The following is a 115,574-nucleotide window of genomic DNA, read 5'->3' as shown; positions in this document are numbered from 1 at the left end:
TGATGATGATGACTGTAGTCTGCAGGTGTGATGATGACTCCATTTAGCTCCGAGTTGGAGTATGCAGAAAGAAACAAGGATGAGGGAGTCCACGTCAAAGGGTAGCAGCTGTAATAGGAAATTTATGGCAATGAAATCCAAAAGTCTGGATCTTTATTTCCTTTCCATATATTACCAAACAATCCACATTTGGACAACCAAGATTGCCAGCGTGAGCAAGAGGATCTACGGGCTGCCTGTCTACCTCAAGAGACTGAAATATTGAAACCAATTTGAGCATAAATTTAAACGAAAGGCAATCACTCGAAAGAAGTTGTTCTATCCTACGGAAAAAAAAAAGTTTTGGAAAAAAATTAAATGATATAAAACGAATGTTCTATTCCACCTACCACTAAATGGGTAAATTGTGATAGGCAATAATAATCTCACTTTGTTTTGGCTAAAAATTTGAAGTTGTGCACGACAAACTATAATGAGTGTAAATGTGTAATGATATTAAAAGAGTCATTATAAAATTAAATAAAATTATAAATATCCAATCGCTTTCAATGTCGAATATTTTGATCATCCATTCGATTGATTTGTCGAATAGGATATTATTATCTTGATGGATAACCTCTTTGCTTGATTTTGTTTTATTATCTTTATTCAATCATCGATGTATGATTGAGTTTTATTTAGAATCTATCCACTTATGTTAAAAGTTTATTTCATAACTACCATCGACACTAGAGTTACTAGTATTTACCTCGTGATCATCATCAAAATTGAAAATGTATTGTGTATCACATCCACCATTCTAGAATAAAAAACTTCATACCTACTATCACCAAACCTAAAAGAGAAATTGTTAAGTACATATCAAACTTGGAGTCCAAGTCGGATGATCCCCTTAATTTTTATTATTATCATAATAATAGATTTACACCCTTGAAGATTTTACAACTCCCGCTAACTTGATAGATGTAGAAGTTTCAGATGTATAATACTCTCTACTATAGTTAGCACTATAATGAACATATAAGTTAATGTCCAATCTTTATATTTCTTTAATTTTATTACCAATATAACATCTACTCCTAAACTTTCATAATAAGTGGTTAAATAATTATTGAAGCTATATAATCTAGGGTGTGAGGATCAAAAACACATGCAACTAAATAAATTAGTAGATTTTTTTTAAAAAAATAATTTGTTTATTTTGATTTTATAGCCATTATAATCACATTCAAATCATTATCATATTAATATTCTTCTAAAGCTCTAACAACATTAATATATACAATCAAAGATATATGGGTAATAGGATAATAAACATTAGATGAAGTATATGTTGCATTATTAAAAATTTTTAAATTTTCTAATTTTTTTTACACAATGAATATAAACTTACCTAATATTATTTGTAATATTAAAAGTACATAATTATTTTTTATATTCAAAAAAATCTTTAAGCAATTCATAGAATTACATCGGGTCTGAACATCCTAGGAAATCTTTTGAATATTTTGTTATTTAATTTATAAAAATTGGCCCACCCTTTCATTACTTGTGAATGACTCATAAGAATGAAATAATTTACTTAATGAGAGGAGAAAAAGTTTATAAAGATCTAAGACCTTCTTGTATGCATAAATCCAAAACATACCAAACACATCTAATGTGAAAAAAGATACCACTAAAAACAGGTTGACATCAGTTGTGGAATAGAAGTAGTATTTGCCACTACATTATATCAACCAATAGAAAATATTTTAAAAATTAAATAATATTTTTAAATTATTTTTATTATTCTATAAATATTATTGATTGTATGTCATTCATCAAAAATTTTAAAAGTAATAATTTATTTATTTTTTGAATGGTTCAATTATTATCAATTGGATCTCAAGTGATTCCTATATAAGAATACATTTCTTAGTAATCACTCTAAATATCAACACGAATAGAAATACAATCATTAAAAAATTAAAAATTATTTTATAAATCTTTTTTTTGTTATAGGGATTATGTAAAATACGAGTATAAGTAATTTGAGGAACTCTTTGGTTGGTGGGATTCAAAGCCCTGCGACAATAATCAACAAAACTGACATTTTCATCGAAACTAAAAGATAAATATTTATAAAAAAATAATCTAGCTAGTATTTCATAAAATTTTTCAATAAAAAGATAAAAAGTGGGATTAATAATATACTTAAAAATTTATGTTTGACTTTTTTTCCATATCGACTGTGTTGAACAATTCTTCGTGATATACTTTTTGAAAGTTATATATCCTCTTTCTTTGAATTTAAAATTTTAGTCACGATAGTTGCATATGACATATATAAGATGTCCGACTTAACTTTGGTAGCCATATTGATTTCATTTGACTCGTGCTCGATGGTCATGTGTTGACTTTCTTGAGTTGTCATAGTTGGATTTTCAAAAGCTTCCACAATAACGAAGTGGTGACTTCCACTTACTATAGAAATAATAGAGAGTTTAAGAGAGAGCGTATGAGAGTTTAACAGTGTTCGTTCAAAGAGTACTTAATCAAAGTGTGAGGAAGAATGAGGGGTTCAAAGGAGTATTTATAAGGGTTTTAAAATTTTTCCTAAAATCCCTCAAAACTAACTATTATTTACTATTAGAATGAGCAAATCTTTTTTTTCTTTTCTTTTTTTTTTTTTTAAATATTTTTAAATTATAAATAATATTTTTTTTGAAAATAATTGTTAATATGACTATTGCGAGAGGTAAACCGGTCATTTGACTCTCCGCTAATCGTTGGGTTAGGTATGGATCATTAGGCTCAATTATTTGATCGCTCATTTTTTTTATATTTTTTTTAAATCATCGAACGAATGATTTAAATAGAAATCATCGATTTTAGTTCTTAAATTATTATTAGTTTCGAAATTGACAATCTTGATTTTGGTCCGATTCGATTTCGATAGGAACCACCGAACCAATCCATGCTCGAAAGAAAGTCTTCCCTCGTTCCAACATCGCACAGGAGAGTGCTACAGGCGGCTTATAACAATTGCTGGATGACTTCTTTTCTCCATGGAATCATTATCCCTCTCTCCAAGGATGCTTGGAATTATACTCTTAGACCTAATTCGGCTCTACATACATGTCAAAGGCATAGAAAAAGAAGCCTGCTGATGAATGACAACTGAGAGAGAACCAACCATAGTGCGTCCCCTGTTGCTATGGGTAGGTAAGCAGAATAATTTTCACCAGTGACGATAAAGAGAGAGGTCATCTGTTGCTGTATGGCGGTAGGTGAGCAGAATACATTTCACCAGAGACGATAAAGAGAGGTCAATTATATGGCTCGATGCCATGGTTGGGAAAACGCAGGAGAGAGAACCATCAGCAACTGCCTACGGTTTCGAGACCCGGACAAGGGCGTCATACGGTAAGCTCACCGTCGTAAGAGGAGAACGCCATCTATTCTATCCTTTTGATGGGCTGTTTGCTTTTAAAACAGTATCCAGTCTCGCCTGGGCCCGGCCCGGCCCGGCCCATTTTTAACGACCTAAGCAATCAGAATCTGACAAGTCAGCAGGGTATATTATAATCCATCTGCTATCCCTGGTTCTGATCCCAGTTTTGGAACAGCAAATCCTATTCCTCTCGCGAAACCCAACGCAGTCTCATCGCCGAGGGGGAAGGGTATTTTCGTCAAACACCACTGCGGCGCGCAGACCCGTGGCGGGCAATGAAGTCGCGAAACCGGTGGCGGCGTCGCGACTCGTTTCCTGCCATCGCCCGCGGTTTGTGTTACCTCGTCCCCGCGACCCTCTCTCGGGTCTCCTCCACGTCGTACACGACGACAATTATATATACACTGACGCAATGCGGAAGGATATTAAAAAGGATTCCTACACGCACAGACAGGGCAAAGGAAGCAAACGAGAAGGGGGAGAAGATTGCAAGGTGAAGGAAAGGTATGGAGTCGGATTTCGGCGTTCCTCGGGAGCTATCGGAGCTCCAGAAGAAGCGAGCAGAGTACCACCCTGAGCTCCCTCCCTGTCTCCAGGTCTCTCTCCGTCCTCTTCTACTGCTATTACGACCAGTTTTCTTCTTGCCTTTTTGGAGAGGGTTGACGACGTTTCCTTTCGTTTCTTCTTCCGTTGCGAGTCTGCTCGATGTTTGCTCGATGGCGGATTGTGTCCCTTTCGCCTTTGGGGGATCGAAAGGGTACTACAAGATAAGATACTTAAAGGGGTTAAATTCGTTGTGGAGTTTGATGCAATTCCTTTCCCCACTCTTTTTCAGTGGCTCATCCGCGGGTAATAATAGGTGCAAATTGAGTAAACCCTTCCATTAGCTGGTCTATTGGGATGATCGAGCTCGAAGATGATATTTTTCTTGAAATCAGTTTAATTCTAATCATGATTTCATCTACCCTATATTCTGCTTATGAGGAAATGTCTTAGCTGCTTCATGAATCTGGCAGAATATGTGTAATACTGCTTAATTTGGGTTCCTCCTGCACTATATATTCGATCTTTTTTGCCTGTTCTGGGATCTTCATGTGGATTACATGTGCTTCCTTTGTTGGATCAAGTCCGTAAACTCGTCTGTTTCCCCTATGGTGAACAGGGCACTACGGTGAGGGTAGAGTTTGGCGATTCGACAACCTGTGCAGATCCATCTAGTGAACATGTCATCGGTCGGGCGTTTCCGCACACATTTGGTCAGCCATTAGCTCATTTCTTGAGGGCCACAGCCAAGGTGCCTGATGCCCAGATCATTACGGAGCATCCCCCTATGAGGTTCGTGAATATGAGCTCTTCTACAGTATGCTTAGTGTGCAACATTTTCTTGATTAATATCTGTAGATACAAGTTTGAACCATACACAGAAATCTACATTGAAAAGCTATCCTACAACATTAATGCAAACATAGGATGGAAGATACACACTACTTTTCCTGTCAATTTCCTCAGGTCTGAGAATCATTGAACTTTCCCCATTTAAGTAGCGGCATGCCATATTGATGTCATCTTCTTTTTCCCATCGAACGTTTGTGACGCCATAACAAATCAGTGTCTCGAAATATAAAATAACATGTACTCTAAACCAAGGTTCGCCATACCGATGTGTACCGCCCGGTACGGGCGGTACGTACCGGTCCGAGAGGCGACCGGTACGCGGACCGCCCTCTACCGGGCGGTACACCAAAAAAAGCCTGTATCGGGCGGTAACGGTCGAAATTTCGACCGTTACCGCCCGGTACCATTCGGTAACGGTCGATTTCGACCGTTACCGCCCGATACCACTCGGTAACGGTCGAAATCGACCGGTACCACTCGGTAACGGTCGAAATCGACCGTTACCACACTGTAGCAGTGCTACAGTGCTCCAACGGTCAAATTGACCGTTGTAGCCATTTCTCCTCCTATTTAAACTAATCTTCTCTCCCCTATTTCATTATACACTCTTAAACTCTCTCTCAAACATTTCTTTTCTCTCATAAACTCTATAAAACAACGATTTGTGAATTCAATCGAGGTAAATTTGGGAAGATTAAGAGGAAGAACTTTCTAATCAAAAGGTATGAGTCAAACTGCTCGAGGAACTACCGATACCCAACGGTCACACTCGTCCGCCCAACGTGCAAAGGCAAAGGGGAAGGCAATAGCATCAGTTGCATCGTTGGAAAGAATCGAGTCGGGCGACGAGACACCTTCACAATCACATTCTCTTTCTCGTTCGGTCCAGAGACATGACAGCAACACGGACAACAGTGCCTCAACAAATGATGGCGGTGATACCGGGCAGTCGTTGGTCTCGTCTGCACAACTTGAGGGTGGTGAATGGACTGAGGAGCAATATTTTACACATGCCACTCAAGATTTAGATCATGGAACTCGACAAGGTACTGGTTAAGTTTATGCGCGGAAGGGAAAGGAGAAGGGGAAGGGGAAGGCAGTGGATGAATATGAACAAATGCGACAGAGCATACATGATATAGACACAGAAAGAGACTCATCGTATTCACAGCCATCGTATTATGAAGAATTATATGGGCAACAACAGTATGGTGATAGTTGGTCATCCTTCTCTGAGCAACAGCATGATACAGAACAACACCAATATATGCCTCAAGAGCTGCCTCGGACAAATATGATTTATGACGATCAATCTACGATCAGTACCACATTGATGCATCAATGGCATACGGTGTATCAATACACTATGTCATGTGATCAATTTCATGATTGGGTCAAACAAACGTATCATATTGATATGTATCGGATCGAGGACCCCGATCCACCACCCGTGGAGGCTTGTCGTTCGTTTTGGTGGTAGAATTAACAATCAGGTATATCTAGATATATGATTATTTAATTCATTTGAATTTTAGAGTTTATATTGTAACAAAATAGTCTAACAATTCAACTGATTTTTCTATAGATATTTCAATCTATAACGAGCTGAAATACGAACCTCGAACAAGACTACCTCAAAGCCCGAAAAAGATATGTGATGCTATTTTTACCAAATTTACATTGATTTTGCTAAACTTATATTATTACTATATTTATTTGTAACTTGAAAACTCTATCCTAACTTTTTTTTTAATTTTCAGGTATTTTCGGAGGGATAAATCGGTGAAATCAGGTGTACCGAGCGGTACACCTCGGTATACCGCTCGGTACGCCGTACCGTACCGTACCGAGCCAGCGTCGAAACGCCGGTACGGTACGGTTCGGCGAACCTTGCTCTAAACACAGTTAATATTAATCTAACCAATAGAGTGTACATGTTGTACAAGTTGGCTACTTACATGATAGGACTTGGAATTGGTTTCTCAGTAATCCCAAAAGCTTAAGTGGTTAGGACAAGGCTCCATCTATACTTTTAATTTTTATTGTCCCTTTTTTTGGCATGGGCTTGTATTACTCTTCAAGTTATGAAGTTGAGTTGCTCATGTTTCTTCATCTGATCTCTCTTGTTGATGCATTCATTGTTCCACATGATGAAATGCAGGGTTGGTGTGGTATTTTGTGGAAGGCAATCACCAGGAGGACATAACGTTGTATGGGGCCTTTATAGTGCTATTAAAATTCACAACCCCGACAGTATTTTGCTTGGTTTTGTTGGTAAGCATTTCTCATCATGAAGCATTCCTTTTCTACAGTGTCTACGTCAAGAAACATTTTTTGCAAGCAAATTCAAATTCATCATTCAGCTATACAGAAAAAAGAAATGTATGTTCACTTATCAACGGAGGATTTCAACACCTATTCATAACATATTCCAGCCAGTCAGTGGTATAGCATGGACTGGCTTTGTTGGACAAAGTGGTTGTTAGCACAAAAGAGGGAGCAAGAAATAAAGGGCATGAAATTGGGGATAAATAACATGTGCAATTTGGGGTTGGTCCTCATTCCGGTTTTCATGCATGTAATTTTATGTGGTGTGCACATAAGTTGTGCTTCTCATGAACCATACATTTCGGACATACCTGGTACTTAAGATGGATGAATATAGGTAGTGGCCTTTACTGATTCTTGTTAATTTAAATTGTTTAATTCTCGACAAGAAAGCAACTTGTGAAGTTTTCCTGTCTTTTTGTTTTGAAATGAAAGTTCCTGTCTGTGATCCTCAAATTTGTTTGTGCTGTTTCTTAACTTATTCTAATTCATTTAGCTGTTGTCCGTCTATAAGCAGTTACTGTGAGTATGAGGCCAGGATTTCTAGGTTAATTTATATGAATTATAAGCTAATGGCTTCTCAGTTGAGATAAATACAAACCAAACTCCTTTTCCATCACTTTGATACAGGTGGCACTGAAGGTCTATTTGCACAGAGAACTCTGGAAATCACAGATGAGGTTCTTGCTACTTATAAAAATCAAGGTGTGCAAAAACTTAGCTACAGTATCTTATTTTCATCTTATTAAGCTCATCGATCGTTCTGATCTGAAGAAGCTGTTTTTTGTTTTGAAGGTGGCTATGATTTGCTAGGCCGGACTGTGGATCAAATCAGAACAACTGAGCAAGTAAATGCTGCTTTGACTGCTTGCCGAGATCTGAAATTGGATGGTCTTGTCATTGTTGGAGGTACTTGATGATTCCACGGAAGACTTCTAGTATCTTTTCAGATTTGTGTGTATACCTTCTTACTAAATCCTTATTGCTTATGTCACAAGGAGTCACATCCAACTCAGATGCTGCTCAGCTTGCAGAAACATTTGCTGAGGCCAAATGTCCAACAAAGGTACCTCTGTTTTCCATATATTATTATTTTTTACATTCATTTGTTGTTGAATGACTCAATCCATATACAAATTGACTATATTCCTTTTTGGTGACCAGACATCTGAATGATAACATTTTACACAAAATTTATATAAAGTGTTTTCTTTTCTCCATCTATGCTTATATTGGTTTCTTCCAATGATTTACAAACATAGAATGTGAACAGGTGGTTGGCGTCCCTGTTACTTTTTATGGGGATCTTAAGAATCAGTTTGTTGAGACCGATGTTGGATTCGACACTGTTTGCAGGGTAAGCCTCATGTAAGCTCATAACAAATGTGTGGTTCAATCTTCACAATTTGATGCTTATTATGCTACTTCTCAATTCCAGGTTAATTCGCAACTAATAAGCAATGTCTGCATTGATGCACTGTCTGCAGAGAAGGTAAGAATGATCTTACAGCCTTAGAAAAGGAGTAAAAAAAGGATAGCATATCTATTAGTTATGATAATGAAATAACTCGGTTGACTTAGGCTTTTAGCAAGACCTGATAGGAACCTATCGTGGTTAAAAAAAATTAAAAGAAACAAAAAAGAACTGGTTTTTCCTTTTGGTATTAAAACCTTTTGATATGTGTTGCTCTGATACATGATGGAAATTGTTGGCACTTATTGCTGGTGCTCATGCAGTTAATCATTTTTTAACCAAATATTATTTTTACTTGAAAAGAAATCAGTGTGACTTTCGTCAGAAAATATTTGCTTGAATTGTACAACATTTCAATTATGTAATAAGAACATTTGCCTTTTAGATACTTTTATCAACTAATGGACTCTGCTGCAGTATTATTATTTCATTCGCCTGATGGGACGCAAAGCTTCTCATGTGGCTTTAGAGTGTGCACTTCAGAGTCATCCGAATATGGTTTGTCCCCATAAGAAATTCTGTTCTTGTTGGCTTATTTAATAATGATTAGTAAGGAAATTTTTTTATTGCCGAGGAGAGATGCATGCAGGCTTTTGTTCTAATAGTGCTATATATTCATTTGATTTATCCATTGTCAGCTCATCTTGGGAGAGGAGGTGGCCTTGTCAAAACTTACCATTTTTGACATTACAAAGCAAATTTGTGATGCAGTTCAAGCCAGGGCAGAGAAAGGTGGGACTATTTTAATATGCTTTGGTTATTGGCTAATATGTCCTATTCTGATAACTCACCTTTTTTTCTCCAGAGAAGTACCATGGTGTCATTCTCATTCCTGAGGGTCTCATAGAGAGCATTCCAGAATTGTATGCTCTTCTACAGGTAGTTCCTTGTTCCTACAATAAACGACATGCTCACCAACATCTATAGAAATAATCACCACATGGAAAACTTGTAGTTTATTTGAACATGCTCCAACATTTTATGATATTTGGCTGTGACTGTTCCAGGAAATTCACGGTCTCCACAACCAAGGCATTTTAACTGAAAATATTTCTTCTCATCTTTCACCTTGGGCATCTGCGTTGTTTGAATTTTTGCCACCCTTTATTAGGAAACAGGTTCTTCCTACTTCTTTAATTAAATGAGAGCAAATTGTTTGTGTTCTTAATCTTACCATAAGAAATTCTTAAATGCAGCTGCTGCTTCATCCAGAATCTGATGACTCTGCCCAGTTGTCCCAGGTACATCTTATTATATGTGGAAACAAGAAAAGGTTCCTATTAATGTTTTCTTATTTAACCCTAATGATTCTTTTCTTCAGATTGAAACAGAGAAGCTCTTTGCACAGTTAGTTGAAACAGAAATGAACAGAAGGATGGTAAGTCAACTTCTACAGTTGATGGTGGCATAGTTTCAAGAACTTCCCATTAAGCGAATGTCACTTGGCTGATGATATTACAAGTTGCACTGATAATTCACATCAATATATTAGTTGTTTATTCCTTAATTTAGTATGAGCTCCTTTGCCGTTGTGATTTTAACTTGAAAGTATTAAATGATTCTTATTCTTCCAGAAAGAAGGCATATATAAAGGGAAGAAATTCAATGCCATCTGCCATTTCTTTGGGTATCAAGCTCGTGGATCTTTACCATCAAAATTCGACTGCGACTATGCATATGTATGTGCCAACTTGTGTGTTTTGCTTTTTTTTCCCCCATTTTTTTTGGTTATATGATTCAACAAATAAATTTTCTTGACATACAGGTTCTTGGACACATCTGCTATCATATCTTAGCAGCGGGTTTAAATGGATACATGGCCACTATAACAAACTTGAAACATCCTGTGAACAAATGGCGCTGTGGTGCTGCACCACTTACGGTATGATCTTCATTGTTTGCAATCCTTGCATGTCGAAAACATCAATTATTTATGTAGATCAAATTGAATAAATAATTTGGTTTCACCTAGGCAATGATGACTGTGAAGCGATATTCTCGTGGACCTGGAGCCACTCCTATTGGAAAACCTGCCATCCATCCCTCTACGGTGGACTTGAAAGGAAAAGTTTACGAGTATGTTTCAAAGATCGCACCTTGATGTCCCTAAGTTGCATTAGTTTGCATTTCAACCAAACAAGGTCAAAGTACTCAAGTAGCTCTATCAGAAATCTATACAATCATCGTGAATAACTGATCATCGTTATCTCACATTACACTCTTATAGATGTTATACTGAAATTTGTCAAGGATTGGCAGTAAATTTGGTCCATCTGACAATTGGAGTGTGATTTTCTAATCTTTCAGTGATAGAGCTACACAACTACCTTTTGTAATCTACTTCAACCGTCTGGTATCTTCTTGCCTCTTGTTTCAGGTTGTTGAGACAGAAGGCTTTGAGCTTTTTGATGGATGACTTGTACAGAAACCCAGGACCACTTCAATTTGAAGGACCGGGAGCTGATGTTAAGACCTACACACTCTCTGTTGAGGATCAAGATTACATGGGCCGAATGAAGAAGCTCCAGGAATACCTAGATAAGGTTCGCGTTATGATTACAATTGCGTCCGTTTTCTCTTCCGAGTTGATATGTTCCTAACAAGTGACATTTTTCATACCAACCGAAACCACTATGACATATATATTAGTGGGTTTTGTGAATTTATTTCAGTTTTCATTTTCTTGAGCCCATTTATGTGCAACATTCAAATTTTCCTTCTATAAAGCTATATCAATAGAGCAGTCTCTTACGAACTTGAAGTAACATCAGAAGCGATAATGTTGTTTCCGGAAATGAATTACAACATTTCTTCAACCATCATGTTGCTTAATGCATTTCACATCATTTATCATTTCACTTTGCAATGACTTCTACATGCTTCAAGGCTTTCTTTGTTAATTATCTCAATAATCACAATCCTACTGGAATTTCTACAATTATCAACGTCACATGGCCCCATCTCATCATGTCCTTCTTTGGTTGGCTTTCTTCATATGCAGGTGAAGAGCATTGTGAAGCCTGGGTGTTCACAAGATGTTCTTAAGGCTGCTCTGAGTTCCATGGCTTCTGTAACTGAAGTACTATCGGTAATGTCGACTCCATCATTTGGTGGCCGTTATCAGCCACTTTAACTTCGAGGCCAAACTTTCCTGGACGTTTTGGTATATAGATATGTGTTATCTCAGGCTTCTGTTAATTCTGGTGACGGTCCTTTGTGTCCATGAGTTCTGTTGTCGTGCAATAAGAATATGAAACCTGTTATTTCAGCTAAAACAACTGAGAGTTCTAATGTTTGTTACTTGGGATCGTTGACTGCTTGTACATATGATCTAAATAATGATGCATTTTGGGTTGCACAGCTTGAGACTTGTGTTCTGGTGGAAATCACCTGTTTTTGTCAACACCATGTGCGAATCTTTTGTGCTCTCAGCATCTACGATCATCATCAATTTTCTTTGGCAGGTGTGCCAACGTATGGACAACCTTGATGCCAGGTATCAGCAAAAAAATCTGTATGAGCATTATTGGCAAAATGGAGTCTTAAGAACAGGAACTTTGCCGGTTGAAGCACCAGATTCAGAGAGGATGGAAAAGAAATCCCACTTCGATTACAAATCCTCTCAAAAGACCATCAAAATGATGTACAATTTTCCCTGACAACACACCATTTAGTGGCAGCTCGTGTATTCTTTGGAATACGCATTTGTCTTGCGCTGTACGTCTTGCCGATGCTGCAGATTCTTAAATACTCCCAAAACATTCACAAATTTTCATCAAAAATAAATTATGAGCACCAAGTCATGATATAGTTCTTGTTCTCCTACCTCAAACAAGTTAAGCAGTAGTTTGACAGACCCGAGCAACTGATCCAAGGACAGGACTCCTGCTCGAGGCATTTCGTCGAACACTTGGCAAATCGTGTCAAAGTCGGTCCCCTTTCGGGACTGCACCATCAGCAGCTATGAGCACGGAGGACTGCTTGATGAACACCAAGCAATCTGCATAGAACGAGTTCAACGTGCCCATCAGCTGCATCCCGCGATCAGCTTTTCTCGACACCAGCGGCCGTCTACTGTTGCTTCTGCCGCAGCGCTGCCTTCCCCCTTCTTCTCTTCAGCAGACGCACCCATCGAACTAAGAAACCCAATACTCAACAACCTCACGCAGCAGCTCAGCGGGAAACCTCCATGCCATCTCCCGCATGGCCTCACATACCTAGTTCGACCCATCGGTGGACATGCTCTAATACACGGCAGCGTTATATATCCTCCATCTACTGTCACGGTGATGATATCCTCGAGACTCCATCATTTTCTAGATTCACCCGGTATACTCTTCCGTATCACCAACAATGTATGTTTATACAATCTAATTACATATTACCTCTTACAAGCATATCCCTATCTTTATATTTCTAAAAATTACATTAAAATTCTTATAGTTATGAAAATAAAATATTTAATATTATTTTTTTTCATGGACTCTGTTAACGAAAATACTATATGTGTTCAATGATAAATCTTATTAATATTTCTGTCGACAAAGTCACTAACATTAAAAGAAACAAGACTAAATATTTTATTTTTATAAATATAAAAATCTTAATATATTTTTTAAAATATAAAAAACGAAATACTAAAGATAACTAATCACATGAATGAGATAACATGTAATTAGCATCGTTTAGGCACATAAGTGTTCAAACAGGAATCTCAAACTGTCTGGTGATAGGCTCGCTCACCTGCCATAGCATCTCTGCTTAAACCAAGCTTAATATAATATGGAACTGGTAAGGCTTACGTGTCTATATATCTTTGCAATTAATTTCTCATCGGGCTGTGTTCTCTCTCCTCCCTGCACATCAAGAAGGCCAGGCAGTTAATGTACAGCAGATTACCCTCTTCCATGCATCAGTGTACTTTCTTTGGAGATTTCGTATAGACCTCTTCTTCATAATAGAGACTACATCATTAATTATTCTTATGCTAAAACGCAGTTGCTACAAGCTTTGGAGGAAAAAGCTGCTTAGACACCTAACAAATGAATTATGCAGCTGCATATAACATACATTTTAATTGCAATCAGCACCAGATTGTACCAATGTGCAGAAGCCAATCATCATCAAGCCTTGATATATAACGGCAACAGGGAGGAGCCTAAGAACACGCAACTGCAGGTTTCGGGACCAATCATCTGAGGCTGTGCAGATGAAAATTGCGCAACGGATTGACTTTGAGCATTTCTGTTTCGCTGTTCAAGACAAAAGGCATAGATGATCAAGCCAGCAACCTGAATAACAATGTATGTGGGAATCATCAAAATTTGGCTACTGCTTACTTCTTTAGGTTTTGGCTAGTTGCTTGCCGAAGTTTCAGTACCGAAGAATTCATATTCTTGGCAACCTTAGCTGGGGGTGATCTGATGCAAATACAAAAGTGTGAATACATTAGCTCGGAAACAGTTGCTCCATCCGCATGGAAGATGTAATATGAATGAGAAGCTTGATATCTGATAAGGATACGGAAATTTGAAACTGTCATTACAGTGAGTGCGGATAAATTCTAATTAAACTATTTCAGATAGTAAAATGGATTGCTAAACTAATTAATGGACTGAACTTAGTCAAATTTTGCTTAGTCAATTGCATAATATATAAAAATCAGCAGATAACGTACTCTGCACATTCTTCATCAACATACACCTCAATACAAGTACTTGATGTTGCTGAACCTGTTCTTTGTCCTATTTTTTGAGGGACCTATTACAAAAAAATTAATGAAATTACTCAAAAATTATCAACAGTTGAAAAAAAAAAAATACAAGAAAGCAAAGTTTGACTAAGAAGTCAATGGTGCCAGACCTTATATGATGACCACTTTTTAGGGATTGAAACATTTTCCTTACTTCGATCTGATCGGCTTCCTAGAGTACTCCAAGATCTTTCGTTGGCTTTCAGATTCGAGCATTGATCGTTTGCCCCAGTATTTGCATCTTTGTATATGGTGAGAGGCTTATTAGTATCAATCCTGTGAAAACATCATACAATAAAGTACATCAGTTTGAATGGTGGGGAAAACATCATACAATATTCCCGAGAGACGGTACATCAGTTTCTGAATCACCTAAAATGTATTTTAAAAAAAGAAAAAGGCAGGAGAGACAGGACATCTTTTCATTGCAACAATGCTAGTGAATTCAGAAACGACGCACTATACATTAACTTATAACTTAATGATGTTTTGGGAAGTTCGACTAAGAGGAGTTTATTTGCAATTGCAAAATATCTACATGTCAAGTACAATAAAGTTCATCAGTTTGAATGGTGGGGAAAACATCATACAATATTCCCGAGAGACGGTACATCAGTTTCTGAATCACCTAAAATGTATTTTAAAAAAAGAAAAAGGCAGGAGAGACAGGACATCTTTTCATTGCAACAATGCTAGTGAATTCAGAAACGACGCACTATACATTAACTTATAACTTAATGATGTTTTGGGAAGTTCGACTAAGAGGAGTTTATTTGCAATTGCAAAATATCTACATGTCAAGTACAATAAAGTTCATCAGTTTGAATGGTGGGGAAAACATCATACAATATTCCCGAGAGTAGAATCACCTAAAATGTATTTTAAAATAAGAAAAAGGCAGGAGAGACAGGACATCTTTTCATTGCAACAATGCTAGTGAATTCAGAAACAACGCACTATACATTAACTTATAACTTAATGATGTTTTGGGAAGTTCGACTAGGAGAAGGAGTTTATTTGCAATTGCAACAGATCTAAGAAGCACAGGCTCTAACTTAAAATAACTTAACAATTATGTGGATGTAAACAAAGTACTATATTAACAATATAGTTATAGTTCGAGTAAGTTTTTGTTCTGGTTGTTGACTGCATACAAAGTGGAATATCTCTGAAAAAATGCTGGCAGGAATCATTAGGTTCCATAATTTATCATACTAACAAAGAAACTTGTCTTTGTTATTTGACTATCTTCTTTTTTTCCATTTTTCTTTCCTGTCTTCCAGACTTCCGCATTTTTTGCTGCAAAAGCCTAAAGGTAGTAGTCTTGTAATTTAAGACAATTTAAAAATATGAACAAGTTGTGATGACTACATAGGTGTATGAAATCCTTGCTTATACATGCTTAGTGGGTAGTTTCACCTTTCCTCATTTATAAAAGCACAAAAGAAACTTGTTCACCTGAGAAATGCCTAATTTTGATTAATAGGGAACAGCTGACCTCTGTAGTGCGACCATCCTCTTAGATTGTCCAAAATTTTCTGCAGGCTGTCTTCCTGGGACTTCAGAAGATAAGGTAAGTGCTATACACTATAAAAATCACAATCAACTCCAAGAATGGCTTACTCGATTCTGCTGAAGTTAATACAGTTCCAAAGCTGCGAATGGGCAAGGGATGATATGCAAGACCTTCCTGTATGAGAAATACAAGAAGATAAGTACGTGTATAAAGATGAACAGAAAATTTTTTGAAGTTTAACGTGACATACGTCATTGCCATGCTTTTTTTGTGTTGAGCGCACAAGGAATGTCCTGTATGCATCTTCTAATTTCACTAATGATCTTGCCTTCCTATGATACAAAATCAACAATTCTATGCTTAGCTACCTAAAAAACCAGCAAACACTTAGAAAATCTTGCATTTTAAGTGTACATTCATATGCAATTTAAGATACTTTTTTCTTGTTATTTAATCAAAATATTTCCAAATTCCAGAAAAGGTTTCTCCAGTGACTCATCACTCTTGTATGTCTTCATGATACAAGCCTTTTCCCATCAAAATTCACAATCTAAGAAAAAGAAAATCCCTTGAAGGTCAGATGAATGTTACAACCAAGTATCGACCTACCATCAAACCTTTAATGCATGCTGGAGGCAATTTCCGAAACAATCTTCACAAAAGCACTGTCTAGTTTGTAGGTGAAGGTCAATCTTTACAAACATAAAGTAACTCTCAAACTTCTCATAAACCTTCAAAAAGTCTAAAATAATGAAAGCAATCTCTTGTCTTGGATGGAAGATTCATATCGAAGGACACCTCAACCAACAAACCACAATTTTATGAATCAATATAAATAATCATATTACAAGTTTCGTAGAGAAATTTAACCTTGCTAGACCAAGATTGAGGATCTCATCAGCCTTCCTTAGCTTATTCTTGGACTCCAGGTGCATGGCATAGGATGTGTAGAAGATTGAATGACTTTGCCCAATTTGATTCGCCTCCAAGAATTGGAATATGACTTCAGCATCTGCACAGCTATCCGCCTACAGAAAGAAATCAAGGTCCCGCATATTCTACCCAAATACGAAAAGAAAGGCCATAAAATATCAAGAAAGTAATCATGGTACCCACATATTCGAGCCACACTCTAAGATAACGCAAATCATCCCGATAGCGGTCATCATGCCAAAAGGTGCGCACACATTGCTCGTACATCACGATCAACCCTGAGCACTCTCCTCCAGTAGGAAATGATTCTTGAACCCATTTGATGCACCTTCATCAGGATGTATAATCAGATTAAATGGGGAAGCAAGAAAGATCCAGACTAATGTCAATTCAAAGGCTATTATGAGGACAAAAACATTACAAAGATCTCAAGAGAACATAGTAATGCATCCAGAGTAAGGAACAATAATTCAAGTATAGTTCACAAATAAGATCTGGATAGAGTAATAATGTCAAAACAACAAGATAGTTGATCTGTTTAATATAGGCAACCACGACAACAACAATAGCAACTAATACCAATTCTAGATCAGATAATTAAAAAGTTATACCAATTCAGCCAATAGAACCAACTAACTTTGCCTTTTTGCAGAATAAAGATGATGAGTATTCATGCTTCTTCTAACCGATGGAACCAAACAATGCACAGGATTGGGAGAAGAGAGAGAACAGGTTGGGGAAGGGGTAGAGAAAATTAGAAACCCTTACCTGAGCCATGGCTGCAGAGGATCTTCGCCTTGGTACTCATCGATGGCCTCGATCATCCTCCTGATGTATTATCAAGAACAAATGAAAGAAGGAAACGACTCAACTAAGATGGAAACAGGTACTCAAGAACCACGAAACCCTAAAAAGATATCCTCAGGAAACACGAAACCTCATCGTTTATCAACCCAACCATCTGTCTATTTCCAAGAAAGAACCAGGAAGAGGAGAAAGCCGAAGAGAAGGGGCAAATAGAGAGGAGTGCCTGCGGGTGCGGAGGAGAGAGGCATTCAGGCTGCGGTCGACCTGGGATCGGAGGGCATGATTGAGGAGCTTCACGTCGCGGCCGCGCTTCAGCGGTCGGACATTCTCCTTGTACACCTCCCACTCGAACCCACCACCCGTCGCCACTCCTCCATCCTTCTGCTGCAAGAACGCAGTCTCCGGATCTGCATCCGCCACCAACAACGCAGTCTCCGCTTCTCCTGCTGCTGCAGCAGCAAACGACGTCGCCTCCATTTGCTGCGGCTCTTCTGCTGCTGCCATTCCCAACATATCGTCTTCCGCTCCTTTTCCGCGTCAAACGTAAGACTCGAATTCAAAACGAGCGGACTACCTAAATATATTCCGCTTGGGGTTTCTATCCGACCGTTGTAGTCACGATCATCGCACGTGCCTGCTTCCGCGTCGATTCAAATTAGACATTAGGGTCGGTGACGTTCACCAGACAACCAATTCCGCCAAATCAATCTCAATTTGCTTGAGATGCATGCGTATCACTTAGCAATCAAATTAATAGCTCTCAGAATTGTGCACCAACACCTACAACTTCAGACAGAATTATCAACAACATCTCGATGCAGAAGAAAGCCATGGAAAAGAGCACACTCATGATGAACAAAATCACATGATTTACAATCTTTGGAGTAATCTTTTCTTATGATTTGTGTCTAAAAATTATGACTTCTGACTGTACATCAGCATACTTAGAGAACAGTGTACATGTGTTGATGACAAAACTGAGCATGCCATGAACATTATACAACATGCTGCTGGCAACATTGAGCATGCCATCTGCATTTCCCAACTGAGAAGGTGCAGTGATGATGAAGGTGCTTCATGGTGTTGAAGCTACACTTTCAAGAGGAAACCCTACCTTCTGATCTCTCTTTTGAGTGTCGTTCGTCCTGAATCTCTTCTAGTTCTTCATCTTCGCCTCGCTTTCCTGCTTGTTCTTTCCAATAAGCTACCAACTTCTTTAGGCGTGCAACCTCTTTGGACGAAACATTCTTGCTTGGGTCATTTACAATTAATCGTACCCTTGATGCATACCTGCAACAAAACCAAATGAAGAACATCAGCAGCGAACAATACTGAAGGATTAAAAGCATGTAAATGCCATATGTATGATTGGTCAATATAACTTTGTTTATGATTGCATCACCCATCCAGTTACCAAACAATGTAAGTAGCAAAGGGAAAGGACTAGCAAACCAAACACATAGGAATGACGCGTTTAGATACTACCAAATAAAAAAGTATACATACATTAGAGAGTTATATGTCTCTTCCAAGTTTGACTCTGCTGCAGAGACATTCACAAACATTAAAGTCTTCGCATTGCCACCAAGAGAGTCACTCATGAGCATAGTCAACTTATGATTCCTATATGGTATATGTTGTCCATCAGAACACAAAGCAATAATAACGTCCGCAAGAGCTGAGAGAGACTTATTGATACTCTGAGCTTCCTTCAATTGGTTTCCTGAAGAGCCAGACTTCTTAACCCTTTCAGAACCAGCAAGATCTACAAAACTAAGCTGCAAATTTATGATAAAAAAGAATCATTGAGTCAGCAAAAACAGTTAACACTATATAAGAATAATGTAAGCTGATTGAATAAATAATATAAATTTACATAACAAGATGGCAACAAGATTGCTGATTTTAATTCCTTTAGCAGCTACCCATTTAAAGATTTGCTTTTGACAACAAATAGTCCAACATGTCATGGAAGTTCTTTTTTTAGCGGTCAAGTAGGTGCTTAAGACACATGTTAGGAACCAAAGAATGTCAATATGGTGGTTATAAAGACAAAAATCAAATATATAACTCGACATTCAATAGAAAATCTTATTATGCTGCGAGAGGATGAAGAAAACTTCTAGGAGGGCATATGGTTGAACATAGGAAAATCCATTCCAATCTGGTTTAATCTAGAGGTTAAGTAAATTGATGTTTTTAAGTATAGTGATCAGAAGAAAGAACTTTTGCCAGCATCATTCAGGATCCATTTGGAAAAGTTCATCCTCAAATTTTGGTATAGTGAAAAAGAGCTTCTATAGATTTCTGAGATGTTTTCAGTAAATGATATTGTTGAATCTCGTATTTTGATAATGAAACCACTTGATATGTGTTTATGATTTAATCTGTATTTTAAGTGACGCAGGATGCTTCGATCAAGATGAGACAATTAAAGCAGGAAAATCATATTATGCCGGAGGAACATATCAGAAGATTGGACGTCGGGCCGGTGGATCGATCGACGTATCGACAGAAGGCTTCGAGCCATGGATTCGGGTATCGGGTCAAGAAGAGCGGGTATTGCGCCAAGGATATCGGAGTTGCGGAGTCAACTGGCCGATTAAGCAATAGGCCACAAGAGAGGACGATGCACTGATGAATCAGACGAAGTGTCGAGGGACCAATGACATGACGGACAACTTGATTAATTGCTTCGGAGTAATTGTCTAGATCGAACTTTTGTTTTACATGTGCAGGATTAACTACGATAGCTTAAAGACATAAAATAAGTATACCGGAGTCAAGTTCGATGGGTGTTCGAGAGTCTGAAGATTCGTCGGAGCCTGAACCAACCGAGAAAAAATCGGGGACTTGTCGGAGTTTTCGAAAGTCCGCCGAAGAGATCGTCAAAGGTTTGCGGAGATCACCGAGAAGGCTCGACTACTCGTTGAACTCGCCACAAGATCGGGAGCCTGCTGGGAGTCCGCCGGAAGAAATCCGAGGGTGTATCGGAAGTCCGCAGGAAGATCACCGGAAAGCTCGCCGGAAGGAGACTCGATGTTTGCCGGTTGAAAACTTGCTTAAGACTATGTTTTCAGTTGCGTAGTTTGTATGTAATTAGGGTTAGGATTAAGGGATAATCCTATATCCTAGTTAGGGGCCAACTGGGCCCGATATTACCTAGTTTGGGCCAGATTTGAAGCCCATTTAGTGACCCGTAGGGTCGGGCGGTGGCACCACCCAGAACCCGAAAGGTTGGGTGGTGGAACCGCCGGACTGGGTGATGGCACCACCCAGAACCCGAGGATCGGGCGGTGGTACCGCTGGACTGGGCGATAGCACCACCCAGCACCCGAATGGTCGGGCGATGGCACCGCCACCGACAGGCAGTGGCACCGCCAGTTAACGGTCAATATGATATTGACAGGCGGTGGCACCGCCAGCTCCGGGAACCCAAGAGAATTCAAAATTTGGAGCCCAAATTTGAATCCTCTTGGGGTCTATAAATACCTCTCAATTCTCAACAGAGAATACAACCTTTGAGAAGTTAGAGATTGAGATAAAGCCTTAGCAAATTCTTGTTTTCAATTGCTTGAGTGTTCATCTCCTTCTTTCTCATTGAAAATTTGTAAGAGTGTGAACCACTTGTAAAAGATTGTAAGAGGAGGTATTTGTCCTTCCCCTTCAAAATGATTTGCTAGTGGAAGTTGGGAGCCTCATCGAAGAAGGCTTCGCAAGTGGATGTAGGTCATTTTGACCGAACCACTTTAAATTGGTGTGCTCCTTGAATGTGTGAGTGTTTACCATTCTTAAATTGTTATTTACATAGTAGCAAGCTTTCGGTTTTTATCTTCTCACTTTACTCGAGCTACTTTCACCAAGTCATTCATTGTCGAATCGAAATCTCTATGCATTTACGAAATCATTTTCAAACTTACGAGTTTTAATCTGCTGTACTAATTCACCCCCCCCCCCTTAGTGCCGCTCCGATCCTAACAGATACTTCACAAATATATGTACTATAATTTCTTTGTTTCTCCAGAAAGATGTTACTGAACTATGAAGTTCTTCCCTTGTATGTCTAAGATTTCATAAATTTGCTAGAACATCATGTTTTCCAGCTTTTCATAGATTATTTAAAAGTTCAATCATCCAGCACCACTAATTTGAGCAAGCAATGATTTTCAAATAATGTAATAAAGAAATAGAACTACCATAGACATACTAATCCATTGCTGACGCCTAACATAGAGCTTCTGAACAAAAATGATGTGTACCTTTCCTCTAGCCAAAGATTGAGTTTGAAGATTTGTACTTTCAATAATAATTGAGACTATCAAATGTGATCTTGAACTTTCATCATTCATTTGAGTCCCGGCAGTATGTCGTTGCTCAGATCCTCTAGAAATAATAGCCTTCAATTCATCAAAGTTAGAAATGTGCACAATTGTCACATTCTCAATTGATACTAATCCCTGAAGAGTGAGAAAAAACAAAAGAATTTTCAATAAAGAAACACAAATTGTCATAGTTCTTTGGCAAAGAGAAAAGTCAAAGCAATTACCTATAGCAAGGTTTTAAAAGCATAATATCTCTAATTTTTAAATATTATTGCTATCATTTATAAGTGATATGACAACCAGCAAATTTGGATGCTAAGTTCGTATGAATGATATACATACCAGTAATGGTTTACCAAGAAGTATCATGATCACTGCATATAGCATCATAGATGGAATTCAAACGGTTTTATGTTGCTGATATGGGAAATCCCTTTGTTTCTGTATTAACATTTCTATTTATTTAATGCATTGTGAAACAAAAATCACACAATGATGTTTTAGTTTTGGGCATTTTGATATTGTACATCATAGTAGATGTTGGATTATCAGCTGAGCTAAATAGTTAAGAATATGACCAAGATCCACAATATATAATAGTCAAAGCTCAAAGTTTCTCTTTCAGCTTGTATATAGCATAAAGGGAGTAGAAAAAACTGAGACTCAAGAAGCATAGACAGAAATGCAATGTTACCTTTGAATCCTTTTTTATTTCCAACTTCAAACGTTTTGCACTTTTTGGTAGTAAGAGATCCACAAGAGTGTCTTGATACAGTTCTACCATATATACCTGGAATTATATGAAGTAAAACATCATAATATGACCAAACAAACTAAGGGATTAAAGTGCTCAAACAAGAAAAAGCTTTTTTTTAATTAAAGTCGTGAGAATGGTTGCATCACAAGCTAATTCGATAAGAAGTTGTCATATTCAGAAAGATGTCCCTGTGATAGGTCCCAAGATAAATAAACTTACAAGTTGTATGACCAACAATCCGATCTTCTTATATCTAAGTGGACATGGATAGACTGCATCATTTGAAAAATGTGACAATACTAAAGAATTGATAATCATGGTTGAAGGCCATATGCAGTACAAAGTGAAAAAGGGGGCATGGTAAAGATGTCTCTGTGGCCTCCTCTTCCCTCACCATTGTGTGGCCTCCACCTACTCTGCTTCCAATACAACCATTACCCCAGCTCCACCATTAAACTGCATCTCCAAGGCCTGCCACCATCATTACTACCATGGCTACCTTGCAATCTTGATAAGTTAAGTTGGTTAGATATTGTTGAAATCTTGAGATAAAGATGTCAGTTGTCTAACTGTTTTTAGGTCTTTCAAATACTACAACTAACAACTTAGCTATAAAAAATGATAACCACTTAGCTAAAAGACTTTCAATTGAAAATGATTATAACATTGAAATTGACATTTCCAGTGTCTTGATAGTTAATCTTCCACTTCTCGAACCTAATTGCAATCTATCAATGAGGAAAAAAAAATAAAACAATGTGAAAAACAATAGCAATAATAACAACAGCAATTGTATATTGAACACACCTTTAAGGAAAAAGAATACTTGCTGCTGTCACGCTTTATAACTCTAAAAAGTTCCTCAGTTGCTCTTGGTGTAAGCCCAGGATTACTTTCTGAACCATAAATTGTGAAAGTCTTTCCAGAACCGGTTTGCCCATATGCAAATATGCAAACATTATATCCATCAACTGCGGATTGCACCAAATACTGCATATTGATTGCAGAACCAATTAAGGCAAGAGAAGAAAGTTAAACATTAATTAATAGATAAAAAGTACGGTCCATAGGAAGAAAATGTCTACAGGGATGATTTTTTATCATAAACAACAATTTGTTTGTAGAATGAATGTCAAAATATAAGATTAAGTTTAGCTTCAGAAAACAAGTTACCTTTGTATCTTCAAAAACCTCATTCTGAGAAGCACTTTGATTGAAAACACGATCATAGATATGTTGTTTTGACTTTTCATCCTTCCATGGATGGGCGAGTGTAAATTCATCAAGACTAGCAACTATATTCTTTTCCCCTTCAGAAATCTCCTTCTCATTTAGAGGTCGCAAACGACAAAACACCCTAATTTTTCCTTTCATATCTATTTTGCCAAAAGTTAGACACAAAGTTTATTATTTTCAGAAAAATACAATGAAACAAAAGGAAAGATCTAGCATAGACAAGTTTTAGAAAACAATTAAAAACCTTCAATCATATTATAGTATTTCTTCCGTAAAACCTGCTCTTCCTTATAAAGTGCTTCTAGCTCAATTAGTTGTGCCCCCTGTTTCTTCAAAATGGCAGCAGTTTGTTCGTTCTTTCTATCAATGTCCTACAACAATAGTTTTGGAGCATAAATTTTAGCCTTCTCAGTATAAACCTACTGAATATAAAGCACTACCAAAATATAAATTGGTTCATCTTTTGCAAGAAACAAAATATGAAAAACCATGTCACCGCTGTATATACCGCTTTCCACTCTCGTAATTCCTCCAACTCTTTTGCATTATTTTGTAGTTCATCTATTTCTTTGTTTTTCATAGCAATAGAAGCATTAGCAATACTCAAGTCCTGCATGATGCCCTGCAATTTATGTTCCAGTTCTGTAATACGTGTCTTGAGTATTCTCCGTTCCTCTTCGAACTTCTTCTCTAATGTACTCTTCTGCAATTTAAAAGCCATTTACCAAATGAACAAATAAGAGCAAATATTGCACTTACATAAAGCAGGTTAGAACATGTTAAAATTATGAAAAATCTTATATTACAGAATATGCATCCAACATCCATGGAGTAAAAACTTACTGACACGGGGTAGAGCAGAATAGATGTCAAAATTTACCAAAAGAAAGGAAAAGCATATGATTCAATACCTCATCATTTTTCCTTTTCTCAAGCCTTTGGATCTTTTGTTCAAACAAAGATTTCTCCTTCAGCAAAGTTTTATAACTTTCTTTTGATGCATGCAACTCCTTCATACATGCCTTCAGATCCTCTTGTGTTTTGCTTAACTTGGTTTAGAACACCGGAGAAAAGAATAACCAGATTATAATATTAATGTAAACATCCTTGGAGTTACGATACAATTATCACATTAAAAATTAGAGAAGTTTAATAATAAGAAATGACAACCTAATAAATTGTCTGAAGTAATCAAATATACATACCTTGATGTCGACACTATCTGTCTTCATACTCCCCATGATTAAATCACCTTTCCCATGCTTGTTAGATACAACCAGAAGCTCCTTCTCATGATTGGAGTCAACTGGAAATCGTTCTTTAATGTTTGCTCTTGCTAGTGCAGCCTCCAAATTACTTTTATCCAGCAATGCAGACTAATCATATGCATAAATGATAAGAGCAGTAGTCGTGCAAGTAACATAAGTTAATAAAAAAATAATTAGAGTGATAGTCCACCAAGAAATTACCTGCAAAGCAGAATCTTTCTCAGCACATATTGCTTTAAGTTTGTCGCGATCACAAGAAATATCTCTTAGACTTTGCCTCTCCAGCCTCAATGATTCTTTGAGCTCTTCCAGTTCCGCCTGCATCTCTGCTTCTTGTTTCTCTTTTAAATTCAGTTCTTCCAACAACTATAAAAGATATGGCAATGAATATCCAAACTTCTTAAGGCCAATGTAGTACAAAAATATAAGCTTTTAGTCCAAACTTACATAAGGGTTATAGCAGAACTGTCAAATGCACAAAAGCAGAGCATGTGTCTAAGAAACAAAATAATCTATGAACATAAATAGCTTCATGGTTTAACTCTCTGATAATGTCTTGTCATCCAAAATGAAAAATGAACTGCATTAGCACAGCGTATCAATGTGAAATAAACTACTGGCATATGATCAAGAGATTTTTTTGTAAGAAACCAATTCCATAACCTTTGCAGTAAATTAAATAATTGCATGACCTTAGTCTTCAAACTGTGATCTTAAACAAATAAATCATGGATATCTTTGTAACCATCTTCAATTTGGTTTTGTATACTCCTAAGCAAGGTTTGCCATACCGGACTGTACCGCCCGGTACGGGCGGTACGTACCGGTCCGCCCGTACCGAGCACTGTAGCAATGCTACAGTGCTCGGTACACCTGGGTGTACCGAGCTGTAACGGACAAACTTCTAAACAAGATGTTGGATGTAATGCTTATGTCTGTCCGTTGTCTTTTGGCATGTTCATGCCTTGTACAGAATGTAAAGGGGCGGCCGAAGGCTTAATAGTCCCATTTTAGTTGGGTTGGTGGCCTCTTTAGGCTTGTAAATAAAGGTTGTGTCATGTGGACACGTTCGAGAGCTTTTCGGTCTGTAATGGACCATTTTACCCTTTGTTGTGCCACTGTTCAGAGCTTGTAAAGTCTGTTTGTAATTTGCATTGTCTATGAAGTGTTTTTCGGACATGTTTGCTTGTGGATCCCGATTGAGGCGTTCTCTTCAACCCGTTCTCTCTTTTGTTGGTTCTAAGGGACAATGGGAGGCTTCGGGGAGGCTGACCTTTGCGGACGGACGCGCGAGGGTGCCGCACGCCTTAGGCAAAACCAGCTAAGGTCGTGACAGAGCGGTATACCGTACCGTACCGGTACCGAGCCCAGGTCGAAACGCCGGTACGGTACGGTACGGCGAACCTTGCTCCTAAGTAACCTATTTATGTAAGCATAAAAAAATTCCACATAAGCTGTGCATATGTTATGGGATATGCTAAGCCTGATGTTTCTCAGGCTGGATCTATTTTGTTGAATCAAAATGAAACAGGGTGTATAGCATACAATTTGCTTATGCCTTAGATTCATAATATGCTATGATATTATGAGAGATTCTCCATATAAAATTTGGTGCAGGTATCTAGCACATAATGCACTATAAACTAGAACTTAAATAAGCATGCCCACATCATGCAGATTACTTACGTGATCAGCATTCTTTTGAGATTCTTCAGCAGCTCTTGACAAATCTTGTACACGTTTTTCATATAAATCTAGGCCTGGAGCTTTGACTGTTTGAGAAATATCACCCTGACTAGATCCACCAGTAGCAGAGCGTGCTTTTGCATATCGACGGAGCATCACATCATTTATATGTGTCTGAAGAGCAACACATATTTCTTCACCCTAAAATGTTAATTGTTAAACTAAATTAGAACTATTGTGCAATTTGGAGAAGACATCAAAACAGATAGAGGATCAACAAGGGAATGCAACCAAAGTTTGTGGGAAAATGAAACATATGGATGTGCTTGAACCTGCTTAGTTTCAAACTGAAAAATGTGAAGAACACCAGCAACTCTCATCTTGAAAAACACAGCAGTATTGCTGCTACCAAACTGCATAATGTCTCTTAGCTCTGCGGAATGCAAGTACTCTTTTGGAACTGGACGGAAAAAATGAACCTAAAACCATGAGATAACTCTTTTTTAAACAGCCCAATTATGGTAGATAAGATGCACCAAAAGCTCAATATGAATTGCAACTAACCCCACGCTTATTGATTCCTAATATGATTCGTCCAGGTAAAAGACCTATAGGATCATCTATCTTCCGCACACTGAAAAAAACAGAATTTCCATAAGGAAGAGTTCTCAAGATTCTAAGGAACTGCTGTTTAGCATCATCCTTTGACAAATGTTCCTGCATTAACCCATAAAGCTGAATAAGATTCAGGATAAGTAATAACTAAAGAAGGTTTCACTAAGGATATTTTGAAGAATATTTCAGCACATAACTTTGAATCTGGACTAGATATATATCAACACATGCTACTCACATATGCATCAATAACCATTGGCTTACAGCCTCAATGGGCACCTAAATAATATACAGACACATGAATTAAACATCATTTACAACAAACAAAGTGTCTCCTGCATATATCATCCAACCCTTATCCCATCAATTTGGTGACAAACAACAATAGTCAATTCAGCAGAATTTCACATGTTTCATTCTGGCTTCAACTTCTAAAATCTGATGCCAAATTCTTAGCTAGGGAGAGTTTAGAAAGAGAGACTTGCCACTAACTGAATCTAAAGAGATTTTAACATGCAGAATATTTAGGAGAATAAATTACATCAATTAAGTTTTGTTTGTAAATTTAACTTTCTAGAATTTCCATTGAGGTTCGCAGCTTACCAATAATCGATAGCGTGAGATGACATCAAGCTCCCAATCTCGCTTTGCTCGTGTAACAGCAATTTGTCTAGGAAGAAATCTTTCGAGAAGTGATATCCATTCACTGCAAAACCTTTAACAATTTAGAAAGAATTTCTGCTACATAAATCAGAATAAAAAACAAAATCTGTAGATGTTACTTGAACAGTAAGGATATTAAGACACTCACACACATGAATCAGGATTTTCAACAGACCCAATATCAACCAAAATTTGCAAAGCAGACAATTGTGCAGCATCATCCCTTCCAACAGGATAATTTCCAAGCATATAATCATGTTGTAACTGCAATAAAAGGAAAACAGTAGAAAATCTGATGACACTGTTATCATGAAGGGGTGTGTATGATCACAAGTCCAGCAATTGTTTACTTCTCCATCACAGGGAGTCAGGGACTAACATAGCATACCTGTACATATGACAACTGGACAAACATTGGATCAGCTACAGCTTCATCTGATTCCCGAAACAATCGTTTCTTAAAGATGAGCTTGCAGTGCAAGATCTCTCCTTTACTACGGTCCTTAGCTGCCTTAAATTCAGCCAGCAAATCACCAACATACTTGTTATCATCTAAAGCTAAATATTCCTCTGCGTGTAGAACAAGGTAGCATAGCCAGTCACATCAATAGAGTTAACCGATCAAGATCATAAACATTAAGCACTGGAGTTATTAAATTCTCTTTTTATTATCATATATCTTAATTGTAAGAGGGAATTACCATTGCCAGCATCAGTAGATTTTGAACCATTGACAACTTTTCGGCACTCAAATAGACTGAAACTGGAATACACTGAGAGTTTGATGATTCCTGCAAGTTCCTAGAGGAAGATCATTTTTTTTCAGCACCAAAAAAAGACAACAAACTCAAACAAAAAATGACTATTTTCGGCTCATATGAAAGTCAAAGATTGTATGCACCTAGATTCAGCAACCAAAAGCTAAGAGAATTCTGGGAAATGAATTTGAGGCAATCTGCTCCATTATTCAGGCTATAGGTTGTCTGACCTCGACAGTAATCGATAACTCATTAGGCTTCCTCATTCCCTTATTGATGTCCTAAGTATCAGTCATGTTTTGTTTAAAAATCATCACAACTACATTTCAGGGAATCCGTCTCTGTGCTCTTGATGTAGTGTGCTGGATATATCTTCAGCCAACACAAAACTTGAAGTGGATTTGATAAATAAAAACAAAGAGGATGAGTGTGTCGTCTATATGCTCTACTCATGATGTTCTTGCCAATTATTACCATATGTTGGTGGCTATCACTAGAACTAATCCATTTTCCTCCTAACCACAAAAGTATATGCACATAACAGGACAAACCTATTTTAACCTAATTATTAATTGCGTTATAACTATTGAGAGGTTTGTGCTAAGTATAGTGACCAAATGCATGAGCCTCTGAGATGCAGAATTTGAGGCTCACTATACACAACCATACCACTAAAAGTACTGAGGCTGTCTTGTGACTCGAACACCCATGTAGCAAAGGGGCAACTTTATTGGTTTATTGAGTATCTTATGTTAAACAGTATGGCAGTTATGCTAGAAGAAACAAAAGATTATCTTTTCTTTTAACCACAATCTGAATAAGATTTTTTATGTCAATCTTCAGTGTCTTTTGTATTTTGCAACATCAAAAATAGTTTTTTTTTTTACACAGAAAAAATATTTGCTTTACATTTCTTACATGCTAGACTGAAGATGTAACATATATTTGAAGCAACTGAGAACAAGCACACTAATATGCACTGTAAGGCATAACTGTTATGCAATCATGAATAGATGCAGGATTTAATAACACAATAAGAATACTATGTACCTCCACAGCATCAGCGACAGTTGTTGCCATGTCATAAGTAATTTCTTCAAAAGTTTCATCCAGAAAAAATACAATTGTTGTAAGCTTTTTGCCAGTCAAAAGAGCTTCAATCTCCTCCCGTGCAGGTATGATAAGCCGAGGTCCTGCCTTTACTGAATTCTTTAATGCATTCAGTGTATTCAAAGCAAGGACTTGGACTTCAGGTTCGTTGTTCACCCCATGAGCTACATAATGAACATATTCTGATAAATATGCTCCAATATCCTTGCTTGGGGGCATGGCAGATGCACATAAGTACATGAGCTCCCAAGCTTTTATCATAGAGTTTCTGCAAAATAAATACAGCATTCCTATGCCATTGTGAGGGTGAATAACATATTATTAATGACACAAACAGAGAAAACTATGACACAATATGTTTCTTCTATCTAGACATCATGGAGTCACCTACCTATCAGAATTTTTGCGTGTTTGCTTTGATATCTGGACAAAGAGCTCATCTCGAAGTTCAGAACGCTTCAAAGTGTGCTTATAAATTTTTGCAATTAGCTCTATGCGCTCTTCAAGACTCAGCACCATTATTTTATCTGAAGAATCAATCCCCATGTACTTCAAGATCATCTGGAACAACTTTACAGACCGGCTTACCAGGTCACTGCTTATTTTAAGCAGAGAAGTTGGAATTGGATCCTGCACAAGAAAAAAAGTATATTCCAAGAAGCATGTAAAACGGGACAAACTCTTCCTCATGTTCCTTTTTAAGCTTCCTTGTGGCTTGTGCTTAAGTATCAGCACTCCACATGACAATTTATGGACGTAGATTCAATTGTTTTATACAAGCCACCATATTGTTGGAAGAAGCTTTACCTTTTGAAAGCACAGCATGTCTTCCAATGTAAATTTTTCACGAACTTGAGGACCTACAGATTTTTTAGAGAAGAATCCACGTTTCCCAGCAGACTGGATCTGTTTCTGCATGGATCGTAAAAACCCCTCAACCTATGAAAAAGAGAAGGCAAAACTGAGAATGGTGGAAAATAAGATGGGCAAATGAACAAGTGCATAAAACTAGTGGTCATCTTTTGGGAAAACAAAACTACACGACGATGTAAATACTTTTTTTTCCAAAAAGTAAAATTAAATTACTCTAAGAAGTATGAATACAACTCTAACCAAGATCTTCCGAGTGCAACAGTGCATGCAGATCAGGTGGCCAACTGGCATTCCACAATTGATTTGACCTAGATAATATTGCGTAAGTGGCCAACCAATGCACACACTTATTCCCGTCTATATGCATGAGAAAATTCTATCCCCATAATTTTTCACATAATAATAACAATTTTCAAAAGACATTGATAAGATGCCATGGAGGATCCTCCTTCAATATCTTGATCAAAGTCTTATACTTTAATGCATGAGAAGTACATTTTGTTCCATAATTAACACTTTGATTAGTTTATTGTCAAAATTTTAAAATAACATTTGCACTATGGGGCCTAGTTTCTGGTGAGATCAAAATGATCGTGGGAAGAAAATAAATGTCAAGTGCATAGCAGCATAGGTCCATTTGGTCAAATAAAGAATGTAGAAAAATCAATAGGATATTTCTGAAGTGTAATGAAGTTAGCACCAAGAAATATTCATATCTGATTAACCACATTGCAGATGAGAAAACAAACAAAGGAAATCCTAAACTAGGATAAAAAACTAATGATATGAAAAAAATAAAGAAACAAATCAGCAGACATGCTAAAGGAGCATAAAAAAAAACTGATTAGCTCTTTCAATGATTAAAATTATAATACTATAGCAAACAGAGTTTATAGGAATGGAGCTACTAATGAATGAGAAAAATACCATCTGAATATGGACTACAAGCCACTATTCAGAATGAATGCTAGAGAAAGTAAGCCATGACTTTGGTAGTTTATTATATGGATGTCCACATGAGCTACAGATAGCATCCAATCAAAAAGTAAAATGTGTTTTTTTTCAAGCACATTATAAGACCAGAAATAAATTATTCTAAACCAAGCAGTGTGAAAGAAAGTGCTTTCAGAGTTGCATGTACCAAACTTCAGCAGGAAGTTGAAACGTGCTTTATCATAACAGAATTATATGTGTTACTATCAGGGTGAACAAGGCAGGCTTTACGTAAAGGGAACTTAAGATAGACAACATAAATGACATATATTGTTCAACACAGTGTATAAATTTAAACCAAAAAAATCATTTGGAAAGTACTAAATAAGTAAATATAATCAAATGAAGATGTAATACAAAAAATTGTCCCCCTCGTTCTGCATATGAATAGCCAGTATGGATGTATAGCAACAAGTCACACAGGAATAGACCGCATTCAGTCAATAGCTGGGTTCGAAAATAACCATATTTTATAATATATTTAAGTGATCCATTGTTACAGGATTGGAATCATCAAAATATTAATATCAGTAGCCATTTAATAATATAAAAGGAAAATTTGTCAGCCCGCATAGCATCCACATCGTTATGTGACAAGTCTGTAATTTTGAAAAAAAAGTCCTCCAAAATACCCAAAATTCTAGCCCAAGCAATTTTTTAAAAGATGATAAGTACGAGACATAGAGCCAAGATATCATTAACTCTTTATAGTTGACCAATGGCTGTCTAGGCGACTGCTTAATGATCAAATCTGTTTAATCACTGCCAATGGTGCCTGTAAAACCCACTGCTATAGCAATGCCCAACAAAAGGGCAAATGTTGGCTTCATAAATGATGACGTGCACCATGATAGCAAGCAGTGATTTAAAAAGCGCTAGGCGCCAAGGTCCAAAAACGCCCGAGGCATAAGCGCTTGCCCGAGCGAAACGAGACGCTAAAATATTAAAATATATAATATAATTAATAAATATAATTATTTAACAGTATTAAAATCAAAATAATATATTATTAATCTAATAAATACAAATACATTACTGTTACTAGTATACTGTTAATACTTAATAGTATACTATATACTGTTAATAGTATACTTTCGAAAGAGGAGAAGGAAGAGGAGTGTAAGGGAAGCCCGAGGGTGCAGCGACAACGGTAAAAGTGAGCAACGGCAACGAGAGCGGCAAGCGGCGACAGTGGTAACGGCAACTGCAGCGGCGAGCAGCAGGAGCGGGAGCGGCGACAGGGGGAGCGGGAGCGGGGAGCGGCAACAACGAGCAGCGGCAACAGGAGCGTGAACGGCGAGCAGGGTTAGGGTTGGGCAGCGGCAGCTAATATCGGTGCTTTAGTTGGTTCGATTGAACCAACTAAAGCACCGGAGACCGAACCAGACCTAAAACATTGGTTCGGTTGCCTGGTTTAACCTAGGCGCTCGCCCGAAGTGCCCGGCGCCTGGGCTCGGGCGAGTGCCCAGGCGGTGCCTCTTTGAAGCGCGCCGCCTGGAAGTGAAGCGAAGCGCTCGGGCCTCGCCTCGCCTCGCTCGAGCGCCTTGGTGAGCGCCCGAGCACTTATTGAAATCACTGGTAGCAAGTAACAACTACCTCCACCAACTCCATCAGTAGATGCAACTGGTATTGTATAAGGTTGAGAAAAAAACAAGGTATGCAAAGAGTCAAGAGAAAGTAAGGTGGCATTGGACATGCCAGTAGCTGAGTACCACATTATATTGTATGATCACGACCACAGGTTTTTTGCCAGCTATTTCAGAAGGAAATGAGTCCCAAAATGTCAAAGACTAACATGAAGAAAAGTCGTTGTATTCCAATCCACTGTGTTAAAGAACCTGGGAAAGCAGATCGATTAGTTGTCATCTGGCTGATTAAATGGCTGTCTAATTTCATTCGCTCAAAGCAATGCTTATGGGGTAAATTACACATCCTATAGGCCATCATGGTCTAGGAAAGAACCTGAATGATTTTTCAAAGCACAAATCCTAGCATACATGATTAAAGATTTGCTCAACCTATAGACAATGAATAAGTATGCTGATGCTTATCTTGATTCAACAATCATCTATTCCAAGTAAATATCTTTCCATGCCTTAATTTAACAAAACAAGCCAAATAACACAAAGATATAAAGTTCTCAATGCATTTGAAGTGCCAAAGTAATTAAGTTTCACTAGTTAACTAAATATAAGATGGTAGGAAAATGGTCAGGGTTTATATGCACAACAAAACCTATCAGTCAAAAATAATTTGGTGAGAACTCGTGAAGGACGATAAGCATACCTGGAATTTATCAATCAAAGATATAGCCCCAGCAAGCTCTGTGGGTAGAGACATTGACAGGGTCGTCGGGGTACTGCAAAAGCAATGATGTAAGAGAACAAGCATATGGAAAAAATGGAGGTACCTACAGCAGCTTCATATATTTGAATCTCCACAGCAATGTAACTTTTGAGAAAAAACAAGAAAAATCGTTGAAGCGACCATGAACCAGAAAAAAAAAAAAAGGCATCATCCGTCAACAAAATGATGAGATCTGTCTGGCATGTTAATAACTGGACAAGATGGAGCAGTTGCTACATACAAAAGATGATTCAGGAACTTTGACCATGAATAAATCCAGATGGAACGTAGAGAGGATTAAGAAAATAGTACAACACATACGCTGCAAAGCTTATCATGGATCAGAATGTGAGATGTGTACAATGCAAAGCTTATCATGGAGCTGATTTTGAAGAAGTGGCCCCAAAAGAAATTAAAAATTGAAGGTACATGATATGTAAATTGTAAAGTGTATAAAACAGTCAAGAATGTGTTTCTCGAAGAAAAATTAATGTTCATGGATGAAAAAATCGCATCACAAATCAAAGATATCATTCACAAATTAGAGTTTGACATATTACCATAATTTTCCAAAGATCAGCACTAGGTCCAGTATTTCATGTACGAGAAATTAGCATCACAAATTAAAAGATATTAGTCACCTATTAGATTTTGGTACTTTAATGTAATTTTCTAAAGTTCAACACTACATCCAGTATTACATGTAAAGCCTGAATTATGCATCATAATGAAATAAAAATAAAACCGATCCCCTTGTTTCATCAATTGCCGATATAAGACTAACATGTGAGCTTCCCATAGAAGAAGAAAATAGCTTGAGTCTACCTGGGTTGTGAGCTCGTTGTTTTTGATATAGTTCTACTACAACTCATAAGTCACAAGGACTTCTTTCACAGCCTCAACAGAAAAGTGAGGCGATAAGTTTGCTAGATTTAGATTCTTATACATCCACTTCTAGGGCATGAAGGAATCCAGGTTGAACATTTCAAAACTTAGAAAAGGAAGTTTGTTTTTCTTCTAATGAACAGGTTGTAGGAAACAATTGAAGCATATACTTACGGAGGAGCGAAGTAGGATCCATCACTGTCATATCCATCCCCATTTACGCTGGCAGCAGAATTGTGCAAAGGTGTTACATTTCCATTGCCGGAGCTAAAGGAAGATTGGCTTGCCCTGGTAACTTGTGCTGTCATTGGTGGATTGTCAATAGTCATTCCGCGGATCAAAAGCAACAGCCTTTCCTCGCACTTCCTCCTGGGGCGTCGCACCTGATGCTCGTTGCAGCCCTCGTCTTTGTAAATCTTGGAACCGATGTGAGGATTGATAGAACATAAAAAAAAGTCATGCTGCATTCACCATCCCGACCAGCAAAAGTGATCTTCACAGAGACCCTGGTAGATTCATAAACAACTTATATCGTATCTTCACTTCTACATCAAGAAAGCCACCATGAAAATATTGTCGGGAAAAATGATGGGCCTTACCGGCACACGACAGAAAGTCAGCAAAACCTTTTTTTTTTTTTTGTTCAGATTATGCCCGTAAAGGAGATCCTTTATATGCTAAGAGAAAGCAACACGACAATACTCCAAGACCAGAGAGGGTAAAACGCCTCTAAACTAGTGAAAGCATTTAGACAGCAGCAAACTCTGAGCTATTTCCCACAGTACGCGCTCCGCGGACGGAAATGATACCACGAAGCGAAGCAATCGAAGAACTGTGACTTGAAAGCTTCGGATCGGGTACTTTCGGGGAATGGAAATCCGACGATGTGAACTGAGAAGACCAAAATGAGGGATCGGGCAGCAAGAGACTTTACCTTAGGGAACAAAACCGAGAAATCTGAGGAATGTGGGTAGCACGAAGTCCGACGGGCCACCAAGACGCCGAGCGAGTAAGCCAAATAAAGAACTCCAAGCCCCTATCTTGCTCCGCTCATCGTCATCTGCTTCTTCTTGCTGCCGCTGCCGGCTTCCCTCCTTCTTTCCCTCTCCCTCTTGTCCCCCGTGACGAGATCTACTCCTGACGCATTAAAAGGGCGAATGGGATTGAAGGCGGCCAAAGGAAGCCGTCGGGAGTCACGAGGATTAAAGAAATCACACAGACTGAGGGAGAAAGAAGGAGCGAGCGGAAGGCAACGTCGCTTTCGTTCGTCAAAACCACATTTATGATTATTATTATTATTATTATATCATTATTTTGAGAATTACAAAAAAGGAGAGAGAGATGGGAGACTTGGTTTTCAAATGTAGTCAGTCTGGGTCTAACACGTCAGCAGGTGGACTCGGCCAATGCGGATACGACACATCAGATTCAATTTAAACAATTGTTGGCACAAATCCAGCAAAATTAGGTCGAAAATGTGTTTTTTTTCCCGAGAAATATCCTTATTTTCAGATTTTTTAATCACATTTTTTAATAAAAATAAATGACTCAAATCCAAGATTTTACGATAAATTGTTACACTTACTCCATCTAATTATAATATTTTTATTATATTATAATATTTTTAATAATATAAAAAATATTATAATATAATATAAAAATATGATAATTTTTTTGTACACATTTTGAAAACACTGTGTTCATAGTGTTTTTACACTACACTACAGTATTTTAATTAGCCCTGCTTACTTCATCCCTACTAACAATTTTGGGTTTTGATCGCATATTTATATGCAATTATAATTGTGGATTTGTGGTGAACTTAATTTGCCGAATCGTTTATGGCGTTGAAATATTTCCAGACATATTTCGAGACTTTTGGAAGCAGAGATCACTGCAGATATTTATGCCATGTTTTTTACTTACGAGGAGATTAAGCTAAGCTTGTAAACTATAAGTTGGCAAACCTAAATCGACAACAACATTAGTCCTTCTCATCCAACAGCAATAAGAAAACGAAAGAACATCTAATGCTTGTTTGCACGGAAGATTAACGCTAATGGTAACTTAAAGTAAGGCATTGGATCCACCATCGATATTTATCATTCAACATGTAGTTTGTTTTTATTCTCACAAAAAAAAAGAGCGAAAAAGATTTCTGAGTTCATAGTATTAGATTTGTGTCTTGTCCCATGCATTGCTCAATAAGCTAAATCTATCGTATCATCTAATATTTTTTGATATATTTTTGTATCGTAAATGTTTCTGATTACTCTAAAGATATTTTTAGTATCCACCGTCGATTAATTTTGGTATCATAAATCAAATTGACTTAAGTTGCCAAATGAATATAATATAATTTTACAAATAAAGTATTATTTTTAAAAATCATCTTATCCGTTTTACTACTTATTAGGATTAATAGGTATTTTAAAATTTTTAAAACCAAATGATAAGAAATCATAATAAGATATGTCATAGTAAAACAAAATCTAAAAATTAAAAATTGATTCTTTTATAAAGCTGAATCAACTCAGACTGATGATTAATTTGGAGAGGTTTGTCGGCCCAATGCTTTTCTCCTGCTGCGAGCGATTGGCACAATCAACACAAGTGCTGGTGTGAAAGGCATAGCTCGTCTAATAATTGTACTACACAGAGAGAGAGCAATAATGGTAAGATAATTAATTGTGCACGTCCAACGACGTGGACGACCGCCGGACTGTGTCTAAATCAAGCTTTCACGACAACGAAAAATCCATAGCATTTCATCATTGTCTGCCCATGACCGACTTCACTTGCCCAACCAGCTTGTGGATGTCTCAATTCATTTGCCTCATCATTCCTGCATGAATCTAGTTTTTACTCTCTCCGAGTGATCGAAGAGAGAGAGAGAGAGAGAGAGAGAGAGAGAGGTCCCATCTCTTGTTGAGAGTCACCATGTATCGTTAGTCTCTTCCTCTGCCATGGATATTCCTCTTCGGAGAAGAGACAGACCACATGTGGAATCCCACTGAGCGACGAGAAAATGGTTGAGAGAAAAAGGTCTGATGCAGCTGCAGTGTCAGTACAAGAGGAGACATCATTTAAGCTTTGAAGTCACGGTAAAAGAAAGTGGTTCTGTAGTTTAAGATACGTACATAAATAATTTCAGCATCAGATTAATGTATCAGTTAGGAGAGCACCTTCATTGGATGATATTTCTCTATCGAAAAATTATAAGAGATTTTTTTTCATAAGTATATCTTTGTTATTATTTTAGCTTAGATTCAACCTTCTCTCGTAGATATTTATTATTATTATTTTCCTTCATCTTAGATTCATAGATCGTCTCTTATTTCTAAAAGAAGAAGAAGTATGTCAAGGAGGAGTAAGATGAAGAAAATCTTTTTTCCTTCATTATAGATTTATTATCGTCATCTTATTTTTTTAAAAAATAGGATGAAAGAAAAAAAAAAGAGAAGAAAAAATTTTGAGAAGAAGGATCAAAGATTGATTTAGTGAAAATCAATTAGTTGAGCTTTTAAAAGTAAATGATCCTAATCTGATTAAGGAAAAGACACACGTTGCTAAACTCCAAGCCGACACAAAACTAATAATAATAATGATGGCCTCCGCTTTCTCTGACTGCTGCTCGATGTCGACACATAAGAACTCGGTGAATCCAGCTCACACCTCTCTTAATTACCCAACGCTCCTTAGCAAAGAGAGCACCGCTCCAACGATGACCGACACCTACCGAGATGGGAAGACTCTCCCTTTCACTTTTTCTTCTCTCTTTCCTCCCCAGAAGGACTGGCGTCATGTAGATGGATGTGATGTTAGATCAGAAAAAGATAACACCCTTTTAAGACAAACAACCGAATAAGAGTCACGTAGAGTAGACATCATGAAGCTGCGTTGGTCACTACGTTTCCTGATAGGCAGAGCCAAAAGAACCAACATGGAAGTAGTACGAAGCATGCGAACGCAGAATTACCTTCTCCGGTGAAATGACATCTTCGTTTCACGTACTCGATATTTGGTTAGAGTGGGTCGTCGCAGACCTGTAGGCCAACTCCTCATTTGCAGGCCTGACCTGACCTTCTTCTCTGTCAACCACATCATCGGTGCAACAATCACAGCTGTGTAAACAGCAAATTGCAAGCCAATACATCACGCATTGTGAGTCTCCTCATGCTTTCGACACACGAACGTGCATGTAGTAATGTGCAAGCGTCTAAGAAGTTTCCTGCAGTTCTACAGCAGTTGGTGGGTATTATTAGCCCACCAACAGACGTGTCACTTTGCTTGGAAAGTACCTGTCGTTTTGCTCCGAGAATGTCATGGCATTAGCCCACTCTTAAATGTCGAGTAGAATTTATGTTTCAGTGAATCATCCCATCGTAAGCTTTTAACGATGTTAGAGGGCGATCTTTCCATGTATAAGAGAATAAATTCTCTTTTCTATAATAAAATCATGTATCGAGTTTCTTTTCTCTTTTAATTTCAGTCGTAATTGCAATATTAACTTCACTGGTTCGAATATACTAACCTCATTCCCATTCCAATTAAATTACAGGACGGAGTTGGATCATCCTAAGAGCCAAATCTCATCAACCACTCATCAGAATATATTTTGTTTCCAAAGATATTATTCATTTGATTTTAAATTCCCTCCGCTTTCCCTCTTGATAAAAGAATAATATGTGCTTAAATTAATACTAAACCAAAATGACATAATAAAAAACATAAATATAAAAATAATATCACACAGAAACAAATTATGTATGATAATTTGAGAGCACATGAATTGATCATTCCAATTCCAATTTCATGATAATTCTGAATCCGATCCCAATGAACAACCCAAATGCAATATAAGTGATTTTATCCATAGAAAATAATTACGTTAGTCCAATTATAAAACATAAATATAGCAAAACATGTAACAGATACTAGACATATGCCGATTCACCGAGTGAATCATAGGGGTGGCAAAGTATTAATTGAATTTGTAAGAAGCTTGAATCCGTATTCTGATAACAATGGACACAAATGAACCAACAGCAAACTGATACGAAAATCTGTTACATTGAAAATTCAATAAAGTTCGTAATTTGAATTCAATAAAGTTCAAATCTCAAATATTGTAAAAAAATTCACAGGTTGAATTTATCGGAAGTGAAAATTCGTAAACTTTCCATCACCGATCGAAGCCGATCAGATATGTTAGTGTAAATCCATCTCTGTGCAGCCTCACCAAGTCCATCAGGGAAAGTCTTTGGCCATCCTAAAGTCTGGAGACATCCATCTTGAGTGGCAGCAATGGCTTCCTGCTTTAAGCTTGGAAGGTCAAACTCAATTGGTTCACCAATTACAATTCGGATTTCTTTATTGCAAAGAGGCAACGGTGGCCTCCTTCCAAAAAATGATTTCTCTGGCATGACCTGTAAGTTTGATAAGATGACTTGAACAACATCAAAAGAGTAAAATGTTCTCATCATTGACTTGGAGCCAGGATGAGAATGAGGTTTAAGATGAAAACAAAATATATAGCAAACAGACCAATACAAAGGTATAGTTTGTAGTTGTACAAGTGTGGTAGTCTAAAGAATATCAGGTTCCAATTGGATCCAAAGAGTTTAATATGGTAACTCAGACATAAAAAGGTTACGGAAAAAAACCTTTTCAAAACCAGAGTGGATGATTGGCAAGACTATAGGCGTGATGGGTGCACGTACAATGAGACTGGCTGTTCCCCACTTTAGATGCCTTATGGGAGCTTTATCTTGACACACCTTTCCTTCTGGAAATGTATGCAACTGTTTAAACATAATGATGAACTCCATGATAATTCAACCATTTATTTCCTCAGAAAAGAAAAACAACATCAACTAGATAACGATAGCAAAAAATCGCAAAGCAACAAAAACAATACCCAGCCTCCATGATTTAACACTTCAAGAGCTTCGTTCATATGTTCTTGATATATTCCACCACCCCTGATTATTGGTATGCATTTTCCTGTAAACTTAATCTCTTAAGAGAAACATGATGGAGAATCAGCCAATAATATGGCTGCATACAATAATTGAAGGGCTGTATGCAGTCCATTTAAACCAGTAAGGAGTAGATCAAAATTTAATGTTTGACAAAAGAATATTTTTGTCAATAGACAAATTGATAGACTGGCAGATAATTTAAAATCCTTTTAAAAATAGAAAATAACCAGACAATTCAGATATTTTTTCAATAAAAACAACAAAAAAAGTAAATGATGCACAATAATTGAAAGACATAATCAAACATGTCTTCAACAAATTGCACAGACATGCAAGGATTGTACTTGGTAGTTCCACATTTAAACAATAACAACAAAATCTAAAGAAAATAGATAATGTACAAAAACCAGAAATGAAAAGCAGGCCGATATTCCAAAGATGTATGATCAGTCAAACAAAACCTATGCTTCATAAGTTTGTAATTACTTATATTACAATACATATTGTTGAATGTTTTTTTAAAGATCACGGCTGTTCCTCTCCATCTGGTCTGCTTTGCGTAGATAAGTTGTTTCCTGCTATTTAGTTATCTTGAGAGCAGTGTCATCCATCATATCATTTATTTATTTTTTAAAATTCTATTGAAAGGTAGAGAATGTTGTGTAGTTGGGAACAGTGTACGTCTATGTTCATTCTCTGAACAAGATCCAACCAAGACTGTTTGGAAGTAACTGATCATATAATCATGATCGCATCATTAACATTTTGCTCCAGCAACTAAGAACATAATTAATTGTATAATTAAAAAAGAACAAGGTTATACAAATATTCAGCAGAAGTTCAGGGTTATCAGTCAAGTAAACTAGATTGCAATCAGTATCAATTTCTTGATTCTTCACTGCTGACTAGCTCATGCAACCCGTATTCTCCAGTTGGCTGGTACTTCAAAGTCTGTAATGTCCAAGACCCTATTGTTGTTACATGGAACAGCACGAAGAGTTTACTTATGAGTCAATAGGAGGTGCCACTAGTTTCTTACTTGCTCTTCAAAGGCAATATATCCAACTAAAGAAACCTTAGAATTTTACAAACAACAACACACATAAAACAAAAGAATGACACTCATATAGTACTAACTGAATAGAAGAAACTTGATGCACAAGCAACTTAAAATCTGAGTATCAGTCTGAGGGTGAGCAATCTTACCAAGTCGAAATATGTAGGAAAACAGTTTATTTTTGAAGCATATGTCCTCTGCAGCCAGAACCCACCTTGCAAATTTTGCATCCATAGATGGAAATCCCTTAAACCCCCACATAAGAGGGTCATCCAACCTGTTTTACGATGCAAAACTAGGCAATCTATTTACTGCAGAGTATAAAGACAAGACAAACAGAAACAGTGCTCATATATTGAACATAACAATGCCCAAAATAAATAAGTAGACTAATACAACGACATTACAACGATGCATGCAGAGAAATATCATAATATATTGAAACCATTCACAATGTTTCTACTGCAAGATATCTGTCTGCTAAATCTCAAATTCCTAGCTTAGGTACTCATAATAACAGGATCCATTCACTAATATTGTCTGCTTGGCTAAGTCAGGAGTTATCACTGAATTTGGAGAGAACATCTAAGCTGCTAACAAGGCCTTGCAGTCATAAATGTTAATCCGAACAAAGAGCCCAAGGAACAAAAGAAAAACTAAGATCAGTTTGTTACACTACATTGTTAAAATGTAGCACAAGTAATCTTGAAATAATTAAAAATTGCACTTAGTATTTTTTGAGGCAGTTCAGTGCTAAAGTTTACAGACTAGATCATCTTACGTAATGAAATTTTGTATCAGAAGTCATGTCACTAGTAATGGTTTAAACTTGTACAATACCACACAGCTATTAAGGCAAAGTTTTGCTGGTATTGACAGAGACAAAATAAATGGATAACCATTTCCTTCCTCAATCTAGTTTTTCTTTTTCCCATCCTCTGCCATATATTTAATGTGCTACAATGAAGTAAATGCTACTTCTAATTCATCTAAGCACAGAAATTTACATTATCTGATATGCTCGAAGATTCAAGGGAAGACTTCAAATGGCCTAGGTTTTCCGAGCAACTCAAGAGCATCAGCCTAGACTAACCCACAATGTGTCACCAAGAATCAAGATTCCACATGCTAATCCCACCTTTAGTTCCAGACTAACTGGGCCTCTTCTTGGATAAACCTACCAAAATTAGTTCATGAGAAAAGGTTGACCAGTTTACCAACCGCTCAAATCAATTTAAACTTATTCCAAGATAACAATAAACTTGAAAGCGCATAACATCTCCAAACAATCAAGAATCATTGAATCAACATCCTAACTCTCAATTTTTTCCTTGAATAAGCTGGTGAATTGTTTTTTCCATAGAGATCGGATTCGTAATCCAAGATTGGTTGACTAAGGGATAAAGTTCGAAGTTAACTATCCTGACGGGCTATCAAGCGACGGAGGAACCAAAACACCGTGCACCGTCTATAAGACTTTGTGAAAGAAACAAGCGATGAAGCTTTTATGAGGATACCAACAAAATAACAACAAGATCCTGCTTTCGATTCATGGGAGGGAAAGAGACTCACGTTGACATGTGGTTGCTGACGGTGAGGAGGGGAACGCCAGGTGGGCGGGACTTGACAAGGTGGAGGAGGGCTTGGGGGTTGTGGACGGAGGTGGAGTTGAGGCAGGAGGTGACGGTCTTGGCGAAGGCTCCCACCGCCAAGACCACAAGCGCCCGCGGGATCCCACCCAGGTGCTCCGCCCGCCCCGCCCACTCCATTATCCTCCTTCCCATCCAGCATACGAATCCGATCGACCGATCCGTGTCAAACGAAAAAGAAAGAAAGAAGGAGGAATCAACGGCGAGGCTGCGGAGGAGAGAGATTGGAGCTTTGGAGGCTCGTCCCCTCTCCCCTCCGGTCCCCAGTTCTTATGACTCTCCAGTCTACGGCAGCGGCGGTCCAAAAGGGAGACTCGCACGAGACTACAGCTCGGTATTGAGCCAAGCCCAGTCTAAGACCCACTACAAGCATGGCTTGAAGGCCCGGGCTCAATCCTAAAAGCTAATCCTTCTCAAGGAGAACAAAACCTAATTGCTTGACTTAATTGAAATAGAGCGGGACATTTGGCACTCACCAGGGGGCCCGCAGTATTCACCAATTGAGAGGCAGGTAGCCAACGCAAAGAAACTATAAGCGGGTTGGATAAAACAATACCTCAGGGTAAAGAGTGCCTTCTCGGCCTCAACCATTCTCCACAGCTCGACCCATGATTTTTCTTTGACCGATTGCCAGACCGCAAAATATAACGTGACGCAGTCCAAGAATCGAGGGGTGCAGGGCAGAAGCGAGCCATGGCCTCCTCTCCTCTATCCGCGGCGGCGGCGGCGGCGACCACGACGGCCACATCTCCGTATCTCCCCCCTTCTTTTCACCGACACCGTGGCGGCGGCCGCCCGAGGGGCTTCATCCCCGCCCGCCGCCTAGCCAGCAGCCAACGACGCCCTTCCCCCTTAGTCCACTCTGGTTGTCGCCTCTCCCTCCTTCCCCCACAACGGCGGTAATTTCCTTTGCTTCTCATTTGCTTCTTTCCATCGTCTTTCTTGGTGATGTCGTCTTCGTGGCCTGATTCGCAATTCTAGCTGTCGAATTGGAGGATTAGATACACTGTGTGTGTCCGAATGTTTTAGGGATGTCTTGTTTCTTGTTTTCTTGAACACTTTTTGGTTCAAGAATTGCTCTTCTTTAGCTGCGGATCAGTGGGATCTCTCGTTTACTTGTCTTGAAAGACATGGGGGATCTATTGTTTCTGTCCTCTTGATTTCTTGTATCGGGTTTCTTTCTTGTGGGTTTACATAATCGTATCTAGTAGGCAGAAATCCATTGCCAAAGGATGAGGAAAAGTCTGAAAACGCACGCAACAATGCCTAGACCGCTTGTCCTTCAGGACTTGGTAATGCCATCATATGCAAATTCACATAGTTGCCGTTCATCATATCAGATCTTTTGCTAATTTAAGATTGAAAAGTTAGGTACGGCCTTATCTTTTGATGTTCTCGAAGCCACATCTTCATTCTCCATCAAGGTGCATTGACCTAGCAATTGCAATATGAAAATTAAGATTCTCCTACGTCTTCATCTGCTTATTTCATCGTAATCCTTGTCTTTCATCTCTGTTGCTTCGTTCCAGAATTGGAGAAGTAAAAGTACTTCTGAATAGTTTGGGAATGTCGTGCTTCTAATTTTCTTGAAAAGTTTTGGTTCAAGAAATTTATCTCCTTGCTACATGTTAGTAGGCACACTCTGTTTGCTGATAGAATAACCTTACTTGCCTTGCAAAACGTTGAGGGCCTTCTGTTTCTTTTCTCTCATATATATATATATATGTATATGTATATATATATATATGTATATGTATATATATATATATATGTATATGTATATATTTATATGTATATATGTGTATATGTATATATGTATTTATATATATATATACACATATATACATATACATATATACATATACATATACATATACATACATACATATACGAGGAAGTATCTGATGAGAGCACCATAATGTCCCCAACAAACAGAAATCCATGATCAACTGGTGATAAGGGCTAAAACTCTAGGCAAAAATGCCTCTTCAGAACTTGATAATGACATAATATGCAAATTCATGTAATTCTCACTCGCCAAATCAGATCTTTTGCTTTCAAGACTTTAAGTGTGAACTGTGAAGTATTGATATTCTTAATGACATGGACTTCAAGATTCTGTAGAACACTAGCAATTGGAATGTGAAAAATAAGATAGGTAAAACTTTTGGAAATTTTTTAATGGTAGATGACTAGAAATGATTGTAGACTTGTTAAAGTTCATACTTCACCCCTCAATGTGAATGGAACTAAAATCACAGCTGTATGACTCTGCATCTTATTGCACTTTGCTTTCCTGCTTCAAGTTGTCTAGCAGAAAAAGGTGAAAAAAATGATAGAAATGTTATCACAATCTGTAAAGCATTTTTCATGAGCCTCAATATATTTTTCGGCGAACTTGCTTCAAGATTTGGGGCTTGGTAATGTTTGTTTCTTTCTACATAATAATTCTTTTCATTGTACATTTGCAGTGGTGATGTAATGTCATATGGTGAAAGTAATATCTAACTTGCATATTTGCTTGAAATCACTGATAAATATTGCACGGTTGTCAAGGATGTATGGTTCGTGAAGATCTTAAGCACTATGCACTTTTTTATTCAAAAAAGAAGAAAAAAATATATCACTTCAAAAAACGAATGCATCCTGCGACTTGCTTCTTGTTGGTCAATTGGTCCGTCTTTCATTTTGCAGCATAGTGCTAGAAATTCAGCTGGTATTTTCATCTGTTAATTATTAGCCATGGCCTCGATGGCATACAAGTTATTTGTCCTGATAATGAGAGAATTAATGAAAACAAAAACCGAATGCAAATCAAGGTTGAATATGACGTACCACTTTATCAATAACTTTCTCCACATGACTTTCTAACTTATGTCTTTGTTGGTTTATGGTGTCTTTTGTAGGTTATAAATTGATCAGACATGCATGAATTCTACAACCATTTAACTTTTAAGTTCAGGCATTGACCTTGTTATACGGACAATAGTTAAACAAAAGGAAAATGGTTTCTAACACATAAGAATGTTTTTAATCAAATTGTTGTTTCTCTTTGTTGGCAATAGAAAAGTTGGGATTTCATGTCTTGTGTGGTCAATTATCATGTTTCTGCACAGTTTTGTGTATGTCCACATTGCATCTAACTTGTTAAAGTCTATCATTTGTCATCCAAAGATTGCTGGTACAAACTAATGCCATTTGTGGAAGTCATTGGTTTGTCATCTGACAATAACTAATTTCATTTTCTTTTTCAACTTCCTGATTGTTGCGAATGTATCGATGCTTAGAAGTTCTGCCTATACTCTGTAGTTATCCCAGATGCAATGATTACTGTGTTCTACTCACAAATTCATGGCATTCTGTTGTCTGATGGTGCTTATATCACTGGTGTTCATAGTCTTTGGAATAAGCTTGCCCACTCGATTTTGATTGGCTGTTTATACTCTTTCATTTCCATGAATACAGAGGTATACATTTTCGAGCAAAGGAAAAGCAATTCATCACCACACAACCATGTGGCATTTCAAAGCAATATATTGATGAGATTGATGGCAGAGTTGTTGAAGGGCTATCTCGAGGATATCCTGGATGTGTTTCTTGTTTCCAAGGACACAATCGATCAAGGAGTTATCGTACAAGATACACACCAGGTGTCTTTCTGGATAAATCAGCTTGTCTGTTTCAGAAGCACTTAGTCGGGGGTAGATCAGTAAGTTAATCTTCCAAGTTCTTGCAATTGTCCGTATCTAGGCATCAGTTGTTTTGATACTCCACTTTGGAACCTAATGAGGTAGTCATCTAGGATTGTGTTTTCTCTTCAAGCAAAGTTTTGATTCTTTGTGGAGGAAATAAGATGAAGTAGCAGTAAACAAGTAAACCACCTTTCTAATTGTTTATAGGCTTCTGAACTGTATCAAAAGTCAACCTTGCATTTATGGCATTATGTTCAGCTTAATAACTTTTTATCCATGTACATCAGCATGGTATATGAGGACATGTTGATGCTTTCTGTTATGGTTGATTCATCTTCTACAGCAAAAATATGTATTTCCAGAGTTAGGCATGCCAGGAAATATTTACCATGCCTTTGATGTTTTTACATGGAGAAAAATCTGTTGATGTGTGAAACATAGATGCCCATGCAAAGAACTGATGCAATACACTGTTAAATTGTCGATGAACGACCCTAATATATCCATTATTTTTTTCTAAATTTAAAAGTGGTAAATAATATATACAAGGGAAGATGACCATTTACAAATTCAACTTGAATATGCCTTCAAATATTCAAAACCAGTGTTCCTTAGCTCTTTACTATATTTATTTGAACTCATGTAGCATATAGAGAGTTAATTTTTATATGGTTTCTTTTCAGGTGAAACTAGCTCATATTTTGCATGCTTTAGGTCCCGAGGAACCACATGTAGCAAGTACCTTGTCAGATACAGTCCTTGAAAAATCAGGTTCTACTTTCTGGGACCCAGAGGCGGAGAATGCCGAACTAGAAGGATTTCTGAATGCTCCACTTCCTTCTCATCCAAAACTGCACCGAGGGCAACTGAAAAATGGATTGCGATATATTATATTACCAAATAAAGTTCCAGCGAACAGGTATGCCATCAGCACAAGTTTGATTCTTTTAGTTCTGTTTATGACAATTCAATGGTAGTTAAGCTAAATAACTGATAATCACAAACCTGCAATATACTATTTCCCAATATTATACCACAGCTGGCAGCCACACAAATCCTTTCTGCTTGGAACTTAATCCTACTGCTTAAGGTGTCATTCGTGTGCCAAGAAAATATTGTACATTTTTAATTTTTTCCTCACGTTGTTATTGTTGTAGTTATATGACTCATCTCTTATTTGATACATAGTGCTTGACCTTAGTAGCTCGGTTCAGATGTTAACTTGTTATCATTGTTGTCATGTGACTCATGTCTACTATATTTGATATATTGTACTTGAGTTTGTCAGCACAATTTATTGGTAGGTATATTTAGACCATATTACCATAAACTGCTTAAGAACACGAGTTGCTTTTGGGGAAAATAAATCAGCTTTCAATTGGTTGACATTTTGCTGCTTTATGTTTTGTGGCAAACCAGTCCTCTTTTAATGAGTCTGTGCCTTTAGTCAATGTATGTGGATCCTTGTGCTATATTTACTTTCAATTGACCAACCTTTATATCTATCTTCTTTGTTTTTTTAATCTCTTACATTTAAGTTTTAACCATATTTTCTATCCCATCATACTTCTAGCCTTATGCTCTTATCCACTAGGAGTTCTTTTGACATACATTTTCATCCAGACCTGTGTCAGTGTATTTCTGTTAGCATATACGACTTGTCTAAGTCATTTAGAGTTGCTTTTTTAATCAAGTTAATTAGGATCTAATTATAAAATTCCTCTTCGAATTCTTCATCATATTTATTTGAGTTGATATGAAAAAGTTTTACTTAGCTACATTGGAAATAATATTTGGTTGGAAATGTAGGATCTTATCGTTTCTCTCTATGTATTTTGAATTTATAGGTTTGAGGCACATATGGAAGTTCATGTTGGATCAATTGATGAGGAAGAAGATGAGCAGGGGATCGCACATATGATTGAGCATGTTGCATTTCTTGGAAGTAAAAAGCGTGAGAAACTTCTTGGTACAGGTGCAAGGTCTAATGCATATACCGACTTCCACCACACGGTGTTTCACATTCATTCTCCAACTAGTACAAAGGTCTGTTTCTTGAGATTTTAGACCTTTTTATTTCACAAGAAGGTTCAAATGTTTTTTTTTTTTGTTTCTGGGGTGAAAGAAAAGCTATATTAACTAAAAAATGGGACTATACAGATCAATAGTAGGTGAATCACCTCTTCAAAATACACAAGTGTTCTGTCTACCAAAATTTGCAAGGTTACTTGCACAAAAATATTGTTGTTTCTGTTGATGTGAGATAATTGTATCAAGGTATGCAATTTCGAATAATATGGCCTGGTACGGGCGGTACGTACCGGTTCGTCAGCTGACCGGTACACGGACCGCCCGTTATCGGGCGAAATGATATATATATATATATATATATATATATATATATATATATATATATATATATATATATATATATATATATATATATATATATATATATATATCGAGCGGTATATTGAACGGTATACCGCTCGGTATACAGTATCGTATCGTATCGAGTGAACGTCGAAACTCCGGTTCGGTACGAAATTGTGAACCTTGCATTGTATAACATTGACAGTTTTGGAAAGATGGAAAATGTCATGGCAGAGGAGTGTAGTTGCCATTGGGATGCTTTTGGGATTCAAAAGCATATTGGCAAGGCTTTTGGAATTGGCAAAAACTCTGATGCAGGAAAGTTGCTCCTGTTGGACTGCTTTGAGACTGTTAAAAATAACTTGTTACATCCTGCCACTATTGGATTGTCTCTTGTGTCAGTAAGTAAGAATCTGGTCATAGGAGATATCACAGTAGAGGTTGAAAGAAGTAGAGCAATTGAATTGGTTAATGGAAGGGGTGATCCCAAGCGATCTCTCAGAAAAGTTAAAATGTTTTACTTGACCTTCTTGAGACTAACGATACTGTAAAGTCTGCCAGTTGTATGTGGTCTCTGAATGGTAGGTCTTTGTGTACTATGAATTAGTGCATGAACTTAACTATTTAAGTTTGCAGAAACAATCTAAAAGATAAAAGGCAAATATGAAGAAAATTTAAAACCCTGCATTTGACAAATTTGACCCTGGATTTTTTTCATATAACTCATCCAACCGCCTCCTTTTTTTTCCCTTATATATTATGTTATAATTTTTTGTTGATTGTGAACAATGAAAGCCAGTTCTACATTATCATGTGATAACAACGTATATAAGTAATATGGTTGTATAGTAGGTTATGATGATATTATTAAAAGAAGCATTTGCTATGCTTTTCTTATGTAACGATTTAAAGAACGTTCCATTTCTCAAGATCCTTATCAGTTTGTTTGTGGAGCTTGTGTATTTGTCAGCGAACATTTACTCCTTGACAACTATGGGTTTATTGAACTTATGGTTAGTGTTTATGTAACTTCTTGTGCAAGACTTAGCTTGAGAAGCTGGATGTAAACTTATCAGTAGGATATAACACATTTTTACAATTTCTGCACTTATCCGCCCTGGGTCTGATGGTGCTTATTAAGTTGTTGGGAACTGGCTTCACACACCAGTATTCCTGACAAGTTCTTATATTATTTAAAATTTATTGTAAGAATTTTTGTTTCTATTATTATTTTTGGTGCTAAAATAAGATGATATATTTTCTTTATTACTTTCTCATGAAAAATGTATATAAATGCTCATCGGGGAATGTTAGCATTCATATACATGGGGAGCAATGCATTCATTAATGAACTACTAGATTCACCTACCAGCTAGATGTTTCTACGACCTCCTAGTGTGTTTGTACATTCTGCAAGCATGGAGATAATGGGTTTATATGCTCTCTACCTAATGTTTATATTTCTTGATACTTTTCATGTCCCTTCTTGGTCTTACCTTTTTTAACAAGATGTTCATGTTTTTAGTGATCAATTGACTTTTGTTTCAGGACTCTGATGCAGATTTAGTTCCATGTGTATTGGATGCACTTAATGAGGTAAATAGCTTTCCTTGTTTATCTTCACCAGATGAAGAACATTTGGTTGACTGCATTTCTACATCTTGCATCTAGAGCTTTTATAGTTTTTACAAGGACTGTCACCTGATAATCATTGACTGTTCTTTTAGTGCAAAAGGGCATTATAAATGCTTTTCTCACAAATGGTGAATGAAAGGCTACCAAGTTGTTTTCAAGAAACATGAATTGAATTGCTGCATGCTAAGATTTTGTGTGAAAATAATTTTTGGTGCACTTGTACACACTTTATGATGGTTACTGCTTATTATTTTCAGATTGCTTTTCACCCAAAGTTTCTTCCATCTCGTGTGGAGAAGGAGAGAAGGGCAATTCTCTCAGAATTGCAAATGATGAACACAATAGAGTATCGTATTGATTGTCAGGTGAGCAAGAGTAGATCTTGAATTTGCTAAGTTTTAAGTGTTTCAGATGGTCCTTTTTGTATGATAGATTGTTAAATTCATAGAGTATATTGATCATGACTCCATTCTAGCAGTTGCTACAACATTTGCATTCAGAAAACAAACTGAGCAAAAGATTCCCAATTGGACTGGAAGAGCAAATCAAGAAATGGGACCCAGAGAAAATCCAGAAGTTTCATGAACGCTGGTATTTTCCTGCAAATGCCACACTATACTTAGTGGGGGATATTGATGACATTCCTAAGACAGAGGCGCAGATTGAGGTATGATTAAAACATTCTTTTCATTTTTTTGTTTTGTGTATAAGAACTTTATGTAAGCTGTTTACTGACATTTTGGATGTGATGTAGTTTGTTTTTGGAAAGACTCTTGCAAAGAGTGAAATGGCTAACATTCACACTCCCAGTACATTTGGTGCAATGGCAAATTTCCTTGTTCCAAAGCTGCCAGGAGGTCTAGCTGGTAGTCTGTCTAATGAGAGATCTTCTATCTCATTTGATCAACCACAGTTTACAAGAAGGGAGAGGCAGGCTGTCAGGCCTCCTGTAGAACATGAGTGGTCATTGCCAGGATTAGATCACAATACTAAGCCTCCGGAAATATTCCAGCATGAGTTGATTCAAAATTTTTCATTCAACATGTTCTGCAAGGTAACACATAATTGTCAGCTAATAAGTTTGTTCCTTAGTTTCTTTCTGCAATTCACATTGCTTTTCAGCCCGCTGACTGTCGTCCTCTATTTTGTTGCCGAGCATTTCCTTCCTATTTTACTCTTTAATTATCTAATATAAATGAGACATCATTTTAGAATTTTTAAGCAAGTTTAATATAACTTGTCTTAAAAAATGTTTCTATCTGGTATTTCTATTATGAAACTGGTTGCAATTCACATCTTAAGATTTTAAAGTGAAAAAGTTGGGCATCTAGTTTCCATGAGACGGGTAGGGGGATGGTAGGTCTCGTAAAACTTAATAATAGTTATGGTTCCTTAAGCTTTTATATTTGACTATAAAAATGAATATTTTATACAAAAAATAGAACATTGTGAACTAACTCTGGGGAGACGAGATTGCTGATTGTTTTATTGGTGTCAAAAGCTTACCAAACATAATAATAGTTCATGTTATAGTGAGGAATATTAACCATTCACATAGATATAATCCCGTATATTGACCTTTAAAAGGAAAATAGACAATCTTGAAGGGCAAGCAAGATTCAAGGGAACAAAAATTATCATCTTATCTAATATATAACTTAGTGGCATAACACAATGTTTGTCATGTCATCCACATATGGCCTTTTATTTCCTGAAAATGCCCACTAGGTGTAGGTTTATTTCTGGGATGGAGTCTTGGGCATGTAAATATTTCATTTTACAACTTATATGCAGATACCTCTACACTACAGTGCCTTTAATCTGGCCGTGTACTGGGAATATGTCGTGGACTTATTTCATTAAGGTTATGAAATAAGTATAAGAATGATGAATCGAATGCCAAAACTTGCCGTTTCTTTTCTTTTCACTTTCTAATAAAAGAAAAACTTCACTATTGGTTGGCTCCTTTTTTATTTTCTGAAATAGATAATCTTTTGTTCCTTCTACAAGTAAACCTAGCTTGATCTCTTACATGGTATATATATATCAATTCTATCTCCTAATTATGGATTATACAGAAAATCTGTCTTGGACATTCAAGGTCATCCTGTGATCTGTACAGCATGGCGGACACTACAATTTGTGTTTTCTGCTTACTGTTAAATTTGTACTTGATGCATATGTACTTCTAATGGTTCTTGTCTTTTCTTTTAGATTCCTGTGAGCCAAGTTTGCACATATGGAGACCTGCGTAATGTCTTGATGAAAAGAATATTTTTGACAGCTTTACACTTTCGGATTAACACTAGATATAAGGTAATTGCTATTCTGGTTATCGAGGATAATTTCTCGAAGCAATACCTTTTTCAGGATAATTACTACCATGAAGCGTGCTTTTTGTTTAAGAGCACAGTTGGTCTTTGAGATATTTTATTCTTATCCTTTCTGTAGTAGCAACAAAGTGATAGTTGAGTGATGACAATTGTGGATCTGCTCATTCTTGTTGATTTTAAATGTTCAATCAATGTTGCTTGTTCACTCAAATTTTGGGTATTGGGTTGCATATAAATGCTGTTGGGTTCTTTGGCATTGCAACAAAGGATGAATCCATCACCATTACAACTGAATCATTTGCCACTATAATTTATAGTTTTTCATGTCCTAAATTACATTGTTGCATACCATTGTATGGTAAACTGAAGGTAGCACCAATTAAGAAAATCATAGAAAAAATTGTTTTGTGTGGCTTTGACACATAAAGAAAACAATCAAGTGTGCCTAGAGTATAAGCAAAGGTTTCAACTTAATACCAACATGGTTCATGTTCTCTATGCTGGCCAGCATAGACAAATCTGGACTTGGTTGGTATGCCCCATTTCTATTGTGTCACAATGTGGCGAGCACAAATTAGTCTGGTCAGCATGTGCAATGCTTGATTTGAATTACATATGTAGATTGAGATAAAAAGAAAAGTATAAATAATAGTGCGAGACATGATGGGCTTACTGTATTTGCAGAGGTTGCCTCGATAGAGCTAAAATGAAACTAGAGTAGTTTGTAGGCCTACCCAATTACTTGGGAATAGTCTTATCATTGCTGTTGTAGTAATTGGTTGTTGTTGCAATACTTTATTAGTTTATAGTTTATACCATGGTTTTAAATCTTAGCGCTGGATCCTACTCCAGTCCTTAGCCAGACTGGTACTGCTACCAGTCTGGTATCTATTGGTGTATCAACGCTTGGTATAGTGGCAATATCAGCTGGCATCAAGAAGGGGGAGGGGGAGGAGGAGAAGGAGAAGAGGAGGGAAAAAAGTGGAATACGAGGAGGAAGAGGTAGATGAGTACTATGGGACAGGTGAAGACAAGAAACCGGTGGCGCAAGTAATGCGCGGTCGTGGGTGGGGGGGATTGGTGTAATCAGCAATTGGCTATGCCAGGACTATGTTATATTTGTTTTCCTTGTAGCTGTCTTTTATACACTCGACACCTTTGAAGCTTTATTGCTTCTCCTGATTTATATAGACTATGTTTCGATCTTGTTCTAGAGCACTTGGTGATTTGCTTCTAGTGGTATTTTATTACTATGGAAGTATGGAACTATAACTCGCAAATGGCTATACTGATTTATATATACTATGTAACTGGCAAAGTATCGTCAACAAAGGAATTAATTAAAAAAATATTGTCCTATTCATGTTAGAACTTCCTATTGTTGCTTCAGATGTTTCTTTAAGTTGAAATTACAATTATTTATATTTGGTTGTTGGAACTCTGCAGAGTTCAAATCCTCCTTTTACGTCGATCGAGTTAGATCATAGTGATTCAGGAAGAGAGGGATGCACTGTTACCACTCTCACTGTAACAGCAGAACCCAAAAACTGGCAGAGTGCTGTTAAAGTTGCTGTACAAGAGGTTTGCACCTTGGTTTTCTCATTGAGATGCATTTCAGTTGATTAGATACATACCTGAACCATAATTGATGGAACAATCCATGTTCAGTAATGAAATTACTAATTGTTTCCACTTTCCAGATGTTGTATCATAATATATGTTATTTTATTGCAAGCTATTTAAGGCTGTATTCTTCATTGAACTTGTAAAAATCATATTTTAAGCTGAGTGCCTCCAGTAACTGATGGCTATATTGTCAGTCTTGGATTTTGGTACTGTGCATCTGTGTGGTGCACAGCACCAAAACTGTGGTACTGCACATGTATGATTTCTAGATTTTATTAGTGAATCACCCCTTAACATTTAAAATTGTGGTACACTAAAAATTTCCTATTCCAAAGGCATTTCTTTTTTAGCATCATGTATCTAACTTGAAATGATGAGAAATTGGTCCTTGTATCTTTTCATCATTTATGATGTTCCATGACTTATGTTTGTCCTGGAATCAGGTTCGAAGACTTAAGGAATTTGGTGTAACAAAAGGAGAACTAACTCGCTACATGGATGCTTTGTTGAAAGATAGTGAACAATTGGCTGCAATGGTTGATAGTGTCCCATCTGTTGACAACCTAGAATTTATTATGGAAAGTGATGCTCTTGGTCATACCATCATGGATCAGAGACAGGGACATGAGAGTTTGGTCACAGTTGCTGAAACAGTCACTCTTGAAGAAGTAATTATTTTAACTATTCTTTTTCTGATTGTGTGCTATTCAGTCTTCTCAACAAATTTTTTTGTTAGATGTTAATTGCTTATGGTTGCTGTAGGTTAACTCCATAGGTGCGGAAGTGTTGGAGTTCATTTCGGACTTTGGAAAACCCACTGCACCGCTTCCTGCAGCCATCGTTGTATGTGTTCCGAGCAAAGTACATATCGAAGGAGTGGGAGAAACCGAGTTTAAAATCTATCCACATGAAATAACTGATTCTATAATAGTGGGTTTGAAGGAACCCATACATGCCGAACCTGAGGTATGGTCTTCTCAACTCTTGGAATCAAGTAATATGTATTTGTTTGTCCTCTCAAATATGTTACTATGTAGACTTTAGTGTGTCATTGCAGTATGTGCATACTTATATCTAAACCAGGCAAAATCATCCCATGCTCATCCCAGTTGGCTAATGGACCTGTAAATATTAGCATTTATAGATCGGTACAGATGGTTTTTAAACCTTAGACATGATAGGCTGTGCAATGTACAAACAAAGAAGATATGTGATGGTTTTATAGATGACAAGGACTGAAATGTTTCTAGTTAATAGTTTTATTATGTTATTAAAACTTTTGGTTGTTTTATTTATTTTTTATCTTTACTTGTAACATTAGGAATTAAAATAATGGTAAATAACTGGGTGGATATCTATTTCTGACAATAACTTACTTTTTTAATTGATAGGATTTTATTTGATTATAAATTAAGAAACAAAAATCTTCGGGTCATACAAATCATAATATTAAATTTGTTAGCTAGTATTAAATAAACCCATGTTTTTCTTATATCAAAGTGTATCTGTGACCATTTTGATAAATGGAAAATGTTTTTTTTATAAATTTCAAGTCCCTGTCTATTTCCTTTGAATCTCTTTCTATCAATTATAACACCATATGTTTATCCTTTTTCTATTTCTTTCTACCACCACATAAAGATCTGATTCTTTTTCCTTGCCGTCTGACTTCTATGTTAAATTATGTTTACTATGAACGCAAGCCACAGGTTCGAAATTGCAAAATTTTCTCAACCTCAATGGTTATTGAGCAGCTGCCTTTAGGGGCTATGTTTTATTATCTCTCTTTTAGTATGTGAATTATATTGTCTGGGAGAGTTATCAGTTCCTATAGGAGAAAAAAAGAATAAAATCTATAGTAAATTTATGGTAGGAATTCTTGAATCAAGTTGTACATATTCATGTAGCTTTTGAACTGTATATCATCTCTTTTTTCTGCAGCTTGAGGTGCCAAAAGAACTTATAAGCCAGGCAGTGCTGGAGGAGTTGAGGGTGCAACGAAGACCCTCTTTTGTTCCCATGTCAAAGGAAGGCAATGCAACAAAACTATTTGACAAGGAAACTGGCATAACACAGTGTTGTCTTTCAAATGGGATTCCTGTAAACTACAAGGTACTTATCTTTAGTAATGATTGCTGTGTTCACCATTTCTCTATATAAAGTATAAACTATAAACTATATAATTATGTTCATTTTTTTGTTCATTTTGAAAAACCTTTTGTAGACGAACAAGAACTGATTGCCTGAAAAAGCACCCAAAAATTATTATCTCCTCAAGTCACGTATATGCTGTCATATATGCTAAAAATGGAATAACAACCTTTTTTTTATGCATTGTGCATATAGGATAAATATGGTAGTCAAGTGAATACCCAGCATAGAAACAATGCATGCTGCGTGGCTGTGCTGTGCTAATTTGTTGCTGGTTACGAATTCTCGTTAAAGGTTTGTATCAGTGATTTAAAAAGGCGCTCGGGCGCTCGCCTAGGTGCTCGGGCGAGGCGAGGCGAGGCCCGAGCACCTCGCTAATCTCCCAGGCGGCGCGCTTCAAACAGGCGCCGCCTGGGCGCTCGCCCGAGCCCAGGCGCTGGGCGCTTCAGGCGAGCGCTTGGGTTAACCAAGGCGACCGAACCAGGATTTTAGGTCTGATTCGGTCCTGGTTCGGTCTCTGATGGTTAGTTGGTTCAATCGAACCAACTAAAATCGATATAAGTGAGAACCCAACCCTAACCTTCGCCACTGCCGCTCCCGATCCCGATGCTCGCCGCTGTCGCTGCTCGCAAACGCTTCCGTTGTCGCCGCTCGCCGTTGTCGCTGCTCGCAAATGTTGCCTCTGTCGCAGCTCGCGCCTCCCGCTGCTCGCCGCTCCTGCTCCCGCTGTCGCTGCTCACAAATGCTGCCTCTGTCGCTGCTCGCAAACGCTGTCTCTGTCGATGCTCGCGCCTCCCGCTGCTCGCCGCTCCTGCTCCCGCTGCTCATCGCTCGCAAACGCTGCCGCTGTCGCTGCTCGCCGCTCCCTTTCCCGCTCTCGCTCCCGCTGTCGCTGCCGTTGCTCGCCGCTACTGCTGTCGCCGCTGCCGTCGCTCGCCGCTGCTACTTCCTCTTTTCTCAGTCAGCAGGCTTATACTGTTAATATTAAGTTTATTTGAAATGATTAATTTTCTTAATTTAATAGTATATTTTTATTTAAAATTTTAAATAATTATATTTATTATTATATTATATATTTTTATATTTTAGCACCTCGCTTCGCTCGGGTGAGCGCCTAGGCGAGCGCCTAGCGCCTCGGGCATTTTTGGACCTTGGCGCCTTTTAGCGCCTGACGCTTTTTAAATCACTGGTTTGTATTATATCTTCATAATATGCATGGTGGCCTGTGCCATTGCAGTGTGCAAACATGCCCTGTTAATGTCACCCAATGTTTCATGTTTTGTTCGGATCTGTACAAAACGAGCGGTACGTGTGGCTCTGGGCGTGAACTGGACCACCCCCGTTTTGGGTGGTATGGTCCAAACCATTATATATATATATATATATATATATATATATACACACACACACACATATACTTTAGGGTTTACATTCATGAGCCCTCTTTGCTTGAATGTCAGCTCTTTTGCCTCATGCTCCTCTTCCTCCATTGCCTCCTCTTATTCCTTTCTCTTTGTCCATTGTCTCCACTTCTTGTTCTCTCCTCCTCCTTCCTCTTTGAGTCACCCGTACATATTAGTGTATCATGTGTTGGTACATACTACATACGTACTGACTGGTACATATCGGTCCGACTAGGTGTCACTGACATGCATTGACATTAGACATTGGCATGGTGCTTTATGGTGCCAACAAGTGACTCAAATGTGAGACGATATTGTCACTCTTGGTCACCATTTTGGAAGCAGAACCTGTGCAAAATTGTTAAGCCTTACTGCAAGGCCTGCATTTTCATTTTTCTAATTGTAGTTGCTTCTTATGGAAAAAGAATCAGAATCATTTTCCCTTACCAGGGTATTTCCTTTTCAAGTCTTGTTTAATGGAATCATTTACTCTTATTTGCCTTTTCCTCAATGTGTTTAATTGTTAGATATAGATCAAAAAACATCATTATCTGCAGTTGCCTGATTTTTCTTTCTTTATGGTGCCAACAAGTGTCTCAAATGTGAGACGATATTGTCACTCTTGGTCACCATTTTGGAGGCAGAACCTGTGCAAAATTGTTAAGCCTTACTGCAAGGCCTGCATTTTCATTTTTCTTATTGTAGTTGCTTCTTATGGAAAAAGAATCAGAATCATTCTCCCTTACCAGGGTATTTCCTTTTCAAGTCTTGTTTAATGGAATTATTTACTCTTATTTACCTTTTCCTCTTAATTGTTAGATATAGATAAAAAAACATCATTATCTGCAGTTGCCTGATTTTTCTTTCTTTTACTTTTCTGTGTTTTTTTATGAACAGATAACAGAAAATGAAGCTAGGTGCGGTGTCATGCGCCTCATTGTGCGTGGTGGAAGAGCAACTGAAACTTCTGTATCAAAAGGAGCTGTTGTAGTGGGTGTCCGAACTCTGAGTGAAGGTGGATGTGTCGGTAATTTTTCCAGGGAACAGGTGCAGTTTTCTTTTTGCAATATGCTTATATGGACAAAATGGGATTCATTTACTTTTTGTGAATATTGCCAACTTTCTCATTTGAGAATGCATAAAAGAATGTTTTGAAGTTTCTGGTCCATAAACTAGTTTCGTATGAGTAGTTTATTTTTGACCTGAATGAATTTGTTGTTCATCTCTTACTGTAGTAATTTTATGGTTGTTCTTTATCTTGAGATGTATTTCTTAAGGATACTGAAGATTTATAGGCTCTAGGAACAGCAAAAAGTGGAGTGTTGGTTGGAGCAAGCTGCCCTATTCTATTAAGATTCTATTTGGAAATCTGTAGGATTGTAAAACTATTCTATGTATTATTCTGCAGTCTTGTAGTATTGTGTTGTCTCAAATAAATGACAACTATTGTATTCATATATTGGATTAATGTGTAATTAAAAGAAGGATGTTGGGTTAACGTGGAAAGAAATAAAAGTATATGCCTGAAAAGAAATAAAACAACCATTAAAGAACAATATAAAAGGTAATTTATAGTGTTGTCCAACCAATTAGACAAGGAGTGAAATGTATTTAGTTTTTGATCTGCTTCTCAACTAGTTGACTTGTTCTGCTCTTCTCCAGGTAGAACTTTTTTGTGTTAATCACCTAATAAACTGCTCCCTGGAGTCCACTGAGGAATTCATTGCTATGGAATTCCGATTTACTTTAAGAGATAATGGAATGCGTGCTGCTTTCCAACTTCTTCATATGGTACTTGAGGTAACAATATTTCTTTTGAACTTCTTCACTTTGTCTATGTCCATAATTTGAATTCTATTTGTGCTTATTTTTAGGAGTCTAGCATCTATCTAGAATGTGATTGGTTAAAGTTACATGAGCTGAGTTTATTTTAAGAATTTTTGTTTTTGAAGTTCTTGAAAGACTTTTGATGTTGGCCCTATCAAATCTTTTTCTTTGTTTCATTGATTTATTGAGTTACCTATTCTAGTTGTACCAAGCACATTTTAAGCTGGTCATGATGATTTTTTGCCAACTGGAGATGCCAAACTGTTGTAGCTGTTGTAGTTGGTTCACTGTTGGAGCTGCAACACTTAGAAAGAGAAAAATAATATAAGATGATTCTTCATTTTTTATTAACCCTTAAATCATATTGTGGGCTTCTCTTAAGTTGATATTGGATCAATTGAGTTTAAGTTTCTTGTTGCAGCATAGTGTGTGGCTAGAAGATGCATTTGATAGAGCCAGGCAGCTATATCTATCATATTACCGTTCCATTCCAAAAAGCTTGGAGCGCTCTACTGCTTTCAAACTTATGCTTGCAATGCTAAACGGCGACGAGAGATTTGTTGAGCCAATGCCAGAGTCTTTGCAAAATTTAACACTTCAATCAGTAAAAGATGCTGTAATGAAGCAGTTTGTTGCTGACAATATGGAGGTGGACATTTTTTTTTTGGTTTGATCACAATGATTATTTTGTTCTCAATGTTTTGTTTCATGTTAACTTGTTGATTAACAAGGTATGGGTAAGTAAATGATTGCATGACATGCACAGGATTCCTTGTTCATATCACCTGCACATCTCTTTCTCTGTTAAACTAATTTGCTATTGGTATAACAGGTTAGCATTGTTGGGGATTTTACTGAGGAAGACATTGAAGCTTGTATTCTTGATTATCTGGGAACAGTTAGCACTGCAAAAAGTCCTAACATTGAGCAGTCTTTTGAACCAATTATGTTCCGACCTTTCCCATCCGATATTCATTTCCAACAAGTATGTGTTCTAAGCTATTAACATCATGACTCTTCCATGAACATCAGAATTGCCCATGTTTTACCCTTCATTTACATAAAACATTCCGGAATTTGAGCTTATTATTCAGAGATAATACTGTCATTTTGAGATAACTAGTGCACTTACTGTATTTACAGTCCATATCTTTCCAGCAAGTCATAAGGGCCCAATCATTTGGTTCTGCTATGTGGATCATTTTAAACAATTTGAGCTATGTTAAGGCCAATATCAATAGTCAAACTGCACCCTGTCTCTCTGTCCTTAAACTCAATGCACAATGTAAATGTTCAATGTTTAAAGAGTGGTTTTTTTACTTAGAGAGGGAGAGGCAGCAATTTAAAGGACTTGGCAATCCTTTTTTTCTTTCCTATGTAAATATCCTTTTGTCATCACTTCATTTTTTAAATACATATTTTGTTTTCATGTATTCAGGAGCACTTTTTGGTTGGGAACCATTAGGTAATTATTTTAGTGAAGTGAAATGATTTTAAATGTTTTTTATTCATTTCTTGTCACTGAGAAAAAAGGATAGCTAGCAGGTGTTTGGGATAGATAATCTTAAGAGGCTTGGAAGCAGGAAGTCCAGGCAGTTGTTTTGTGAAGTTCTGCTTCATGGCAGCAACATGATTGGCTTATGTCTAGAATTTTGTGGATTTCATTATTTGATTGATTCACTTACTCATATATTTCAGTGTTCAAATGTTGAAGCTTGTTAGTCTAAAAATCATTTTCATTGGCAGGTGTTCCTGAAAGACACTGATGAGAGAGCATGTGCATATATTGCGGGCCCAGCCGCAAGCCGTTGGGGATTCACTGCTGAAGGAAGAGATCTTTTTTATTTGATTAATGCATCAAATATGGATGGTACATTATGTTTGCTTGAAACTCTTGACAAAGACTGCTCCTTTTCTTTTCCATGGCTTCCTTTGTCTTTGATTCCTTTGTGCATCCATCTTAGTTCTTTATGATTTTATTCTAAACATAATTGATGTGGATAAATTCCAAATGGGATGGTCATCTTTTATAGATATCATCTCAGTAACAAATCTAGTCTCAAAGCATGCTAATTTGACAGTCCAATTCATTTCCTCAAAAGATAGTACTTCAATTCCACAAGTGCTTTTTTTTTCCGAAAAAAATTGAAGGAATTAAGCTTATTAGTAACTGCATCAAAATGAATTGTATATTTGTTTGGACAAACTTAGAATGCTGATATTTGCTATGTATATGCCTATTTTTGGGACTTACATCTACTGGCTGAAACTGATTGAATTGTTTTAATGCAGATGAAATGTCCAACTCAGATAAAATAATTCACTTGGAAGAGAAAAATGTTGAAAAGAATGGTAAAAAAGGTATTCGCAGTCATCCGCTATTCTTCAGCATAACCTTGGGGCTGTTAGCTGAGATCATAAATTCAAGGTACATGGGTTGTCATTGGTTGGTAAATATATTTAGCTCATGTCAATATTGCACTTTTCGTAATATTGATTAATTAGTTAAATTAGAACTTGACTTTAAGATGTAACTATGAAACTTTTTTTTTTTGTGGCCTATTCATTTTTCAACTTAAAGATTCAAATTCCAGATGATATTTATCTCTTTGGTTCAACTTTGCCCTTTAATTTAGTTGGAACTTGGAGGATGGATGCTTCTCTTTTCTCCTGTTACTTTCTCAATATGCAATTGGCATCTTGTGATGTATAATCATGTCATTCATTTATTATCACATAATAGATTCAATGGATTTACCCTTTATCTAATCTTACACATCCATCATTTTCTCTTTGCAACTTTTTATAAATAACACTCGTGAACCGTATACACGGTGACGACTGTCCTTTTACTTATAAGCTCAAATGGTTACTGACATAATGTATGCCAATACATGTGTATCCTGTCCCAGGCTCTTCACAACAGTCAGGGATTCTCTGGGATTAACATATGATGTATCATTTGAACTAAGCCTTTTTGATTGGCTGAATCTTGGGTGGTATGTTATATCGGTGACATCGACTCCAAGCAAGGTATGGTCAATCTGCCTCTGAACAAATTATCTCATGTGCTTGCTCCAATATCCAGGTGCATCAACCTGTGTGATTTCTTTTCAAGGTATATAAAGCTGTTGATGCATGCAAGAATGTTCTCAGGGGTTTACACAGTAACAAGATTGCTCAGAGGGAGCTGGATCGGGTTAGTGAATATCTAGCCTGTTATATTTATCTAATAATTTGTAACCACGTGTCCAGATCTATGAAATGGAACTGTGCAACTACAAATTTGATAAATTAGGTTTTGACTGTAATCTGGCATATGAAATGTAATAGGGAATTAAAGCTTAAATTTTAATGCACTATCTATCTTCCTCCATGGAACCTAATGAAGTATTTTTTAGTCCCCACCAATATCATGTTTTATTGTTTAGTTGCTTAGGGTACATAACCTTGTCTCTTAAAATGATTTTGAGTAGGAATGGTCAGAATAATTGCCTAAGTTGTGCAATTGTTTAATTCTGTTTAGAAGGTTTTGATTTCACTATTGGGCCTGAATAGATAATATGGAGATCACTAACATCAAAACTATTGTTATTGCAGGCAAAGAGGACTCTGTTGATGAGACATGAGGCTGAAACCAAGTCAAATGCTTACTGGTTAGGATTGATGGCCCACCTTCAATCTTCTTCCATTCCAAGGAAGGTAAATTCAGTGCTTCATATTTCTTTGATGTTTCTTGTTGTAAGGTATACCTATTGGTATGTGAGTATCAGTTGAAAGTGGAAACAAAGTCTAAGTTTCATTTCCCTGGCTGTTGTTGCTGTCATTCTTTCTTTTATCTTTATTCTTCTGTGTTTTACATTTGTCTAGTTTTTGATAATTGTGGGAATTTACAAACCTGCATGGTTGTTGAGGTATAGAAAGTCTTATCTATTCTTAGTCTACAGAACCTTTTTGTTGATCGAGAAGGCCTGGTGGCTGCTATCAGATTTATAATACATTGGACTGGTATGTACCAGCCGGTTTTTACCAGTGTGATTAAGAACCAGTATCATATCAGGTGGCTCAATTATAGTCAGTATTATTATTAATTTTTTTTAATGATATCAATATATACCAGTACTGGTCTATCAATGTGCCAAACTACTATTGGACCAATATTTAAAACCATGACTTCAATATTTTAATCACCTTTCCCACAACAAAACAGTGGAGACCTGGTGTCCATCTCCCATTACTCTAGAGATAAAATCTGCTGGTGCCCGCTTGGCAAAACATGAACTAACTGAGATTTCAACTGGGATGTTTTTTTACTGAAAATCATCTTTTGTGATGAATGCACATAAAGGTTGAAAGTATTTTTCTGGTGCAAAAGTAATTATGCAAAATGTTATAATTTGATTTTTTTTTTTTGAAGTGAATACTCAAATTGAGTATGAGTTAGCTGTGTGTAAAGGCTATCAGCTTATTGAACTGGACCTTAAGTATTTGTTTCCTGTATGGTGCCTTTATGAATTGCTATAATGGGAGAAAACATCGATAGTTGTCGCTAGGAGTAGTTTTATAAGGTATGCAAATTCAGGAAGCAACACATATGTTGCAATAAAGTCCAATTCCAGTTGTCCTGTGCTCCATCTTTCTTATTCTCCCTGATGTTTCTTTGTTTCCTCTCCACTTTTGTTCATCTTTTCTCCTGGCTTTGCTTTTGGTATAAAACGTATCAGTCAGATTTTTTTTCTTTCTTTTTTTTCTTTTCTGACAGTTTGTGATGGATTACAGGACATCTCATGCATCAAAGACTTAACTTCCTTATACGAAGCTGCAATGATTGAGGACATATATGTTGCTTATGAACATTTGAAAGTAGATGATACTTCCTTGTTTTGTTGTATTGGAGTCGCTGGTGCCCAGGCAGGCGAAGATATTTCTGGTAATACATGCATCTTATATGAGTTATATTGTTTATTGCTGAAATATTTTCCATAATCATTTCTGGAACAGCTTGTCTGATGCTCGTAAGGATCAACATAGGATCAAAGGGAGCATGTTTTTCTTCTATCATGTAGTTGCCATTCTTTTTAAAAATGCATCAGCCACTTGGCACCATACATGCAGTTACATGCCTGCATTAGACTCCTCATGGGGAGTACTTGCAATCAAGGTTTGCAACCTAGTACCTTTATCTCTTTCTTGGGAGTACTTGTAATCAATGTTTTATTGTGGGATCTGTCGTTGACAACCAAAACAGCTGTTGATCGGCAACTGTAGAGAGATGTACTGTTGACATGAGGATTGGATTGTGGGACATGATGTTTTGGCTGTCAACATCAGGTCTCCAAATTTAAGACGTAAAATAACATTTTTTGAGTGAAATCGTCTGGTCAAAGTGCTGGTACATGGTTTTATCTGTAAATATGGGTCGATATGTACCGTTCCTACAGTTTTTAAACTTTGATTATAATACAGCATAAGATTGTTCTATTGTGCTCTTATTTTCTTTTATCATCATCTGACAGATTTAGGAGATGAGGAGCTAGATGTTGGTCACCATGGAATGGCTTCTTCTGGCCGTGGTTTGTCAACAATGACGCGTCCAACAACCTGATCTTCCTTGAGTGTTCCTATTGGCCTGAAATCTTAGTCATCTTGGAGGTAAAGTTGTGGTGATATGCATATGCAAAAAAATTGTCTTTACTGTAATTTGTTTGGCTTAATGCTACAACATAATCTTCGTTTGACTTGCTTGCTATCATTAGTTCCTCGATGAATGGATTTGAGATCTGAAAATAATTCCCTTTTGAGTACACCCATCTTTTACCTTATGCCACACAAAAGATATACCAGCGCATGGTGCATCATAATTTTCTGTCAAGTGCTTTTTCTGGAATTAGAAAATCAACTAACATGACATTCGTCTCATTTAGCACTTGTCGACCATCTTCTGTCTGTCCATTAATGTTAGCATGTAGGTAGCATGTAGGCGCACGTGTAGAGTGTTGCTTGTTAAAATTTCTTTACTTGAACTCTTTGAATTTTGCCCTTCTTCCTGAAGCTTACTTATGTGTAGATCTATTGCACATTTTGCTCGTCTTATACCATGGATTGAACGATTCCCATTTGTTTGTAACAGTTCATGGGTCAAAGTGGAAGAACCCTGGGATGCTCCTTGGAGCGCCGTTCTTCATGCAACATTGTAACCTCATACAGATCAGTCACTGGCGGGGATGGATACCAACAAGAAAAAAACTTCTCTGAATTTTAAACAGGTTTCATTTTTTTATTATTATTTGGTGTAAATTGTATATGGAAATAAATGAAGAAAAAAAATTCAGTTATTTCTTGGGGAGCTGTTATTTGGTTCATTTGATCTCGCGCAGCGCAACCACTGGATTTGTTGTAGCTCTGATTCCAAACCCCCTGATCAACCTCGAACTCGATTTCGTACAATCTGAACCGAACCCCTTCCCAAAGAAGTGCTGAGAACTGTGCGGCTGACCGCGAGATGGCATCCGTTGGTTTGGGTGCTCTCGGGGCCAAACCTGAAATATGCTTGGCTATGCTATCACGACAGGTTCGATCTATCAAGTGAACGACAACGTGGAAGAGGTTCAAAAGACGCGAGAAAACAAAAAAGAAAGCCCTTGTAGCTAAGAAAATGATACATTTATTTCAACTGGTAAAAGATTGAGTAAGATTCCATATACATATGTTTTAGGATTCGGTATAAACATTTGTGCCATACTAAACCTATCTATAAATATATATAATTTTGCTCATTTTACATCATCTTTAAAAATATTACACTCTAGCAATGCCTCTGTGATACCAACAAAAATTTAAATATCATACTTTTTTTTAACTTTTACTGTGACATCAACTGATAGGTTGTTCATTTGCTAATCATAGTCTGAATTATAGAAATAGTATCTGTACTTTTATTATGCATTTTATCTTTTAGTTAAACGAAATTCTATTCAATGTCTCAGTATAAAACCTCCGATTCTCAAATGAGATATTCTCAATTAATATAATAGCTAAGAAAGGATCTTCATTTTTCGTTCTGTGAGTCCCTGGAAGCCAACCAACAGGAGGGCTCCTGTTCGCTGAACCCTGACTCCCACTCGATACGGCATATTCCAGTGAAACCCTAGGTGTTCATCTATATAAATCCCTCGTTTTCTCGCCGCCGTAACCCTTCTTTGCGCTCGCGTCTTCTTAGCCGCCCAAATCAGGTATTTCTCTATCTCTCTCGTCGGTCTGCATCCCTCTATTCCTGTTTTCCTAGAATTGATCCCCTCCTCGTTTTTTGATCTGTCATTCGACGAAGAATTCCTGGTCGCCGCCTGATGGCCTCGATTGGAGAGCTCGCCTGCTGCTACGCTGCTCTCATCCTGCACGACGATGGCATCCCCATCACGGTAATCCGCCCCTTACATCCCTGTTTCTTTCTTCAGCGTGCCTTCTCTCGTTCATGCATTATTTTTCATTGATTTCCTGATTCGTCCCACCGTGTATCGTTCAGTCGGAGAAGATCCTGACCCTGGTGAAGGCCGCCAAATTGACGATCGATTCCTACTGGGCGCCCCTCTTCGCGAAGCTCCTCGAGAAAAGGAGCATCGATGACCTTATCTTGAGCGTCGGATCCGGTTCGTTCTCGTTACTTTTCGTCCTTCTCGTCCGTTTCATGCGATTAAAAATCCAATTTTTAACCTCATTTTTCGTGATATTCTTATATTTTTGCAGGGGGCGGTGGTGCTGCGGTTGCAGTCTCCGCTGCGCCGGCTGCTGGGGACGGGGCTGCGGCCCCTGCTGCTCCTGCAGCTGAGGAGAAAAAGGTGAGAAATTTTCTCTTCTTTTGGGGTTTTATTTATGTTACACGGTAGTGTTTGAAATGTTTTTCGTCATTGTTGTTGCAGGAGGAGCCCAAGGAAGAGAGTGATGATGACATGGGATTCAGCTTGTTCGATTAGATAGGCAGAGAGAAAGCTCTATGTTATCGTCCTCTGTTTAGATACGAATGTTAGGTACTTGTTGCCGCCATCGTGTCTGGTCTTCTATGCTATTTTGGTTAATCTATTACGAGTCTTATATGTTTGCTTAGTTGAATTCGAGATGGCAGAGTTATTTCCTTGTGGATTTTCAGGTTTGTTCACTTTGTTATCAATGTTTCTTTTTAGTGAATTAACGTTCTTCGATTCATTTTGTTTCTCTGAGCTATGAACATTAGTTGCATGCGTAATTTATGCTAAATAATGCTTCCTTCTCTATTTTCATTTTTATTGAAGACGTCTTACTTAAAGTTGTATATGATCATTAGATTGACATATACAACTTATCAATCCTCATAAGAGACCATTGGAGAATTGCCACCCCTAATCCTAAGAATATCAACTCAGACATTATGATTACCAACATCGATGTGTGGCTAGTTACAAACAATCTTTTGTATTAACAGATTGATTTTGATCAACCTTTCCCATGTATAAGAAAATGATGAGATCAGATACTGTTTATGTTGGAAGTATAGTAACACAAAATCAATCCTATAGATAAAATCACTTGGGAAAAATTACTTTGAATTGCATACATATTTTTATTATAAAGATTTTAGAAATCAACTCTTATCTAAATATGATCCTTATTTTGGTATTGTTTCCGATGTGAAGTCTCATTTTTGACTCTCTATGAAAGAGTTTCTTTTCTCATCTTGTTGATGTATGTGAAAGATACAATTCGAATTATGCAAACATGAAAAACCCTAATCACCTTTTTCTTATATAAGCTCTTAAGAATATAATTATAGTTAGGTCAATAAGTGCATTCTTCCCTAAAGAAAAAGTTTTAGTTGATGTAATTGAGTTAGGAAATAGTTGATCTCTTCAAGTTCTCATCGAATTAGTGGAAGTTCAATTACACAATTTTGATCTTGAATATACATTATAGGCTCTTGGCAAAGGTAGGTGCAACTTATCCAATCATTTCTTTTCTTGGATGTAGGGAAAGTCACTTACCCATGTCTTTTGACTGTACAATTAGATCATTATGGAATGAAAATCTGTCACACTTTTCTTATAAGTATATTTTAGTAAACGCGATTATACTTTTAGGATTTAGGGTTGTATTCTAGTAATCACGAGTATACTTGGAACCAAAGGAAACAAGAAGACAAGCATAACACAATTTCTTCTTATGGACCTAAGGAAATTTAGGTTTGTTGTGAACTAACTATGCATAAATATCAGTATGATAAATGGCCAATGAGTTCATGAAAGAATTGTGACGATCACTGCCCAAAGATGACATGGGTTGAGGGAGTACATTGCAATGGTTGATAAGTCATATCAGGGGTTATGCATTTTAGTCAACTATTAATGTGTCACCATTGCGAAGTATAGTGTCATTCCTTCAACCTTGAAAACACTATCTATAACTGCTTGTAGTCAACTTTACAGGTTGATATTAACAACAGTAGCAAACTAGCTGGTCCCTGTTGGTTTACCGATTACCAAAATCAATGAATGCAGTCTCATGTATGTTGTCTGAATTCATTGTTATTAGCATATCCCATTTTTCATCTTTTGCTTTTGTGAAGCTGAACTTTCAGTTTTGTTTGCTGATCATTGATAGTTGCGGTTGTCTACAACACAGCCATAAAACACACACAAATGCGCACAATGGAGACTGCAGACTAGCAACTTCATGAGAGCTTTTTATCGTTAATAAACTTAGCTTTCGATTCAAGTGCCTTTTTCGGATTCTTGGATCTCTTTGTTGTTGGTTTTTCTCTAAGAAATTTTTGTTACTATGGTGAAAGAGCAAGAAACGCCCGTTTTTGGATCTTTTTCTTCACTCGTATAGTTGATGGTTTCTCAACAATGTTTTTGTTTTGGGAGATCTAACTTTTGTATGTAGAAAACCTTTTTCAGTATCAGTTATGCAACATGTTGCATTGGACTTGTGTAAGTAGTTTGCCCCGAATTGGGTTGGATTAAGCCTGATTTGAGTTAGATATGAATTGATCTGAATCGAGCCATAACTATCTGAAACCATGCCTGGTCGAATGAATGCCCTCGAGTTAGATCGAGGCACAGATATGTCAACTTAATTTCAAGTTATAATGATCGTTACTATAGAAATGCTTGTCGTTTTTGTTCCTGATGCGCATCGCATTTCATTTCAGACAACACACTCTACAGTCCATTATTTCTTTTCCTCTCCGTACAAAAGACAAATAGGAAAACTCGGTGGTTGTTGTCCGCATGACTTAGGAGACATCAGAGAAGAAATCTTGGATGATCGATCACCCGAACTGCGATAGGAATTCGTACTGTGTGCTTTCCCCCACCGCACCATGTCAAGCTTCCGAAGGTGAAGTACCCTTGTTCCACGTGAAGCGGTGCAAAGGTCACCGCAAAGGTGTCCGTCGTCCGGGAGGAGTTGAACCGGAGGAGACTGCACTATCGCCTCGTAAGTGGAATTCGCGTCGCCTACGTTGGTAACGCTTCTCCACACCGTCACCGGCGTGTTGTTTAGGTCGGGAATGGAGATGGACGGCAGATTCAGGTGATACAGGCGGTGGTTCACCAACTCGCAAGGTTTTGACGAAATGCTAGTGCGGTGGAAGTACTCGAAGTAATATTTAGGATCGACGTCATAGACAAGCCCAGGATCTGCAGCTCTGTTAGGATCGGTGTGGCCACCGCCAAAGTCGAAAGGATCGGCGAGCTTTCGAGGAACCAACCCCCTCTGCTTCTATCGGGTGCCGTATGCGTTGGTTGTGTAAGCTTTCAAGGGCGGCGGTCATACATCTCGTGATCAGCAGCAACATCTCCTGAACGGAACGGAGGAACGGTAACATATCTACTACTCACCAGTCGCTACGAGCGCTGATTTGACGGCGGCAGGAGACCATTGGGGATGCAGTGCTTTGAGAAGAGCTGCTACTCCAGATACATGTGGGCAAGACATGGAAGTCCCCGACATGAACTGATACCAAGTGTTCGCTGCGGCCAAGATGCCGACTCCCGGAGCAGTGATATCAGGCTGACCAGACGACACAACCATGAACACATTCGTTGGTTTGCTTTCTTCTTGGGGTGATGAGTGATGAAGTAAAAGTAGGTACCTTCACCAGTTCTGGGCCCTCTCGACGAGAAACCTGCCACCCTCGGCGACATCACCGTGCTTCCCACGGTGGTGGATGCTGGAGTCACCTTCACCATGGCGGATCTGCCACTGTTGACACCATCGGTTCTTCAGAAACAGCCGTAAGGTGTTCGGAAGAACGAATATGCAGGAATCAAACCTTGAACCTTCCCGTCGCGCATAGTTCGATATTTGTCGGCCTACGTCGTAATCTACGAGGACACATATTGAGTCTTCGCAAGGTATCCTGCAACTATGACACTGCTGCTTTGAGTTGCCTCAAGTTTTGGTCTTATATCAGCGCAGAGAACCATCTTCCCTGCTACATCTGTGGAATTTAGATCGACTACGGGCACAACTTCGATGTAGTAACTATCAGCCATCTTCTCCTTACCATCTGAACGCAAAATAGAAAGAGAATAAAGGAATCAGTAATCGACAGTGCTCACTCACCTAAAACTAAACGCGAGCTCTTTGAATGAATCCGTGATCCTTGGATCCGTAGAACATAGATTGTCCCTGCAACAGAATTTTAGTCAGCAACATATTAAGAACAGCTCGTGAAGAATGGGGGTGTTGGTCATAACCCAGTCCGAGGTAGTCAGTCCCAGCTTGGCGTGGTATGTAGCGGAACGCTGCGGCTTGGCTGTATACTGATCACCTCCGGCGATTCTTAACACGAAAAAGATGGTTTTTTGACATTATAAATAAATATAATTCAAAGTGAAAAACAATCCTCTCATTCTGATATCTAAAACAGAAGAATGGATGCGTGGCTAACCAACCTGCATTGTTTATATATATAATTCAATTTAATGTCTAAAAAAATATATATGGATCCATCATATTTTGGTGGAAATAAAAAAAAAAATATAAAGAAAATAGAAAAACTATTTTCTGAATAAATCAGAATAATATTAAATATATTAAAATAGAAAAACTTTGATAGATATCTATATATGATACACTAGTTTTTAGTTTAGACCAAACATTTACAATAAGTTGTTCATTTACTTAGAAGCTCAGATATTAAAAAATATTACATGGATATGATATATTTCCATGGAAATAAAAAAACTTAGAGAAAATAAAAAAATTCATAAACTATTTAGATTTCGAATAAATAAACAATATTAAAAAAAATTAATTAGAAAAAAGATGATATATGTCAATCAAAGTACAATGCAATATTAAAACAACAAAATTCAAAGCATTTGGATCAGCCTTTCTATGTGATACACTGTTATTTGCTTTGACCCAAAAAAAAACTATGTATCAAATATCAAGGTTTAACTTTTTTGGATTACATTTTTACTATAGTTTGTTCGTCTATTTAGAATCTCAAATGTTAAAAAATATTACATGGATATAACATATTTTAGTAAAAATAAAAAGAATATGAAAAAATAAAAAAAAATCATAAAACTGTTTATATTCTAAATAAATCACAAAAGCGATAGATGTCTATATAAGTATAATTCAAAACTTTCATAAAAGTCTTTATATACGATACACTATTTTTAGTTTGATCTTAAAAGATAGTATATCGTATATTAAAAATTGATTTTTTTAAGCCAAACTCTTATAATAAGTTGTCCAACTATTTAAAATATCAAATATAAAAAAAAATATTACATAAATATATCATGTTTTGATGAAAATAAAAAAATGAAGAAAAATAAAAAAAAAATCGTAAACTATTTATGTGGGTAAAATTCAAAGCTTTCATTAAAATTTTAAAATATTCGGATCCGTTCTTATATACTATATATTATTTTTTATTTGACCTAAAAAATAATATATGGGGCGGTCGTGGGCCACCACGCTGACCATGCCGTCGAGGGACATAAATAGGATGGATTTGCTTTTATTCCTCATGCATCTAAGTGCACGTTTATTTTGAAGATAGAAAGAGGAGCACAAGCTGCTTGACACGACAAGACATAACTGGGCTCCATACCATCACAATCTTACGTGCCTTAAAAGGCATCTATTCCAAAGACATATCTTAGGAGGTATCTGAGAACTCATCTTGAACGATCACCCGAACTGCAAGAGGAATTCTTACCGAGTGCTTCCCACCATCAACCCACGTCAAGCTTCCGAACGTGAAGCCCCCTTGCACCATCTGAAGCGATGTGAACTTGACCATAAAGGTGTGCACCTTCTGGGTACAGTTAAACTGGAGAAGAGAAGGCTCGACGGTCACTTTAACGCCTGAAGGAGACTGCACCACCGCCATGTAAGTGGAATTCGTGTCGCCCACATTGGTGACGGTTCTGAACACCGTCACGCAGGTCTTCAGGTCGGGAATGGAGATGGAGGGCAGATTCAGGTGATACAGATGGTGGTCCACCAAGTCACAAGAGCCCAATGCGTCATCGCTGCAGTGGAAGTACTTGAAGTAATCTTTAGGATCGACATCGTAAATAAGCCCAGGATCTGAGGCTCTGTTGGGATCGATTTGACCTCCGCCGAAGTCGAAAGGATCGGCCAGCTTCCGCACACCGCCGTTTGCTTCTATTGGGAAGCCGTTCGCGGTAGTTGTGCGAGCTTTAAACACAGGCGTTCATATGTCACGTCAGCGAACGATCATGAGCGGGCAAAGAGTTGCATGCACGTAGCAGATTACTCACCAGTTGTTACGAGTGCGGATTTGATAGCAGCAGGAGACCAATGGGGATGCACTGCTTTGAGAAGAGCTGCAACTCCAGATACATGAGGACAAGCCATTGAAGTACCGGACAGGAATTCGTACGAATCTCTCACCGCTGCCAATATAGTAGCTCCCGGAGCTGTGATGTCAGGCTGGCCAGAAGGCAAACGTCAAGCCATTGAAGAGAAACAAGACTGTTATTTTTCCGTGAAGGAAGATGATGATACCTTAATTAGTTCGGGGAACAGTACGCTCGGCCCTCTGGAGGAGAAAGCTGCCACCCTGGGCGCCATCACTTCGCTCCCCAAAATGTTGGATGCCGGGCTCACCCTCACCACTGGGGAACTGCCAAATCAACTGACGTTAGATTGGAACATTGGCTTCCCGGCGTTGGAGAATATCCAAGACGAGAGAGAAGCTAGCAAACCTGGAGCTCGTCACGTATGCCAATATTGTCGCGCGTCTTCCTCTATCTACATTGACACACAAAACTTGGCAAGTTGAGAGGAGGCCGAGTGGGGGTCGTGCGACAATAACACCCGCTGCTTTGGCTTCGTTCAGCCTATTTGCCACGTCCTGGAGGTAGGCAGCGGCAGCGACAGCGCGGGCAGGAGGCTCGCCATCATCGCACAATACAATCTTTCCTGCTACATTCGTGCAGTTTATGGACTCCGCCGAGCAACTACAATGGACGGAGTATAGGTTAATATCTGTCCTTTTCTGATATCCTAACCAAAAGACAAAGCACACTAGTTACCTCCCACCATCCATCAGCTCTATGGATCCGTCATGGTTAGATCCGTAGAACAAAGATTGTCCCTGCAACAGAATTTAGTCAGCAATTGATCACGAGTAGATGCGAAATTTTCGAGTTGATCAGTAGTAGTAAAGATGAAACTCATGCTACCGAAGCTTGATTGTCTCCGAAGGTTAGGGCGGTAGGAAAAGAGCGATCGATGCTGCTGGCTGCGACGGTGATCACCCACGGGAGGTCATTAGCAATGGTCTGAGGGACGGGGCCATCGTTGCCGCCGGCGAAGACCACCGGTATCCCCTTTGCTGCCGCGTGTATAGAAGCATAGTATGGGTTAAGCTGCCCACCGAGGGACAGTGACAAGATGTCCACACCATCATGTATAGCGTCATCTATCGCCTTCAGCACAGTGGCGTCGAGACACCCTACACCGACCCAGCACGCCTTGTAGATTGCTAGCCGAGCACGAGGAGCTCCTCCTCTCGCGGTGCCGGAACCCAGACCATGGAAACTCACATTACTCACGAACGAGCCTGCTGCGGTGGAAGCCGTGTGCGTCCCGTGGCCTTGGGAGTCTCGGGGAGACTTGTACTCTCCCGCCAGCTGCGAAGGGTCGATGCCTCCGGCATACCATCTTGCGCCGATGATCTTTCGGTTGCAGCTGTGGATGCTGAACAGTTCGCCTGTTTGGCATATTCCTTTCCAACGAGATGGCACGGGGCCATAACCATGGTCGTCGAAGCTTCTGGATTCCGGCCAAATGCCTGCGTCGTCGTTGAAATATTGCATGACGATGTGAAATTAGCAAGCTCGTCGACATTACATTACTCGATGGCCGATGCTTACCTGTGTCTACAAAACCAATGATGACTCCATCTCCGAAGTTGCTTTGCCGAAGGAGGCCTGTGGGTTGGTGTTGGTTATAATTCAGGCCGAGGAATTCCCAGCTTCGCGTAGTATGTATGGGAACGCTGCGGCTTGGCTTGACACTGATCACTTCCGGCAATTCTGACATGAAAATTGCGGCATATTATCTTTATTATCATTATGATCTCGATTGAATTACCTATTTAAAAGATTAAACCAACAAAGGAGACATGATGTGTTCATCTTTTTTAGGGAAATTTACCTAGAAAACTCCTTGCTAATTAACCTTTTTACTAGATAGAAGGGCTTTCTTTTTCTTAATTTTGGATGGTTGTATTAGAGAAAGCGATTATAATAATAAATAATAGTAACGTTCAAGCCATCAAGTCTTAAGATATTTAGTTCCAAATCAGAGTCAACGAGTTCAAGTCAACTCATCACCTATGTAAACAACTAAATCTCAAAGTATCACCAATGTTTTTTTTTCCTCAATGTGATCTGTAACTTGTGATCATTGATTAGGATACGCGATGGTTAAAATATTTAATATGCAAGTCAAAAGAAGAAGAATTATCTTAATTTGTTTTATATTATATCTTTTCCGTCTCAACGTTACTCTTCCTCCTTCATCTCTTTGGCATCTTTCATTTCTTCCATATTCTCCTCCTCCGTCGTATCCTTTTCTATCAACATAGAAGAGAGGGAAGAAAAAAAAAAGAAAATGGTATAGTAATTCGGTTTGTGTTGAGGTTGATACTCAAACTCATAAAAAATCAAACGAAGACATACTTATCAATCGTCACACCACTTGGTAAATTCTTTGTAGAGGGACACTATTTGATAAAAACTAATCTGCAGGGGATTTTTCTAAGTAAATTATCCCCTTTTTATTAAAAAAAAAAGGTAAGCAATACAGTCCATTTTTTTTTGACTAAATCTCTCTTTCTATTATGAAGTGCATAGACAAAAGAAAAAAGAAAAAGAAAGTTGCAAGTAAAAGTCCACTCATGCAACTGAGGTGCACTCACAAGAATACCAGCATATCTCTCCATCTTTTCTTTGATCGTTTTTGTTATCATAAAATAAAATACATATAAAGAAAAACACTTAGAATGACTGGTTAAAAACCTGCGATTTGGTCCGCTAGAGATTCTGTGAGCATGGCCGCAAAACCCGAAAAGCCATGTCTGTAGCTGTAGACAATAGAATTCATAGCTTCCTCCATGCTGAAACGCCAATTCCAGTCCTTCGTAAGCATAAGGGAGAAAAGAGGAAAGAGAAGTAATCAGTCATGCAGATGTACCTTCCCAGCAGTGAAGACAACAAATCATGGTGCGACGCAGTCACAAGGTCTGGATCTTCATGTCGTCTCTCTCCGAGGTACACGATATACAGCTGAAAAATAAAGACACGTTTACTCGAATTTAGCAAGTAATCGATCAACAATATCAGAGCAAATGGACTTCCACCTTCGTTGATGGTTTATCTGCAAATGCCTCCAATGGGAAGGAGTTCAACGTGATGAGAAGGAGGAGACATATGGAGGATAGGAAATGCTGGGAAGCCATCTTAGTTTGGTAATGGAGGAGAGAGCTCATATCATGGCTCTCCTTATAAGCACGTAATGGCTCATGGCAGAAGGTTTACCAACTCGAAAGATGAATACAAAACATCCCATTTTCTCACCTGCCACCATGGACTAATTCAAGGATCGACGCTTCGGACAACGAAACTGAGTTGCCTGAGTCATAAGATCATAAACTTATATGATGCTTTCATCATCAATTTGCAGTTTGAAATGTTGGAAAGTGGGATTAGAAAAAGTGTTCTGGATAGCAATGTATGACTAATTCAATCACATCAAGTTTCACAGCTCCACTCGTTTATAAGATCCATCGCACAGTACGTTTAGTCGTGCGAAAGAGACGAAGAAAAGGAATACAAGTCGTTAGAAAATTAGATGACTACTTCAAGTTGCAGAGGAGGTAGGAGACTGCAGCTCCGATGTCTGTCTCAAAAGCTCCAAGTCCTCGTCTGTACTTTCTTCATAAGCATTTAAGTATGATTGTCTATAAATAGGTATTTACTATTATATTTCAAAGACTTTTGTCGAGAATTAATTAAACGTCTAGTTAGCTATAATAGGGATAGTTGGTGATTATCTATAAGCATTTAAGCTTGTTATGTTAGTGTTGAGATTTATAAGTATTTTGAAATTTCTTATACGAATGTGGAAACAAGAAATCCTAATAAAACTTAGTAATTTATATTTAATTCTTTTATAAATATATCGTGTGTCTCTAGATTTTGATGGGACAAAGCAAGATAGAAGGAATACCATATTGAATCTCATATTTTGATAATCAAACCAATTGATAAGTGTTTATGATTTAATCTGTGTTTTGAGTGACGCAGAATGCTTCGATCAGGGAGAGACAATTAAAACAGTAAGAATTATGTTAGGCCAAAGAAAAACGTATCAGAAGATTGGACGTCGGGTCAGAGGATCGATCGACGTATCGACAAAAGGTTTCGGGCCAAGAAGAGCGGATATTGAGCCAAGGATATCGGAGTTGCGAAGGTCAACTGGTCGATTGGGCAATAAGTCGCAAAAAAGAACAATGCGCCGAAGAATCGGACAAAGCGTTAATGGACCAATGACATGTCGGACAACATGATTTATGCTTAGTAATAATTGTCTAGATCGAAGTGTATTTTTGTATGTGCAGGATTAACTACGATAGTAAGACATAAAGCAAAATGAAGTCCCGGAGTCAAGAACGTGATTTTGTTGGGAGTTCGAGAGTTCATCGAAAGTCTGGACGTTCGTCGGAAGTTCTATCGGAACCAACCAAGAAGTCCAGGAGCTTGCCAAAGAAGCTCATCGGAACTCGCCAAGAAGATCATCGTGAAGTCCAGAAGCTTGCCAGAAGTCCGCCGAAACATTACCGAGAGATCGTCAGAAGTTCGCCGGAAGCTCATCGGAAGAAATCGAACTTATCTTGCTTAGAATATGTCTTAGGAATCGTAGTTAGCATATAATTAGAGTTGAGATTGGGAGGTAATCCCATCAACTCTGTTAGGGACTAACTGGGCCCAAAGTTGGACTGGTTTGGACTAGATTCAAGGCCCAACCAGGGTGCTGAAACCTTGGCCGACAGTGGCATCGCCTAGGGAACATCACCCCAAGAAATTTGGGCGATGGTACCGCCCAGGTTGGGCAGTGGTACCATTAGTAATAATGCTACCAGCAGTGGTACCGCCCTTGTTCGGTGGTAGTACCATCTAGTACCAGATCCTGCGGCGGTAGTACCGCCTAGGAACGGTGGTGGTATCGCCAGTACCTAGGAAGAGACATTTTTAGGCTCCAAGTTTGAATCGACTTGAAGCCTATAAATACCTCTCTCATTCCTTGTTAATACACACAAGAGCACAGAAAATTTAAAAAGGGAAAAAACACTATAAAAATCTCTTGTGAGAATCCTCCTCTAGTCTAAGTGTTAGAATAGTTTGAGAGAGGAGTAAGTGCTTGTAAGGGTTGTCTCCTAAATCCGATAAAAGGAGAAGAGGGGTGTAAGAAGGAGGTTGATCTTCACCTATTAAAGGAAGATCGATAGTGGATACCGATGGCCTCGACGGAAGAGGAATCGACGGAGTGAATGTAGGTCACGACGATCGAACTACTATAAAATTGGCATGTTCTTTGATTTGTATTTACTTACTGCAATTTACATTAACTGCAAACTGCCTTCAATATGCTTTTACTTCGCTTTCAAAGTTAAGCATTTCCGAGTTCAGTTTTATCATACGAAAGGATTATCCGAAACCAACGTTTTTATCCGCTGCACTAATTCGCCTCTCCTCTTAGTGCCAACTTGTCCCTAACATTAGGTACTTTTAGGTTTTTGTGTATGATGTCTGGTGAAAAAAAAATAATAAATTTTTCGGATTTATGTGATATGTATGTAAGGGAACTCGTACAGAGGATAAATTTTGTAATTGATCTTATATATTAAAAAGTTTAGTTTTCTTCGTAAATATATAGACGTGAGTTGTTAAATCATATTAAATTTTAGGATGATTTTTAGTATGTTATTTTGATTGTTAATTTCTTATGGATTTTTTTATTTTAAAATTTTCTCCTCTCTTTCAAATAAGTGATATGAAAGCCTAAAAGATCTAATGGTCAAAGATTCAATAAGAATAATCAATGAAAAATGAAATGAGTGTGGAGCAAAAATATTTTCTCTTTAGAGTTATGAAAGTGGATAAAATACTTAGAGTGATTATTAAGATTTATAAGTATTTTAAGATTATCAAAGTTAATATTATAGAATAAAAAGTATGAGTTTAAAAATAAGTTCTTGTGAAGAAAAAAAACCCTAATAATTATGATTTAATTATTTTATAAATATATCATATATTTTTAGTTTTGATAGGGAGGAGGGTAGATAAGATATGAAGAATATTCTCGGTCCTCTTAGGTTTAGGATGTCTAGAAAGAGTTCTATTTAGAATTTTTAGAGATACCAAAGAAAAGATATAAATTCTTTGAATTTATTAGAGAGGTGTACAAAAAAATTTATGTTTAAGTGGTATAACTCAAATATCTTATAATTAATCTCATATATTAAAATTTTTAATTTACTTTGTGGATGTAAACAATGGTTGTTAACCCACGTTAAATAATTTTTAATATACTATTTTAATTATTAATTTATGGTGGATTTTTTATTTTTATTTATTTTTTTTTCTCCCATCGGATAATATCGTAATTTCTTCTGTCCATTTTTCTATTGTGCTTAGAAACCTTCTTAGGTAGGATGTCATCATCCTATAATATTTTTATAAGAATAAAAAATTATTGGTGAGAGAAAATATATTTAGGAATCCTTCTATTTAGAATTTATACGAGAGAAAAGATAAAAATTCTTTGAAAAAAATCGTAGGATAACTCATGGGTTTTGTAATTGATCTCATATATTAAAAATTTTATTTATTTTTATTGATGTAGATAAAAGTTATCGACCCATGTTAAATAATTTTTAATATACTATTTTAATTATTAATTTATGATGAATTTTTTAGTTTTTAATTTTTTTTCTCCCCCATTAAGATGATGATTTCTTCTATCCATTTTCCTAATGTGTAACATGATTCTATAAGAATTAAAAATTATTATTATTATTATTATTATTCTGGGGGATTTCCATACACTAATTCTACTACTACTAATAAATAAAAAAACTCAATCGTTGCGGTATAAACACCTTACCTAATTCTAAGTTTTGTTTAATCTCCAGCAGAAGGCAGTTGACTTTAGCTTCTTTTTTTGGGGCCACATTTTGTTAAAGAATCTTGAAACAAATGGCTAATCATGTTCGATTTGGGCTTCAAGGGAAATGAGAGAGAGTTGGTCGACCAGACAAGCATCGAATGGAGTCTTGTGACTGCAGACTTTTCTTTTGTCTCATGCTTGAAAACCATGGGCAGGATAGAGGAAAGCTGTACAGAGAGCAATGGTATAATAGCTAGACTTTGCAAATCCTATCTTGGTTTTGATCAGCTTATAAGATCTTCATAAATGGGTGTTAAACTTAATATTATATGATTATATACGTTTGTGGTTGGTTGCCTATATTTATAAACATACCAATGAATAAGAAATATTTAGGAACATATTGATTTTTAAATCAATGATTTTGATTTGATTTTAAACCTGTTTAAATTTTTTTTTAATTTGATAAAATCGAAACCAACTATTCCACACTGAACCGATGGAAACTACTCCAAAGATCAAGATTTGTCACTAAGCCAAGAACTAACAACTAGAACGAGCTTTCTGATGCACAACACAAGCAGAGTTTTCGGGGAGTAATCATAGTTCTGCTCCTTGCTTTTAGCAGCAACAGTCGAATTCGGAACGGTGGATGAGCCGCAGAGGGATTAGCAGAGTCCCTGTAAGTAGCACAAAGCTGCTGCCTCAACTGTGTTTTGAAAGAGGATAGCGACAACTCAGGCTTTTGATTTGGAACCGTATCTTCTCATCCAGGATGCTGTTCTATAAATTTATTTTAATACAGTGTTCACCGGAGCAATACTTGCGTCCTCTTCTCACTTACATCTCGATCAGAATATTAAGAATATGAATGAGGAAATTTTAGCACAGAATTCGGAGAAAACTCTATCTTTTTGAGCTTTTTCATAAGACTTTTTTTAATATATGAAACGCCTTATATGATAAATCTATTATATCTATGCTATGGAATGTAAGACTTACGGTGTCAATTATGTTTTTGGCACGTCCACCAAAACACTGCAATCTAGACAAATGAACTCAAAATTCAATAAAAATCAATGCATATACAAACATAAAGTCTGAAGAAGCTGTTTCTGAGAAAAATTCTTGGCTTTGTACTCACTAGTCAAAACAGGATCTCTTTATATCTGGGTAATTGTAAACCGACCACCAGTCTCAAACCCCAATTACCAGTAGTGTTTGTCTGCCAATTGTTTCTTCTAACTATTTATTACTTTGTGGTCTCCGTTTTCAATGAGCATATGGCCTCATTGACAAAAGTGTACATCTCCACTGCACATGATTGCACCCCCAGCAGTGGCACAGAACAATGGCCTCATTCTATTCGTTCCAAAAGCTACTGCAGTGGAGCTCATTTTTAGATGCTTCAATGGTTGATTGGTCCCCAACAAAGACTCGGGGCTTGAAAACTCGCAGACCCGACCATTGACCGGTGTTATCACCTAAATGATGGCATGATACCCTAGAAAAAGAGGAGCTTTGCTAATAGTCTAGCACCTCTCTCACAAGCCACTCTTGTTATAGGCTCCGCATCTGGCGGATATGAACACTGCACCGCAGCTTCTCCATCGAAGGCCATTCCACTCCAAGGTGGAGTCACTGGTGTCACGGACGATCGTTCTTGTCCGAATCCAGTGTCTGACACAGGGAAGTATTGTGCTTCGGCATGGTAGCTTTTCTGCAATCATCTCGAATTCGTATCGACAAGCAGTTGAAATATGAGGACTGCAGAGATCCATGCTGTCTTCTCGTTCCTGGGAAGAAGGTGGGGCTCTGCTCCAATAACTCTCTTCTTGCAAGTTGGACAATCGAATGATTCAACGAGTGATGGACCTACTCCGCACTCATGCTCTTGGATTATTGTGATTATTGGAGTTCATGTTCAGAATCGCTCAGCAAATGCGACATTGTTCTGAATCCCTCCTGTTGCTCCAACTAGTTCGGGCCTAAATCGATAGCTGTCCCGATCCGGAAAGATAACGCCTTTGGACAAGGATCGACGTCCCACGGTCTTTTCACATGCCCCATAAGCAAACCTAATCATCGATCGGCAGCACCAGCAGCTAGTGGACCACTTCTTCTTCTCCCTCTCCATCTCCGGACTACAACAGTACCTCCTGCTACATGTTCTTGTGACCTGAATGCAGACCATATTGAAAGCAGCAAAAAAGTTTGGAGAGGGGAAGAAGGAATGGCGTAAGGAGAAGGAAAAGCACAGAAGCAATCACTAAACCCCAAGACATTATAATCACCAACAGCAACATCAAGAGCGTGGGCCTGCCGCGCTCCCACCTCTCTCTCTCTCTCTCTCTGTACACACACTTCACAAGAACTACTAGCTTACTTCTTCTTCCTCTTCAGCCCTACCCTCTCTTCTTATTTAGCTAGATAGATAAGTAGAGGGCCTTGAAGCAGCCTCAGACATCATGCACACAAACAAGAAACAAGAGATCTTCTTTTACTGGTTTTCTGTTCTCTCTTCTTTTAGTGCGTGATGGCTGGCTACTGCTGCTGCTAAATATTAATGAAGAGTGGAATAAGACGGCTAGTGATCGAGTGCATTGGGTCCGCTACAGTAGCTCAAGTAGGGATTCCAAATCCACTGCACCAAAAACTTGCGGCCGCCCAGCCCGTTCATGTTGTAGGTGGCGCCGCTGTGGCCGTCGAGTAGCATCTGACCCGTGTAGGCCCCGCCCCCGCCGGTGCCGTAGATGCCCTCACAGAGGTCAGCGATCTCGGTGGGGAAGCAGGGGTCCTCCCCGGCGTACCACGCGTTGATCAGGGGGTTGGACGCCATCTCCGCTAGCTCGTGGGCCACCACGCTGACCATGCCGTCGACCCCGACGTCGCCGTTGGGCGGGCGGTCTGCCGTCCGCGGCCCGAGGGCGAATGGCGGCACGGCGAAAGGGTAGGCACAGATCCCGGGGCACTGGGTGGCGGAGTTGCCGATCCAGGCGTAGGGGAGAGTGTAGCCAACGATGGCCGGGAAGGTGAAGTAGTGGAAACCGCAAACCTGGACGCAGAAGTCTTGGACGGCGACGTCCGAGGAGGTGAGGACGAGGTAGAGGCCACCCCGGGGGTTGACGGGGAGGGGACGGCGGGGGGAGTTCACGGCGTCGCGGATGACGGACTGGATAGCGAGGCGGGAGAGGGCGCGGCCGTGGGAGTAGCGGCGATCGGACCGCTCGGCACCGAGGAACACTGTGGCGGAGACGTTGGCACCGGTCTGGTCGGTGTACAACCGGACGGTGCGCCACCAGGCAGCGACGGAGGGGTGGGGGGCGGAAGGGGCGGATATGGAGCGAAGGAAGGCGCGGAGGATGTGCTTCTGGGCGGGCGCCCACGCTCCGTACCAGATGGGGTGGACGGTGATGTTGGCGGCGAGCACGGGGCCCATGTGGTAACGCAGCTTCACGAATTCCGACGACCCCTCGTACTTCTTCGACGCCCCGATTCCCGCAGCGGCGGCGGCGGCGGTGGTTCCGCTCCCACCGCCACCGACGCTCATGGTGTTGGCTGTGGCGTTGCCAAGGAAGTGGTGCGGCCACGGGCGCCATGCCGCGACGCCTAGCGGCAAGGCAATCGCCAAGGCTACAAGGGTGACGAGCAAGAAGCGGGAGCTTGTAATACACATTGTAGGAGAAGAGCCTACAAAGAAACGCCTCAGCTCTCAGTGGTGGTGAGGTGAACAGAAGGAGGGGGGAGGGGTCTCTTCTAAATAGCTGCTGGCTTTTGTTGCCCAATTACGAGGACGAGAAAATGTGCGGAGGGATGCATACGAACATCTCGCTCTTCCTATTGGAGCAGACAAATCAGAAGGACGGTCGAGATTAAAGGAACTAGTGCGATGAACGGTTCTGAACGAGAGTAGAAAAGCGCGCCATAAGTGGCGGGGGTTGAACAGTGGGAGACAGGTTGGAAGCTCTGTGTGTGTGGCTGTCAGGGCTGTCCCCACCTGCCTGCGAACGCATCCCCAATCCAACTTCGCCGTTCTCGATCGTATCAGGAGAACCGAAGGACATGCGAGCAGAGGAGTACGTATCACCTCGCCGTGTGGGTCCCGTTGCAGTCCTAACAAGGGAAACTTGGCGATCGCAGAGGCTCGCGTCCGGTGCTCTCGCTCCCCTTGGTACGCGGACGGCGACAAATCATCCGGGACCCAACCAGTCCGGCGTCTCGGAGGGAGATAATAATTCGGCGGGGGGGGGGCACATCGCTTTCGGGCCCAACCCCGCGGAAGACAGGAGTGGTGCTCCCCTTGTACGATTATTATCCTCCATACTTCGCCTCATGCTGTAAATATAAGAACGCTCGGCCACCTCGCGGGGGTTGAATCCCAGGAGACTTGATGCATCGGTAGAGGCAGCCCCGTCCACGATCACGGACCGAACTGATGGGGCGCCATCTGACGCACAACACGAGGGCCTCTTTTATTTCTCTCGGGGACATTGTCGCAAACAGTTGGTGGGGTCTGCAAATGCGTACTATTTATACAGCGGCACTACGAGCGAGTGGCGCGTACACGGCTGTGCCGGAGCGCAATGATGGGGTTAGATGGTGGTGGTAATGCGTGCATCTACCACTCGCTCCACCGTCCGTCCGAATTAGGTCGGCGTTTAAATCATTCCGGTCACGGACGTCTCTTTCGAATCCCCAAATTGGTGGTGATTATTATCTGCGACATCAAAGTTAATTACAAATAGAATACACATCAAATAAACTAAGATCCTTTTGAAAGCGAAGAAGAAGCTTCGACTTGGCTAAATCCATTGAGCAAGCCTTGGTCAAGTGTAATTTGCAAGAAGATTCATCCAAGCCCAAGTAATGGACTCACCTAAATTAAATTTAATCCCATGCCAATCGATGGGTGAAGCCCAATTCAAATGTAGAGCATTTCGATTTGGCCCAATCAGCTACCCAAGCCTATCTTGTTTGTCGTAAGACGAGAGACCAAAACCAAATGATTTAAATGCCTCGATCTTCAAAGTCGAGCCTATCAATTTGACTTTTCATGCTCAAATCTGAATCGGAAGTGGGTAGGTGAGCCGCATCTAATAAAGCCAAGTTGGCTTCTCAGCATTCATACGAGACCGCAGCCTTGTTTTACATGTCCCTTTTCGATGGATCATCATATTCTAAGTGAATACGTAATTGTCTACGACTCTATGGAAGCCAATATAAAGAAAAACATTAAAAGAAGAAGATTATGGTGGTAAGGGTTTGGCAATGTGACAATGGCGCTTGTCCTATGATATCAGACTGTTGTGATCACCAGTCACGCATCCAACCTACTCATTCCATCATCAACGCGGTGGGAGGAGGAACTAATTACAGGCATTTGCTTTGGAATCCACCAACTAGAAATTAAAAGAAATAAAACAGAGGAAATTTTGGTCAATGAGACAAGATGGTCCCACAGCCAGCAATATGATCGAGCCTCGCCTTTTTCCCTTTTGTTCTCTTCAACTCACGCCTTTCTTAACCCGAACCAAATCTCAGGGGGAGAGGGAAGAGAGGCGGATCAAACGTAGCAGTAGACTGAGAGCCCATGGCCGCTTCCTCCTCCGTGAACGCCGCCCGAGCCCTCGTGGGCCTCGCCGTCTACGACCATGGCTCATCTTCCAACGCCCGCCCCGACCGCGTCGCCCTCCCGGCCGGCGGATTCGCCCTCAGATCCCACGCCGCCTGGTCACTCACGTCCTCTCCCCGCTTCCAGCAGTGCGCCTCTCGCCGACGGCCCAAGCCCTGCTCCTCTCGCCGCGCTGCGCCCGCCAGGGCCGCTGCGGTGGAGACCCTCGAGGCCGCCGCCACGGATGCCCTCGTGGAGAAGTCCGTCAACACCATCCGGTTTCTCGCCATCGACGCCGTCGAGAAGGCCAACTCAGGCCACCCGGGCCTCCCCATGGGGTGCGCGCCCATGGGCCACATCTTGTACGACAAGGTCATGAATTACAACCCCAAGAACCCCTACTGGTTCAACCGCGACCGGTTTGTGCTCTCCGCCGGCCATGGATGCATGCTCCATTACGCCCTGCTCCATCTTGCTGGCTACGATAGCGTCAAGGTACGGCCTCCGATCTGTCCCGAGAGTTATTTCCAGATTCGACGATGATATTACCAAGGATATTGGGAACTTGATGGTGATCTTACTTTTGCCATCTTTATCTTCAGAGATTTGGATCGTTCTTCTTCTTCTTTTACCCATATACTTTGATCTTATCTGTGGTTTATGAGAAGTTCTGTTTGGTCGCTTTTGCTTGGCTAAATCTTAGATTTCTTGATCTATTCTATCGCGAAGTCTTCTGCTTCTTGACATATTTCTCAGCCTAACAAGAAGAGAATTTGATAGATATGGTGGTCCATCTAACTTTTTCTTTGTTCTTAATCGTGGGGTTATCTATGTTTATTTTGTTGGAGTTATAGAGTTTCTAAAGTGGGAGAACTTCTCGTTTGAACGGTTCATTCAGGCATCTCTATGTTAACCAATCTATTTAGCTATGGCCTGTCGTGGAAAACTCATATTAGTACACTCCACTTCATGGGTTGCAGCTTCCTAGATATAATTGAAATCTTGCATTTCATCACCTTGATTATGTGAATGAGAGCTCAGTGTTCAGTGGTTTCAGTGGTCATGCTTTGATTTGTATCAGACTGAAGTAGTTTCGATGATTGTAATCTGATTTTAGATGGAAGACTTGAAGCAATTCCGTCAATGGGGAAGCAAAACTCCTGGTCATCCTGAGAACTTCGAGACACCAGGAATTGAAGTCACTACTGGTTCGTTTCTATATCATTTTATGATTCACGTATTTGATTGCTTGCTCTGTCCAGATGTCCTGTTCTTGCTTTCTATTGATGGTTGGTTGTTAGGGAGTTTGAGATATCAATTAATTGTCACAAAATGTTGCAGGTCCACTCGGCCAAGGTGTTGCTAATGCTGTTGGTTTGGCTCTTGCTGAGCGACACCTAGCTGCCCGTTTCAATAAGCCTGACAATGAGATTATTGACCATTACACGTAAGTTCTCTTCACGATTACCCAATTCTATCTTACTTATATTTGTGTGCTGCATTTTGTGCATAAGACTAGCTTGATTTTGATGGTGTAGATATGTGATGCTTGGGGATGGTTGTCAAATGGAGGGCATCGCAAACGAAGCTTGTTCTCTTGCTGGGCACTGGGGTCTAGGGAAACTTATCGCTTTTTACGACGACAACCACATCTCCATTGATGGTGACACAGAGATTGCATTTACAGAAGATGTTATTGATCGTTTTGAGGCTCTCGGATGGCATACCATCTGGGTGAAGAATGGAAACACCGGGTATGATGATATTCGTGCTGCCATTAAGGAAGCAAAGGCAGTGAAAGACAAACCGACTCTTATCAAGGTTTGTTTCCAGAATTGCTTTTTGGGCACCAAGGACATGGTCAACTGGTTGCATTTGCTTTGGGAGTGTTAGAGCTTTGACGAAATACTGCATTCTTGCAGGTCACTACGACCATCGGATATGGATCACCAAACAAGGCAAACACATACAGCGTACATGGAAGTGCATTGGGTGCCAAGGAAGTTGATGCAACTAGGCAAAGTCTCGAATGGCCATATGAACCTTTCTATGTGCCTGAGGATGTGAAGAGGTCAGAAACTATGTAATTCCTACTATAATTGTCGAATAAAAATAATATTTTTCTGTTATGTGAATATATGCACTGGTTTTATGCTTCAGTCACTGGAGCCGCCATGCCCCTGAAGGTGCTGCTCTTGAAGCTGAGTGGAATGCCAGATTTGCGGAGTATGAAGAGAAGTACAAGGAGGATGCTGCAGAGCTGAAAGCTATCATATCAGGAGAATTGCCTTCTGGATGGGAGAAAGCCCTTCCGGTGATCACCTCTATTGACCCTTCACCTTCTGTTCTTCTTACAATATCTGTTATTATAGTTACATTTACGTTGTGAGATGGATTATACTATAAATTAACTTCTTTGCTTCTTTTCCAGAGATATACTCCTGAAAGTCCTGCAGATGCAACTAGAAATTTATCGCAGCAGAACCTAAATGCACTTGCAAAAGTACTACCTGGGCTTCTTGGTGGTAGTGCGGACCTCGCATCCTCCAACATGACATTGTTGAAGATGTTTGGTAACTTCCAAAAGGGCACACCTGAGGAGCGGAATGTTCGTTTCGGGGTTAGGGAACATGGGATGGGTGCCATCTGCAACGGCATTGCCCTTCACAGCCCTGGTCTTCTCCCTTACTGTGCTACTTTCTTTGTTTTCACCGACTACATGAGAGCTGCCATGAGGATTTCGGCCTTGTCTGAGGCAGGAGTCATCTATGTGATGACACATGATTCAATTGGTCTTGGGGAAGATGGCCCTACCCATCAGCCAATTGAGCATTTGATAAGCTTCCGAGCCATGCCCAACATTCTGATGCTCAGGCCTGCTGATGGGAACGAGACTGCTGGGGCCTACAAGGTTGCGGTGCTCAACAGGAAGAGACCGTCAGTCCTTGCTCTCTCACGACAGAAGCTTCCTCAACTTCCAGGAACATCAATTGAAGATGTTGAGAAGGGAGGATATACCATTTCTGATAATTCTACTGGTAACAAACCAGATCTGATTTTGATCGGCACTGGTTCAGAATTGGAGATTGCAGCGAAGGCCGCAGATGAGCTAAGGAAGGAGGGGAAAACAGTACGTGTGGTATCTCTTGTTTGCTGGGAGTTGTTTGATGAGCAACCAGATGAATACAAGGAGAGTGTCTTCCCCGCTGCTGTCACTGCAAGGATTAGTATCGAAGCAGGGGTCACACTTGGATGGGAGAAGTATGTCGGAAGCAAAGGCAAGGCGATCGGGATTGACCGGTTTGGAGCAAGTGCTCCTGCTGGGAGAATATACAAGGAGTTTGGCATAACAGCAGAGAGTATTATTGCGGCAGCCAAATCTCTGTGAGGTAAGCTCTGTCAGTGATCACAAGGAGAATTTAGATTTCAGTGTCAGTTTGAGGATTCTCTAGGGCAAAGGAACCTTGCTTAGTAGATTGAAACCTTTGCCTTTAACCTGCAATAAAATTTTCAAATGTCCTTGAGCTTTTCCTTTCTCATAATTGATGGAGTTTTCTTCTTTAATGAATGATTGCATTTAGTTGTGCAACAAATCGTAATATGTATTAATTATTTGAATGTCGAATACTGTTTCGGGAATTTGTTTGGATTAACTAGTCCGTTTTACTCTCATCTTCCGGATTCTTTTGAGGTCATGCTGTCGGGTTCCCATAACATTCATGAGGCATCTTTTTGTTCAAAGGAAAACCTCCAGTGCAGGGTTGAAATCGCATCCTTAGTTTAGAGATTCCTTGGTTGATCTGTTATTTGTTATTGCATGCAAGATATATCTACTAAAGATATATCTGCTAAACAATTTCTGTAGACTGAGGACATGACGCAAAACGGTTGAGGATTTTTGCTTGTGGATTAAGTTGTGTCAAACCAAAGTGATATCGTTAATAAGTTAACGTAGTTCTTATGGAAATAAAAGTTAATGGTGGAGATGATCTTGTGTATCGAAGAGCTTCATTTATATTTCTCCCTTTGAATTGAAGTTTAGCATATATATTGTTATTTAAACTATAAAAACTTGCATATATCATTGTTAGCTGAAGTTTAGTTACTATAATAGAATGTCTAGTCTGGGATTTTGCTATGCTGAGTTTCCAGACCCGTAAGGTCCTTTGTCATGATATAATAGAACACATCTAGTTGGAGATTTGCTCTGCTGCATTAAAACATTTGTCTGAATTCTCCATAAAGCATTTTATGGAAGTGCCACTGCGAGCATGCACAATTATGTCGGCATAAGCACCTTCTTTGATAGTCTTTTTGTAAATCCCTTATTTTTTCTGAGGACCTTAAATTGCAAAACACGGCAGCGGTGGTTGAACACCCCATAGCTTCCCACCGCCTCTCGCTCTCTCTCTCTCGATACAGTAAAACAGAGGCTGCGGTGAAATGGGAGCGTGTGGGAGAGAGAGAGAGAGAGAGAGAGGGAAACAGAGAGGGGATCGGAGAAGAAGAAAAGAGAAGGAAAAAAAACAAAGAAAAGAAAAGAAGAGTGAAAGGGAGGAGGGAAGGAAGAGAAAGAGAAAGAGAAAGGGAGAAGAAAGGAGAGAGAGAAGAGGAAGAGAAAGAGAGAAGACAGGGAGGCTTAGGTGAGAACAGAGTCGGGGAAGAAAGAAGGGAAAAAAAAGGGTGAAGAAATAGATAAGAAGGGAAGAAAGATGAGAGAGAAAAAAAGCAATCGAGGATGGGGTGTGAGAGAGAAGAAACAGAGGAGTAGAAGAGAAGGATGAGGAGGGAAATAAAAAAAGAAAGAACAGTGAGAGAAAAGAAAGAAAAGAGAAAACGAAAAAGAAGAAAAATAAGAGAAATTTTGGAGGTTTTGTTTTGATACCAAATGGATTCGATAAGTCTAACAAAACTATATTATTAAATTCTCTTGTAATCTCATTAATTAGATTTGTGTTATGAATTATAGATGGGTGAATCATTATGTTTTTAGATAATTAAATAATATACAAAAAAATATTAAAATATTTCTTAAAAAATTATATATATATATATATATATTAATTTTACTATAATAATAGTTGTCTATATATGATTGGACTCTACAAATGGGGATTATATATTGATATTTGTTAAAAATTAGTTTTGTTTAGTTTTGATACAAGAAGATATATGTTATTTATTCAATGTTAAATATAATTCTAAACTTATCACGATGGTATAATGTGACAGTTGTTATCGATACTACTACGAATTATGTTCAAACGTATACAATTATTTATATTTACAAACCCTTAGTTATATTTATGCTCATTTATGAAAAGTTAATGATAGTACTATAATGATTTACGATCATTGGCTATATTTTTATTTTTATTATGAAATACATTTAATTATATTTTATATTTTAAAAATATTGTTAGCTACGTTATGAATTGATATACATCAAAAGTATATATTAAATGAATAAAATATTTATTTATGATAAATTTTGATTAACATACGAGTCAAAGTGTTTACTGAACTATGGTTTGCTTATTTGATTATTTTTAAAATTTTCAGAGTCACGATTACTAATTGAATTATATAATTAATCTATTGATACACACACACACACACACATATTATGAATCTTTAAAGAGTTATTAAATGTATTAAATATCACATGGGTGAATTGATTATTGATTGAATGATAAGATAAATATTTTCTGAAAATTATTGTTATAGAAAAATCTATAGGATTGGATCTGATTTCGTCTTCTTACATAAAAATCTATAGAATTACTTTTACACACCATCATCAAACGCACAAGCAACGTAACAGATATCCTTTTATTCCTCGAGACATCTTAACATTGAACTTACTGCTACAGCAACATATATATAAACTCGGCTCCATTATTACTTCATGTCTCGAATGCTCAGGCCAGAGCTTATAACTTGGACTCTAGGAGGTGTCAGAAAAGGAATCTACGATGATCACCCGAACCGCGATCGGAATCCTGACGGTATGGTTCCCACCATCATCCACCCAAGTCAAGCTTCCGAAAGTGAAGCCTCCTTGCACCTTGTGAAGCGACGTGAAGGTCACCTTAAAGGGAAGCTTCTGCTTCGAAGCCTTGAACTCCAGAACGGACGGCTCCACAACCATGTTAACACCTGGTGGAGAACGCACTACTGCCTTGTACTTGGATTTCTTGTCGCCCACATTAGTAACGGTCCTCCCCACCGTCACAGGTGTCTCCTTCAGGTCGGGAATGGAGATGGAGGGCAGGTTCAGGTCATACATACGTTTGTTATCCACTCCGGACGTCCCGAGGCCGGGAATGTCGTCCGAGGGCAGACTCAAGGCATGGTTTGTGCACGGGAAGTAGTTGCAGTAATCATCCGGATGGATATCATAAACAAGTCCAGGATCTGCGGCTTTATTAGGATCGATGTGACCTCCGCCATAGTCGAAAGCATCGGCCAGCTTCCGAGGAATCGCCTCTGCCTCTACTGGGAAGTCGTACGCATCGGTCGTGTATGCTTCAAACAGAGGCAATCGGACATGAGCATATAACTAAAGGATGGAGTAGAAGTAGTAACATGATGCTATTTACTCACCGGTGGTAACAAGTGCTGATTTGATGGCAGCTGGAGACCATTCCGGATGCACTACTTTGAGAAGAGCTGCAACTCCAGATACGTGAGGGCAGGCCATTGAAGTCCCGGACATGAATTCATAAGAATCTGCCACTGCGGCCAAGATACTGACTCCCGGAGCTGTGATATCGGGCTGACCGAAGGACGTAAACAACAATAAGCTAGCACGTTTCTTTGTTGGTCCCAGCTGAAGATATATGCAAGAATGAGATCATGGATGCGGGGTGGGCGTACCTTGACCAGGTCTGGATAAGATACACTCGGCCCCCTGGAGGAGAAAGCTGCCACCCTGGGCGACGTGATTGGAATCCCGGCCGAGGTTAAGGCTGGGCTCACCTTCACCACCGGAGAACTGCCAGTGGTAACCCACCCGTGGTTAATTAGCTGCAACGCGTTAACGGGAATAGAAATCTAGGAAGCAAACCTTGTCGTCTTTTCACCATATATCCATATTTGCTCGTGTACATCTTTGTCTACCAGGACACATATGAAGCGTTCGCAAGGTAGGAGGTTGCTGCGTGGGAATCGTCCAAAGATCACACCGGCGGCTTTGGCTCCCTGCAGGATTCCCAAAACGTCGTCGAAGTTCCCAGCAGGCCCACTGTCAGCGCACAGCACAATCTTGCCTACTACATATCTGGAATGTATGTCCTCTGCAGAGCAACTACAATGGACGACGGAATTAACATCTGAACATAAATAAAGGGGAGAAACAGAGTTGTGATTGACAGTATCTACCTTGCAGGCACTACTAGGCCTTTGAATCCTACATCCGCCGAGTCATAGAACAGCGATTGTCCCTGCAGCAGGCTTTTCGTCAGCAAACCAATTAACAATGACTTGACCAAGTTGCCAAGCCTTAATTTGAGCATGCAACACATCTGCGCAGCATACCACCACAGTTTGTTTGTCTCCGAGGGTTATGACGGTCGGAAAAGATCGATCGATGGTGCTGGCAGCCACGGTGATGACGCATGGAACGTCGTTATTTAATGTTTGAGTGACGGGACCGTCATTGCCGCCGGAGAAGATCACCGTCATGCCACTTCTTACCGCGCCTAGTGAAGCCGGAAGGTAGCCATCCCCACCGATTGACAGTGACAAGATGTCCACTCCATCATCCACCGCGTCATCTATGGCTTGTAGTACGTCGGCTTCCCCGCATCTTCCTGATCCCCAGCACACCTTGTAGATCGCTAGCCGTGCACGAGGAGCGCCTCCTCTTGCTGTACCGGCACCGAGACCGTGGAAGCTTGCATCGCTTACCAGAGAACCTGCTGCGGTGGAAGCGGTGTGTGTTCCATGGCCATTGGCGTCACGGGGGGAGTCGTAGTCTCGCGCGACCTCAGACGGGTCGGCGTCTTTACTGTAGTATCTTGCACCGATGATCTTGCGGTTGCATCTGATGGGGTGTTCTACGCCTATTTCACACGTTCCTTTCCAGCGGGATGGGACGGGGCCATAACCATCGTCGTTGAAGCTTCTCGATTCCGGCCAGATGCCTATGTAAGAAAAACTCCCATTGACATGCTCGGTGACATATAATTAGGCGATCAGTGGTGAACAGATGCGGCTTAATTGCCTGTGTCGACAACTCCGATGATGATCCCATCGCCTTCCTTGCCCTTCTCAAGTAGTCCTGTGGGTTGCTGATGGCTATACCGTAGGCCGAGGTAGTCCCAGCTTCGCGTGGTATGGAGAGGAAAAGTGCGGCTTGGACTGACACTGATCACCTCCGCCAATTCTAACACCAAAAACGACAGTACAAATGGAATTATTACTGTAACTATGCATATCATACAGATAAGTGCTTTCCTTTTTTCTCTACCGATAGATCATATATCAATGGCCAATAAGAGAAGCTTTTGAAAGCTTGATATCGATCCTTCATGATCTCGATTTCAAGGTTACCCATAATACTAAAAGTTATTATCTAGCTCTTATGATTCATTCATGTTTTTTCCTGTTTTCGGTACGATAATGCATGCTAAGGACCTGCAATTTGGTGTGCTTGAGATGGCGTGAGCGTGGCCGCAAAGCCCGAGAAACAATGTTTGTAGCTGTAAACAATCGAATCGCGAGCCTTTTCCTTGCTGAAACAACACAAAGTGCACCGACCAACCAACTTTTAGCGCGCAAAGGAAAGCTTAGAGAATAGCAGGGGCGGCGAATTGTGACGGAGAATATATACCTTCCCAGCACGGCAGACAACATATCATGGTGGGAAGCAATCACAAGCTGTGGATCTTCGTATCGTCTTTCTCCAAGATCCACAATGTACAGCTTCGCAGTAGGGGAGGGCGGAGAGACACTCGCCTTGGTTGATGGGTTATCTCCAAGCGGGACCCTTTGGAAGTAGCTCCAAATGAGAAGCAAGATTACCAGGGACATGGAGGATAGAATAAGAAGCGAGCCCATCTTCGGCTATGGAGTGGCAGCATTCGGACAGTGGGCGCTATTTATAAGCTACCAAGAGAAAGACGAAGGTGATGGTCGACTACGTGAAAGGAACCCACAGGTCAAAGTCAAACTAGAATAATAAGCTTGTGGGCATTAGTTGTAAGGTTCCTTTGGAGCTACGTTGATTACCCGTGACATACACATTTAGGCATGATTATAATTTGTTTTACTTGTAGATTTGGAACTTGATGACTCAAATAATAAAAGTCGTTTATACTATTATTGTATGGCTTGAATATATAGAAATTGATTAAGATTTTTAAGAAATAAATAATAAAAAATATTTATCAATGACACACACTTTATAAGTTCATTTATTATAATATATTAAGATCGGTTAGTGTTGTAATAGATGTCAAATTGAGGTTCATATGTGATCATAATATCTTTCAATTAAAAGAAAAACACGAGATGGAACACAAAAAACAATTTATTTTAAAGAAATAAATAATAAAAAATATTTCTTATTGACGTAGTCTTCTCCTTTCACATTATGTGATGATGTTAGTGAATTTTTTGTTCGATACTTAATAGTTTAAAATAAAAAATTATAATTATTTCTAAAGAGGCATTTCCAATTCTTTAAGTGATTAGTCTTTTTATATTATATTTCTAGAGTCAATAATAATATATGGTCTTTTTAAAGAGGGTTTACGATTGCTTAAATGCTTAGTCTTTCTATTGTTATATCTCTAGAGTCAATAATAATGTGGTCTTATCAATTCACATATTCTTTTCAATAATGGCAGTCGCGAGGTTGTGAGGGGATGACTCATCAAAACTGTAGACACAATTCATCGTCCGTCTCTTTTGATGGTTTTGTAATATCGGATTAATCTCCAATCCATTTATATTCATCATCGATATAAATATTCTCCAGCAGCACCTATAAAGCTTATATTGAGAACATGTCCTAATTGAACTTAATAAAACTTTTAATTATAATAAGACTCTCAAAATCAAATTGTGTGGAATATAAGATTTAATTGAACTTTCAACAAATCTGAAAGGGACGTTGTTCCCTTTTCTGTATCTGATGTGTTCCAATTCAATGATGGAAATCATAATAAAGCGTTTATTGCCGTGCCATGGTTATCAAGTCCATTTGACCACGTAAGGAAGGCAGTCTTGACTAGTTTATCAAGTCAATCACGTAGTTGTAATTGAAGGTCCATTTGACCTAACGATCCAAAATGCATGGCAAAAATTCTAAATTCTCAAACAAATAAAGAATATGAAAATATATAATTTTTTGGATAAATTTTTGAAGAAAAACTCATAACTTTGGGTTTCCACACCCCAAATTAAAAAAAATTCATAGAGTATCTTTTTATATATATATAAATAATCATTTTATCATTGTCGATCATCACCCTTTTGTCACAGATAAACTTCTAAATCGGATGTTTGATGAAATGCTTATGTATGTATGTCCATGTTTTTTGGTATGTTCATGCTTTGCACAATATATAGAGGGATGACCGAATGCTTAATAGTCCCATTTTAGTTGGGTTTGGTGGCCTCTTTAGGCTTTTAAATAAAGATTGTGTCATGTGGACACTTGTAAGAGATTCTCGGTCTATAATGGACCATTTTGACCATTTGTTGTGTAACTGTTCTGAGCTTGTAAAGTCTGTTTGTAATTTGCATTGTTTATGAAGTGTTTTATGGAATGTTTGCTTATGGATCTCGAGTGAGGCGCTTTCCCTAATCCGTTTTATCTTTTGTAGGTCCTAAGGGACCGTGGGAGATTTCGGGGAGGCTGACCTTTGCGAACGGACACGCAATGGTGCCGCACGATTTAGGCAAAACTAGCTAAGTCCGTGACACTTCATCATTTCTTTACTTGCACCCCACCCCACCAACTATCCCCCTCCACCTCGTGCCTAGTCGTCTTGCTCGTCGGCCCTTGTCATGGTTGACTATGGCTTTTGCACGATGAATGAGGGGTTGCTTACTGGCCTTCGCATAGTTGTTGTGCTTACAATCATTGACAAAGGAGGAGGAAGATGAGTTTGAAGAGGGAAAAGGCGATGGGTAGATCCACAAGAAGGGAGAAGGTCAATAGGGTTCGCGGAAGCCGTCATGACCTTTGTGTTCCCTCTTACCTAGGGTCATGAATGACTATAGTGAAAATCAACGGATCCATTGGCTAAGCATGGATAGAGGCGTTACTAGGGCTGAGGCTATAGGTAAAATTATTTAAATATTATAAGGGTAAAAGAGACTTTTCATATAATTACGGATGTTCTACGAGAATTGCTCTATCGAAAAAATCATACGTGTAATTTGAAGTGTCCTCTCCATTTTATGTACAGGATTTCCTCTCTCTCTCTCTTCATTATTTCAATCCTTTTGACAAATGCAACGAGCTTTCAATCACGAACTCCTCCTCATAAAGATAATTTTCTATGGAGATAAATAAAATTATTTTAACCCACTTGAAATTTGACAAAGGTAAATAACATATAAAATAAATATTTTCACATATTATAATAAGACGGATAGAGATGGTGATAAGTTTCTTAACTTTACATATTACTTTTCTAAAAAATTAATTTAGTGAAAATATTATCATATTATATTAAACCTTATGTTGTCGGCACTAAGAGAGGGGAGAGGGTGAATTAGTGCTGTGAATAAAAACGTCAGTTTTAGAAAATCCTTTCTTACGATAAAACCAAACTCGAAAATGCTTAACTTTAAAAGCGAAGTAAGAGTATATTGAAGACAGTTTGTAGTTAATGTAAATTGCAGGAAGTAAATGCAAACCAGAGAACACGTAAATTTTATAGTGGTTCAGTTGTCGTGACCTACATCCACTCTGCTGAATCCTCTTTCGTCAAGACCACCGGCATCCACTATCGATATTCCTTTAATAGGCAAAGATCAACCTCCTTTTTACACCCCTCTTCTTCTTTTACCGGGTTTAGGAGATAACCCTTACAAGCACTCACTCCTCTCTCAAACTATTCTAACACTTAGACTAGAGGAGGATTCTCACAAGAGATTTCTATAGTGTTTTTCCCTTTTTAAATTATTTGTGCTTGTATTTTTTAACCAGGGATGAGTAGGGTATTTATAGGCTTCAAGTTGATTCAAACTTAAAGCCTAAAAACATCTCATCCTGGGTTTCCCGAGCACGGGCGGTACCATCACCTGCGCTAGGCGGTACCATAGCCAGTGTCAGTCTAACACTAACACTGCACTGGGTGGTACCACCGCCCAGACTGGTAGTACCACCACCTACAGCCTCTCAGAGGTTGTGTTTGGGTGGTACCACCGCCCAGACCGACGGTACTACCGCCTGACACAATCTCGGAGACTATGCCACGACGGTGTCACCTCTTGGGGTACTATTTGGGCCTTTTCATTGGGGCCAACACAGTTCTTACATGGGCCCGGCTGGCCCCTAATTGAGTTGGCCCAAATCCAAATCTAATTACGTACTAACTATGAAATCTAAGATATTTGCTAAGCTAAACAAGTCCCTATGTCTTGGTTTCTTCCGACGAGCTTCCGACGAACTTCTGACGATCTCTCGGTAATGTTCCAACGAACTCTCGGTTAGCTCCTCGACTTCACGATGATCTTCTTGGCGAGTTCCGATGAGCTTCTCTGGTAAGCTCTGAGACTTCTCGATTGGTTCCGACAGAACTTCCGACGAACGTCCGGACTTCCGACGAACTCTCGAACTCCCAACAAAATCATGTCCTTGACTCTAGGACTTCATTTTGCTTCATATCTTGCTATCATAGTTGATCATGCACATATAAAATACACTTCGATCTAGACAATTAATACTAAGCATTAATTATGTTGTCCGGCATGTCATTGGTCCCTCAACGTTTCGTCCGATTCTTTGGCGCATCGTCCTCTCTTGTGGCCTATTACCCAATTAGCCATTTAACTCCATAACTCAAATATTCTTGGCGCAATATCCGCTCTTCTTGGCCCGATACCCGAATCCATGGCCCGAAGCCTTCTATCGATATGTCGACCGATCCACCGACTCGACGTACAATCTTCTGACATGTTTTCCTCCGGCCCAACATGATTTTTCCTACTTTAATTGTCTCATCCTGATCGAAGCATCCTGCGTCACTAAAAACATAAATCAAATCATAAACACTTATCAATTGGTTTCATCATCAAAATCTGAGATTCAACAATCTCCCTCTTTTTGATGATGATAACCAATTGATGATGGAGTTAACCTTAACTCCCGGAGTTTAAACAAACTCTCCCTATTAATATGTCATATTGATAGAACCTTGAATTCAAGCTGAAATCAAGTCATTGCAAATATTCATCATGAATATTTACAACACATTATCATACATAATATGATCATATTTTTCCCCCTTTGTCATTAACAAAAAGGAGAAGGAGAAGTTCAATTCTCATGCATTTAGAAATTCAAGTTTAAATTGTTGCATAATAAATATAATATCTAGTTTTATCATTATGTAAGCTAGCAAGTCTTGGTGTTGTTCAAGCAAGTTCTACATCATGCAAGCTAGCAGTAATTAGAGATGTGCAAATTTAGCATGTTTTGCTTCTTAAGATGAGCAAGATAGCAATATTGCTTCTCTTGAGATAGAAAGCTAGCAAGTCTAGGTAATAATCAAGATAGCAAGTTTTATATCATGCAAGCTAGCAAATTCTTACATCATTTTAAAAAATATAAGCTAGCAATATTTCGAAAGCAAATACAAGATAGCTTTCTTGTTGAAGTGTTCAAGCTAGTGATTCTTACTTCCTTTAGCAATGTGCAAGTTGCAAGTTTTTGCATTTTCTTGACTTATGCAAGCTAGCTATCTCCCCCTTTGTTATTGTTAAAAAGAAGGGAAGAATATAATTTTGTATCTCTTTTTTCCTTTATAATAATTTTTACAAAGGTAAAGTATCAATCTTATTTGTGCATCATTATGTTTTCAAATTAAAATATGCACAATTTTAAAACTTTACATATCATCCTTGTTCTATCCATGATACTAAAAATCAACCATCATAGCATACATGAAACTCATAAACTTACAAATTTTATATCATTTCATAGCATCAAAATAATATCATGAGTATCTTATGCATAAATTCATATCATCACATGAAGAATATCAAGAAAATTTAATTGGGTGATGAGATAAATATTTAATGAATACAAGGAATTACATAAAAATCATATCATGAAAGATAAGATCATGTGAATATCAAAAGGCATGATTTCTTTTGAAAAACCTCCTCATAAATAATCAAAAGAAAATCATAGAAGGTCAAATAATTAAAGATATTCAAAAAAAATTTTAAGTCATGAATTTCGAAAAAGATATTCTCTTTAGTAAATTGTAAAAGGAAACATAGGAGAAAAAGATTTCAATTCATGCATAAGCACTCTTATGATTCATATTGAAAATTTTCTCAAAATGCAAGAGAATAAAGAGTAAGAAATCTTGATTTATGAAGGATTTCATGTAATAAATCTCAAGAAATCAAGATCGTGATTTCAATAAAACTCATTAAATTTAAACCATCAAAATCAATTTCATGATTCACAAAATTCATAACATAGATTCATGATTTGAAATCCAATAATATATTTTTCTTTTTATGTGTTACATTTTAAGTGATTGATTTCATATAAGCATGCTCAAGTTTATTTTTGTATAAAAACCATACATCATAGTTTAAAATCAAAAAAGCAAATATCATCATGGAAATCATTAAGATCAATAAACCATAAATGACCTAAAACTCATCATTACGTCAAATCATCATGCATAATTTCAAAAAATAAATTTATTAAGCATGATATCATCAAACATGATTTCATAAAGCATTTTTAATCAAAATAATTTTGTTTATCATAAACATATAATTTTTATTATCATTTTTGAAATTACTTTAAAGATAAGTGTGATCCTTAAACCCTTTTAATTTTTTTAACATTTTCATTAAACATGCAATTTTCAAGAAAAAATTATATATAATTTTATAAACAAAAAAAATAACTTCATGAAAAGCATTATGTAATTTCAAAGTAAATTAAAGGTATTTTGATTACCTCATCGTCGAAAGCCGTTAAGGTATAGTCTGCCACCTCACCTTTGTTGATTTTCTCCTCATCTTCGGAGGAGCTCGATTCATCCCAATTTGTGTTCTTCTTCTTGCGTTCAAAGCAAGTAGTTGCATTCTTTTTGTTCTTTAATTTTTGTTTCATGAACTTTTTAAATTTATTAGTAAGGAGTTCAAGTTCACCATCACTTGAGCTTATGCTCGAGTGGTCTTCTTTTGTTCGATGTGCCAAATCCTTCATGTTCTTTAGAAGGTAGTTTTCAAGTTCTTTATGTTCATTACACGTCATTTCATAGGTCATTAGAGACTCGATAAGTTCTTCGATCAAAAAAGTATTCAAATTTTTTGATTCTTGAATAGCTGTTACTTTCGAATTCTAATTTTTAGAAAGTAATCGTAAAACTTTACTAACAAGTTCAAAATTCGAAAAAGTTTAACTAAGAGCTTTTAAACTATTGACGACGTCTGTAAAACGGGTATACATGTCTTCAATAGTCTCGCTTTGTTTCATTTGAAATAGTTCAAAATCATACATCAAAAAGTTGATTTTCGAATATTTAACTTTGCTAGTGCCTTCATGTGTGATTTCGAAAGTATGTCAAATTTTAAAAGCCGTTTCACATATAGAAATTCGATTAAACTCGTTTTTGTCTAAGGTGCAAAATAAGGCATTCATAGCCTTTGCATTTAGAGAAAAAGTCTTCTTCTCCAAATCATTCCAATGGTTCATCGGAAGAGAAGACCTTTGAAAACCAAATTCGACTATATGGCATAAATCGAGATTCAATGAAAGCAATAAAACTTTCATTAGAGTTTTCTAATAAGTTTAGTCTGTCCCATTGAAAAACGGAGAACGAACGAGAGAGTGACCCTCTTGAAAGCAAAAAAAAAGCCATTTCTCTTTGGGTGTTAAACCAAATAAGAAAACGAGGCTCCGATACTAATTGTTAGGAAAGAGGTCAGTACTAAAAGAGGGGGGGGGGGGGGGGGGGGTGAATTAGTACAACGGATAAAAACATGCCAATCCGTAAAATTATATATAATTTTTTTCTTAAAAATTACATGTTTAATAAAAATATTCAAAAAAAAATAAAAAGGATAATTAGTTTTCACCAAGTATGATCATGTTATGCATGATGACGTATTGCAAATATTCAAGATGAAATTTACAATGACTTGAATTTTGCTTGAATTCAAGGTTCTATCAATATGACATATTGATAGGGGGAGTTTGTTTAAATTCCGGGAGTTAAGGTTAACTTCATCATCAATTGGTTGTCATCATCAAAAAAAGGGGAGATTGTTGAATCTCATATTTTGATGATGAAACCAATTGATAAGTGTTTATATTTTAATCTGCGTTTTGAGTAACGTAGGATGCTTCGATCAGGATGAGACAATTAAAGCAAGAAAAATCATGTTGGGTCAAAGGAAAACATGTCAGAAGATTGAACGTCGAGCTGGTGGATCGGTCAATGTATTGATAGAAGGCTTCGGGCTATGGATTCGGGCATCGGACCAAGAAAAGCATATATTGTGCCAAAGATATCGGAGTTGCGGAGTCAACTAGCCGATTGGGCAATAAGCCGCAAGAGAGGACGATGCGCCAAAGAATCGGACGAAGCGTCGAGGGACCAATAACATACCAGACAACATAATTAATACTTAATATTAATTGTCTAGATCGAAGTGTATTTTTACATGTGCTGGATTAACCACAATAGCAAGGCATAAAGCAAAATGAAGTCTCGGAGTCAAGGACGCGATTTCATTGGGAGTTCGAGCGTTCATCGGAAGTTCAGACGTTCGTCGGAAGTTCTGCCGAAAAGTTCAGAAGCTTTCTAAAGAAGCTTATCATAACTCACCAAGAAGATCATTGTGAAGTCTAGGAGCTTACCGGGAGTCCGCTGGAACATTGCCGACAGATCGTCGAAAGATCGCCGGAAGAAACTAGACTTACGAACTTGTTTAGCTTAGAATATGTCTTAGAAATCGTAGTTAGCACGTAATTGGGTTTGAATTTGGGCCAATCTAATTAGGAGCTAGCTGGGCCCATGTAAGGATTGTGTTGGGCTCAATAAGAGGCCCAAATAGTGCCCCAAGAGGTGACACTGTTGTGGCATAGTCTCCGAGATTGTGTCAAGCAGTGGTATCGCCGGTTTAGGCGGTGGTACTGCCTAGACACAACCTCCGAGAGGCTGTGTAGGCTATGGTATCACCAGTTTGGGTGGTGGTACCACCCAGTGTCAGGTGGTGGTACCGCCTGGGCGGTGGTATTGTCTAGTGCAGTGTTAGTGTTAGACTAACACTAGCAGTGATACCGCCCAACGCAAGCGGTGGTACCACCTGTGCCCGGGAAACCCGGGATGAGATATTTTTAGGCTCCAAGTTTGAATCAACTTGAAGCCTATAAATACCTCTCTCATCCCTGGTTAAAACATACAAGCACAAAGAGTTTAAAAGTGAAGAAATGCTGTTGTAATCACTTGAGAAATCTCCTCCTTTAAGTCTAAGTTTATAATTTTGTTTAGGAGGAGTGAGTGCTTGTAAGGATTGTCTTCTAAACCCGATAAAAGGAGAAGAGGCGTGTAAGAAGGAGGTTGATCTTTGCCTATTAAAGGAAGATCAATAGTGGATGCCGGTGGCCTCGACGGAAGAGGAATCGACGAAGTGGATGTAGGTCACGACGACCGAACCACTCTAAAATCTGGTTTGCATTTACTTTTTGCTATTTACCTTATTGCAAATTGAATTCCTCCTTCGTTATGTTTCCGTATAATTTCAAGTTAACATCTTTACGAAATCAATTTTATTGAAACAAAACGTTTTTGACGACGTGTTTATCTACAGCACTAATTCATCTTACTTCGCTTTTAGTAATTTTGAAAATTATATAATTTTGATGTTGAATTGGTTGAAAGCGTACGAAAGATGTATAGTGGATGTAAAACAAATTAAGAGGTTTACAGTAAAGTAAACTGCTCTAATATAGAAATGCAAATCAGAGAAAATCACGCTAATGTTATAGTGGTTCGGTCATCATGACCTACATCCACTCCATCGATTCCTCTTCCGTTGAGGCCATCGGCATCCACTATCGATCTTCTTTTAATAGGCAAAAATCAACCTCCTTCTTACACCCCTCTTCTCCTTTTACCGGGTTTAGGAGACAACCCTTACAAGTATTCACTCCTTTTTCAAACTATTCTAACACTTAGACTAGAAGAGGAGGATTCTCACAAGAGATTACAATAGCGTTTTACCCTCTTTAAATTCTTTGTGCTTGTATTTGTTAACGAGGGATGAGAGGGGTATTTATAGGCTTTAAGTTGATTCAAACTTGGAGCCTAAAGACATCTCATCCCGGGTTTCCCGAGCATGGGCGGTACCACCACCAGTGTCAATCTGACACTGACACTACACTAGGTGGTACCACCACCTGCAGCCTCTCGGAGGTTGTGTCTGGGTGGTATTACCATCTAGATCGATGGTACCACTGCCTGATATAGTCTCGGAGACTGTGCCACAATGGTGACACGTCTTGGGGCACTGTTTGGGCCTTTTCATTGGGCCCAACACAATTCTTACATGGGCCTAGTTGGCCCCTAAGTGGATTGGCCCAAATCCAAATCTAATTACGTGCTAACTACGAAATATAAGACATTTGCTAAGCTAAACAACTCCCTATATCTTGGTTTCTTCCGGTAATCTTTCGGCTAACTTCTGATAATCTCTCGATAATGTTCTAGTGGACTCCCGATAAGCTCCTAGACTTCACGATGATCTTCTTGGTGTGTTCCGACGAGCTTCTCAGGCATGCTCCGAGACTTCTCGGCTAGTTCTGACAAAACTTTCTGCTAGTCATAAGTGCCCAGCAAGCCAATCACGTGAGTGATGGCACGTGTGACTTGATACAGAATCTTTTTGCTTATTATATTTTGGCATATATCACTTTATAACTATTGCATAAATGCATATATATTGTGATGTCCTTGGATTTGTGCAATGGGAATCGGATCGTGATGAGATCACGATAATGAGATCGATTCACCTTTAAACACATATCCTAAATAATCCCGGTCATAGGTTACTCGAGAGGGACATCGTGATAACCGGATAGACTGGTGTGCTGTATACCCGTCCATATGATGGATGCAGCTGGTCTCATAGCTGCTCGTGTAGGGACACTAGGGATACAGTACAGGTGCTCATTGGAGAATGAGTTCACTGATTGATCCGCTTACGGAATGCTGGATGGTTGATGATGCCTTATTGTCAGACAACGATTCCGTAGTCCTAGTGGTGTATCTGGTTCTTAGACTTGAGACACCAAGGATGTCCTGTATGAGTGCTCCACTCTTTGATACCAGACTTATAGGTTTGGCTGTTCCCAGATCTAGTACAGCTGGTCATTGGGAGTGGTAGTCGACCTTACGAGGGCTATTGAGTGTCGATAGAGGATCATCCACTCTCGGTATCATGAGAGGAATATCCCATGTGTTCTTGCTCAGACAAATCCCTGGCCAGGGTCATTCGGGTTGAGAGAGAAAGAGTTCTCCGGGAGAATCCGATTAGAGCGAGACTCGAGTAGAAACCGTATGGGTCTGACAGCACCATGCTCGATATACGGTCTCTGGGATATTAGATGGATGAGGGACTATAGGTACATGGTAACTGAGGACAGACAGGTCCAATGGATTGGATTCCCCTGTATCGTCTGGGGACTACGGCGTAGTGGCCTAGTACTTCCGTAGTCGATGAGTCGAGTGAATTATTACAGAGATAATAATTCACTTAGTTAGAAGGAGTTCTGACAGGTATGACTCACGGCCAGCTCGATATTGGGCCTAGAGGGTCACACACATATGGTAGGCATTGCGATGAGTAGAGGTTCGGATATGAGATATCCGACGGAGCCCTTGTCTTATTGGATGCAGATCCAATACCCACTAGGGAAAGGACCCATTAGGGTTTTGACATGGGATCTCTATAAATAGGAGGGATTCACAGCCTCATAGGCTAGAGTCTTTGCTTGCCCTTCCTATTCTCCTCTCCCTCTCCACCTCAGAGTAGGCCTAGAGTTTTGAGGAGCGTCGTCGCAACCCTGCTGTGTGGATCACCGCTAGAGAGGAGGACGCTTGACCTCCTTCACCCTCTCCTAAGGATCTGCAAGGAAACAGGGATATACGATCTCCCTAGGTAACACAATCTCTATACGCAGTTTTTGTATTTTTTGCGGATTTTGCGCACCAATCTTCGCACGACGATGAACATCTTTTTGGGAATCGGGGATTTTTGTTTTCTTGTTCTTCCGCTGCGCATATGATGTCGCCCCCCCATGATTTCCCAACACTTTCGACGAACGTTCGGACTTCCGACGAACTCTCGAACTCCCAATGAAATCGCGTCCTTGACTCTAGGACTTTATTTTGCTTCATGTCTTGCTATCGTAGTTAATCCTGCATATGCAAAACATGCTTCAATCTAAACAATGAATACTAAGCATTAATCATGTTGTCCGGCATATCGTTAGTCCCTCAATGCTTCGTCCGATTCTTCGGTGCATCGTCCTTGCTTGTGACCTATTGCCCAATCGGCCGGTTGACTCTGCAACTCCGATATCCTTGGCGTAATATCCGCTCTTCTTTGCTCGATGCCCGAATCCATGGCCTGAAGCCTTCTATCGATATGTCGACCAATCTACCGGCTCGACGTCTAATTTTCTGACATAATTTCCTCTGGCCCAACATAATTTTTCCTGTTTTAATTGCCTCATCCTAATTGAAGCATCCCGCGTCACTAAAAACACAGATAAAATCATAAAAACTTATCAATTGGTTTCATCATCAAAATCCGAGATTCAACGGTTTCACTTGAGAGTATATTTACAAATGAACTCTCTCTCCTTATTTTTTATCAACTCTTACTTTTTTTTTATATATATAACTAAACGAATTTTTAGCAATAGCGAGATAAGATCAAAATCAAATAATTTTTCTTTGGGATTGAGTAATCTTAATTTTTTAATTTATAGAAAAATAATAATATGATCGATGCATCAATATCATATGGTCAACATTTTATCATCAGCTCAATTTCACATAATCAATATCTAGGTCATTGGTAATTGACACTTGGATAATATGCGATCCATATTTCAATGTCGTGTCTTCAATATTTTTCATTATACATAACTAACATGGTATGATATCCCAGAGGTTACAAATCAAGGCATCCTTATCGCACGAATTCAATTTCTCATGATTTCATGAGAGCTGTGTGAAATTATTTTGATAACAATATACATCTAGGAGCATAATAATCCTGGTATCACACTTTAAAAGCTCTCATCCCGTTTGGTGCATTCCTGGACATAGAAGAGCTCTCATTCAATTCAATTGGTGCTTTTAACCTTCCAATTTTAACACTTTATTAATACTTCAATTGTGAAACTAATATAACGACAGAGAGATTTCATCAACCATGTCTCCGATATAATTTTATAGGATTCGCTACCTTTAGGATTTAGTTATCCCGAACACTAATAAGAAATAGACACAAAATAAATTCATGATTAACTTTAAATCTATATCATAATTAAATTTGGGCATAATGCTAATCAAAATCGATATGTTTGCAATTATTATAATCAATGTACTTATTTCAGAAGCATCATGAGTATCACAGCTTATCCTATAAGATGGAGGGCACCATCCTATAAGTGTGAAGCCCATCTTGACTAGTTTTATAAGTCAATTACATTGTTGAGAGATCCAAAATTTGACCCTAACAATCTAAAATGCAACTCCTTCATTACATGCAAAATAGATATAATCACATGCTTAATGTTAATGATATATGTATATATATATTAAAGGTGCTTGTTCATGAATTTAAAATAAAAATATCAAATTCTGAAAAACAAAAACAACCTTATGTGAGTATATAATTTTCTGTTAGTATGTGGACGCCTATTTAAATTAAGGCTGTAGGCAAATTTTTGGGAATTAAATTAGTAAGCTTAGCTTGATGTCCTAACGTTGGATTGAAAGCTTGTATTTTTCTTTTTCTAATATGTAATAAACAATGATTTCGCTGATTATAGCTTAGCTCACAATTTTTTTTCTCATTAAATATTTATAGTTTTAATATTTTTATTATATCTTAATTTCACGAAGCTCTTATTTTAATTATTCCCTTGTAAAATAGTTCCAAGCTATTTTATCATATCTTGGCAATTGAATTATTTCGACAATATAGTTTATGAAAACATTGTGTCCTTCAAACGTATATTATTTCCTGACAATATCATATGTCGACGTTCGTGCGTATGGACAAAAGTAGCTCACAGACGCCTATAAATGAACAAATTGACTGAACCAAAAGTTGACATCGATATTTGAGTAGCATTTTACACACCTTAGTTTTTATTCCCCATACGACTTCAACATTTAACTTATTGCCATAGTAGTCAACATAGAGCAGATGCCTTAGGAAGTATCAGAGAAGGAATCATGGATGATCACTCGAACTGCGATAGGAATTCTTACTGCGTGCTTCCCATCATCAAACCATGTCAAGCTTCCGAAATTGAAGTCCCCTTGCACCATCTGAAGCGGCGTAAACATCACCGCGAAGGTGTGTGTTGTCGTGGAAGCATTGAACTGAAGAAGAGAAGGCTCGACGACCATGGCGACACCCAGAGGGGACTCCACCATTGCCCTGTAAATGGAATCCGTGTCCCCCACATTGATCACGGTTCTCCACACCGTCAGTGGTGTCTTCTTTAGGTCAGGAATGGAGATGGAGGGCAGGTTCAGTTGATACAGTCGACTGTCCACCAAGTCACAAGTGGTCGACGGACCGTAAGTGCAGTTGAAGAATTTGAAGTAGTCTTCGGGATCGACGTCATAAATAAGCCCGGGATCAGCGGCTTTGTTAGGAACGATATGACCGCCGCCAAAGTCGAAAGGATCGGCGAGCTTTCGAGGAACTCCCTCTGCTTCTATGGGGAAGCCGTATGCATTGGTCGTATGAGCTTAAAACAGAGGTTGTCATGTACTTTATTATCAGGAAAGCAGACAGAGAAGAACTCGTGAACGATGCAGAAGCAGGATGGTCAATCTACTCACCAGTTGTCACGAGTGCTGATTTGATGGCAGCAGGAGACCACTGGGGATGTGCTGCTTTAAGAAGAGCTGCTACGCCGGAGACATGGGGACAAGACATCGATGTTCCAGACTCAAACTTATAGGAATCTTTCACTGCGGCCAGGATAAGGAATCCAGGAGCTGTGATATCGGGCTGTCCAAAGGCAGTGATGGTGATCACACCAGTTCATCGAAAAGAACCAAACAATTTGAGCTTCTAGTAGATAATAGAAATTGTACCTACCTTGACTAGATCTGGGAACAATATACTCGGCCCTCTCGACGAGAAAGCTGCGACCTTGGGCGACATAACTCCACTCCCGACCATATCCTGCGTTAGGCTCACCTTCACCAGCGGGGATCTGCCAATTTCCTTTCGTGGTTATTATTCCCGAAAAGAAAATTCTGATCTGTTTAGGAAAAATGAACTCGAGTTGAGCAGACCTTGTATTCGTTACATAATCTTTTATTTGTTTGCCGATCTCGTAATCTACAAAGACGCATACGGTGCCGTTGCAAATAACGTCGATGAAGCTTAGGATGTTGGCGGAGTACTGTGCAAAGATAATGCCCTTCCCTCCTGCTTCCTGAACATTACTGGCAGCCAGTGGAAAGTGTCGCCTGGGTGGAGAGCTTGAGGCGATGGCAAGCTGGTAACAGAGCACAATCTTTCCGACTACATCACTCGAATTCAGATCCTCGCGCGAGCAACTGCAACAATAGATCAAATGCACATTACTAGGTACTCTTTTCTTTAAGAACATTAATCGAATTACAGTTACCTCCCACCATCTGCTAGCTCTTTGAATCCTCCATCGGTGGATTCATAGAGGATGGATTGTCCCTGCCGCAGCGACCATGAACAATTAATTCAATATAAGTAGACGCAAAATTTCAAATGTATTAGCGTGTCTGTGAAAACTACACGTTCGCACCACCACGGTTCGGTTGTCTCCGAGGGTTAGGAGGGTAGGAAACGACCGATCCATGGTGCTGGCTGCTACCGTGATCACCCACGGCAGGTCATTATAAATGGTCTGGGGAACGGGACCAGAGTTGCCTCCAGCGAAGATCACAGTTATCCCCTTTGCAACCGCATGTATGGAAGCAAAGATTGAGTAATGTATGGCCCCAAGTGAGAGTGATAAGATGTCCACACCATCATGGATAGCATCGTCTATCGCTTTTAGAAGGGCGGCTTCCGGGCACCTTATGTTGTTTCCCCAGCACGCCTTGTATATTGCGAGCCGGGCACGAGGAGCGCCTCCTCTTGCTACGCCGGCACCGAGGCCATGGAAGCTCGCGTTACCCACGAATGAACCAGCCGCGGTGGAAGCCGTGTGGGTTCCGTGGCCCTGAAAATCTCGGGGAGAACGGTAGTCTACGCTGATGTCGGAATCGTCGACGCCTCCGGCGTACCATCTTGCACCGATGATCTTGCGGTTGCAGTGTTTGACTGTGAAGTTTTGACCTACTTCACACGTTCCTTTCCAACGGGATGGGACGGGGCCGTAACCATGGTCGTCGAAGCTTCTCGATTCCGGCCAAATGCCTATACAAACAAAGTTCACATGACACGGTCAAATCAACAAGCTCCATGCCAGTAACGAAATAAATATATAACGCTTGCCTGAGTCGACAACACCGATGATGATGCCATCGCCGAAGTTGCCTCTTCGAAGTAGTCCTGTGGATTGGGGTTGTTTATAACCAAGACCAAGGTAGTCCCAGCTTCGTGTAGTATGCAGCGGAACGCTGCGGCTTGGATTGACGCTGATCACCTCCGGCAATTCTACAAATAAAAGAAAAAGGGCAATATGATGAAGGCGCTTACTCATCTTCATTGAGAATTATGTATATGTATAAATACGATTTCTTTTCTCATAACTTTTCACGAACATCAATTCTCCTTTTCATTATCCATTTACATGTTTAAACCAACAAAGGAGACATGATTTATTCACTATAAACATGCTGTTTCTCATCTCAAGACGCCAACCAGCGATGGATTGTTCTCATCAGTTGTGCGGTTAATCATATTAGAACTTGAAGAAGGAAGGAAGAACCTGCAATTTGATCTGCTTGAGATTCTGTAAGCATGGCTGCAAAACCCGAGAAGCCATGCTTATAGCTGTAGACAATTGAACTCACAGCTTCCTCCTTGCTGAATCACCAATTAGAATAACCTGTAATCGAGCATATATGACAGAAAGATGAAAGGAACACAATCTATATATGGTGCAAAAATGCACACCTCCCCAGTACGGAAGACATCATATCATGGTGCGACGCAGTCACAAGGTCTGGATCTTCCTGTTGCCTCTCTCCCATGTACACTATGTACAGCAACTGCACAGAAGAGACCATTGAGATGTTAGTCCGTGGACATCAAATGTTAAGATGGAAGAGAGACGCTCATGGACCTTGGTCGATGATGGTGTACGTCCAAGTGCTACCATTTGGATGAAGCTTGAAAGGAAGAGAAGTTGAAGCATAGAGGATAGAAGATGCTGGGAACCCATCCTGCATGTGGCTGTGGAGGAGCAGCATTGCTCCAATGGCGCTACTTACAAGCCTATGAAGCCACATGACCGACGGTGGTGATGGTCAATGATAGCTTGTTTGTGGCGAGTTAAAGCCAAGGAAACTTCGTTGATGTGAAAGACTAATAAAAATAAAAGGATATTATTTTATTGTATGATAAGGGGAATATATCTTTGTTAACGTGATATTTTCATCCATGTCAACATCCAATTTTCATCCACGTCGATCATTCACTCACCCATAAAGTAATTTACTTTACGTAAAACGTTGTGATATGAAAGATTCATACGGTCCAATTAAAGTAAAATACTATTGCGTGAAGTTTTTGGTAATAGATTTACTTTAATCAAATCAATCTCTTAATTATTTATTCTAGATTGAGAGATTATAGTGATTCTAAAAGAATAGAAAGATATAAAAATATGAGTCTCATTCTCATCGATATCATTATAAATTTTGGATTGGATGCCATTCGTATACAGATTAGATAAAGATATTTTAAATAGTATCAAAAGGTATATACATCTAAACTTTGATATATGATTATTTGATTTCAGTTCTTGACTTTAAAATTTTTTTGCATGATAGAAACATGATTATACTTTTTATACTAATATAATTTACCAGCATAGCTCCTTTGCATTGAGACCCACCCTAAAGTGACCCTTTCCTTGATTATTTCTTTTCTTAGTCACCATTGAAAGGGATTTGGCGAGGAAGAGAAGCAGAAAGATAGAGGATAGTATATATTGAGAACTCGTCTTGATTTGGATATGGAGAAGTTGCATTAACGAGTCATCCAAAATGGACTAGTTCAAGTGTTCTTCTGACAAGTAAACATGAAACGAGTAATATCAATCTGCAATTTGATAATTCGATATAGCAAAAAGTATATGATGATAGTAACCCATTTTTGACTTTTCGAATGAGCATTAGCTTTCAGAAGGTAGGAGTGACGAAACAGATACTGCGAATAGTTGCTAAATAATTACCAAGTGAGACTACATCTCATGTATTAATAGGCATGCTAAGTCAATGGTGACCAGTTGGTGTCTGACGAGTTTGAGGCTTCGACCATTCGCACCACGCGTTCACAAAAAAGTTAGTCGTGCGAGGACCACATATGATGGGGAGAGGTTTTTAGAGAGACATTTTGGTTTAGTTCTCGGTGATTACAATGGACGTCACCTCACAACGTAGGTGAAAGGACTCTCCCTCCATCTCAGTAACCTTGAGCACAGGAAAAGTTCATGGATTGGAAGAGATGGGCCAGATTGTTCTTCGATCCAACTGACGTGACGAGTAGATGATGGTTTTGGATTGGATAGAGCTTTCATCTCATGTTTCATGTCGCCTATTCACCACATGATTGACTAAGTCAAGCCTTTACGTCAAGATGCTATACGTATTCCACTACGATGATGGGAACCGTGATGCATTATTGCACCATGGTAGACGCACGGACCTTTGCAAGTCTCATCGAGCACAACAACAAAACTCTTTCTTCGCTTTTCAGTGTGATAGGGGGGAATTTCCACATAGAGCTCCAATTTTTTAAAATGATAAAAGCAACTCTCTAACAATTTTTATTTTTTTTCTTAATAATTATTATCTTTTCTTTGCATCATTTTAATAAACTAGCTGATATAATTAAATCGGTTCAACCAATCAAAAGTTCAGAACACTAAAGGTGAAACTAGACTTATTCACACCAATCAAAGAAATTTAATTTGTTAAATGATGTAACAAACGAAGCATACTAATAAAATGATAGAATGACACACTACATAATACACGATAAATACTCTCACTTTAATGCTTCGAGTTTAAACACTATCTCATAAATTACCGAGTCATCCTGTCGGACAAACTAAGATATATAACCACAATAATGCTTTTGTATATCTCACTTTACTTGATAATTGAATATATTCAAATCAAATATATTTACTATATTTAAATATATAAAAAAATATAGTTGAATATATTAATTATTATATTTATATTCATGCGTTATAAAAATAATAGTTCAACCTTTGGGTGATCCTGAAAGTTCTTATAAACTATGAATATCAATATAATAATTAGAAAATATACCATCATATCATTAATAAGCAGCCACAAATCATGGAGAGTTTATTTATGAACTTTATTTAATTGATGTTTATGTAATCATAATCTTTCGCGGCTTTGCTGACTAACAAACCACTTAATATATAAATATTAAATTACTCATGATTTTAGCTCATAATATATGAAATAAAACTATAATGTTATAATCTAATTCATTACCATAATATGACTTATAGTCTTTCATTTCATTAAAAAAAAGAGTGAATTGAGTTTTATGATCGGTATAACTTAAACAAAGTTAAATTCAATTGTTAAGACAAATTATAATTGAAATTACCATAAAATATTATAATCATAATTTTAATTGATAATAAAAATAAAATTAAATAATAAAAAATCATAAGTCTAAAATCATAGCTCTGATGCCACATAT

The 115,574-nt window shown here is 38.6% G+C and overlaps 11 protein-coding genes across 16 annotated transcripts; 4 read left to right on the top strand and 7 right to left on the bottom strand.

Annotated features, from left to right (window-relative positions):
* Positions 1-3,860: 3,860 nt before the first annotated feature.
* On the top strand, positions 3,861-11,993 carry LOC135607259 (pyrophosphate--fructose 6-phosphate 1-phosphotransferase subunit alpha-like). Its single transcript, XM_065098938.1, has 19 exons — positions 3,861-4,032; positions 4,599-4,771; positions 6,993-7,105; positions 7,790-7,864; positions 7,955-8,068; positions 8,158-8,225; positions 8,433-8,516; positions 8,598-8,651; positions 9,051-9,131; positions 9,272-9,365; positions 9,439-9,512; positions 9,641-9,751; positions 9,830-9,874; positions 9,955-10,011; positions 10,208-10,312; positions 10,399-10,515; positions 10,606-10,709; positions 11,011-11,176; positions 11,635-11,993. Exons 1-19 carry the CDS (start codon positions 3,943-3,945, stop codon positions 11,764-11,766), a joined length of 1,857 nt encoding a protein of 618 aa, XP_064955010.1. The 5' UTR covers positions 3,861-3,942; the 3' UTR covers positions 11,767-11,993.
* A 1,500-nt stretch (positions 11,994-13,493) lies between these two features.
* LOC135583093 (mitotic spindle checkpoint protein BUBR1-like) lies at positions 13,494-18,372 on the bottom strand. Of its 4 annotated transcripts, none has more exons than XM_065098934.1 (11): positions 17,865-18,372; positions 17,603-17,662; positions 17,018-17,162; positions 16,772-16,929; positions 16,152-16,233; positions 16,009-16,075; positions 15,884-15,944; positions 14,496-14,661; positions 14,311-14,393; positions 13,973-14,143; positions 13,494-13,885 (listed from the first exon to the last, which is right to left on the bottom strand). In XM_065098934.1, exons 1-11 carry the CDS (start codon positions 18,152-18,154, stop codon positions 13,825-13,827), a joined length of 1,344 nt encoding a protein of 447 aa, XP_064955006.1. In that variant the 5' UTR covers positions 18,155-18,372; the 3' UTR covers positions 13,494-13,824. The 4 variants fall into 4 exon arrangements, with proteins under 4 accessions (XP_064955006.1, XP_064955007.1, XP_064955008.1 ...); XM_065098935.1 differs by having other exon boundaries at positions 13,497-13,885; positions 15,884-15,938; XM_065098936.1 differs by having other exon boundaries at positions 13,501-13,885; positions 13,973-14,053; positions 17,865-18,212.
* A 118-nt stretch (positions 18,373-18,490) lies between these two features.
* LOC135607258 (kinesin-like protein KIN-14I) lies at positions 18,491-36,367 on the bottom strand. 2 transcript variants are annotated; one of them, XM_065098932.1, is made up of 24 exons: positions 36,088-36,367; positions 35,328-35,659; positions 34,209-34,281; positions 30,864-30,995; positions 30,448-30,686; positions 29,997-30,324; positions 28,890-28,989; positions 28,577-28,758; positions 28,337-28,452; positions 28,129-28,231; positions 27,475-27,627; positions 27,243-27,389; positions 26,911-27,111; positions 25,426-25,590; positions 25,162-25,332; positions 24,868-25,005; positions 24,465-24,659; positions 24,201-24,327; positions 23,894-24,096; positions 23,528-23,710; positions 22,658-22,753; positions 21,901-22,098; positions 19,148-19,419; positions 18,491-18,931 (listed from the first exon to the last, which is right to left on the bottom strand). In XM_065098932.1, the coding sequence occupies exons 2-24, from the start codon at positions 35,618-35,620 to the stop codon at positions 18,739-18,741; spliced, it is 4,008 nt and encodes a 1,335-aa protein (XP_064955004.1). In that variant the 5' UTR covers positions 35,621-35,659; positions 36,088-36,367; the 3' UTR covers positions 18,491-18,738. The 2 variants fall into 2 exon arrangements, with proteins under 2 accessions (XP_064955004.1, XP_064955005.1); XM_065098933.1 differs by having other exon boundaries at positions 35,328-35,569.
* A 3,840-nt stretch (positions 36,368-40,207) lies between these two features.
* On the bottom strand, positions 40,208-44,126 carry LOC103977929 (N-acylphosphatidylethanolamine synthase). Of its 2 annotated transcripts, XM_009393588.3 has the most exons (5): positions 43,767-44,126; positions 42,344-42,471; positions 41,074-41,159; positions 40,820-40,957; positions 40,208-40,582 (listed from the first exon to the last, which is right to left on the bottom strand). In XM_009393588.3, the coding sequence occupies exons 1-5, from the start codon at positions 43,976-43,978 to the stop codon at positions 40,295-40,297; spliced, it is 852 nt and encodes a 283-aa protein (XP_009391863.2). In that variant the 5' UTR covers positions 43,979-44,126; the 3' UTR covers positions 40,208-40,294. The 2 variants fall into 2 exon arrangements, with proteins under 2 accessions (XP_009391863.2, XP_009391864.2); XM_009393589.3 differs by lacking the exon at positions 41,074-41,159 and having other exon boundaries at positions 40,820-40,941.
* A 323-nt stretch (positions 44,127-44,449) lies between these two features.
* On the top strand, positions 44,450-67,223 carry LOC135607257 (stromal processing peptidase, chloroplastic-like). The gene is made up of 25 exons (XM_065098930.1): positions 44,450-44,742; positions 47,309-47,552; positions 48,219-48,454; positions 49,383-49,581; positions 51,457-51,504; positions 51,801-51,908; positions 52,022-52,210; positions 52,298-52,597; positions 53,758-53,859; positions 55,323-55,457; positions 55,946-56,170; positions 56,265-56,468; positions 57,444-57,614; positions 59,954-60,103; positions 60,719-60,856; positions 61,305-61,532; positions 61,716-61,868; positions 62,630-62,753; positions 63,176-63,311; positions 63,796-63,916; positions 64,002-64,082; positions 64,484-64,585; positions 65,663-65,813; positions 66,400-66,535; positions 67,014-67,223. The coding sequence occupies exons 1-24, from the start codon at positions 44,537-44,539 to the stop codon at positions 66,486-66,488; spliced, it is 3,840 nt and encodes a 1,279-aa protein (XP_064955002.1). The 5' UTR covers positions 44,450-44,536; the 3' UTR covers positions 66,489-66,535; positions 67,014-67,223.
* Positions 67,224-67,981: 758 nt separating this feature from the next.
* On the top strand, positions 67,982-69,082 carry LOC135607256 (large ribosomal subunit protein P1-like). Its single transcript, XM_065098929.1, has 5 exons — positions 67,982-68,115; positions 68,211-68,301; positions 68,406-68,529; positions 68,627-68,718; positions 68,800-69,082. The coding sequence occupies exons 2-5, from the start codon at positions 68,230-68,232 to the stop codon at positions 68,851-68,853; spliced, it is 342 nt and encodes a 113-aa protein (XP_064955001.1). The 5' UTR covers positions 67,982-68,115; positions 68,211-68,229; the 3' UTR covers positions 68,854-69,082.
* Positions 69,083-73,871: 4,789 nt separating this feature from the next.
* LOC103977926 (subtilisin-like protease SBT3.5) lies at positions 73,872-77,911 on the bottom strand. Its single transcript, XM_009393585.3, has 10 exons — positions 77,775-77,911; positions 77,609-77,700; positions 77,434-77,531; positions 76,285-76,446; positions 75,592-76,202; positions 75,442-75,503; positions 75,112-75,366; positions 74,912-75,029; positions 74,665-74,836; positions 73,872-74,581 (listed from the first exon to the last, which is right to left on the bottom strand). The coding sequence occupies exons 1-10, from the start codon at positions 77,901-77,903 to the stop codon at positions 74,037-74,039; spliced, it is 2,244 nt and encodes a 747-aa protein (XP_009391860.2). The 5' UTR covers positions 77,904-77,911; the 3' UTR covers positions 73,872-74,036.
* Positions 77,912-83,848: 5,937 nt separating this feature from the next.
* LOC135607254 (protein EXORDIUM-like 3) lies at positions 83,849-85,341 on the bottom strand. Its single transcript, XM_065098928.1, has one exon. The coding sequence runs from the start codon at positions 85,257-85,259 to the stop codon at positions 84,171-84,173; it is 1,089 nt and encodes a 362-aa protein (XP_064955000.1). The 5' UTR covers positions 85,260-85,341; the 3' UTR covers positions 83,849-84,170.
* Positions 85,342-87,066: 1,725 nt separating this feature from the next.
* LOC103977924 (transketolase, chloroplastic) lies at positions 87,067-90,866 on the top strand. The gene is made up of 7 exons (XM_009393583.3): positions 87,067-87,689; positions 88,312-88,402; positions 88,536-88,641; positions 88,733-89,015; positions 89,117-89,265; positions 89,355-89,508; positions 89,626-90,866. The coding sequence occupies exons 1-7, from the start codon at positions 87,174-87,176 to the stop codon at positions 90,580-90,582; spliced, it is 2,256 nt and encodes a 751-aa protein (XP_009391858.2). The 5' UTR covers positions 87,067-87,173; the 3' UTR covers positions 90,583-90,866.
* Positions 90,867-93,012: 2,146 nt separating this feature from the next.
* LOC103977918 (subtilisin-like protease SBT3.5) lies at positions 93,013-96,256 on the bottom strand. The gene is made up of 9 exons (XM_065098927.1): positions 96,031-96,256; positions 95,835-95,932; positions 95,422-95,583; positions 94,734-95,341; positions 94,578-94,639; positions 94,264-94,503; positions 94,074-94,191; positions 93,801-93,972; positions 93,013-93,722 (listed from the first exon to the last, which is right to left on the bottom strand). Exons 1-9 carry the CDS (start codon positions 96,228-96,230, stop codon positions 93,142-93,144), a joined length of 2,241 nt encoding a protein of 746 aa, XP_064954999.1. The 5' UTR covers positions 96,231-96,256; the 3' UTR covers positions 93,013-93,141.
* A 13,493-nt stretch (positions 96,257-109,749) lies between these two features.
* Positions 109,750-113,081, bottom strand: LOC135607253 (subtilisin-like protease SBT3.5). Its single transcript, XM_065098926.1, has 10 exons — positions 112,948-113,081; positions 112,779-112,873; positions 112,591-112,688; positions 112,155-112,316; positions 111,460-112,076; positions 111,307-111,368; positions 110,969-111,235; positions 110,769-110,886; positions 110,507-110,678; positions 109,750-110,412 (listed from the first exon to the last, which is right to left on the bottom strand). The coding sequence occupies exons 1-10, from the start codon at positions 113,044-113,046 to the stop codon at positions 109,865-109,867; spliced, it is 2,238 nt and encodes a 745-aa protein (XP_064954998.1). The 5' UTR covers positions 113,047-113,081; the 3' UTR covers positions 109,750-109,864.
* Positions 113,082-115,574: the final 2,493 nt, after the last annotated feature.

The sequence above is a fragment of the Musa acuminata genome, chromosome BXJ2-3 (genome assembly GCF_036884655.1).
Source record: "Musa acuminata AAA Group cultivar baxijiao chromosome BXJ2-3, Cavendish_Baxijiao_AAA, whole genome shotgun sequence".
In the NCBI taxonomy this organism is placed as follows: domain Eukaryota; kingdom Viridiplantae; phylum Streptophyta; class Magnoliopsida; order Zingiberales; family Musaceae; genus Musa; species Musa acuminata.
This window is presented reverse-complemented; position numbering and strand designations above follow the sequence as displayed.

Bases quoted from the DNA above. Each gene is read 5' to 3' on its own strand.
- LOC135607259 (XM_065098938.1), top strand. From the start codon at position 3,943: ATGGAGTCGGATTTCGGCGTTCCTCGGGAGCTATCGGAGCTCCAGAAG. The intron at 9,132-9,271 runs GTTTGTCCCCAT...ATCCATTGTCAG, and splicing joins TTCAGAGTCATCCGAATATG to CTCATCTTGGGAGAGGAGGT. The intron at 9,752-9,829 runs GTTCTTCCTACT...TCTTAAATGCAG, and splicing joins CACCCTTTATTAGGAAACAG to CTGCTGCTTCATCCAGAATC.
- LOC135583093 (XM_065098934.1), bottom strand. From the start codon at position 18,154: ATGTTGGGAATGGCAGCAGCAGAAGAGCCGCAGCAAATGGAGGCGACG. The intron at 16,076-16,151 runs GTATGTCACGTT...TTTCTCATACAG, and splicing joins AAAAAAAGCATGGCAATGAC to GAAGGTCTTGCATATCATCC. The intron at 14,144-14,310 runs GTACGTTATCTG...TATCCTTATCAG, and splicing joins GTTGATGAAGAATGTGCAGA to ATATCAAGCTTCTCATTCAT.
- LOC135607258 (XM_065098932.1), bottom strand. From the start codon at position 35,620: ATGCAGCATGACTTTTTTTTATGTTCTATCAATCCTCACATCGGTTCC. The intron at 27,390-27,474 runs GTTAGTTGCAAT...TCATGGTTTTAG, and splicing joins TAGGAATCAATAAGCGTGGG to GTTCATTTTTTCCGTCCAGT. The intron at 25,591-26,910 runs GTAAGTAATCTG...TATCTTTTATAG, and splicing joins CTCAAAAGAATGCTGATCAC to TTGTTGGAAGAACTGAATTT.
- LOC103977929 (XM_009393588.3), bottom strand. From the start codon at position 43,978: ATGGGAAGGAGGATAATGGAGTGGGCGGGGCGGGCGGAGCACCTGGGT. The intron at 42,472-43,766 runs GTGAGTCTCTTT...ATCGTAAAACAG, and splicing joins GTCAGCAACCACATGTCAAC to GTTGGATGACCCTCTTATGT. The intron at 41,160-42,343 runs GTAAGATTGCTC...TTAAGTTTACAG, and splicing joins TTCCTACATATTTCGACTTG to GAAAATGCATACCAATAATC.
- LOC135607257 (XM_065098930.1), top strand. From the start codon at position 44,537: ATGGCCTCCTCTCCTCTATCCGCGGCGGCGGCGGCGGCGACCACGACG. The intron at 56,469-57,443 runs GTATGGTCTTCT...TTTTTTCTGCAG, and splicing joins CCATACATGCCGAACCTGAG to CTTGAGGTGCCAAAAGAACT. The intron at 57,615-59,953 runs GTACTTATCTTT...TTTTATGAACAG, and splicing joins GGATTCCTGTAAACTACAAG to ATAACAGAAAATGAAGCTAG.
- LOC135607256 (XM_065098929.1), top strand. From the start codon at position 68,230: ATGGCCTCGATTGGAGAGCTCGCCTGCTGCTACGCTGCTCTCATCCTG. The intron at 68,302-68,405 runs GTAATCCGCCCC...TGTATCGTTCAG, and splicing joins ACGATGGCATCCCCATCACG to TCGGAGAAGATCCTGACCCT. The intron at 68,530-68,626 runs GTTCGTTCTCGT...ATATTTTTGCAG, and splicing joins TATCTTGAGCGTCGGATCCG to GGGGCGGTGGTGCTGCGGTT.
- LOC103977926 (XM_009393585.3), bottom strand. From the start codon at position 77,903: ATGAGCTCTCTCCTCCATTACCAAACTAAGATGGCTTCCCAGCATTTC. The intron at 75,030-75,111 runs GTTTGCTAGCTT...TTGATTTGGCAG, and splicing joins GCATACGTGACGAGCTCCAG to TTCCCCAGTGGTGAGGGTGA. The intron at 74,837-74,911 runs GTATCATCATCT...CCTTCTGGCCAG, and splicing joins TGTTCCCCGAACTAATTAAG to CCTGACATCACAGCTCCGGG.
- LOC135607254 (XM_065098928.1), bottom strand. From the start codon at position 85,259: ATGTGTATTACAAGCTCCCGCTTCTTGCTCGTCACCCTTGTAGCCTTG.
- LOC103977924 (XM_009393583.3), top strand. From the start codon at position 87,174: ATGGCCGCTTCCTCCTCCGTGAACGCCGCCCGAGCCCTCGTGGGCCTC. The intron at 88,642-88,732 runs GTAAGTTCTCTT...TTGATGGTGTAG, and splicing joins GAGATTATTGACCATTACAC to ATATGTGATGCTTGGGGATG. The intron at 89,016-89,116 runs GTTTGTTTCCAG...GCATTCTTGCAG, and splicing joins ACAAACCGACTCTTATCAAG to GTCACTACGACCATCGGATA.
- LOC103977918 (XM_065098927.1), bottom strand. From the start codon at position 96,230: ATGTCCCTGGTAATCTTGCTTCTCATTTGGAGCTACTTCCAAAGGGTC. The intron at 94,192-94,263 runs GTTTGCTTCCTA...TACCACTGGCAG, and splicing joins TATGGTGAAAAGACGACAAG to TTCTCCGGTGGTGAAGGTGA. The intron at 93,973-94,073 runs GTACGCCCACCC...TCCTTCGGTCAG, and splicing joins CTTATCCAGACCTGGTCAAG to CCCGATATCACAGCTCCGGG.
- LOC135607253 (XM_065098926.1), bottom strand. From the start codon at position 113,046: ATGGGTTCCCAGCATCTTCTATCCTCTATGCTTCAACTTCTCTTCCTT. The intron at 112,874-112,947 runs GTCCATGAGCGT...TCTTCTGTGCAG, and splicing joins GTACACCATCATCGACCAAG to TTGCTGTACATAGTGTACAT. The intron at 112,317-112,590 runs GTTCTTCCTTCC...TTTTATTTGTAG, and splicing joins TCAAGCAGATCAAATTGCAG to AATTGCCGGAGGTGATCAGC.